At 34.1% G+C, this 144,179-nt stretch overlaps 10 protein-coding genes across 10 annotated transcripts; 6 read left to right on the forward strand and 4 right to left on the reverse strand.

The window, feature by feature from the left end:
- Positions 1–36,509: 36,509 nt before the first annotated feature.
- On the forward strand, positions 36,510–37,530 carry LOC141723360 (peptidyl-prolyl cis-trans isomerase 2-like). The gene has a single exon (XM_074525150.1). It carries the CDS (start codon positions 36,905–36,907, stop codon positions 37,448–37,450), a length of 546 nt encoding a protein of 181 aa, XP_074381251.1. The 5' UTR covers positions 36,510–36,904; the 3' UTR covers positions 37,451–37,530.
- Positions 37,531–39,286: 1,756 nt separating this feature from the next.
- LOC141674195 (uncharacterized) lies at positions 39,287–41,001 on the forward strand. Its single transcript, XM_074480921.1, has one exon. It carries the CDS (start codon positions 39,479–39,481, stop codon positions 40,589–40,591), a length of 1,113 nt encoding a protein of 370 aa, XP_074337022.1. The 5' UTR covers positions 39,287–39,478; the 3' UTR covers positions 40,592–41,001.
- Positions 41,002–48,530: 7,529 nt separating this feature from the next.
- On the reverse strand, positions 48,531–50,041 carry LOC141714020 (uncharacterized). Its single transcript, XM_074517569.1, has 4 exons — positions 49,518–50,041; positions 49,234–49,370; positions 48,681–48,790; positions 48,531–48,596 (listed from the first exon to the last, which is right to left on the reverse strand). The coding sequence occupies exons 1-4, from the start codon at positions 50,039–50,041 to the stop codon at positions 48,531–48,533; spliced, it is 837 nt and encodes a 278-aa protein (XP_074373670.1).
- Positions 50,042–50,249: 208 nt separating this feature from the next.
- LOC141714026 (uncharacterized) lies at positions 50,250–52,482 on the reverse strand. Its single transcript, XM_074517574.1, has 2 exons — positions 52,158–52,482; positions 50,250–51,568 (listed from the first exon to the last, which is right to left on the reverse strand). Exons 1-2 carry the CDS (start codon positions 52,480–52,482, stop codon positions 50,250–50,252), a joined length of 1,644 nt encoding a protein of 547 aa, XP_074373675.1.
- Positions 52,483–68,274: 15,792 nt separating this feature from the next.
- On the forward strand, positions 68,275–69,504 carry LOC141674203 (peptidyl-prolyl cis-trans isomerase-like). The gene has a single exon (XM_074480927.1). It carries the CDS (start codon positions 68,585–68,587, stop codon positions 69,368–69,370), a length of 786 nt encoding a protein of 261 aa, XP_074337028.1. The 5' UTR covers positions 68,275–68,584; the 3' UTR covers positions 69,371–69,504.
- Positions 69,505–71,808: 2,304 nt separating this feature from the next.
- On the forward strand, positions 71,809–82,954 carry LOC141714035 (uncharacterized). Its single transcript, XM_074517584.1, has 6 exons — positions 71,809–71,866; positions 72,022–72,933; positions 73,029–73,487; positions 73,579–73,831; positions 73,911–74,391; positions 82,427–82,954. The coding sequence occupies exons 1-6, from the start codon at positions 71,809–71,811 to the stop codon at positions 82,952–82,954; spliced, it is 2,691 nt and encodes an 896-aa protein (XP_074373685.1).
- Positions 82,955–83,079: 125 nt separating this feature from the next.
- LOC141714039 (uncharacterized) lies at positions 83,080–84,336 on the forward strand. The gene has a single exon (XM_074517587.1). The coding sequence runs from the start codon at positions 83,080–83,082 to the stop codon at positions 84,334–84,336; it is 1,257 nt and encodes a 418-aa protein (XP_074373688.1).
- Positions 84,337–111,866: 27,530 nt separating this feature from the next.
- On the forward strand, positions 111,867–112,833 carry LOC141714043 (uncharacterized). The gene is made up of 4 exons (XM_074517590.1): positions 111,867–112,010; positions 112,116–112,389; positions 112,481–112,580; positions 112,698–112,833. Exons 1-4 carry the CDS (start codon positions 111,867–111,869, stop codon positions 112,831–112,833), a joined length of 654 nt encoding a protein of 217 aa, XP_074373691.1.
- Positions 112,834–125,689: 12,856 nt separating this feature from the next.
- On the reverse strand, positions 125,690–127,200 carry LOC141714049 (uncharacterized). Its single transcript, XM_074517597.1, has 4 exons — positions 126,677–127,200; positions 126,393–126,529; positions 125,840–125,949; positions 125,690–125,755 (listed from the first exon to the last, which is right to left on the reverse strand). The coding sequence occupies exons 1-4, from the start codon at positions 127,198–127,200 to the stop codon at positions 125,690–125,692; spliced, it is 837 nt and encodes a 278-aa protein (XP_074373698.1).
- Positions 127,201–127,408: 208 nt separating this feature from the next.
- LOC141714060 (uncharacterized) lies at positions 127,409–129,641 on the reverse strand. Its single transcript, XM_074517604.1, has 2 exons — positions 129,317–129,641; positions 127,409–128,727 (listed from the first exon to the last, which is right to left on the reverse strand). The coding sequence occupies exons 1-2, from the start codon at positions 129,639–129,641 to the stop codon at positions 127,409–127,411; spliced, it is 1,644 nt and encodes a 547-aa protein (XP_074373705.1).
- Positions 129,642–144,179: the final 14,538 nt, after the last annotated feature.

Consider the following 144,179-nt stretch of genomic DNA (forward strand, 5'->3'; position numbering starts at 1 on the left):
ATGAATATGATGAGGAAGAATATGTAGAAGAAGAGGCTGAGGATACCCATCAGGGAGGGAACCCCATGAATGAGTTTATGGAACTTTTAAGAGCAAATCTGAACCAACAGCCCATTCAACCACAGCCGCATGCTGCCCAACAGACTGCATCCACTGCCTTCAGGGAATTCAAATCTCTCAAACCCCCAGAATTTCTAGGATCTGTCAACCCCGTTGAAGCACGGGCCTGGCTCAAAGCGATAGAAAAGTCCTTCGAGATACTAGGTGTAGAGGAATGACACAAGACCATTTTCGCTTCTTACATGCAGAAAGGAGAAGCTAAATACTGGTGGGAGTCCAAACGAAACCTAGAGACTGATGCTGTGATTCCATGAGATAGATTTACCCGAATGTTCTTAGAAAAGTATTTCCCTAGGTTTATGGAAACCCAGATAGAGATTAAGTTTCTAGAGTTGAAACAGGATAAGATGACTGTGACAGAGTATGAGGCCAAATTTACCGAGCTATCCCGATTTGTGCCTGAGTTCGTGAATACCAAAGAGAAGAAAGAGCGAAGGTTTCGGATTGGTCTGAAATAGTGGATTCAGAACTGAGTGGCAGTATTAGAGCTGACAGATTATGCCACCTTAGTGTAGAAAGCCTCGATTGTTGAAGCTGGTAGTGAGCAGAGTGTGAAGGAAAAGAAAAATAGGAAGAGGAAGATAGGAAGCCAAGGCGGAGGAGGAGTAGGAACTGGGAACAGGAGCCTTTCGAGCCGGTTCGTCAGGGGAGTGGTGTCCCAACCTGCGCAAGGCCCCGGATTCAGAAAGGCCCCAAGTGAGAGTGTTGGCCAGGGCGGCGGACAATATAGGGAAACGTTTCATAGCCAACCCCGTGCCCCAATACCAGAGTGTCAAACCTGTAGGAGGAGACACCTTGGAGTGTGTACCTAGGCGAGAGCCCCTCTGAAATGCTACAGATGTGACCAAATCGGACACCTTGCCAACAACTGCACCCGACCCAATGTGACATGTTTCCAATGTGGGAAGGTAGGACACATGAGAAAGGATTTCCCGACATTGAAGCCCCCAGTCTCAGGGATGATTAGAGCTGCATCCAACCGACCCCCAGTTGCTAGGACCTTCAACATGTTCGTTCATGATGCTGTCTGAAACACTGACGTGATAGCAGGTACCCTTTTGTTAAATTCCGAACATGCAAATGTCCTATTTGATTCTGGAGCAACCAAGTCATTTATATCTCAAGATTTTGCTAAAAAGTTAAAACTTAACGCTATACCCTTACGTGAGGTATTACAAGTGGAAATAGCAAACAAAGAAATAATTCCTGTAAATCAAGTACACCCTAAATGCAAGTTGAAATTAGAAGGAAGCGTCTTCGAAGTTGACCTAATCCCATTTGCGTTAGGAGAATTTGATGTAATTTTATGATTGGATTGGTTATCCAGTAATGGAGCGCAAATAGATTGTTAATGGAAGAGGGTAAAGATAAGAGCGTAAAATGGAAAAGAAGTAGTGTTTAGAGGGCAACGACAGACCCAGAAATTTCTGACCATGCTACAGGCTAAAAGATTGTTAAAGAAAGGTAACGAGGCCTATTTAGCTTATGTGGTAGATACCAAGAAGAAAGTTCCTAATATACAGGACATACCCATAGTGAACGAATTCGAGGATGTGTTTCCATAGAACTTACCAGGGTTGCCACCCGACAGAGAAATAGAATTCACTATAGAATTAGCACCAGGAACGGCACCAGTATCCAAGGCCCATATAGGCTAGCCCCAGTTGAGATGAAGGAATTAGCTTCTCAACTGCAAGAATTATTAGATAATGGAATGATAAGACCCAGTGTGTCACCATGGGGAGCGCCAGTACTGTTCGTAAAGAAAAAGGATGGCAGTATGAGATTATGCATAGACTATCGAGAATTGAATAAGTTGACTATTAAGAATAGGTACCCTCTCCCTAGGATTGATGACCTATTCGATCAACTCAAGGGAGCTGTGCATTTTTCCAAAATAGATTTGAGGACAGGGTATCACCACTTGAAAATCATACCTGAGGATATACCGAAGACTGCTTTTCGCACTAGGTATGGACACTATGAGCTCTTAGTCATGTCATTTGGGCTAACCAATGCCCCTGCAGCCTTTATGGATTTAATGAACAGAGTGTTCAAAAGGTACCTAGATATATGTGTGATAGTTTTTATAGATGATATTCTAATCTACTCAAGGACAGAGCAAGAACATGCAGAACATTCGAGGATAGTCTTAGAAATCCTGAGGAATGAGAAATTATATGCCAAGTTCTCAAAGTGCGAGTTTTGGTTAAGAGAAGTTCAATTCTTAGGAAATGTGGTGAGTAGCAAAGGAGTTTTAGTTGACCCCGCCAAGATAGAGGCGGTGTTCAACTAGGAAAGACCAACTACCCCAACAGAGGTTAGGAGCTTGTTGGGTTTAGCAAGATATTACCGAAGATTCGTGCAAGACTTTGCTAAGATAGCCGGTCCACTGACTAGACTTACCCGGAAGACAGAAAGTTTGTATGGACAGAGAAATATGAGGAAAGCTTTTAGGAACTGAAAAGGAGGCTGGTGTCAGCACCAGTGCTCGCTCTTCCCGATGGAAAGGGATAGTTTGTGATATACAGCGACGCATCGCTTAAAGGATTAGGATGTGTGCTGATGTAGCACGACAAAGTTATAGCGTATGCCTCTCGGCAATTGAAGGAGTATGAGAGCAGATACCCGACGCATGATCTAGAATTAGCAGCCATAGTGTTTGCCTTGAAGATTTGGAGACACTACCTGTACGGTGAGAAACGCGAGATTTACACAGACCATAAGAGCCTCAAATATATTTTTACTCAGAAGGAACTGAACATGAGGCAGAGTAGATGGTTAGAGTTGATTAAGGACTATGACTGTGAAATTTTGTATCACCCGGGTAAAGCCAATGTGGTGGCTGACGTCCTTAGTAGGAAGGAAAAACTCAAAATGATAATGATATCTGAGGAATTTATTAAAGAATTTGAGAAGATGGAAATTGACGTGAGGATGACCGGTAAAGGAACAGAAGGATTATTTGAGATTAAGCTAGTGCCGGAACTGACTGAAAAGATACGAGTATGTCAGGAAAAGAAGATGAGTGAAGAAAGAGGAATATTGACCGGTGAGGAGGGGATCATGAGGTATGCGTCCCGAATTTGGATTCCCAATGTGCAAGAGTTAAAGGACGAGCTGTTGCACGAAGGTCACAGCTCCAGATATTCAATCCACCCAGGAAGTACGAAGATGTACCGTGACCTTAAGGAATATTATTGGGGGCCTAACATGAAGAGAGAAGTAGCAGAGTGGGTCAACAAGTGCTTTACATGCCAGAGAGTGAAGGCTGAACATCAGCGACCTAGTGGACTATTACGGCCCCTGGAAATTCTAGAATGGAAATGGGATCATATAGCCATGGATTTTGTGACAGGCCTACCAAGGACAAAGACCAATCACGACGCCATATGAGTTATCATAGATAGATTGACCAAGTCCGCACACTTCCTACCAATCAAAGAAAGGTACACCGTAGACAAGCTGGTGAATATTTACTTGAAAGAAATTGTAGTGAGACACGGCGTTCCTGTAGCCATAGTGTCAGATAGAGACCCAAGGTTTAATTCCCGATTTTGGAGAAGGTTCCAGGAATGTGTAGGCACCAGACTAAACATGAATACCGCTTACCACCCCCAGACTGATGGAAAAAGCGAAAGGACTATTCAGACCCTAGAAGATATGCTACGGGTATGTGCCATTGATTTTAAAGGAATTTGGAATGACCACTTACCCCTGATCGAATTTGCTTACAACAACAGTTATCACGCTAGCATAGGAATGCCTCCGTATGAAGCTCTTTATGGAAGGAGATGTCGCTCTCCCCTATGTTATGATGAAGTTGGAGAACACAAGATAATATGACCAGAGTTAGTCCAACAGACCAGGGAAATGGTAGGACTCATCAGGAAGAGACTGGTAGCAGCTCAAGATAGACAAAAGAAGTACGCCGATCAGACCAGGAAGGATAGGGAATATGAAGTAGGAGATTTTGTGCTATTGAAGGTATCTCCGTGGAAAGGAGTGATGAGATTTGGAAAGTCAGGGAAGCTGAGTCCCAGATTCATAGGACCCTTTGAAATTTTGAAGAGAATAGGACCTCTAGCTTACGAGCTCGCCTTGCCTCCTAATCTGCAACAAGTGCACAACGTGTTCCATGTGTCCATGTTAAGGAAGTACCATGCAGATGCACGACACGTAATAGAATATGAGCGGTAGACTTACAACCAGACCTAACCTACATCGAGCAGCCAGTAAGGATAATGGACCAAAAAGAACAAGTGCTGAGGAACAAGACCGTGAAGCTGGTTAGAATCTTGTGGAGAAATCAAAATATCGAAGAGTCGACTTGGGAACTTGAAGACGCAATGAGGAATAAATACTCCCGCTTATTTTCTAATTGATTCCGAGACGGAATCCTTGTTAGAGGGGAAGACTGTAATAACTCATTTTTTGAGATCTTGTAAAACTGTTAGGAATATATGTGCATTAGTTTGATGATATGTTTAACAAAACACTTAAGTAGAAATCTAGTGTTTGTAGCCTCAACGGATAAGACCACTTTGGCTATCCGTTGATGGTGTAGCTTTACTTAGAAATAAGTCTAGTGTTGTAGCACATTTCAGTCTCTGAATTTGAGATATAATTCTTAAATGTTGAGGGAAATTATAAGTCATGTTGACTACTAAAGGATATGCAGATAGGAAGGCCAATTGTAAATATTTCATGCCTTGTAATTTTGTATAAATGAAATGGTGTCAACGGATAACTTAAAGACCTTCAACGGATGAGAAACAAAGCTTCAACGGATGTCTCTAAAGCTTCAACGGATAACATCCTTCTACGGATGAGTGCATCAACGGATAGAGCTTCAACTGCTAACACATCAACGGATAAAGCCATCAACGGATGAAGGCTTCAACGGATGTTCTGTTAAATAGCAGTTGACAAGTGGTAGTTGTACCTACAAACAGAGGCACATGGGTTGACAGAGACAACTGAGATGTGGTAGCCTATTTCAGGAACATCAGAAAAAGCAGCCGTTCTACTCTAGTATAAAGAGGCAATAGTCAACAATGCACTGGAGTAAAATGGAGAAGAAACAAGTGGAGAACTTATTTTATTATTGTACTTTTTATCTTTGTCTTCACTTGTAAACTTGGTGTTATATAAACCAAGTAGCAGCTAGTAATTAGATAAGAATTTTTCCAGAGCTGTTTAGAAAAATCTTGAGAAAAATTATCTAGTTTGTACTAGGATGCAGCTGTGATCAACTTCTTGAATCACAGATTTTCTGAAATACCATCTCTGATGGAACAACAAATCCACCAGAAAAGTTTTTAAGGTCTGTTGTGTTCTGTACTTTTGTGCTTGAATATATATCTGTCTGTATTAGCTTAAAGCAATTCACACACTTATTTATCTTAAACACACAGCCTTTGAAACTGCTCAAAACTTGAAAAAGTTTTGAGATTTACATTCAACCCCCCTTCTATAAATCTCATTGTTAGTTCACTAGGAATAACAATTGGTATCAGAGCAGGCTCTTGACACACAAAGAGTTTAAAGTTCTTGGAAACTAACAAAGATGAGTAAGAAGGATATTGGAGTAAAAATCCCAGTTCTTGACAAAGACAGTTATCACCATTGGAAGGTGAAAATGCACCTTCATCTACTCTCCCAAGATGAAGGTTATGTAAACTGCATTGAGAATGGTCCTCACATTCCCCACAAAGTAGCCACAGTTGCTACAGCCACAATTGTTGTTGGTCAATCCATTCCAAAACCTAGAGCAGAATGGACAATGGAAGACACAGAAGAAGTCCACAAGGATAAGAAGGCTATGCATATTTTGTTTAATGGTCTTGACAAGGATATGTTTGATAATGTGATAAATTGCACAATTGCCAAAGAGGTATGGGACACAGTTCAGCTACTGTGTGAAGGTACAGAACAAGTAAAAGAAAACAAAATGCAGCTTCTCATTCAACAGTATGAGTATTTTCATTTTGAAGAAAATGAATCTTTAAATGACACATTCAATAGATTCCAAAAGCTGTTGAATGGACTGAAGCTGTATGGTAGAGTGTACCAGGTGAAGGATTCAAATCTTAAATTTTTAAGATCCTTGCCAAAGGAATGGAAACCCATGACTGTCTCCTTGAGATACTCTCAAGATTATAAGGACTTCACTCTTGAAAGATTATATGGAATCTTGAAGACTTATGAACTAGAGCTGGAACAGGATGAGGTATTGGAGAAGGGAAGAAAGAAAGGAGGTTCAGTTGCCTTGGTAGCTGAAAATGAGAAAGAATGCAGACAAGAAACTGTGAGATCAACATTAAACTCCAGAGATGGCACAAGCAAATCAGAATCAAGCAAGGGTAAGGAGCAAGTTGCTGAGAATGAAGACAACTCCAGCCAAGATGACTCTGATGGTATTGATGAGCATCTTGCATTTCTGTCCAGAAGATTTGCAAAGATGAAATTTAAGAAAAACACTAGAGCCACTAAACCTCATAAGAACATGGTGGACAAATCCAAGTTCAAGTGTTTCAATTGTGGTATAAGTGGACACTTTGCAAGTGAGTGCAGAAAGCCAACTTCTGAAAAGAAGAAATTTGACCAAGTAGATTACAAAAAGAAATATTTTGATCTGCTCAAGCAAAAGGAGAAGGCTTTCATTACTCAAGAAAAAGACTGGGCAGCTGATGGAGAAGAAGAGGATGAAGATGTGGAATATGTCAACTTGGCTCTCATGGCTGATTCTGAAGAAAATGAAGTTAGTTCATCAAGCAACCAGGTAATCACTACTGATTTAACACAGCTTACTAAAGAAGAGTGCAATGATGCTTTTAATGACATGTCTACTGAATTGTATCACTTGCGTGTGTCTCTTAAATCTCTTGCTAAAGAAAATAGTAGGATTAAAGAGAACAATCTGTTCTTAAGTAATAGAAATGCTGTGTTAGAAGATAAGTTGATTGACCTAGAGAAAACTAAGCTACATTGTATATCTGTTGAAAATGAACTAGCTGAATCTGTTAAGAAAGTAGAAATACTTTCTAATCAATTAGAGAGAGTGCAAGAGGTGATTAAAGCCTGGAAGACATCTAAGGATGTTAGTGCTCAAATTGTCAAGGTCCAAGGAATTGAATCATTTTGTGAGACTGCCTGGGATAAAAACAAAAAGAAAATGGAATTAATTGATGGGCTGTCAACGGATGTGGAATCAACGGATGATGAAAATTATCCGTTGAAGGAAGAAAAGGAGCATCCGTTGAAGGTTCCTCAATTAAAATAGGCAGATGTTTCTAAAAGTAAAAATCTAAAGAAACTCAACAAAAAGTTTGGTTCAACTTCCAAGAACTTTGTCAAAGAAGAAGCAAGCACATCCAAAGATTTCAGTAAGGTGAATATAGGACACATGACCTTAGAACAGTTAAAGAATAGGCTCAAAGTGGTTGAGGATAAAAAGGAAACTAAAAGGAAATCTAATAGAAATGGGAAGGTAGGGGTTAACAAACATAACAATTATACACCTGATAAGTATGCTCCTAGAAAAAGCTGTGTGCATTGTAATAGTGTTAATCATCTATCTACTAATTGCAAATCCATTAAAAAAACTCCCATACCTGTACCCTCTTCCATGCCTAATATGTCTGCATCACCTCTGCATGCTATGCCTGTTATGTCTCAACAGAATCCTTATGCACATTTTGCAAACATGCCATATTTTAACAATCCTTATCTTGCTGCATTTAGTATGCCTCAAATGCCATACAATATGCCTATGTGGAATAACATGTTTGCACAATCCATGCCTTATCAAATTCCAAATGTGCTAAATGATTCTGTGACTAACCCTACACCTCAACCAACTACATCTAAGATCAAGGTTGACTCAAAGTTACCTAAGTCTAAAGATGCAGGAGGAATGAAGTCTAGGAGAAAGGCTAACATGAATGGACCCAAGGAAACTTGGGTACCAAAATCAACTTGATTGATTTTATGGTGTGCAGGGAAACAGAAGAAATCTATGGTACTTGGACAGTGGCTGTTCAAGACACATGACAGGAGATTTCTCCTTGCTCACAGAGTTTAAGGAGAGAGCTGGCCCTAGCATAACCTTTGGAGATGACAACAAAGGGTTTACTATGGGATATGGCTTGATTTCAACAAGGAATGTCATCATTGATGAAGTTGCATTAGTTGATGGTCTCAAGCACAACTTACTGAGCATCAGTCAACTATGTGATAGAGGGAATACAATTTCCTTCAATTCTGAAGCCTGTGTTGTCACCAGTAAGAAAGACAACAAAGTGGTTCTAACTGGAGTTAGAAAAGGAAATGTGTACTTAGCTGACTTCAACTCTACTGATGCAGAATCTATTACTTGTCTCTTCAGCAAAGCAAGTCCAGTTGAAAGTTGGCTATGGTACAAGAAGCTATCTCATTTGAATTTCAAGACAATGAATGATCTAGTCAAAAAGGACTTAGTTAGAGGAATTCCTCTTGTTGAATTCTCAAGGGATGGTTTGTGTGATGCTTGTCAGAAAGGCAAACAAAGGAAAGCATCATTCAAAAAGAAGCTTGAAACAACAATTGATGAACCATTACAGCTGCTACATATGGATTTGTTTGGACCAGTAAATGTATTGTCAATTGCAAGAAAAAGATATTGCTTAGTGATTGTAGATGATTTCTCAAAGTTTTCATGGGTCTATTTTCTTGGATTAAAGGATGAAGCAAGTGAAATCATTATCAATCACATCAGGCAAGTCAATAATCATCCTGACTTGAAGGCTAGGAATATCAGGAGTGACAATGAAACTGAGTTCAAGAATTTGACAATGAGGCTGTTCTGTGAAGAAAATGGAATCATGCATGAGTTCTCAGCTCCAAGAACACCTCAGCAAAATGGGGTAGTTGAAAGAAAGAACAGATCTTTAATTGAGGCTGCTAGAATAATGCTTGAAGAATCAAAGTTACCAACATATTTCTGGGCTGAAGCTGTTAACTGTGCCTGCTACACTCAGAATATTTCTTTGATCAATCAAGCTAAAGGCATGACTCCTTATCAGTTGTTCAAAAGAAGAAAACCAACTCTAAACTTTCTTCATGTCTTTGGATGTAAATGCTTTATACTGAGAAATCAATCTGACCATAAAGGGAAGTTTGATGCAAAGGCTGATGAAGGGATATTTGTTGGTTACTCAGCTGGAAAATCTTATAGGGTCTACAATCTAAGAACCAACATTGTTATGGAATCTGTGCATGTTGTGTTTGATGATAAAAAGATTGATGGACTAACAGATGAGGGACACCATGAGAGACTCAAATTTGACAACATTGAGATATATTGTGATGATAGTGAAGAGGAGACTGATGGAGATGACACTTCAAAAGGGATTCAAAACATGCCCTTGGATAATGCACAAAATTCTGCATCCGTTGATAGAGGCAATGCAGTATCCGTTGAAAGACATAATGCATCATCCGTTGAAGTACAAAATGAAGCATCCGTTGATCATAGTTCATCAACGGATAATCGATTTACATCATCAGTTGATAGAACTCCAAGTTCCCTGCAAAGGACCAACAACTCAGGGGGAGTTTCAACTAATCAACACTCTGTCTCACATCATGACAATACTGAGGCCACCTCATCTAGAGTATATCTTCCACCTCAAAGGAAATGGACCAAAAATCATCCCTTTGAACTGATCATTGGTGATGCATCATCTAAAGTGCAAACAAGAAAAGCTACTCAAGATGAATGTCTGTATAGTAGTTTTCTATCTCAGGAGGAACCTAAGAAAGTGGAAGAAGCTTTATTGGATCCAGATTGGATATTAGCTATGCAGGAAGAGCTGAACCAATTTGAGAGAAACAAATTTTGGAAGCTGGTACCCAAACCAAAGAACAAGAGTCCTATTGACACAAAATGGGTATTCAGAAACAAGATGGATGAAAATGGCATTGTCATAAGGAATAAAGCCAGATTGGTTGCTAAAGGCTATTCTCAACAAGAGGGAATAGATTTTGATGAGACATATGCTCCTGTTGCAAGACTTGAAGCCATCAGAATTTTTCTAGCCTATGCAGCCCATGCCAATTTCAAAGTCTATCAAATGGATGTCAAGAGTGCATTTCTAAATGGGAAATTGGAGGAAGAAGTTTATGTAAGTCAACCTCCAGGGTTTGAAAATCCAAATTTTCCAGACTATGTGTATTATCTGTTGAAAGCACTCTATGGACTGAAGCAAGCACCTAGAGCCTGGTATGAAACCTTATCAAAATTCCTTTTGGAGAATCACTTCACTAGAGGTACTGTTGATAAAACTCTCTTCTTTAGGAATGTTAATGGCTCTAGTATACTTGTTCAAATTTATGTAGATGACATAATATTTGGATCTACAGATGATAAGCTTTGTAAAAAGTTTGCTAAGCTAATGCAAAGTAATTATGAAATGAGCATGATGGGAGAACTAACCTATTTTCTTGGTTTACAAGTTAAACAAGTTAGTGATGGAATTTTCATTAGTCAAACTAAATATATTTATGATCTTTTAAAGAAGTTTGACTTAATAGAATGTTCATCTGCAAAAACTCCCATGGCCACTGCCACCAAACTTGAATTAAATAAGACTGAAAGGTCTGTGGACATTACAAGTTATAGAGGCATGGTTGGTTCACTTTTATATTTAACTGCCAGTAGACCAGATATAATGTTTTCTACATGTCTCTGTGCTAGATTTCAAGCTGACCCTAAAGAATCTCACTTAGTAGCTATTAAAAGAATTTTCAGATATCTCAAGGGGACTCCAAATCTAGGAATTTGGTACCCTAGAGAGTCTGGTTTTGATCTAATTGGCTACTCAGATGCAGACTATGCAGGTTGCAAAATAGACAGGAAAAGTACAACAGGCTCCTGCCAATTCCTGGGAAACAAGCTTGTATCATGGTTTAGCAAAAAGCAAAATTCAGTCTCTACTTCTACAGCTGAGGCTGAATACATTGCTGCTGGAAGTTGCTGCTCTCAAGTGTTATGGATGAGGAATCAACTCCTTGATTATGGTCTACATGTTGATAGAATTCCTATTTTTTGTGACAACACAAGTGCCATAGCCATAACAGAGAATCCTGTCCAGTACTCAAGGACCAAGCACATTGATATCAAGTACCACTTCATTAGGGAACATGTGATGAAAGGTACAGTGGAACTTCATTTTGTTCCAAGTGAACAACAAATTGCAGACATATTTACCAAGCCACTTGATGAATCAACATTCACAAGATTGGTAAGTGAGCTAGGTATGCTTAATTACTCTTAAAATTCATGTCCTTATTGCAATTTGAATTGAAGCCTGAAATGTATTAGCTGCAAGAACAAGTTTGATTTTTAACATAGATTATTCCATCAACGGATATTCTCTATCCGTTGAAAGTCAAAATTGTTCCATCAACGGATGTTCATTATCCGTTGAAAGTCATATACATTTCTGGAATTTTTATCCGTCAACGGATAAAACTGAAGTGCTCTTCAACGGATAACAGTTTACCTTATCCGTTGAAATATCACATCAGTCGATTCAAGTGTTTCACAGCCGTTGATTCTATTGCCTTAACCGTTGATACTCATACATACAGCTGTATGTATTTGTTTTAAAGGTAGTTTTTAGAATACTTACAGTTTATTCTTAAACGGCTGAAATTCACTTACACATATTTATTGTTTAATCTCTTATTTATGTTTTTTTTAATTTGAGAAAGTATATAAGCCCTTCTGATTTTTCATTTTTACTTTATGCTTTCTTGAAATTTCAAAGCTTTTACCATTTTCTCTCTGCAAAACCTTCAAGTTATTCTCTGCAATTTCTACTCACAACAATGGCACCAGTAGTGAAGATTATGTCTCAATCTGGGTTCATCTATGAGAAGAACAATTTCATAGCTTTGGTAGAAAAGAATGAAGCCCACTCAGATTATCACAAAATGATGGACTTCATCAAAAACTGTAAACTTAGCTATGCAATGCTGGAAGCCCCAACGATTTACTGTGAAGTAGTTGAGGAGATTTGGACAACTGCTGAGTTCAACTCCATAGATATGACTATCTCCTTCACTCTCAAAGGTAAAAATCACTGTGTTAACTGTGATGACTTACTAGCATATTTTAAATTACCTGAGAATAATGCCATGACACCACACACTGATAATGATGTATCCAGCATGATAGATTCCATAGGTTATTCTCTTAACTCTGCTAGTTTAGGGAGTATTAGAAGAAAAGGCCTTAGGAAAGAATGGAGTTTTCTTGGGGATGCCTTTATCAAGGTTTTCTCTGGGAAAATTAGCAATTTTGATGCCATAACTTCATCTCTTGTTAATATGCTCTATATGCTTGTTTTTGACAGGTATTTTAATTTTAGCAACTATATTATGCTAGAATTGGGTACTAGATTAGGTAACAAAGCTAATAGACCTAATAACATCTATTATGCTAGATTCTTTATGTTATTGGCTAAACATGTTGCTGAAGGTTTGGTCATTACGAATGAGAATAATAAACTCAAGTGCTGGGCACAAGAGAAAAGAGTTCTTGCAGATTTATTGAGAATGGATCTCAACAACAGTGTGCCATTGGTATATTTACCAATCATGAATGCACCACAGGTAGGTGAGGTAATTGCTTCTACAACTCCTACTTCTTCCAACCCCTCTATTTCTTTATCTTCTAGTGTGGCCATGGAATCTGTGACAATGCCCCAACAGATTCCTACCAAGGTCACCAAAACTAAACTTTAAAAATCAAAGACAAAGAAAACCACCTCTGTTGTTTCTCAAAAGACAACAGTTGTAACACCTACCATTAACCCTGAGGGGAGTGAACAGGGTGTGAGTGGTGAGGGGAGGGGTGAACATCAAAGAAACCCTCAGGATAAGGAAGGAGAGAAAAGTGCTTCCCAAGCTAGCCAAGCCACAGTTTCTCAAAAAGCTGTGGTGGTTGAAAAGGTTACTAGCATATCCCTAGCTGCATCCTCCCAAAAGGATGTAACTATTGAAAATAGTTCCCAACCAGGAACACACAAACGAGGGAGGGACACTAAAGCCAAACACTCACCAACAAAAGCCTTTATTAGAAAAAAGAGAGCTAGAACCCAATCTTCTACACAGGGTGCACACACTGCACAGATACATCCATCTGTATCTATGCCTTCTCAAACTCAGTTTGATGTGGCTCCAACAAATGTGGAGTCACAGCCCCATTCTCTCACAATTAACACACATCAATCACCACACACTTCTTCACCATCTCTAGATATGGATATGTTATTCCCATCAATTCCTGATTCTCCCTCTTTACAACTCAGGGAGGAGCCCCACTCAAATACAGGTGATCATCATCTTTTAGATGATTTGTTGGATCACCCGCAAATTCTTTCAGATGTAATTGAAGGATCTGTGTCACCAAAACTCATATCAATCTACACAGATTCAACAGTTATATCACTTTCAATTTCTACTTCTTTTCCTTCTTCAACGGATATCACTCATCCGTTGACAAGTGGTTGTTCTTCAACGGATAAGCTTAACAGCAGTTATCCGTTGATACCATCAGTTTCACCTTCAACGGCTATTCCTCATCCGTTGATAGTCTCTACACACACAACTGAAACAATTCCAAGTGTAGAAGACTTGATTACTGTACAATCACTTCTAGGACTGAGGGAAGGGAGTGACAATTTGAGTGAGAGGCTGGGTTGCTCCCAGGCAAAAGGAGAGATTGAGAGCTCAAATATGCATGCTATTTCTTCCAGCATGGCAAAAGTAAGTGAGAGGAGTACCACCTTAGTAGGTGAAGGTGAGGGAGTGAGTTGTGTGAGCCAGGGGGAGCCCCTGATGCAAGAACATAGAGAAAATGAGAGAAAGGCAGGTACATCAGATATAAGGATGGATCCAGCCATTGCTAGTGAGTCAATGATTGTGAATGATGCTGAAAAGGAAAGACAATTTCAGCAACATTACAAAGCTGTAATTGATAACATTTCCTTGGATGCTGACACTTTTACTCATCTTGTTTCAGCCTATCAAGTATTGGCTGCACAGGGCAATGTGGAGGCAGAAAAGACACTACATCTAGTACATACAACAGCATCTCTTCAAAGGGACAAAACTGCTGTTAACAAGATGCCTTCAACAGCTGGTGAGTCATTTGAAGAATTTGGAGTAAATTCTGATGATGATGACTTTGTTTCTTCTGATGGAAGCATGAACTTAGGGGGAGATGAAGGCCCTAGTTCTATTCTAAATCTACCTGAATGGGCCTTCACAAAGGAGTCTACAACAGGGCAATTGAATGTCTCCTTAGTCAAACAAATCAGTTCTATCAAACAGGCCATTCAGAAAACTTCTCATGCTGGTACAAAGGCTATCCTTACAGCTCACTTGGACTCACTGCATCTCATGAAGTTGCAGCAAGTAAGACAGAATCTGAGTGTGGATGAACTCAGAAAGGATATTGCTGACTTGAAATCCTACAATTCTGAAAAATTGGATTCAGTCATGCCCTTTGGTACAATTCAGGACATTTTGTTGAGATTGAAAAAGGAATCACATACTGAAAAGAGGCTGGCCAAATTGGAAGACAGAGTTCAAGTTATTGAAGATTCTGTGGCCACCATTCTTCACAACCAACAATCTCAAACAAATCTACTTATGCAGCTGGCAAAAGCACAGGGCTTGACCCCTCTCCTTGATGATAACAAAAAGGGGGAGAGTAAAAGGGAAGGGGAAGGAGAGCCATCTACAAAAATCCAAATATCTAAAGTGCTAGTTCCTGCCATCACTACTTCTCCAATCATTCAAATCAAAGAAAAGCCTGATGGAATTGATTTAATCCAGCTAGCAGCAGCTGAAATTCAAGTGAAAGAGCAAAGGAGGAGAATTGATGAAAGGATGCAACAACTGTTTGGCTCAACACAAGATAAATCAATATCTGTGAAACATAGCACAAAGGTTGAACCAATCAATATGGAGCACAAGCCAGAAAGGAGAAATAAGGTTGGAGAGACTTCTTTCAAGAATCTAAAACCTATGGTTCTCAAGCCCAACACCAGATCCAGCAAGGACTCCACAAAGAACCCTCTAGACTTTGCTCAGATGAAAGAAGTGGACTTTCCTCTTCCAAAGCCTGATGAAGACAAAGTTTTGAGTACTAGCATCATAAAACACAAGGAGACCATGGATGAGGAAGTAAGGAGAAACATGGCTATTATCTTTAGAGAGGGAAAGAGCATATGTGTGATGCAAGGACATCCCAAATTCTCAATAGCCAAGAGGGAAGAAACCAAAAGGTTAAAGAAAGAAGCTGAAAAACTCAAGGCTGACAAAAGAGCACAAGCAAAGCTTGAACAAAAGCTAAAGTCAAGTCTAGTTGAAAATGAGAAAGGAATTGAAGTCAGGGGTGAAGACAAGATTGCAAACTTAGATGAGGTTTTTGGGAGTATATTTGGTGAAAGCATGGAGGAAAAAGGGAAATGGCAGAAGGGAAACAGAAGAAAGGCCAAGGCACATAGAAGGAGTGAAGGCAACACTGAAGAAACTAAATCTCTACCTTCCATACCTGAACCCTTTGTTGCTGATCCCACTATAAACATCCATGGTGAACCAATCATCCCAAAAGAGGAACCTATTGATTGGGACACCATCAATTTGCCTACCTTTTTAACCACTCTTCCACTACCAAAGAAACAGAAAAGAAAATCCAAATCTACACCTCCCCTAAACTCTAAGAAATTCACTCAAAAACATAAACCTACCCCTAAGCCACCCATTTCTAAAGATGATTATGTTCACATCTGTGACATAAAAGAAATTTCAGACATTGAACTCTATCTGGATGAGCTGGAGGATGTAAGGGGAATTGCTGCTTATAGACAGCTACCAGAGAGATTGGTGTTCAGATACAAAGGAGTTGGGGAAAGAACATGGCCTCTCTACAGGATTCTGAATGAAGGCTACTCTACCTTGATCAGAGTCTTTTCAGCCATACAAAAGGATTCTGGCTTTACCAGGACTGCCAAGACTGAAATTCTCAACAAGATTTCCAACATAAGGAAAACTTGGAGGGAGTCCAATACTTTGCCCAGAACCTTACTCATTCAAGAAAGGGGAACTACAATTCACAAATCACCTCATTGGTTGATGGAATTCAGAGATGATAAAGGAGTCAGAAGATTTTTCAGACTTGAAGACCAACTCAAGATTGCCAGCAATGAAACTCTCAAAGAAATGCAATCTAAGTTGGATATCAGTGATGAAGATGAAGCTGAATTCTTCAGACAACTCCAACTCCAAATCGAGGAAAATGATAAAGGGCTAGGAAAGAAAACCAGGGATCAAAGAAGAAAAAGATGATTTGCTCAGGCTAGAGGAGCACCCTTGGAAACACTGTAAATCTTCAATTACCTTCTAGTACATACACTTTTGCAGCACTTTTAAATTTCTACTTAGTTTCAGTTCATATATTTGTTAAGTGTTTTGTTATCATAAAGTTAACCTTGAATTTATGTCTACAATTCTTATAGACATAAATAGGGGGAGATTGTTAGGAATATATGTGCATTAGTTTGATGATATGTTTAACAAAACACTTAAGTAGAAATCTAGTGTTTGTAGCCTCAACGGATAAGACCACTTTGGCTATCCGTTGATGGTGTAGCTTTACTTAGAAATAAGTCTAGTGTTGTAGCACATTTCAGTCTCTGAATTTGAGATATAATTCTTAAATGTTGAGGGAATTTATAAGTCATGTTGACTACTAAAGGATATGCAGATAGGAAGGCCAATTGTAAATATTTCATGCCTTGTAATTTTGTATAAATGAAATGGTGCCAACGGATAACTTAAAGACCTTCAACGGATGAGAAACAAAGCTTTAACGGATGTCTCTAAAGCTTCAACGGATAACATCCTTCAACGGATGAGTGCGTCAACGGATATAGCTTCAACTGCTAACACATCAACGGATAAAGCCATCAACGGATGAAGGCTTCAACGGATGTTCTGTTAAATAGCAGTTGACAAGTGGTAGCTGTACCTACAAACAGAGGCACATGGGTTGACAGAGACAACTGAGATGTGGTAGCCTATTTCAGGAACATCAGAAAAAGCAGCCGTTCTACTCTAGTATAAAGAGGCAATAGTCAACAATGCACTGGAGTAAAATGGAGAAGAAACAAGTGGAGAACTTATTTTATTATTGTACTTTTTATCTTTGTCTTCACTTGTAAACTTGGTGTTATATAAACCAAGTAGCAGCTAGTAATTAGATAAGAATTTTTCCAGAGCTGTTTAGAAAAATCTTGAGAAAAATTATCTAGTTTGTACTAGGATGCAGCTGTGATCAACTTCTTGAATCACAGATTTTCTGAAATACCATCTCTGGTGGAACAACAAATCCACCAGAAAAGTTTTTAAGGTCTGTTGTGTTCTGTACTTTTGTGCTTGAATATATATCTGTCTGTATTAGCTTAAAGCAATTCACACACTTGTTTATCTTAAACACACAGCCTTTGAAACTGCTCAAAACTTGAAAAACTTTTGAGATTTACATTCAACCCCCCTTCTGTAAATCTCATTGTTAGTTCACTAGGAATAACAAAAATGTTTAATGAATAGTAACCCTGACGGACGGGGAAAACTTTTTAGCCCACACTATGTAGTGCGTGAGAAAATGAGTTTCGGAGTTGATATTATGATTATACGTACCAAATGAGTGTATGTAAATGCTATTAGTTTTCGAAGAAAACGAACTTTGAAAAATGACCAGATTTACGAATCATCGAGGATTACGGGAATCATAATATAATTACGAATTTAAAACCCTACGGATTTATATCCAAGTATGTTAATTCAAAACATAAGAAATAAATACGAAAGGAATTACGTCGCGAACCATTTACGAGGAAGTATTACGAAAACGTTTAACCGACCGAGGGAACGCGTAAACGATTAAATAAACGTAACGCACTAACTAACCATGGTAAAAAAGTAAACATGGTTACTTTATCAAATAGTGAGCTAAGGTATAGGATGATCAACCAAGGATAAGCATGTAGTGAGCTAAAGGGCTGAACAAGTGGCTTAGCTTGTAAACTAGGAAGCCTAGTTTGATTTGTCCCCAAGATTTGCAACAAGTATAAAATTCTAGGATCTAAACTAGAGAATAACAAATCAATATAAGATATCACAAGATATCACTTGCATTATTCCAAGAAGCAACAAAAAATTTTCTCTCTTTCTCTCCAAAGAACACCCATTCGGCCCGTTTCTTTAAACAAAGAAATCAAAATCAAACCTTCAAGCTCTAGCCATGGATAAATCCTCCCATTAATTCTCAAGTTTCCTAACAACCAAACTAAGGTAATATAAATCTTTGAGCTCTTTTTATCAAGGTTTGATAGGGGAAATAAAATCAAGAAAGTTGATAATGAATAGTGTGAATAGTAACTCTTTTTTGGTTTCTTGATTTCAATAGTTGTTTTAGGTTCCAAAAAACCATACTAAGCACTCCCAATAGTTCACCATTATCAAGAACACATCTCAAACTCTCAAGAAAGGTAAAAATCTTTGACCCAACTTTATTTAAGATTTAAGTTCAAGATCCTTTTAGTATGTAGTTGTAAACCTAGTTTTAGTGGTGGTATTGTTGAAATCTTGATGTTTAGCTAAGTAGATTTAAGGTTGATTGTTGTTGCCTCAAGAACATGTTGTTCTTGATATTATTTAGTGTGTTGATGATTATATGTTGATTGTTGGTGGTAGTATAAAGATTTAAGGCATAAACAAAACTCCTATCGTAACCGTAATCTCGTTAAAACGAACAAAACGTAACTTTAAGTTTCTGCAGAAAGTCCCGAAGATGTAAACTATAGTTTATTTAAAAATAACCATTTATTATGATAGATGATGTTATAAGGATCGTTTAGGCGCTTGAATCTCTTAATTCCGATTTACGGATCAAAAGTTATGGCCATTTTACTAAAAATAATTTACGCGACAAAAACTGCTACGAGTTACGAACTTTGAAAATATAAAGGATCGACTTAAGAATATTCATAAATCATGAAAATTTTACAGAGAGTAGTATATTGAGTTTTATAACTTTCATGAAAATTTCAATTGAAAATAATGATTTTTTAATTTTAAAAAAATATCGGAGCCGAGATCGCGCGATTAGAAACCGTAGAATCCATAAGCGGAGCCGACGACGAAAATGAAAATGGACTTAAGATACTTTAAAAAAGGAAGCGACCATAATGTGAATAAGGACTTAAAGAAATAATAAGGGTAATATAAGTTGAGAGGGTGCATAATGATTAGCGCATGAGTGCGGGTAGCCGTAAATTAGAACGGGACCTAACGAAACGACTTGTGTTTATGACTATAGATTTTCGAGCGGAACCTAGAGCATCCTCCACCTCGAGATACCCAGACAAGTTTACGAACCCAACTCCATTTACTGTTGTGTTGTGAAAGGATTATTTTATTATCATTGCATAAATACCATGCTTGCCATGATATGTAGTTATTGAATTTTCACATAATATAGCGATGTTGTACGATAAGTATATATCGTGAAATATTTTATTCCGCTATAAGCATGACGTATTATAATAAGACCGAGAGTTGGTCGGGATTTCAAAATAAAAAACCGGAAATCATTCCGGTGATATTATAGGACGATTACAAATCCATAGTAGTACGTTTTAAAGGGACTCAACGTCCACTTACAAAATATTAAACACCTCCAACTTTTGTTAAAACGATTTCCAGAGATCGTATTCCCTCAACTATACTTTATCGTTTGGACAAGAAATATTTACTTACTATTCATTTATTAGGGAGAAGTATTCTCTAGTAAATATTTACTTCAGACTCGATTAAATATTAAAGTTCATTAAATTATTAAACATAAATTAGTTGAGCAATATTATTTTTTATTCTTTTAAAAGTAAACTTCTTCGAGGTTTAATTATTTATCGATTATCATTTAATTATTTATTATTTATTAAAGGGTTTATTTATGATTTAAAAATCATAGAACCTGATTTAAAATACTTTCTGATTTTCAAAAATTATTAAAATAATTTCAGATCGTCGGAGAATATTATCCCGACTTATTTTAATATTTTGAATATAGTTTCAAGGAGAAATTCCCCCCTTATTTAATTATCTGTTGACAACGGTCAACTCACATCCTTAGTACTTCCTTCGAAAATTTCAGAAGTACGTATATACATATATATATACCCTAATAAGATAAGTTGTTTCTATCAACAAGCAAAACGCTTGGGGGAACTTCGATGTGGTTCGAGTTCTCGAGATATGATAGAATTCTTTTAAAGGACAAGGGAGGGGTAGACTCTGGTACTATGTGTGCTAGATGGACTACCAAAGGTACTGCAGGCGAAGGTACTCTGTGTACTCAGGAACTTGTGAAGTACGTGTATACCCAAAATGGGACACGTAGCCCAAATGCCGCCAGGGAGATAACCGGGATACGAAGGTGTCGTCCTTCTACTAGTAGAAAAGGTTACTATTATCGTATTACGAATGATCATCGTATGCGATGGCTCCAACGAGTGTCCTATTCTTCCAATTGGAATTGTGATGCAATACCGTAACCCAAGCCTAGGTGATGGGTTTACTATTAAGGTATTCGCAGGTTAATAAAATCCACTAAAGGATTGTTTTCATAAAAGGTGTGTATCACCAAGGAAAACTATTTTCGAATAAAACGTAATTATCATATATGATGTTTTACATAAGTTTATCATACAATAATTTTCATACTGTACATTATTGTGCTAGGCATTATAGCTCCCACTTGTTTTCTTAAATTGACATAACACAACAGTGAATCAAGATGCCTATCATGAGAACCACAGCCAGGAAACGGGTAGGAAATGGTCAGCTGTTCCGTGGGTTGTTTGGTGTTGTACCGCAGGTAGTCCGAATAAGCTGGATTGTTTTTCAGTTGTTTTTAGTTCGGCTTATTTATAAGTATGACTTATGTAAGGTAATAAATAAGAAACGTATATTTGGCCGACGGACTAGCCTTACTTAAAGGTTACTCCCCGGTAAGACTTAATTACTTTTGGGTTGTAATAATTATCACTTTGTGGTTTGATTTACTCTAGTTATGAATGGTTCGTTTCCAAGACAATTACCTGTAAGTGTGTGTGTATGTGTGTGATAAGTGTGGGGTCATAAAGTGTGAGTATTTATATATTATGGTGTGAGGTATTTGGTTTGTAGTGGTTTAGATGGCGTGGCCTCCAAGATTCCTGACCCCGGATTTTGGGGCGCCACACTTTAATACTTTATGCCAATTTTTATCAGCTCTTAATTCATCTGAGCAAACAGATGAGGAAAGAGGTAGCTTAATTTGTGTTCAAGGTAAGCTTTGTTTTTTAAAGGCATTTTTTTCTTGTCCACATGGACAACCAAATTTGTAGAGTACCTCAGGATATGGTCGACGCAACCATTCAGAAATGGATTTCCTTCCATATTATAATGACAGACTTCGTCCCAGGGTTTTTCTGCTCTAACCACCCTACCCCAATCCTCCATACATTAGGGCTGAGCAAAAAACCGAAAAAACTGAAATCAAATCCTAAACCGTTTAAAACCGATAAAAACCGAACCGCTTAAATCCGAACCGAAACCGAAAAATTAAAAATTTAAACCAAAACCGGTTTGCGGTTTCGGTTATACGTCGCAACCAAACCGAAAAAACCCGAAACCGATCCGAACTATTAAAATTAATAAAAAATATTATATTTATATAATATAAATTTCTAAAATTAATATTCAAGTAACATGTGTATATATATAATTTCCAAGGGATCATGACTTCTCGTGGCTGACTGCATTTTTGTAACCTTCAACTTCAGAATCTCATTACTAGTTACTTGTATGTATAGAGAGTCAATGTTATCAAGTGCTGATTATATTTCCAAGCTGTAAATGACCATTTTTTGTCTACATTTTTTTATCGGTTACTTTGTATGCTGCTTGGATTGAGATTTCCCATTCTGTAAATGGGCGTATGAACAAATTATTGTTAGGGGGACCTGCCAGGCAGTCATGACTGCCAAAACAAAAACATTAAGCAATAAGCATACAACTACTGAATAGTGTTGTGAATACTTTATAATTTCTTATTTGGCAATAAATGTACTTTGTAATTTATTTACTTCAAAATTTTAGTAATTATATTTGTGTTTTTAATTTTGAGTGATGCGGTTTTAAAACCAAAACCGATCCGATTAAAACTGAACCGAGGTTTTTTAAACCGAAACCGAACCGATGGTTTCGGTTGCGGTTTCGGTTTTCAATTTTAAAAACCGAGGACATGCGGTTTCGATTTTGGCTAAAAACCGCCCCGAACTGGACCGCGCTCCACCCTACCATACATATGTCGATCTTCATCAAACAAGTGTTAACCTAATAGGCCATGTCATACGTGGAATCGACGAGTAGATGACAAGCATAGACCAGTTAATAAAGCTTTTTTTGTCAATCCCATAATACTATTGAACTGGAAATTATTTCCAAGAATTTAGGGCTCTTCTTATTGGCGAAAAACTTTTAAAAGTACAACCAATCTGGTGGAAGTGGGTGGTATTTTAATTCCAAATTTTTATCAAACACGATTATGTACATTGCGTCAATTCCGTCCATAGATTCGCATGAATATTTCTTCACAAAGCTGACCAGAACAGTAAACTGACGACCTTCACGTGCGTCACACAGTTGCTTCTTTGCTAACTTATCTAAATGAATCTTGCAGTAAGAGTGAGAGTATGGATGAAAAACTTCATCGTGGATCAGTATGTTTCCTGGGTGTAGAACAAAATTACTTGTCTTATTTGTCTTGATAAGGTGCGCAACAGCTGTGAGAAGACCCTGGATTAGCCCTTTTGTATATGTCGGGTATAATTCTGTGCTTCTGTATTGACTTTATCGTCGTTGCAGTAGGGTTGTTGAATTTAAGTAATCTTCTAGGGTACACTTGTACCCCTTATATCAAAGAAACCTATTTGAAAAACATTCAGAGATCCGATACCTGTAGATAATTCCTTCACTGTTTTGACTGTTACCACGAAATTGCAATTCTCTATTGTTTTGCTAATAGAAAGTGATCCAGACTCCGTGTGTAATCCAAACTTGAGGTTCCTTGCTGTTCCAACCACAATTTTCCATAACAAAGCTATCAGAATTTTCAATCATTCCTACCAATTTTCTTACATAGGCATCTAAATAGATAATAATGAATGTAATCAGAAATTAAAAAATAAATAACAATTTGTTTATGTCAAATAATAAAAACAACAAAAGTTTACTCACATGAACTCGGATGACTGTCATCAATGATATATGTTGAAGAGCAGATAATTTTTATACATGAGCAAAACCTGATGCAATCATATGTTGGGGTGTAGAATCACTGTGACTATGTCCAAACAACAACCCGGAAATCCTTAGGATGATATTATACTACCTGTTGGAGATCTTGGCATTGACACGCCACCAGTTCCTGTGATCAGGGTGGTTCATGGCTCTATTAAATTCCTTACCGAGATAGAGAATTACCATCAACGACCTAAGGTCTTCAATTATAAGGTTTGAGTTTTCTTGAGAACATTTTTTTCCAGCTACTTCTTTCGAACTCTCTTTATATCTTTCGCCATAAGTTTCTTTAAGTTCTCGTAAAACTTTCAAAGCCCCCTTCATCCTATTAATTTCATCATTTTGTTATTTGAAATTTTCCAAATAGCGATAATAAAAAAATCAGAATATTCCCACTACAAAATTATCTTCTTCTATTATCTTAAAAATACACATTTTCCATCATCATCAAAAGTCAGGAGCCAGCTCCATCACTTTAATCCAATATGAAGAGCAAAAATTCAGGAGCCAGCTCCATCACCTTTAATCCAATATGAAGAGCGGAAAATCAGGAGCCAACACATCACTTTAATCCAATATAAAGCCAAAAATCATCCTCATATTTTAGGTTTTCTCTGAACGATAGTTTTTCTTGATTTTCGCAAAAATTTTACATCTTTAATACAACTTTTAGATGTTCTTTCTTGAATTTTTCAAACAACTAATAAAAAATAATAAATACTATGTAAACATGTTAAAGAAGATACCAAAATCTTGAGAATAATTTATTTTGCCTTTTTTACAAAGACTTTAATTTCAAAAATGTTATTGATCATAGTTCGAAAGTCGTCACAACTATATGTGCCATCTACTAAGTTCTCTTCCTCCATCATTTATCAAATACACATTTTTCATTATCATAAAAAATCATCATTTATTTTCATCATTTTGAACATATGAATAAGAAATATCATCATGTTTTAAATTTTCACTCAACCATTTTGTGGTTGCAACGGTAATGTTTGCTTAATTTTATTTTCAATATTGAATTACAAATTTATAAATAAGTATTCCAAAATAAAATCTTCCCTCTAACAGAATTAATTACATCACACTTAGACCCGCAAAAAAGTTGCACGTAAAGAAGAATTCCAAAATTGTTAAAGTTTCAAGGGAGAATAAAGTAATTATATTACATATATGATATTGTTTATATGTCTTTATTATGGAGATAAACAATTTAAGTGTATTCTTAATTTATGGATTTTCAGTTGAAGTTGATGATTGACATCGTTTTTATTAATATATTTTGTCTATCTAATTTTCCTTTTCACCACTAATTCGATATTACTATATGTTGTTAATCATTCCTTTATCTACATACTAGCAAAACAAGGGGTAACAAATAAAAAAGGCCTCAAATGTCACTATTTGGTGTTAAATGGCCTCAATGTCACTTTTTAAATTGTTGGCCCCAAATGTCACTTGAAAACGGGGCTTCGGTTAAAGTTTTTCATAATAAATGAAAACGCAGTTTCGTATTGAGTTTTTCAATCACAAAACGCATATTGAAGTCATGTTTTTTTAAAGCGATCAGTAAACTCTGTTTTTTTTAATGAAATAAAAACGCAATTTCGTTTTATGTTTTTGTTTAAAAACGTGGTTTCAAACTGTGTTTTTGATGAAAACGCAATTTTATAAATTGTTTTGGTAAAAAACGCAGTCTTATCTTTAGTTTATGGATATAAAAACGGGGTTTATAACATAGTTTTTCCAGCAAGTTTGTCACTCTTAAAACGACGTCGTTTTAAGCAAAAAAATTCATACCGCACTACCGCGGTAGGTTTTGTGCATCTCATTTCCTACCGACGTTAGTAGGAAATGGGGGCTTGTAGGACTCATTTCTACCACTTCGATGCGGTAGGAAATGAGCTTGTCTACTCAGCACTAATAGACTAATGTGTTGACTTGTGATTGACTTATATGCCACATGATTTTTCCTCCCAAGAAGCGGTAGGAAATGACTAGTTATGTTTCCTACCAACTAGTTACATTCCTACCAACTATTAATCATTTTTTTAAAAATATGATCAAATTTAGTAAAAGTCAAACTACTAGTTCACTGTTAAAATAGCAAGGCAAATACATTTTTTTATTCTAATTTTTTTATCATATCACTAAAATATATATATATCTTGACATCTGTAAGGTTGGGTCATTCATAAACATTTTTTAAAAAATTGAAATATCGGTATGGGACTAAACACTACTAAGAAGTAATGGTCAAACTACTAGTTGACTATTAAAATAACAAATCAAATATATTTATTTTTTTCTAAAATTCTTATCAAATCACATAAATATATAAATATTGACATCTTTAAATTTGGATCATTCATAAATATTTTTAAAATATCGAAACATTGATATTGGATTAACACTAGTAAAAAGTACTGGTCAAACTACTAGTTGACTGTTAAAATAGCAAATCAAATATATTTATTTTTTTCTAAATTTTTTATCATATCACTGAAATATATAGATATTGACATCTGTAAGGTTGGATCATTCATAAATATTTTTTAAAAAATAGAAACATCGGTATGAGACTAAACACTAGTAAGAATTATGTCAAACTACTAGTTGACTGTTAAAATAGCAAAACCAAATACATTTATTTTTTTCTAAATTTTTATCATACCACTAAAATATATAGATATTGACATCTATAAGGTTGGATCATTCATAAACATTTTTTAAAAAATCGAAACATCAGTATGAAACTAAACACCAGTAAGAAGTTGTAGTCAAACTACTAGTTCACAGTTAAAATAACAAATCAAATATATTTTTTTATTATAAATTTTTTATCATATCACTAAAATATATAGATCGTGACATATGTAAGGTTGGATCATTCATATATATTTTTTAAAAATCGAAATATCGGTATGGGAATAAACACTAGTAAGAAATATCGTTCAAACTACTAGTTGATTGTTAAAATAGCAAATCAAATACATTTATTCTTTTCTAAAATTTTTATCATATCACTGAAATATATAGATATTGACATCTATAAGGTTGGATCATTCATAAACATTTTTTAAAAAATCAAAACATCAGTATGAGACTAAACACTAGTAAGAAGTTGTAGTCAAACTACTAGTTCACTGTTATAATAACAAACCATATATATTTTTTTATTCTAAATTTTTTATCATATCACTAAAATATATAGATCTTGAAATCTCTAAGGTTGAATCATTCATAAACATTTTTAAAAAATTGAAACATCGGTATGGGATTAAACACTACTAAGAATTACTGGTCAAACTACTAGTTGACTGTCAAAATAGTAAACCAAATAAAAAAAATTCTAATTTTTTTATCATATCACTAAAATATAGGGTTAATTATCAACTAGATCACTTACTCCGTTCAAATATATCAAGTGAGTCACTGATTACAAAACGGACTCAAATGAGTCAGTCGTTTGAAAATTTGTATCAAAAATATCACTCTATCGTTAGTCGAAATTCTTAAAAGTACTGTATATTAAGTTTTACACATTTTTTATGAATGATATTACATCAAAATGAAAGATTCCGAGTTCTAATATTTTAAATAACAATTTTAGATTTTTAAAAATTTATCTACTATTTATTTTTAGTTAAATCAAATAAAATAATCAAAAAAGTAAAAATAATTAGTTGATAAAATTTTAAAAACCTAACAATATTATCTAAAATAGTAGAGTTCAGAACCTTTCATTTGGATGTAATATCATTCATAAAAATGGTGTGAAACTCAATATATAATACTTTTAAGAATTTCGACTAACGATAGAGTGATATTTTTTATACAAATTTTCAAATGAGTGACTCATTTGAGGCCGTTTTGTAATCAGTGACTCACTTGATACATTTGGACGCAGTAAGTAACCTACTTGATAATTAACCCCTAAAATATATAGATATTGACATCTGTAACGTTGGATCATTGAAAAACATTTTTTAAATAATTGAAACATCGGTATGTGACTAAATACAAGTAAGAAGTACTAGTCAAACTACTAGTTGTCGGTTAAAATAACAAACCAAATATATTTATTTTTTAAAAAAAAATTCTCATATCTCTAAAATATATAGATATTGACATCTGGATCATTCATAAATATTTTTAAAAAAATTGTAACATCGATATTGGACTGACACTAGTAAGAAGTACTGGTCAAACTACTAGTTGAATATTAAAATAGCTAACGAGATACATTTATTTTTTTCTAAAATTTTGATCATATCACTAAAATATATGAATATTGACATCTGTAAGGTTGAATTATTCATTAATTACTGTTAAAATAATTAATCCTGTGATATAATTAATGATTTTTAAATATTAAAGGGGTTAGGGGTTAGATTACAGTTTTTACAAAAAAAAATCGACAATCTAAACTCATGCATGCCGATATTACTTCAAAGTAACCATGTATGCAAAAAATTAGAATTTTTTAACTTCATTTGCAATTATATTTTAACAAATATAAGTTTTTAACGAAATGATAACAATTCAACTCAACCAAAAAAAATATTAAAAGAAATTCAACAAAAAATAACTTTTCAGAAATTTGAATAAGAGATGTTGTGCATTTAAGGATTGAAATTTAGGGGTTAAATTAGGGTTACATAATTATTTTTAAAAATAATAATTTCAATAATCCAACCGTGCGAATGTTAAAATATTTATCATGATGTACGTAAAAAATTAAAAAATTTCAATTTCAATAATTTTATAATGAATATTAAAAAATAAACCGCCAAAACCAAAATGGCCCCAGACTAAAAAAATAATTTTTTTCGTTTAAACTCATAACCTAGCGCAAGTAGGAAATGCCCAAAAGTTTCAAAAATTATGAAAATTCGAAAGTTGGCGCTCAAATCAAAATTTAAATTCAATTGGCCCCAAACTTAAAAATTCAAAATTTTCGTACAAAGTTATAACCTATGTTATTCCCTAACAACACAACAAGAATTACAAGAGGGGGGTTGAATGTAATTCTGACTACTTTCTCAAGATTTTAAAAACTGTTCCAACTGAATATATATAGGTGCTTGATTTGCAGAGAGCGGAATGAAAGAATTATATAAATCAAAACACAAAGTAATAAAAACACAAGTTTTTAAAACTTTCTGGTGGATTTGAATGTATCCACCAGATATATATATATATATATATATATATATCAGTTTGAGAACTCTGTGTAGCTTAAAATGGCTCACAGCTGCTTTACAAGTAGAACAAACAAACTACAGAGAAATTCTTGACAAGTACAGCTTTTTCTATCTATCTATAAAATGTGTTTGCTTAATTGAATGTTCTACTAGCTACACTTGGTTTATATATCACCAAATTTACATGACAATAAGACAAGATAATAAAACAAACATATCTAGTCTAACTCTATGCTACTTTACTACTCTATTCCAGCATCTTTGAATATCTTCACAATTGCATGGAAATGGTAATGCTTCTTTGTTCTCAAATTCTTGCTTAACAGGCTACCACATTCCTTTTGCAAACACCCAACGCATGTGACTGTATTGTCACTATCAACAGGTATTTGAATTTGATCATCTGTCGGGTACATGTTTGTCATCCGCCGGGTAGCTTTGTTGATCATCCGTCGGGTCGGGTAGCTATTTATCACTTGACTCCATTTCACTTATACAGAATTACAAGACATCTCATATTTACAATTAATAAACATATTCTGCATATCCACTAGTAGTCAACATGACTCATATACACCTACAAAATCTACACAAAGTTGTTTGCAAAAATGTGCTACAATACTTATTTGTTACATAAGCTACTCACCCGGTGGATGTCAAATTGTCATCCGTCTAACTATATTAAATCATCCGTTGGGACTATATTTGATTATCCATCGAGTGCTACAAAATTCACTAAGTTAAATCTACTAAGGCGTTTTATTTAATTTATCATCAAGTTCACAACATATTCCTAACAACCTACCGCAATTGGATAGAAAATGCCCAAAATTTTCAAAAATTTGAAAGCTGGCGCCTAAATCAAAATTTAATTTTTTTTCCAAATCCGAAAATTCACAATTATACTAATCCTCTACTTCTTCCCTCTTCTCTCTCTTTTTAACCTCATTTCATCTCCATCTCCCCTCTTTTATCTACTATTTTCTCTAATCTCACTTCAATAAAATTTCAATTTACATACATCTCTTAATCAAATTTAATCACCTCACCTCCTTCATCTCAATTGTTTCTATATTATCATGTGTGTATTTTAGTTTTTTTAATACTTTGTTATGTATTAAATTTTTATTCGTTGATACTAATTTTAATTTGTTTACTTCTCATGTAAATTTATAGGACTTAATACAAGCAAACCGGAATTTATGGATTGAAGATAAAGAAATGAAAAAAGCGATGTCGAGCATTGATGAAGAATTAAACGATGATGACCCACTTTGGGGGTGATTAATTTTAAAGTTTAACATAATTTTTGGTTTCATGTAATCTCTTCTATATATAATAAAAGAATATGGTGATAATGTTCATGAGATTTAAAAGTCTCATTGAAATGACTAATTTACCCCTATACTTTAAATTCATCTAAAAGAGGTTATTGAGAAGAATTGAAACCGAGTCTTTACATTCACAAGCACATCACATTACCACTAGACCACACTCTTAGTTAATTTTTTTATCACAAACATAATATGTGAGTGTCGTAAATAGCGGCAATTTATTTAACTTTAAACATGATTACTAAAATATTTGTAGAGTTAGTTTTGAACAATTGAATTTGAGAGCATAATACATAAACGGATCATTCCCTTATATTTATTAAACAATTTTTAATTTGAAAAGTATGTCTCATACATTTTTAATAAAAAAATAAATTGTACATATAATTAATTTTTTTATATGCTGAAAAGAGACACACTTATATAAATAATATATATGTGTACTACATATTTAAATAAGTTATTATTAGCGTATTTCGATTTATTTCGAATTCAAAATAAGAACTTACCCATTTTTCAAAAAATACTCGAAATTTGACTAAATGACATGCCGGTAAATACCACGTCACTACCTAGGTTTAACTTAAATTACGAGTTCGACTAGAAAATCTTACCAACAAAGAAAAGTTTTGTGATATCTTATGTTGGTAAAAATTAAAATTGATAATATGTATAAAAATTACTAGCTTCAAAATCAGAATTTTACCCATTTTGAAAAAATACTCGAAATTTGACTACATGACCCAACCGAAAATACATCGTCACTATCTAGGTTTAATAAATTTAAATTAAGAGTTCAACGAGAATATCTTACCAATAAGGATAAATTTTATAATATCTTATATTAATAAAAAAAAATTGAGCTCTTTATACGATCAAGTCAATTGATATTATGTATCAAAATTACTAACTGACTGGTTTTACATTATTACATTTGGAACTTGACCCAATATTTAAATATATACAAAATTTGACATGAGATGTCACAAACTCCGTTAAAACTACAAAAATATACTAAATCGATTTATTTATTAATGTTTCACTTTAAAAAAATTAGGTTAAAAATATTATTCAATGATGGTGAATTAATAAATAGGTGCTCCTGAAATTCTATTTTTTCATTCTCTTAAAAAAAATTAAACTAAAAATAAAGTAAAATTAATAATTTTCATTAACATGTTATTTGAAAAATGGTAAGACATTTGATGGTTCTTCATAAAGAAATAGTTTATTTATTGCATTATTTAATTAAAGATATATTTATATTCAAATATTTTTCAGGTAAATCCTAAATGTTATATTATTTAATTTGATACGGTTATTATAAGTAATCATATACATAAAGTCCCTATTTTTTTGTGGAGTTCCGGAGTCCAAAATCCTAACTTTATATTACAATCCAATCTAATGGTTCAGGTTTTATATTCCTAATAATTTAAAAACTAAAATATTAAACTACATGATATAAACGTGGGTTATGCTGTTATATAATTAATGTTCAGCAAGTTGAATATTTACGTGTTCTACAACGTGAATACATATATTTTTCAAACTGATCATGTTCTATATAATCATATATTCTGCAATGTTGAACTTGTCAAATGTATGTGATTTGCAAGATATTTATTAAAATAGTGATATTTGTAGAACATGATTCACATTATAATACGTTTTATAAATTTTTTATACTATTTTACTTGCAGAACATATATAAACTCCCGTACTCAACTAAAAATAAGGACTCAATAGAACTTAACTTATATATATATATATAAGAAACTTGAAAAATTATAGAATTCAATGTTTTGAAAAAAAATATTTAAAATTAACAATAATAAATTTACAAAAAAATATTTAGTGTTGGAAAATATTGTACAATTATTTTGAATTATTTGAAAAAAGGTTAAAATTATAATGTATTGTACTATTTGATTTAATTCATGTTATGCTATCTAAATAAATAAAAATTAATATTAGTCGATAAACTTCAAAATGAATTGAATGATGATATTAGTGCAAATTTATCTTCAGATTCTTGAAAAAAAAACTTTTGAATATGAATAGTTAGTCTTTACGATATATGAATTATTATTATGTCACATCCATGACTCATACTGTGTTGAGTAAAAATAGATATTGTTTGATTGTCAGTGCTACTACGACTACGATATATAAATAATTGTAATTTATTAGATAATTATAATTTTTTAATAATTATAAATACATGTTATTTGAGTAATTTACTGAATAATAATTAGATATATACATGACCAAAATATCTAGCATATAAATAAACGAGACCAACATAATTTACTCGAAAATATAATAAATAATAATTTACATACACACGTGTGACTTTAAATTTACCAATATTAAAAGATTCAATTTTAATGATGTATTTCAGAGTTATTGATATATACAGTAGAAGAAAATAACAAAAACCTTTTATGTTATGAAAATAAGAATTATCAATTAAATTTAAGTTTTTTTTTCAATGTGTTAAAAACTAAATAGATAATGTCAATTTTAATTTATGAACTGACAATTATTTGACATCTTATAAAATTAACCTTGTATAATAGAGAGGATTAAAAGCTAAGTACACGCCGAGATCAACTTTAGTTAATGAATTAAGACATTAGCAATTATATTAAATCAACATAAACGTTAAATTAAAAAAAATAACATTTTTCTTAAAAAAAACTTATATTAATTGTAGTGTAATTTCTACCTTGTTGAATATTACGATTGCGGGTCTTGACTACTTTAATTATGCATTACTAATCCTTTCAAATTAAGCAAGGTAATTGTAAATTAGTAATGACTTTAATACTAAAATAGCTCATTACATATATGTTAATTTTTAGTTTCTTTTTATAAACATATTAATAATATTTGATAGATTAACTTCAATCTCTTTCTTTTACACGTACAGTGACTAGCCTGCTTGTATTCATTTAGTAAATACAAATTAAACGACACAAACAAAAAAATATGTATTATGATTAATGAGATATATTAAAAACGTTATGAACGTTATTAATGTTTTACATAAAATCATACACATTAATAGATACGCAACTTGTATTTGATATGTTTTAGACGCTATACAATATTTATCAATAAGAAAATGATCAAGAATTTTACTAATATAATTGTACGGTGTACAAAAAAATCTAGAAAATGACATGTGCCTCGCACGGGTTATTATGCTAGTATTTGTAATTTTAGTATATTTGTTTGGTATATAATTCTAAATAAAAATGATAGTGGTAAGATGAATTATATATTATGATGTATGATTTTCGATTTTGATTGTATATTTAAGATTTAGATATTGATGTTGTTAGGAAATATATTATTTTTTAAATTAATGAATTATTTTTTTTAAACTTAACCAGAAATTCCTACCGCATTCAAACTATTTCCTACCATCTTCAAACTACTTCCCACCATCTTCAAGTTATTTCCTAATATCTTCAAGCTATTTTCTACCATCTTCAAGTTATTTCCTACCGTCTTCAATAAGGTATTTCCTACCGAGGATTGTAGGAAGTGACTGGTAAATGATGTTTACATGACATTTTGGTATAATTCCTACCAAGTGGCCTAATTTCCAACCACTGCTCTTATTTCCTACCACTAATGGTAGGAAATAAGTATTTTCACATAACATCTTACTTGACATGTGGGTCCTTGACATGTGACTGTCCACATCAACATGTGGGGCCCATGTTGACTGTGATCAAACTCATTTCCCGCAAATGACATTTCCCGCTTAGGAATTTCCTACCATTCCTTATCGTTAGGAAATGGATCATTTCGTATCGATTTTGGGGCATTTCCTACCGATTCGTCGGTAGGAAATTCCCGTTTTTCTTGTAGTGAACCACAACTTATCCTATTATTAGAATAATAAATAAAGAGTGTTATATATCCGCTAAACTACTAAATTGTTAAACTACTAGATATAGTATACTTATCCTACTAATCCTATTATTTTTATTATAAATATATATTTATTATATATTTATATAAATATTTTAAAATTATAATATAACTGGATATATAAAAAAATTAAATATTAACGGGAACCCGTGCATCGGACAGGAATAACCGGAATGAGGTATAATTTGTAGTTTGGTTAATCCCTCATTTTGGTCATTCCTTTTAATCACAACCGTCAGATTTTTTTCATCAAATAATCAAAGCCGTAGATCCAAATGCTAAAAAATACGCTTCATAAGTTCTCAGCCTGTAAACAACAAATATTTATATTTTTTGTAAAGATACAAATAAGTTCTCAGGTTTGAATCCCGTTAACAGAAAATATTTATATTATTATTTATAAAGTTACATATATATTTTCAGATTCGAATCTCGTCAACAATAAATATTTACGAGTACGATCTCTTTAATCATGTACTATTTATATTATTTGAACTTAATTTGAAATTATATATAAAGAAATTATAATTATACAATCATTATTTAGTATTTGATTATTTATATAAAATTTTAATAAAATTATATAAAATAAAAATAAAAATATATAAATATTAATCAAGACCTGTGCATTGCGAGATCATTAGCTAGTAAATATATAAAAAAAGTGTCCCGGAGGATCATGCAAAGTGAAAAATTGATTGCTTGAGAGTTGAGATCCTTCCGAGGCTAGCTAGTTAGCCTCTCGAATATACATACCATTGATACAAATTAGAGCATGTCATTGCAATTTTTTGGATAACTATTCAGAGTTTCAACTGAATAAATATTCTAAAATTTAGTAAAGAAAAACAAAAAGAAGAAGCATTAAATCGAGTACAACAGAAGGATGGTATCTCAAAGTCAAAACCATGCGAACTGAAACCAGTCTGTGTAAACATAAATGTGTTTATAAAAATCAATTCATAGTCTATTTTAAGATCTGATCCATCTTTATGTAGTACCCCAAGTCTGTTGCCCGGGTCATTGAGTACTGTTTGTTATTAAGATTATTCAATAAGTTCATGCATCACTGTTCACTATTATTATTTCTACTGACATTTGACATTCTAATATTTAATGTGGCATTAAATGTTAATCCAGCAGATGATGGGTGCATCCATGCATCACATGATTCACCCTGTATGTTGATTCTGAAGCAAGTCATGGGCCGCGCTAGTTGCCTGACATTTAGAATTAAAATAACTTGTGTGCCCGTGATCATAAAATTAGAAGATGTGTGTTAAAATTTGATTGTTTTTTTAATCATAAATGTTAATGGACCCTGATATTTACATCAATTTTACCAATAAAAATACTCCAAATTCTATAAAATTTATTGTTTAATGTGTGCGACAAACCCTTAAAATAAATGTAAATTGTACAGTAACTTTTAATTAGATCAGTAGGTGTTTCCATTATTCTAAAAAGCGAAAATCGACATTATTCGGTAGAGTAACCTTTCGGTGATTAATCGAATAATTGATGATTAATCGAATTAATTAATCGGAGCATTAATCATATGTGTTTAATAAAATATAAAAATAATTAATTTTTTATACTAAATATATTAATCTAAGAAAATATTACGGTGATTAATCAGATTATAAAATCAAATCGACAGAGAATATTAAAATGATTAATCGGGCAAAATGGGTGATTTTTAGAAAAGAGAGTGTTTCACCAATTTGATGGCTATATATATACTCCCTCTGTCCCTTTTTAAATTTATTATTTTAACTTTTAACACTATTCATGATAAGCGATTGACTATTAATATAATCTATAAGATCAAATATAGTCATGAGTGATCTTGTTGAATTTGTATTTATAAGTATTTTAATATAATGAAATTTTTATATTTAATATTAATACAAAATTAAAAATATTAACAATCGCATTGGTTGTCCAATACAAAGTATTTGTGAAGTGCTTGAATGTATGCAAATACTTACCCCTTACTCCCGAGTTTTAATTAGAAAGGAAAGCAAGTGGTGGGTGAGCAAAGTAGTTTCACTTGCATTACATTCATATTTGTGTTCCCGAGTTTTTAAAAGGAGCGAAAACAAGTGATAATAAATGTAAATTTAACAAACTTTCATTCCAAAACTTTCACTCTAAAAATGGGATGAAAGTACTTTAACTCATTACCACTTACTTCATTCCCTTTAAAAAACTCGGGAGCGAGGCCTTATCTAATCTACTGCACTTCTTCTTCACATTTCAATTATTCCTAAACACATAAAAATGGCAAGTCCCATAGTTTTTTTGGATATGACAACCGATGGACAACCGGTGGGTCGCATGGAAATGGAGCTATATGCAGATGAATGTCCGGTCAATGCTGAGAACTTTCGTGCACTTTGCACCGGCTAGAAGGGCATTGGGCGCTTTGGTAAGCCCTTGCATTACAAGGGTTCCTATATTTATCTTGTGGATTCAAGATTGGGCTATGTCCTGGGAGGTAATATTAATAACAAGGGAGGGGAGTCTATCTATGGTGACAACTTCAATACTGAGAAATCGGTCAGAAAGCATGACAAGCCAGGAACTTTGGCAGTGAACTATATAGGATCAGGAACATCGAACGGATCGCAGTTTATCATTTCCACCAACGACAGTTCTTATCTAAAACAAAATTATCCAAATGTTTTTGGACAAGTTGTCAGCGGCTTTGATGTGCTTAATGCTATTGGTACTACTCCTTCATCCTCCAACAGGCCTATCAAACCGGTGATCATAGCAGACTGTGGGCAGCTAATCAACGGAAAGACTTATGGCCTTAACATGACACCCGAGGTGTTCTTCGATATTGCAATAGGTGGCACATCATCTGGTCGTATCATAATGAAACTTTTTTATGATACCACTCCAATCACTGCTCGGAATTTTCGTTCACTTTGCACAGGAATGAAGGGAACTAGCAAGATATCAGGCAAACCCTTACACTACAAGGGATCCACTTTTCACCGAATTATTCCGGGAGTCATGTGTCATGGTGGGGATTTCACCCTTGACGATGGAAGTGGAGGAGAGTCCGTTTTTGGTTCTGACAAGTTTCTTTCTGAAAATTTCATTAAAAAACACACTGGTCGTGGAATTCTATCTATGGTGAATACTAAAAAAGGAGCTGACGGATCCCAGTTCTTCATTTGTACGACAAAGACAGATTGGTTGGATGGGAAACATGTTGCGTTTGGAGAAGTTGTACAAGGTATGGACGTTGTCAAGGCAATGGAGAATGTCGGATTGCCAGATGGATCGACTACCAAGCCAGTAACAATTATTGATAGTGGTGAGATCAATTTTGAAGACGAGGAGGAGCCCTATTAAATTGTTCCACCATATATATGGTTTATGCACGAGAGATTGTATCTAAAGACTAGGAATATGGTCTTAATTTTATTTCTTAATAGTTCCTGTTCCTTATGGAAATATTATGGTGATTTGCTTCCTAATCTTATGCTACTGATGAGATTAATGAATAAATGCAACATATCATGCTATCTGCAATTTTATTAAGAGAAAGGGAAGGTGAAAGCCGGTAAAATAGCTCAAGTATATTTTTTACTGTTAATCTGCATCTGCAAGATGGAATTGCATGATATATTTGTGGACTCTGATTCATATACTAATGCTGGTGATTTTACTATTTTTTTCTGCTAGCCATGGAGTGTATGAAAGCCTCGAACTCGGCATATTGCCTTCCTTTATTGTCATTCTATAGAAAGAAAGGAAGGTGGGAACTATTAAATGTCAATGTGAACTTCACAAAACTTTTAATGTGCTAGTTTTTTCAGTACTATAGATGATCTGGTACAACTCCGAAAATGAAAACCTTGTTTCTTCAGTAATTGTGAGGACACTGGAAATGTAATTTTGAGTCTTTAATTTTCTTACCGGATTAACGTATTTTTCTTAAATATTAGGTCAAAGGAACAATGAGTAAATTCTCGCTAGCACATTGGGACAAAGATGAGTGGCACCCTCTGCTTGGTCCATGGCAATTTATTCAAATTTTAAGTCTCTGCATTGAGTTTTTAACTGTGGAGCTCAACAAGTTCTTTCTTATGTTCTATCTTTCGATACCTCCTCCGATTAACCCCCTTATTCTGTAAAGACTGGTCTTATGGTGGCTTATAGCAATACCTGTACAACTTCTATCTACATGATATGTACAGTCTTATTCTCTCACCAGGATAGAAACACTATACTTGATCTAGTGACTTGAACTAAACCCGAACAGTTACTTCATCTAGTTAAAATTTTGTTGCTTCACAAAGGCTGAAAATAAATAACGATACAGAGTGTGTTTAATCAATCAAATTGGTTCTTCGAAATATGTTCTTCAGTGATCTGACAGGTTTTATAGAATACTCACATGAGTATTATGCTAAAATCATTCCGAACAGTGTCTGCGTTGGATAAATTCTATAAAACTGATAACTGGCTCTGGCATTTTTACATTTATTTGCAGTGCAGTAAATAACGGTAATCTGATTTTAGCTGAAATGCCGATGATAATAATTATAAAGGATCCGTCAATAATCACGCACCCACTTATTTTTGACAAAATTTGAAGGCTCGATCATCCGTGAAGACCGTGAGAGAGATATCGCCAGAGCAAGAGGCTACCGGTGACTAAATCCATACTTGTCAACAAAAAACAGAGACTACCCTTTTGAAATTATAAAAATACACTTCTGGTTTGATATATGGATACTCCCGAGTTGAAACAGTAAATTACAGCTATAGAGATATTAATTTTTTTTTAATACTTTCTATTGACATTGAATCTCTATCAAACATTTAGAGTTAGAAGATTTACATTGCGTTCACTTCGTGTGAATGGAATGAGTCTGGAATAGAATGAACGAAAGGATGAAATGAGGAATGAATGGAATGACGTAATAACAATGAGAGGAAATAGCAGGTTCTATCAATTAGCAAAAGAAGAAGAAGCAGGTTCTACAAAGCAATATGATTTTCCTTTATGATGTAGATTTGTAAGAGTTGAACAAATTGTATACATGATGCATTATATGACATGCATCACATTATCCAATTATTGAAAGCATTTGACATTTGACATTCTAGTTTTAAATTGATACTAATATCCATCCAGATCCAGCACATTCAATTTTTTTTTAACTTTCTATTGATATCGAATCTATACCTAACATTTAGAACTGAAATAAATGTAAACTTCTACCTAACAATCAATAATATTGATTATATGGCTGTCTGAACAATTTGATGGCTATATATTTCCAAACTTCTTATTGTATGCAAGTTCTTATCTGCTGCACTTCTTCATATTTCAATTCATATTTCAATTATTCCCAAACACATATATAATAAATGGCAAACCCCATTGTTTTCTTTGATATGACAATCGGTGGAGAACCGGTGGGTCGCATGGAAATCGAGCTATACGCAGATGAATGTCCCATTACTGCTGAGAATTTTCGTGCACTTTGCACCGGCGAGAAGGGTATTGGTCGCCAAGGTAAGCCCTTGCATTACAAGGGTTCCAGTTTTTATCATGTGAATCCCTCGGATTCAATCGCCTATGTCCTGGGAGGTGATATTATCAATAAAAGTGATTACAGTAAAGGGGAGTCTATATATGGTGACAACTTTGATATTGAGAAGTCAGTCAAAAGGCCTGACAAACCAGGAACTTTGACAATGAACACCGGAAGAACAGGAGCAGGGAACGGATCGCACTTCATCATTTCCACCAAGGACAGTCCTTTCTTAAAACAATATTATCCCAATATTTTTGGACAAGTTGTCAGCGGCTTGGATGTGCTGAATGCTATCACTACTACTCCCACAAACTCTAATGTACCTACCAAACTGGTGATCATAGCAGACTGTGGGCAGCTCATCAATGGAACGGCTTATGGGCAGAACATGACTCCTGAGGTTTTCTTCGATATTGCAATAGGTGGCACATCATCTGGTCGAATCATAATAAAACTTTTTTATGATATCACTCCAATCACCGCTCAAAACTTTCGTGCACTATGCACAGGAACGAAGGGAATCAGCAAGACATCTGGAAAACCTTTACACTACAAGGGATCCAGTTTTCACCGAATTATTCCAGGAGTCATGTGCCATGGTGGGGATTTCACTCTTTACGATGGAAGTGGAGGAGAATCCGTTCATGGTTCTGACAAGTTTCTTTCTGAGAATTTCGTGAAAAAACACACTGGTCCTGGAATTTTGTCTATGGTGAATACTGATAAGGGGGCAGATGGATCCCAGTTCTTCATTTGCACAACAAAGACCGATTGGTTGGATGGAAAACAAGTTGCGTTTGGAGAAGTAGTACAAGGTATGGACATTGTCAAGGCGATGGAGGATGTTGGATTGCCAGATGGATCAACTACTACGCCGGTAACAATTGTTGATTGTGGTGAGATCAAATTTAATTATCCTGTTGAAGACGAGGAGCCCTATTGAATTGTATCACCTGGTATTTGAAGATTCAGAACATGATCTTCATTTAATTGTATTTTTGATGTTTGTGTAATAGTTCATGTGTTCCTAACAAAACCAATAATTGTAATTTGCTTCCTCTTTGCAACTGAGATTAATCAATGAATGCAATATCGAGGTCCTTACTCAGGAGGTGTAAGAACATAGAAATGGTAACCACGAGTACTCTGGGCTTCAACTTAAACCGCCTCCACAATTATTCAGAACAACGACCAACGTTGTCTTAATAACTCAAACACGAATTGCACACCATCTTCTCAACTCAGTTTCAGCTCAAAAAATCACAGATTGAGTATCTCGAATCAAAGAATTAGCTATAGAAATTAGTAAGTCGAGTAGTCTTGTTTTGCTTTGCTGTTGAAGATGCTATAGAGACCAAACCTGTACAACCACCAGAAGGTGTACACATTATTTTTGATAATTTTCTTGATTCTTTGATGTGGGTGTTTACATAATTATGATGCATTATTTATTTGAACGGAATTAATTAGATAGAGACTGAGGTATATCTGAATTGCCACATTCTTTTCTATACTCTAGAGTGATGCTGGTCAACTGATTCTGCTCCATAACATCATCTTCAATTGCCTGGAGTACAATAAGAGTTTAAGTCTAAGGTTTTGTTTTGCATTAAAAATTGCACCTGCTTTAAAGTATTCATAATATCACCTCAAGCATCCACTGTACATAATTGACACTGTTTTTTGTATTATTTGGACCATAGACAGCAAGTTGATCATTTGTAAGTTCTGTACCTAGATGAGGTGAATACAGATTACCTTCAAGTTTGAGTTCACGTTATTGACATTGTCATCCAAATTTTTAATTTTTTCTGGGGAATCTTCTAATGTTCGTTTCACAATGAACCGGGACTTATTCCAGCTCTCACTTTATGTGGTTTTTACTCATGTACTGTAATATCTCTAAATCATTAGTATTGTGGCGTAATGAAGAAGATAACCTGCTGGATGCTGCATAGTAGCTTCATATGAAATTAGATTCCATGGCATACTTTCTTGCATGTGCATACATGAAACCGGTGGTGGGTGATTGGATTTGCCGATAATCTATCTGCAGAAGCATTCTTGAGACACCCCCGTATGATAGTATGAGGTCATTACTCGTCATTCCAGATGCAGCACCAAATCCAACTCCAAGAACTCCTAACATCTATACATGATCAACTGTTGTTTCCTTCATATTTAATTACACTTTTTCATTCCAGAACGGTTACATACTTAAAGCAGGCATCAAATTTCACCTAGAAAAGGTTAAGTATCCTTTTTATTGCAGGTTTGTCAGGGTCGACTTTATATGATCAACTGACAACCCTTTGTCTGTAACTGACATCCTTTTTATCTAGAGCGTAAGGAAGGATCATAGAGTTGCTTTGTTGCGATTTTAGAACTTTAACGCAAGTGCATGTATCGTCACAAGTTATAGCTAATTTTGTTCCACAGAGACCACATCAAAGTTATTAAGTACTGGATACTACTTTTCTACTAGTATCATTGTTTTTGACATGATTCAGATTCCTCTTTCTTGTATTTTCTACATTTGAGGGGCTAGAACACCAGATACCACTGTACGTAACAAAATAAATTTGAAAAGCTTCTATGTTTTTCCGTATTGTTGAAGATAGCAAACTTTGGTAAATGAGCTTAGATCTCCACTGTTTACATAAAAGTATTCATTATTCATATAGAGTTAGAGCACTACACAAAATGTTTGTTTAAATGAAAGATTCATCATTCATGTGTCTCGGCAAAAGAACTATGTTATCAACTGTGACTATTGATATCAGATCTGCAACAACTCCTCTATGACTTATGGGCTTAATTGTTTCCATTTTTTAGATTTCTTTTTCAGAATATTTTTTTCTAGAGAATGTTTAGAATTAATCTCTATAACAACATTACTTAACATCTTTGTTGTCAAAGTATATGTCACTGCCATTATACTACATGTCTCGTTGAATCCTCTTTAAAAATCTTTTTAGATAAACCACATGATTTCTTTTAATCATAATCTTTTTTCATAATTTTAATTTTTGAGTAAATAAAATGTTGCTTTATATTATTTATTTAACCCCGTTTTTTTAGTTTACGTAGTTTAACTTATAATTATATCTACTTCTATATATTAAAATGGGAATATGAATAAATTGAGCCATTTTAATGGCGGTAAAATTTTGCCCTTTTATGTTGAAAAATTATAAAAATGTCATTCTCAAACAATTTTTGTTAAAAATAGGTATATTGTTGTATCTACTAAACCTCAAACCCCCTACTCAAAAACCTCATATCATTACCATTGTGCTACATATATTTTTGAGTTTACATTAAAATTCTTATTAGATAAACTACATCTTTTTTTAGCAAATTCATTTTTTTATTACTTTAATTTTTGAGTAAATAAAATATTAGTTTATATTATGTATGTGCCTCCTTTTTATTGAGTTTTTGTAGTTTTATTATAAAATTTTAGAAATACCACCCCTCGTATTTTTGTCACTCACTTCACATTTATAAATTTTCTTAGTTAACACCGATAATCTTTTATATATTTTATTAAATAATTTTTTATAAAAAATATTATTTAAAAAATTATAAAAAATTTAAAATAATCTATAATTTTATTGATCAATGTTTTACATTATGATATAATATATATTTTTAATTTATCATTCATTTACATTATAAATCAATTTTAATATGATTTGATATTAAAAATATGAGATATTATCAATATTTTTATATATAACGAATCAGTAGACTATTTTTTATTTAAAAATATACTAAAAATACAAAATTATTATTTTTAATTATTCCCTGCATTCTCGTGAGAAACCCCGTTCCGGCCGGGATTGATGATTAAAAGAATTCCCATTTAGGATTCAAAGTCTGTTCGAGGATCAGATGTGGGGATAGTACTCTCCGACTCCGAAGTGACCCGATACATATTCCTATAAATAAAATTTAAATATTTTTGTTATATGATATAGTTTTAATTTTTTTTATTAAATAGGATCATTAGCTTATATTAAATATTTAATCTCAAAATTTTCGGGGTAAGTTAAAATTGATCATTATGATAAAATATACGCTCTCACCACTTAAGTTGTCTAATACCGCTCTAATAGTATCTATACAAAAATAAGACAATTTAATAAAAAGTTAAAACAATCATTTATCGTATTCAAAAATTATTTTTATATAAATATATATTCGTTCAAGATAATATTTCAATAAATATACAGGATCATGCCTCACATGCATTTTACGCTAATTGATATTTAAAACTGAACTTGTGCTATCTTTTTATATTTTCGTGGGACTTTCAAGTTATTGGACTCAAAATATCAACACAATTACACAAATACTAAATTTTGTGTTATTTGGTATTGTATTATTCATCATTCATGTCAAATTGCTTGGTCCACCTACAATGTATAACTGATGTAGATTCACTGGTGCAACTCAGTTATCAATTTCAGAGGCCTCCCCCCAGCAGAGCAGAACGTCAGAAGCTTTTATTGAAACAATATTTGCTAATTATAATTTTTGTTAAATGATAGTGGATTAAATTAGTTTCTCACCATATACTGGATGATAATCTACCTGCAGATGCATCATTGAGACAATCCAAATGAGCTCATTTTTCGTCATTTCATATGCAGCACCAAATCTTTCTCCAAGAAGTCATGACATCCATACATGATTAAGTGCTGTTTCCTGCATGTTTAATTACACTTTCTCATTCAATAAACGCATCTATGGAACTGTTACACACTTAATATAAACAAATTTCACCAGGAGAAGGTTATTAAGTAGGCTTTCAACTTTGCAGTTTTGTCAGGGTCGACTTCACATGATCGACCGACAACCCTTAGTCTGTAACCAACATCCTCTGGGTAAGGATCACAGAGTTGATTTGTTAGGATAATGTTAGTAATTTTACAAATTTAATGCAAGTTCGTCACAAGTAGTAACTAAATTCTTTCAACGTACACTAAATCTAAATTGTTAATTGTTCCACGTAGACTAAATATAAGTTGTTAAGTACTACACGATACTTCTCTTCTAATTCAAGTCAAAATAAAAGTTGGTTTTTATTACCTTCGTTTCACGGAGTACTTGTAATTAGATTTTTTCACAACTGAAGAAGTGGCTGTTTGGGTTACCGATCTGTTAACTTATATGTCATTTAAGAGCATTTTATTTATCACTGACTGTTTGAGTGATTGTCAAATTGATCATTTTCAACAGCTTATATGATGAAATATTGAAGTAAGGGAGCTTAACTTTCAGACTCACATTCTCACGTTTCTTGTACACGTCACAGGTGAAACTCTATTTATCATATATTTTTATTCTTATTAAACTCAATACCTAATATTTACTTATATGTAGTTAAAATATTATTATTTAATATTAACTATATTATTCATATTTTAATTATAACTATAGGGATCAAAGCCGCGCTGCGCGGCGGCCTTCAAAACCGTAAGATCTAAGTTTAATTATAAACATATTTTTTTATCATACATTTAAGCTGTTTCTTTTATTTTCTTGTTGATCATTTCTATGAGACACAAAAGAATTTAAAGTTATAAAAGAGACTGAACAACATAAACTGAACAATATAAATATTGTTAATTTTTGCGGTTGTCAAGCCAAACATGCAGATTTCCGGTCAACAATCACAAACCAAGCTTCCATGTGAATACAAGTTTTACAACCATTAAACAATCCAGCTTTACTTTTACCCTCTTCCAGCTCATTAATCCAACCCAATTTTTATTTTTTGCCATTATTTCATTAGTTAGTTACAATATCACAGAGTCCATGCATTTGGCTACCAGGATGGTCAGGCAAAACTGCCCTAAAGCCGTGCTTTAAAGCTGTACTTCTCTCTTGATCAAAGACTGTTGTGGCAAAATTTTGGTCGATTCAATCCAACTCAAACTTATGACACCACTCTTTCACATAGTTAGCTCTTAGTTGCAGCAAAGATGTGCCAACATGTCCAAATTGAAATTAGTAAATGGAGAAAATTAAAGTGTCCATCATCATTCTATCAAAATATAGTATTGATTTTTAGTTCAGAGAATAAAAATGATCATTTATCAATTAATTCACTAACAAATATATTATTTCCATGTAATTTTAAAAATAATAAAATATATTAAAACATTTATTTAGCACCTCAACAAAATTCTCCGTTATCATCAAAGAAAGTTATGAATACCACCTATGATTATTTTTCACACTGCAAGTAATCTATCTCCATACATAATACATTGTATAATTGGTGTGTAGTTGCCTTCAAATCATTAAGGCATTAGATACATTAGGTATAAATGATATTTTTTAACCTGCATAGTTTTAGCTACCTGTGTATAACTAATTTTCAAAGATTACATGAATGTGTTTATCAATTTAATTATTTTGAGGAAGCTGGTAGACTTTTTGCTAATGAAAGGGCTACACGTAAAAGATTTACACAAATAGTGAAGGTGTAGAGACGCATTAGATTGAATCTAAACAAAAGACCACCAACTATTATACTTCTTTCAAGTATTAAAATCAGAACATCTTGTAACCACCCAACAGCATAGTTGATACGTGGAAGAATACATGAAGATAAAGTCATACTGAATTTGCTGACTGGAATGTGCAAATATGGCTAGCAATTATGATTTCATCTGGAATTAATATACCCCAACTCATGGCATCAGCTACTCTGTGAATCTAAAACAAAACAATGGATAAAAATTATCTCAAATAATAGTACATAACCCTTAATTTGAACTACATAAAAGTGCTGCAAAAACATGTGTAAATCTGCAGAATTTTGATGCAAAAAACTAATGCTGAATTTTGTTATAAAATCTGCAGAAAACTGTTGAAATATGTAGAAATATGCGGAATATTGATGAAAATTTTTGCTGTAGAAATATGTTTAATAAATCTGCAGTTAGCTGCATTTATAATTTTCAGAAAACTGCTACACATATATGCCAAAGTCTACAAAAAAAATCATATGTTGTAGTTTCCAGATTCCGTCATTCTTGTTTATGTGTTACACGAGTCACAGTAAAGTCTATAATTTCTCAATATTTAGCAAGGGTAAAAATGATTCAAAAGTGCAATTTATAAAAAGAAAATTGAAGGTTTTATATTTTAGTAAAAAAATCACACCTCTTGCTTGTCAATAAATAATCACAGTAAAGTAATGTCAATGGGACTATAGGTGAAGCAGGAGTTCTGTTCTGCCAAGTATTGAACCATATTCTAATTCTATGATAATTATTTATGTTCTGGAAAGATTCGTAAGATACAAAATATATTAGGTAAGTTCACTCTTGTTATGAAGTCTAGTTATCAACAATTTATAGGGCAATGTTCCTTTGTAGATCTTCCTGCTGCCGCATGAGGAGACGAATCCAAATCTCCCCGTGATCGTAAAAGTAAATGAGGCAAGTTATTGTCAGGTATTGCAAAGTTACAAATAGAACGTAAATTCATTGTTTGGATAAGAGTATAAGACCAAGTGACTATAATATATGGTATATATATTCTTAAATTAGGCTACAAAAGTATTTTTTATTAGAAGACAAATGGTATTCAGATTCAATGACATTTACACGAATAAACTACATCTTCCGCAATCCAGAATGCAACTTTATTTAGAAACATACTTTAAGAGATGTCGCATCAAGGTTATGATGGTTAATATTGTAAAAATCAGAAAGTCATACATTAAGAGAAGTCTCATCAGTGATCATCTTGTGTCCTGAACCAAAATATAGGTGTACTGTCTCCTATATCATCCAATCAACACTGCAAAAAAGTAGAGGAACTTCACTCAAACATAATACCCCAAAATCAAGCATTCACCATTAACGGTAGGAAAAAATGTTGTTTGCAGATGTACTCTCTGTATCAGGATAACTACACCCTTTTTTGAAGACTTTAAACACGAAATTCTTACATTCTAATCATGTAATTAAACAATTAACTCATGATTTATAATATACCAAATCAAATCCATCCAATATTCATACTCTAAACTAAGTGAAAAAATGTTATATAATACTATTAAAAATTGATAGGCATATAAAAGAAAATCTCATGCTATAAAAAATAGAATGATGTCAGGAGTATACATATATCTTGCTAACTCGAGCATTGATGAGATGTTGTTCTTCCCTTTGGAGACTGCAACCAGTCACATTATTAAAAAAAACAATACTACGTATAATATTATACATATATATTGTTGCAAAGGAAAAGTGGATTTTTCCCATTAATAGAAGAAATATGTAGCAAGAAAAACTTACCAACCAAGATGAAATTTTGAATAACCCTTAAGAAGGCTGATAGCATATATTAAAATCATTACTTTAACCTACTTTTACGTGCATAATTGCAAAAGGAATGAATATTGGGCAAAGAGGAGGTGGTATACCATCTATTATGGAGGCTATGACTGAATAAGAATTTGTTGAGTGGTTACAAAATGCAGTGCATGCTGGAATGCTTTATAATTTTGCGGAGGGTAATTCAGATAGTCCTCATGCACGTGCTTGGAGCAGCTCCAAAGGTTGTGTAAGCAATCTCGAGGCTGGTGGTGCTAGTAGTACCCGTGGTTATAGTAAAATAGAATCTAAACTAATCAATTTAATTGTTAAAGAATAAATGAAATAATTAAAGTTTTTTGGAAGCTAACCTTTTTTTGGAACATGGATTTATTCGCAGCTTCTGTTCTCCTCCTCAATAACTATAACAAACTTTTGGGTCATGTTTTAATGCTACCTGACTATTTGGCAAATATGTAGTATACTACCTGGTTAATCAATTTTTTGCATTTTTACCATTTAGTACTGAGGTTGAACTTATCATGGCCCTGATGTCGTTTGCATGTAATCATCTGATTCTGCAGGGATCCCCAAAAAAGAATCACTCTGCGAATGAGACACCTTAAATCAACATGAGTTAATATACGAGTATCAGATAGATTAGGTTCAGAGGTAGACATAATGACGTACCTGTGTGGTACTGTTGGTAGGTATAATATTTTCAAATACTTCTCTGTAAATAATGTTTTTTACGAACGTTTTATCTTCCATCTCGTCATCGGCATTTATTATTACCAGTCCTTCTCCGAGGTCACACGAGATATGACGACATAATACTGGCCATGACTGAAAACTTGGCTCGGCAGATACAAGCCAACATGCTTGAGTGTTTGCCCCTGACTTTTATTTATCGTCATGGCGAAACATGGTGCTACAAGAAGTTGTCTCCGGTTAAGTTTGAATGGCCACCTTGATTTTTTTGGAGACATAATAATTCATGGAATTGTAACGTTTCGGCCAATATTTGTGCCTGATATGATATCGGCCCGAATTGACCATTTACCCAGACGGGTAATAAACAATCTAGTGCCGTTGCACAATCCTTCTGACTGGTTTAAATTTCTGAGTAGCATTATTGGCGTACCTTCTTTGAGTTGTATGTCATGATTCGGGATCCCGTTGAATTTTAAGCTATTTAGGAACTCCGCTGGATACAATAAATCGTTTTGATCTATTTTCATACTTGCTTTGCATATGCTGTCCGAGCTCAAGTATGTTCTGCTTTCACCGGGAATCATATCCATAATCATTGCATTCAACTCATGAACCATTTCATTCTTTGGTGTCAATATTGCCCGTTCTGTCAAGTATACAGGATCACTGTAGTTTTGTAAAAGGGAGGGGTAGATAGACTAGACTATTGATTTCATTGGATCTCTACAGGGCTCACAAAATAAATCTGTTGGTATTTTGACCAATTCATTATCAAAATCGTCATATATTGTCCCGTTTCCTACTTGTAACAACCATTTGTCAAAGGTAGCTATATTGTCTGCATCGGCCTTACTTAGACTATCATTATGGAGTCTCATATTTTGGTTGAGCTCGTATACCTTAAAAAATGGCCACAAATGGGATGAAGTTAGGGATGCATCAATAATATCAGCTCTTGTGCCTTTTGGAATGCCGGGCAATATTTGGCGAAAATCGCCCCCACATACTACTGTTAGCCCACCAAATGGTTTGTCAACACTATTGTCAAACCTGGTTCTTAGAATATCCCTCAAGGTCATGTCCAAAGCTTCGAAACAGAATTTATTCGCCATGGGTGCTTCATCCCAAATGATCAAAGATGTCTTTAATAGAAGTTTGGCTAATTGGCTCCCATGTCGGATTTCACAAGTTGACTCTGTGGTGACATCAATTGGAATATGAAATCGTGAATGCGTTGTCCTTCCATTGGGCATCAACAATGCTGCAATGCTTGCGGTTGCAACTGGCAATACTATTTTCGATCTTGATCTTAGGTTTGAAATAATTGTATTCCACATGAAGGTTTTACCAGTACCACCATGTCCGCTGATGAAAAATAAATGGCCTTCTTCATCCTCAACAGATTGTATTATTGCGTCATAAGCTCTTTTCTAGCAAGCATTTAGAGAAATAACTGATTTTTCATGTTGTACCTTTAGCTCTTCTACGTCATAGTCCAGCTCCTCATTGACCAGCCTATTGGTTGAATCTCTCAGTAATGATGTGTTAAGTTGGGGGCATCCCATCTATGTCTCTCAAGCTTTTTCCCAACTTCTGCATGAGTGTTTCAATTTCGACCAATGTGTATGCTTCTACTTGTTCTTTGGTTAGCTGAAGGCATTTATTTCTGAATCTCTTCCTTTGCAGGGATGTAATATCTTCTGATAGTGCAGTGTATGTATTTTTCCAAAGTTGTGATGCATCAGAAACTTGACAGTATATCAGTATGGTGATAAACAAATTTCGTAATTCATAGTCAGTGACCCATATGGCAGCTTCATTCAAGCAGTCAATCCATTCTTTATCATCATCTAACAACCCCAAAGCATAATATGCGGCTTTGAAAGTTTTATATGTGACCCCGTTTACTGTTCTTATGCATTCGAAGGAAGTGCTACCTTTGACAACATTGAGAAGCATTCGCATGTAAAATCGCTCTCCGGATGAAGGATGGGCAAAGTAAATTATACCAATCGATATCCCTTTTTTTCTCCTTGTCCATATTTTGTCTCGAGTGTTCCAAACCCTCCGAGTTGGAAAATCTGAGTAAGTTAGTTCACGTGCATCTTCATGATTCTTGTTTGTCTCTAGCCATTTTGTGAACTTTGTTTTTTCAACTCCGGGCATGGAAAGCACATTCTCGACACACTTGTCTTCTTCAAATATTACTGTATGTTCTCCATGAAGGTAAAATGGTAATCTCTCAACCGATGGATGTCTATGATTTATATCAAATTGAAAAATTCTCCAGCACGCTTCTGTGGCAGATATATATCTACAATCAAGGTAAGCTTTGATCTCATCTATCCGATTTACCGAGTCAATTGATTCAAGTGTTGCGTTTGCTCTATCAGACCCTTTATTGACATACTTGAACAGATATTTTATCGATCTTGAGTAATTGCAAACCTCAATATTGATGTGTGCATCGAATTTGACAATCAAATTGCGATTGTAAGGTACTACGAAACGATTATCTATTATGAGATCCTTCTTCTTGACATGAATGTCGTTGTTCCTCCTCTTATATATTGGGAATCTTTCGGAATATATTGTTGTCTGATCACTGAATTTTTTCGGGAAATGTCTCGCACACTTGTCTTTTATCATGTATGGAGAGTTTTTATTGAGTTGGCCACATGGTCCATGAATCATATGTTTTTTCACAGCATCATACCCATCAAGATCAACATTGGGGTCAGGAATTTCAACACTTACAATTTCATCAATCCGTGACGTTGTAGGATTTTCCATTGTCTGGTCCAAAAAAAGTAGGATGTGTGCATGTGGCAATCCTCTTTTTTGAAATTCAATTGTGTATAAACCTGCAAGGGGAGGATAGTTACATTCATTATTAAAACTTAAGATAATTGCATATAAATGTGTTAAAACCTGATTTAAAGTAATATATAAAAGGATGTTAATATGGGGTTTTTCATTTATTTATTATTAAATGCTCTTGTAGTGTTTCTATTTATTTTATATAGCTTTTAACGATTAATATTGGTAAAACTTTAAATATAAAATTTAAAAATGACCACTTCAATACTTATAGGAAGAAGAATTATAAATTAATAAATTTTATAATAATAATTATTAATTTTTGCATAAAATACTGGATTTATTATTCAAGCATGCCTGACTTTTTGGCATTGTAGTAAAAGATTCTATGTAATTATTTGTTTAAAACAAAACTTGATAAATAAATGATAAGAATATTTATAACTAAGTGCTAAACTATTGTAGTCAGGGAACTGTATCTACAATTCATATATTAATTTAGTATTTTTATGAATTAAATTTTCATTTATCGATAATAGGAGTGTCTTTCACATAAACCAGATTGTTGAATCCGTGATGATGTGTGCGTGATAAGAATGACATGGCATAAATATGTAAAGTTAGTAAACTTACTTGCAATTATCCTTCCAAAAGGTTCTTCTCTTTTCAAATCTTGCATTAGCCGAAATAGCTTGATCTCGAAAACTCTACATATAACATCCACCCGATTGCTATCGTCTTTTTGTCCAATCAATTGGAGCATATCATTTATTTCTGGCCATTTCGGGTTGCAAGTAAAAGTTATAAACAAATTTGGATATCCTTCCCACTTACAAATAACCATTGCATCCTGGTAATTTTGTACCCTGTACCTGGGTCCATCGGTGTGTGAAGAAGGTAGGATAACTGACTTCCCCACTTTTCCACAATCTGAATCGCCTCTATGAACCGCATCCATTAGTCCGGAATAGAGGTCCGATCTTAGTTTTTTCTGATTCAGTCGTATCCATCAAAATCTCTCCTCCTCAATTGTCATGTAACAATCAACTATATATTTTTGTAGCAGTCTTTCACTTCGAAGAAGTGTTTGTCCCTCGTTCAACCTTTGTTGTAACCTGAAGCAATAATACTGACACATTGTCAATTTTTTGCCATCTCTCAATGTTATTCCGGGTCTATATCCATATTCACCATGTGGATGTATTAACGGGTATGTCATGGCCATGTAGCTTGGATGTGAATCACTTATCTGTTGTGGACCGTGCCTCCTATGGTGTACAACAACATCACGCTCGCATATTTTCTTGTCGACATCACCCACGATTAAGCCGGCTATTTTAGAAGCTGTTGGCATGTCATGTTGGCGCCCATTTTGGGATCTTCTACATGGGATTCGCAAGTGAAATAAAGCATCTGATTCTGTGTTGTACCTGTCCCTTGCCTGCCTGAAGGATTTTACCAAATGATTGTTTGTTCCGTCCAGCATATTGGATAACTGAGCGATAATTTCTTCGTCAATGGCTAGATTAGGGCCATTCCTTTGCATTGTGCCAATTCTATTTCTAACTTCGTTCTCAGTATCGTATATGTAAAGCTGCGCATACTTTGGTCGTTCTCCTTTTTCTGGTACTAATGAACCTATAAAATGAATATTGACACCGCTAACCCGGAAGACATATGGGCCTCTTGTTTTATTTATTGTCGAGTCGACTCGGACTCCTAATGATGTAATTGCGAACATGCAGTTATATGCCCTTATGTTTTCCATGAATTTAGTGCCCTTTTTTCCAGATTCAGGTGATTGTAAGTACTTGAGTATTGCAGGCGGTTCTCTCAACAATAGTATATGTACCCATCCTTCCATGCAATAAAAAGTAAACTTTGGTTGTGAAACATTGTGTGTTTTTTGAATTCTTTCCTCATACCATAAGATGGCACCACATTATTTGCATGTGTATGTAGGTGGTCCAAAATTTCACACATAAGGTTTACTAATTGTCAATAAACATACCAAAATTAGTCTAATAATTATTTCAGAATAAATTTTGTAGATATGGAAATGATTTGTGCATATTGAATAATATGAAGGTAGCATGTTGGTAAATAATACTGCATATATTAACAGGGAGTTTCAATATAAATTTACAGGTTAAAGTCTGACCTTTAACTTTATTTGCACGTCGGGAGGGAGTCACTTCCATTGGTGCAATATCATTTTTAACAGTACCTGCATCATAATTATAAATTTTGATATTTTGTGCATGTTTTATTCTTGTATGGATATATTTGTATTCAAAGAAAATATAGCATGTAGTCATTATAACATTACCATTCCTTTGAAGTGATTCAAAAGATATTTGAAGCTTGTCCTCAAGATTGACTTGCAGCATCGAGTCTGTGTAGTATTTCACAATTGTTTGCATTGTATTAATCCATTCGTGTAGGTCTTCACTAAATTTTTCGTGGTTGATTTCAATTTTCCTCTTAAATCTTGCATGCTTGCATATTTTCTTTTGCAAGTGTCTTATGTTATATTGGGGACTTGGTGGATGGTTTCTAAGTCGTGTCTTTAAAATTCTTTCCTGGCGAGATAAAGCTGATATCTGTCTTTGCAAATGCGGTATTTCTATTGAGATATTCCTTGAATTAATATATTCTTCCACGCTTGAATAAAGAGATTCCATGTAGCCTATGGGGAATCACACAGAAATTGCAAGTATGAAACCGATTACTGAGATTAGTTAACTTAAATTGATCCACTAAAAGGTGAAGTGCACATACGGAGAAAATGTCAAGAGAAAGAGCAGGGTGGATAAAGGATAAAGGTGCATCTCATAAAAGGTTTGGTTTTGCATTCCAGATGTGTTTTGTGATCAGTTTTCACCGTTTATAAATTTACATTAACTTTCTTTTTGGTTAATTATTTTCCAGATGTGTTCTGACAGTCTTCCTTGGGCATGATTATTGGTTTGTGTATAAAAGTTACACAGACAATATCATATTAACAAAATCTAGGTCTTAACCCATAGATATTGAAAGTATATTTTTCGTGATTATCCTCAGAAGTTTAAACTTTGTGTATGTGTATCAAGTTAAAAATATTTGTCTAAAAACAGTGAAAACAAATTGTAAAATATCCATCAATTTAAGTGTATATTTGAAAAAACATGTTAAGAAACATCAATTGTGAAAGGTACACAAATAGAGAACAAAAGTAATTAACACACCTGATTGATATGTTAAAGTTCTTTGGTAAAATCTTTGAGTATATAGCCGCACTTGTAAGAAATCAGTAACAGAGCAATGAATGTCTTGGTGTTCAAACAAATATAACAATTTTCTGGGGTTGTTGCCAGACACCGATTCATCTTCGTTGACAGATACCCAGTAACAGCTGGGGTACGGGTTTTGAACAATTGCTTTCATTGTAATTCTAATTGAAGTTTGACTTCCAATTTTTTAATTAATTTGCTTTTACTTTTAATGAGGTTTTACTAATTATTTTTTTAGATTTTAAAATAACTCACCCAATTTGATTTTTGAACTGAGATATGTAAAAAAGAAAGTCATTTGAATTTTTTAAATTTTAGGGTCAATCAAATATAGTTTTTTTTAAATACACTTTTTAAAAAATATTTTCAAAAATATGATAATGTATAAAATATTTATTTTATAATTTTTTAAGTTTCATTTAAAAAAAATAAGTTTTGCAACTTATACAACTAACACGCAATAAAAAAACTTAACTTATTATATATTTTATAATTTTTTATTTTAGAAAAAATTAATGAATTTAGCAAGTATAGATTAAATTATATAAATTTGCAATATTTAAATTATTTAAATTATAAATCTTTAAAAAATGGTAAAAATGATCTTTATATATATATTTTTGAAAAGTTAAATAATTTTGAAAAATTATAAGATGCACCACCTAATCTCAAATCATTACAAAAATAATAACATAATTTAGTATATATTAGATAAGAGAAATAATTTCCTTTTGGTTTTTAATAAAATTGAAATATATTTCTTTCTTTTTCTTTCCTTTTTATGTATGCTTCCTTTTTTCTAAGTAAACAAATATAGAACAATGAGGAAAACATTATTTTCATATAATAGAATAATTTATTTTTTTTGAGAAAAAATAGAATAATTTCTTAAAAAATGTGAAGACACTTCTGACTTCTCTACCACCTTTTAACTTCCGGGCTCCAAAATCTTCATAAAAGTATCCACAACCCCACACCACTATGAATATAAGCAAAGATTACAGGTGTAAAAATATTTAACAGAGCATCATTGGCCTGTCCCTATGATCAACAACATTAAACATAAAGGAGGGTTACAGAAGATGGTGGGAAAGTTCCTTAAAGTGTGTCTCATTTTTCTTTATTCTCCTATAAATGATGTAGATCTCTACACAAACCAACCAGTTCTCCATCCAGAAATATACTAATCATATCATGAAGAGAAGATGAAGTATCATCCACCAATTCTTCTATACCACAATTGAGTAATTTTTCAACAATCGGTTCATATAAAGTAGTACAGACAAGTCCAGTGCTAGCAAGATTTTTTATGAGGCCACAATTTTCTCCATCAGCAGCAGATAAAAAACACAGCTTCCCAGTGAGAAGGGTGTCTGTACCAGCAGCATTATACATAATTATAAAAAGGGCCTATTTCTTTACTCCAAAAATATTGTGTTGGAATTTTTTGGTAATCTAATCTTGCTGTCTGAATAAGTTGATCGAGTACAGTTGTGGTATCTAGTTATTTAATAGTTTGATTTGGTCAGCTTGTTGTTAGCATGATTTTAGGATCTTGCTGCTGATTTTTAGCATCCATCTACGTATGGGTTTCTTCTATATAATCTTGTAATCGTTTTAGTTTATTATTAAGGCTGGTGAACATTTTCACAGAGTAAAAAAACTTTTGGTTTCTCAGTTTACACATACAGTTCATATCTATATTTATAGCAGGTGTTTAACCAATATCTGGTATCAGAGCTTGATATCAACGCTGTATGCCCAAGTATATGCCAAGAATGGCCGAAGAGAAAACAAAGGTGAAGGAGGGTTCACTCAGTTTAAGTTATCCTATGTTAACCAGGGGTAATTATACCGCTTGGGCCATGAAAATGAAGGCCTTTATGAAAGCACATGGTGTGTGGAAAGCTGTAGAAATCAGCGAAGGAGAAAAATCAACAGTTGACGAGAAGCAGGATCAGATCGCACTCGCTGCAATCTACCAAAGTATACCCGAGGATATACTTTTGTCTGTGGTAGAAAAGGAGACTGCAAGAGAAACGTGGGAAGCAATAAAAATTATGTGTCAAGGTGCAGATCGCGTAAAGAAAGCCAAGATTCAAACGCTTAAAAGCGAGTTTGAAACACTGAGAATGAAGGACTCGGATCAATTAGAAGATTTTTGTATGAAACTAAATGGTCTAGTGACTAACATCCGTGCTCTGGGTGAGGGGATGTCTGAGAGTTATGTGGTGAAGAGATTGCTTCGTGCAATGCCAAGCAAGTATCTGCAAATTGTGTCTACCATTGAACAATTTGGGGATTTTAACAAGATGACGGTCGAGGAGGCATTTGGTTCGCTTAAGGCACATGAGGAGCGAATTAAAGGACAAAATGACAATGGAGGAGGACAACTGATGCTTACTGAGAAGGAATGGACAAGGAGAGAGAACTCGAGTGAAAAACTATTGTTGACTAAAGAAGAGTGGATGAGCAAGACAAATAAGAACAGAGGTGAGAATTCAGGAACACAGAGAAATCGATGGGCAAGGAATGGCGGGCGTGGGAACCGCGACAAAAGCACTGTAAGGTGTTATAATTGTGGAGCATACGGTCATTATGCGTATGAATGTAAAAAGCCTCGGAAAGACAGGGAACAAAAGCAAGAGGTAAACATGACTCAGGCTGAAGAGGATGAGCCTGCTTTATTATTGATGAAGTGCGAAGATAAACATACAGACATGGTGTTATTGAATGAAGAAAAGGTGGATCTTATGCTCAGTAAACGCAGTGAAGAGGCCAAGATGTCACAGGTCTGGTATCTTGACAACGGTGCTAGCCAACACATGACAGGAGATCGAGGAAAATTCAAGAAACTAGATTAAACAGTCACGGGACAGGTGAGGTTTGGGGATGGATCCACAGTGGCCATTCGTGGTAAAGGAGTGATTTCGTTTCTATGTAAGAATGGCAAGGAATGGAAACTGAAAGATGTGTACTATATACCGACCCTGTGCAATAATATTTTGAGCTTGGGACAATTGGCAGAGGAAGGAAGCAAGGTAGTGTTGGAAGAGGATCAGTTGAGGATCTACAATAAGGAAGGAGCATTACTAATGAGAGTGAGGAGGTCTGCAAACAGACTTTATAAGATAAGCCTTGAGGAGATTCAACCTGAATGTGGATTGTCTAAGGTGGAGGAAGAAACGTGGTTGTGGCACAATAGACTTGGACATGTCAACTTCAGAGCAATGAAGCTAATGTCAAAGGAGGAAATGGCCTTGGGAATTCCTAAATTTGTACAACCAACAAGGAAGTGTGAGGGGTGTTTAATGTCAAAACATGCACGTAAACCATTCCCATCTCAGGCAATGTTCATTGCTAAGAAACCATTGGAGTTGATCTATGCTGATATATGCGGACCAATTTCTCCCTCAACTTTGGCAGGTAATCGATACTTTCTTCTGTTTGTAGATGATCGCACCCGAAAGATGTGGGTTTATATGCTTAAACTGAAAATTAATGCGTTTGAAGTTTTTAAGAAATTCAAAGCATTAGTTGAAAAAGAAACTAGAAGTGAAATTAAAATTCTGCGTACTGACAGAGGAGGAGAGTTTTGTAGTCAAGAGTTTCGAGTTTATTGTGAAGAAGTAGGTATTCAGAGATAATTTACAGCTCCATACACTCCACAACAAAATGGAGTTGTGGAGCGAAGAAACCGTACAGTAGTTGCGATGACAAGAAGTCTGCTAAGAGGCTCTAATATGTCATCTTATATGTGGGGTGAGGCAGTGCGACATTCAGTCCATGTGTTAAACCGTTTACCAACTAAAATATTGAAGGGAAGAACTCCATATGAAGCTTGGAGTGGACACAAGCCTGACATGAACCATATTAAGGTGTTTGGATGCATTGTGTATATGAAGATTCCATCAGTGTATACGAGCAAGTTAGATGATCGTAGTAAGGCTGTGGTGTATTTGGGTAAAGAACCGAGAACTAAGGCTAGTCGGTTGTTTGATCCTAACAGCGGCACTTTGCACATTAGTAGAGATACAATGTTCAACGAAAGGGAGTTTTGGAATTGGAAGGTGCCAGAAGATACGGAATTAAATTTTCCTGAAACTGTTGGGAGTGGTGGCACTATCACGATTCATAATGTTCACCAAGAAAGTGCTTACCAGGAAAGCTCGCAAACTGGTACTGAAGAACAGGAGCCACTTACACCAGTTCAAGCAAGTCACAATCAGAATTCAGAGTTAAATGCAAGTGAAGACAGTGCTGGTTCGATCACAGGTTCAACCACCAATAGTGCACCTCGAAACTTTCGGTTATTGAGTGAGATTTATGACGACACAGAACAAATTGAAATTGCAGATGACTTGTTACTGCTGAGTATTGAGGAGCCCAGCAACTTTGATGAAGCAAACCAAGAAGTTGAGTGGAAGAAGGCTATGATTAATGAACTGGAGTCGATCGAGAAAAATAAAACCTGGGTGTTGACTGAGCTACCACCAGGTCATAAAGCCATCAGACTGAAATGGGTATATAAGATTAAAAGGGACGCAAATGGAGTAATTACAAAGTATAAAGCGAGACTTGTCGCGAAGGGATATGTTCAAAAACAAGGAATTGATTTTGAAGAGGCATTTGCTCTGGTCACGAGACTCGAAACAGTACGACTCTTACTAGCTTTGGCTGCACAAAATGGATGGGAGGTACATCACTTGGATGTTAAATCAGCCTTCTTGAATGGTGATATATATGAGGAGGTTTATGTAAAACAACCACAAGGCTATGAAAAGGAAAACGAAGAACACAAGGTTTATAAATTGTTGAAAGCTTTGTATGGGTTGAAACAGGCTCCACGAGCCTGGTATGCACGTTTGAAAAAGTTTCTTGAGAAAGTAGGGTTTTTAAAGTGTCCGTATGAACATGCCGTGTACACTAAAAGGGAAGGAAATGAGTCATTAATCGTAGGGGTGTATGTTGATGATTTATTGGTAACGGGAACAAATGTTTTTAATATATTCGAGTTCAAGAAACAAATGCATGATGAGTTTGAAATGAGTGATATGGGCAAACTGACTTACTACCTCGGTATAGAGGTAGAGCGGCGAAGGGATTGCATAGAACTGAAGCAGACTGCGTATGCTAAGAAACTGTTGGAGAAAGCAGGTATACTAGACTGTAATGAAACGAATTATCCTATGAATCCCAAGGTTGTGTTGCATAAAGATGAAACAGGAAAACCAGTTGACTCGACCACGTTCAGAAGTTTAGTGGGTGGACTACGATATCTGGTGCACACCCGGCCTGACATTGCTTTCGCCGTGGGGTTAATAAGTCGGTTTATGGAGAAACCAACTGTTCTACATTGGAATGCTGCGAAACGAGTTCTACGCTATATAAAAGGCACGTTGGAATACGGACTGAGATACGCAAAGGGGTCGGGAAACCATTTGTTGACAGGGTTTTCTGATAGTGATTATGCGAGCAGTTGTACTGATAGGAGAAGTACCAGTGGAATGGCATTTTACCTAAATGAAAATTTGATAATATGGATTTCGCAAAAGCAGAGATGTGTAGTACTGTCGACGTGTGAGGCGGAGTTCATGGCTGCAACTGCAGCAGCGTGTCAAGGCATCTGGTTGCAGAAATTATTAAGTCATATTGTTGATATAAATCCGGGACCAGTGATGCTGTACATTGACAACAAATCAGCTATAGATTTGGCAAAGAATCCTGTTTTTCATGGGCGTAGTAAACACATAGATGTGCGATATCATTTCATCCGTGAATGTGTGGATCGTGGGGAAATTGTGATCAAGCATATCAATTCGAGTAAGCAATGTGCAGATGTTCTTACTAAGGCAATGACAGCAGCGAAATTTGCAGAAATGAGGAAACTCCTGGGAATCAAGAACCTGGATAAGCAAGCTTAGATTAGGGGGGGAATGTGTTGGAAATTTTTGGTAATCTAATCTTGCTGTCTGAATAAGTTGATCGAGTACAGTTGTGGTATCTAGTTATTTAATAGTTTGATTTGGTCAGCTGGTTATTAGCATGATTTTAGGATCTTGCTGCTGATTTTTAGCATCCATCTACGTATGGGTTTCTTCTATATAATCTTGTAATCGTTTTAGTTTATTATTAAGGCTGGTGAACATTTTCACAGAGTAAAAAAACTTTTGGTTTCTCAGTTTACACATACAGTTCATATCTATATTTATAGCAGGTGTTTAACCAATATATTGTAAATGTTGATAAAATTACTTCTAAAAGATTTAAAACTACAGCATAAGCCTATTCTCAGTCACAAGGTAAAAAAAGGCAGACTATAAAATCCCATCAAATTGCAGTATTTCACACAGCAAAATAAATAGAGTAGAAAATATATTGTCTGACTTTTCGATTACATAATTTTTTAGTGCACAAACTCTTCATGATAAATACATACTATTAAAAAAATAAAAAAAAATGATCATAAAGATGGGAATCCATAGTCACATATTTCCCAAAATATGGAATAGAAAAGTGGCTCCTAATATCTGGTAACATGTCTAATAATTTACTACTAAACATTTTATTTATATCATCCGGTAGCCAGCTTGTCACCTTTCTAGCAGAATCAAATATTACTGTACTCAGATAATATGCAAAATCCATAGACAGAGAAACTATTACAGTTGATGTAAACTTTAACACAGGAAATTCTTGGCAGTATAATGAAACTTGTCCTTGAGAGTTAAAGGCTTCTCCAATGCCTACAATAGCAAATGTTGGAAAAAAACCAATGGCTTGTACTCATCATTGGTAACACTGCCGTACGGCTTCCTGCGCTCTTTTGCTCTCAAGAACTTCCCCTGTATGTGCTGCTTAGTTTATTTTTTCTGCAAAAAGTAGTTCCTACCTTATTCTGCCATGGTAATTGGATGATGTAATATGGAATAGAAAAGTGGCTCCTAATATCTGGTAACATGTCTAATAATTTACTACTAAACATTTTATTTATATCATCCGGTAGCCAGCTTGTCATCTTTCTAGCAGAATCAACTATTACTGTAATCAGATAATATGCAAAATCCATAGACAGAGAAACTATTGCAGTTGATGTAAACTTTAACACAAGAAATTCTTGGCAGTATAATGAAAGTTGTCCTTGAAAGTTAAAGGCTTCTCCAATGCCTACAATAGCAAATGTTGGAAAAAAACCAATGGCTTGTACTCATCATTGGTAACACTGCCATGCTTAGTACAAACTGATATTCTTTGGAGAGGAGTTGGCGGATGACCAGCTAAATATTTTCACGTGTAATATAGGAATCTATCCATTAATGTTAAGGAAATAGTTGTGAAAATAAATATGAAGACAATCTGAGAGCCAGCTAGAATTTGGTAGTCAGGTGCAATGTGAATATTACTTGTTAATAAAAGTATTTATACAATACCAGCCCTAAAGTCCTGAATCTCTTAGTTAAAATATTGAAGTGCAATATTAAGTAGATACATGAATGGAATAGAGGAGAAAATTTTAGTTGGGAGAATTACTTCAAATGTTTTTCCTAAAGCATTGTGCTCTACACCATGTCTACATTACTATGTGAGTTGATGATCTCTACAAATTTTCGTTTTTTTGTTAAACTATGTTTACTTAAGTACATAAAACAAAATATAAGTTAAACACAATTGTCTAATCTAATGATTGAACAGATAACAAAAAATCTTTTTTTATGTCCAACTTATTAGCTTGCCTTAGAATATCTTTAACATCATCACTATTAATAAAGAATGACAGCTGAAATGTAGGATCACATAAATTGTGGATGTATGCCATAAATTGATCCGTAAGCTAATAAAAATTTGACCAAACTGTTTTACAGAGATATGAAAGGATTATATATATGAAAAGCAGAGATAGAGAAAATATATGTAATCAAGTAATAATTTTGAAGAATGATTGTCAATACTAAAAGTAAAAAATGGTAGCCTAATTTAGATATTAGCACTACATGTACAGTATATTACTACTTGCAAGTAACAAAAATAATTTACATAATTTCTTGGGAGTTGTTTCCCGAGGCAGATAGGCTCTTGAATAGTCCAATATTGTGCGGTGCCAGAGACTAATGTTTTCCTTTTCGTGTACAATTTTTAAATACTTGATACACTCACTCTCCTCTTGAATTTGTTCTGATGCAGATAGACCTGACTCTAGGTGTTTCAGTTCTGTTTCTTTGTGCTCTGAAATGACATCAGGCCGTGTCAATGGGATTCCAGGTAATTTATGTGAGTGGTTTGGTCTGAAACTCTGGAGTATATCTATCTGTGGGGGGAATGATATTGTAGAAATTTTTTACCCTTAGTGGTCAAATTCTCTATGTAGGCACACAATCACTTGTAACTTGGCAATAGGATAAAAAGTGCATCAAAATCTTTAATTTTCTGCTGAAAGAATTGTATCTGCGCCTACCTATATCAGCGGATGTTGTCACTCCAAATTTCCAGGTTTGGATCTATTAATAAGCATCATCCTTGTCCCTTGAGGCTAGTAAAACTCCAACATGAAATTTTTTTTAACAGATTAAAACTAAATAAATTAAAATAACATAAAATATCTCTAGTCCAGAATAAACTATTATGTATAGACTCTAGTTCAGATGAAGCTCAAGTGGATTGTATGCAAGTCCTAAATATGACTAGCTACAACTGAAGTCATGGTCATGTAATATAATATTAATAACATTTATAGTTTCCATGTACTGTAAGAAAATATTTCTCCCTTCCTACAGAAATAATGCCAGAGTCTAAAACAAATCCGGCAATTTGCAATAAACCTTCTAGTAAACACATTACCAGTATTCCAAGAACTATAAATATAACTACAATTAAATACTCCTTCTGGTACTCCAATATTAAGGTCTAGGAAATTGAATTAATAGTTATCGCTAAAACCAATTAGTACAATTAAAACCAATTTTAAGGCACGCGATAGTAATTCATGTAAAAACAATATAAAATTAAAAGAAAAATCAAGATAAAATGATAATAGATGGCGATTTCTACAATGGGATGCATATCATTCTCAGCACGAAAACTCCATTTTCAACCACAATCCGATGCAATTACCATAGAAATAATCAGAAGATCAAGAATTTTACTCCAAATTAATTTCTAAAAATTAAGCTATTATATTAAAACTAATTGTATATGCACTGAAGTAATAGTAAAGTTCTCATTCTAAATATAGTCCTGCTAGAAATAAATAATAAAGTATTAAAATATATCTTGCATAATAATTAAGCGTAGAAAGATAATCTCATGATACTAATTCTTCTTGCCACCCACTTCCTTATCGTCTTCGTCATCCATAATTATTAACTTCCTTTTCTTCTTATCTTGAAGAGAAGCGTTCCCTCCAATCTCATCTTTTAAATTAGTTTCATCACATTTTTCCCCTTCTCCATTATCAATCATCATCAAATTTCCTCTCTTTTGATTGTGAACATGAGGCTTTGCTAGATCATGTGTAAGGTCATCTTCGAGTTCATTATATTTCTGTATGGATGAAACATATACTAACAGTTACGAAAATCACGACAAAAAGATATAGTTAATGAACTTACGACATCAAACTAGTTTTATCAATCAATTTAAAAAATTTACCTGAGGTTTTTTCTTCGACTCATACTCGTGCTCTAGAATTTCTTTGGGCTCGTACACTTCAGAGACAGAGTAGTTTGCATACCCATCCTTGAAGTTATAATGATTCAGTCTTAACTTGTAGATTAAATCTTTTCCCAACAGTGTTGTAAACTCTTTCGGGACATCTTTGTCACCAGAATATCTGTTAAATAACTTTTTGGCTGATGTATCAAGTAAGCGCTCGACTACATTGTTGAACAATACCAAAGTAGTAGTTCCAGTCTGGTCTTTAACATAGATGTGTACTTTGAACCTATGAGTATCAAAATTATAAAATTAATTTTAGATACTGTATGAATGGATATAAACATGTTGTGGTTGGTTAACTTACATCACCAAAGGGTACTCGATAATTTTTTCACATTGTTTGCACGTATACACTCCATCTTTAGCTACGGCCATTTTCTCACATGCTTCGCAAGTTATGTAGTTCCAGTTGAATTCATTATTGATCCCCTTTATCTCCGCTCTCATTGTAGCAATATATTCTAGTATAAGTATATACTAGCCTATAACCCGTGCGATGCACAGATTATTTTTAACATTCAATAGTTTTTAATAATATATTTTATAATATAATTTTCAATAGTTGAAAAATAAATCGAAGAATATAATAAATTATAACAATATATGTTTTATAATAATTTGAGACTTGACTGAAAATAAATAATATAATATAATATATTGTTTAAATAAAGAATATAAAAGTTTAAATATACTAAACTGTTGACGGGGTTCGAACCCTGAATCCATGAGAGCAGTTTAAATATTAATATAATAATATTTTATTATTGTATCCAACGGTTCTCATTTTTCTGACTTTAGATCTGACGGTTGTTATTTGTCGTACTAAACAACTGTACCGAGCAACTACCAAATAACTGTACCGAGAAACTACCAAATAGAGGGTGTTCTACTTATAATAGTATAATATATATTTGGTGAATATTAATTCACACAAACAGTGTAGCAAAAAAATAGGTATTAAAAACAACAAATACCTTTATATCTTCATCCCGCTTATTGTTCACCAACTCTTTAACGGTCATCCTGTGAAAGAACATCTTCTCCTCTAATGTGAGCTTGTTCACCTCAGAGCTTTCAGTGAATTTCAAGTTTTTATGGTGGTGGAAAAATCTATCCTTCAGTGCCACCACGTACGGAATATCCAGATGCAGGTATATTTTACTATTATTTGTGGATGAGAAGGAAAGTGCACCTGCGCAGATCATTATATAAATTATTTGTGATGTGAGTGCAATTAGATATTGAACATCAATGCAAGTATATGAGGTTTGTAAGTAATATATATATATATATAATTCTTTACTACCTTTAAACTTTTTGAATGTTGTAGATGTCACAATTATAATGTAAGGCTCATCTTCGTCTTTATAAAATTTTGGATCTAATTGTTCGCTCAGCTTTCCCCATAGAGTGATTGTTGCAGTGACCGAGTTATTATCATAATAAGAGTGTGTGTAATAAATAGATAAATAGAATGTAGTTTAAAATTTAAAACTAATATAGGTGTGTGCACGTTTCATGTAAATATATAACTTACCGATTTGTTATAATCTTCAGATCTCGCTTTTTTACAATTATTTCCAACAATTTCAATGGCGCCAAATCCAGTCAAATATCCCACAACATCTGCATAATTGTTAAAACGAAAAACAAATCAATATATATATATGAAAAGTAGGATTTTAAATATATAAATATGGATTAGTAAATAAATTTCATAGATACCCGAGAGTATAGTCTTATCATTCAAACGCGTATCAATGATATCAGGTACTACAGACTCGAATCTGTGCAACGATATGTTAACATCTTCTTCTTCCAATTTTTGGAGGGCAGTATTAGGTAAAAAAAGAGCCTTGAATTCACAGTACACATATTTTATAAGATTTTCCTATAAAATAATGTAATGTAGATTATCATATAAAACTCAAGAATAGGTTTAGTATATAAAAATATATGCAGTAGGTTACCTGTTCATCAATAAGGATCATGTCAATACTAATTAGTTCATCATTTTTTTGAGAATTGGTGGACTCCCACATTCTGCAAATTCGAATCCTAATTCGCCAGTTATCATGAGTTTCAAATCTTTCAAGGTAGAGAACTCCATTGTAATGGTGTAAGTATTGGTAGTGTAAGTATTGTTCAAAGCTTTCAATATAAGTACTGCTAACACAAATTTCATGTTATTGTGCCTCCGTGTGTACATCTTATATAGGAATTTTTAGAATAGGTTGTGGTAGATAATAGATTTCTACATAATATCGGGTTCTACAGACTACAGGCTTTAGGTGTACCAGTTCTACATGCAATATGTGTACTGGACTTAAAATAGAACACGGTTGTGTTGTATAATTAGGATTAAAATTAGAACACTGCTTTGCAAATTGTGTAAATTATTATTAAAAAAGAATTCTTCTCCTACTTACCTCTATTTATTGTATGTATTATAAAATGCCAAAATTTTAAAAAATTAGGAAAAATAGATTAACACTATATTAGAGTGCCACATAACCTCCCGCGTATCCTCCTTTATATATTGATATATTAATTGATACTTCGTTTGTTCTACTTTATGTGTTTTATTTGACTTTTATTGTCCAATTGACTCAAATTTAACTGTAAATTATAAATTATTCTTTTTAAAAGTTAAAAAATTACATATTAAAGTAGTTTAGATTTACTTTCTAATGATCTAAATTAATTATAAATTAATTATGTGCGAATCTTAGTAAAAAATAATACTATAAACTAAAAATGTAATGAGATTGTTACTCATATGTAAATGTTATAATTTTTTTTTTTTTTTTTGCTTTTAAGAGTTTGTATTTTAATATTAATATTTTTAATTTTATATTCAAGTATTAAAATTATTATAATTTTTTTAATTTTTTAAAATTTTATACATTATCAACTTATAACTAACTTATACATAAAATTATGCAAACAGCTAAATAACTAATAAATTACACTTTTCATATCATTTATATGTGTCACGTTTCAATTTTTAAGAAATCGCAAACGGGCTCGTAAAAACATACACTATTCATATAAAGCTACACATGCAAATCAACACTAATCATCTAATGTATAACATACTCCGTTTGCTATGAAGAAACAAAACAGCTCTACTGTCACAGTTCTTAAAATTGTTTAGGTTCATTGCTATTAACGAAACCAATCTGTATAATAATGGTTATAATTGAATTCCTGTTCATGTTAATCATTGTAATCCTAGCTAAAAAACATAAATGTCTTTTAAAATTCAATTCATAGTCTTTTTTGAGATGTAATTCATCTTTATATGGTACCAACGTCAGTTTCCCAGGTCACTGAGTACTATTATTCAGATTATTGTAATAACTCCACGCATCACACCGATTTATGTAATTACAACGTGATATTTATAATTATTTATATTCTTTTTATATTTTAGTCCAGCAATCATACATTACATAATGCAATCCCATCCCCTGTCTGCGGAAGCTAGTTGACACTTGACACCAATCTTGTACTATCCATTGACAACAAATTTCTACCGAACATAAATAATTAAAATATATGTAAAATGATGTAATGCCCACCTAGCGAACGTGTTTGAACAATACAGTAAGTAACCTTTTAATTACATCAGTAGTATTGATTCTATGGCTGTCTGACCAATTTGATGGCTATATATATGCAAAGTTCTTTAGTATGCAAATACTTATCTAGTGCACTTCTTCTTCTTCTTCTTTATATTTCAATTATTCCGAAACACATATATAAATGGCAAACCCCATTGTTTTTTTGGATATAACAATCGGTGGAGAACCGGTGGGTCGCATGGAAATAGAGCTATATGCAGACGAATGTCCCATTACTGCCGAGAACTTTCGTGCACTTTGCACCGGTTAGAGGGGTATTGGTCGCCAAGGTAAGCCTTTGCATTACAAGGGTTTCAGTTTTTATTTTGGGAATTCAAACGCCTTTGTCCTGGTAGGACATAGTGATTACAGTAAAGGGGAGTCTATCTATGGTGACAACTTTGATGTTGAGAAGTCGGTAAGGAAGCATGACAAACCAGGAACTTTGACAATGAACACTGGAAGAAAAGGAGCAGAAAACGGATCGCACTTCATCATTTCCACCAAGGACAGTCCTTTCCTAAAAGAAAATCTTCCAAATGTATTTGGACAAGTTGTCAGCGGCTTGGATGTGCTGAATGCTATCACTACTACTCCCACAGCCTCTTCTAAACCTATCAAACCGGTGATCATAGCAGACTGTGGGCAGCTCATCAATGGAAAGGCTTATGGGCAGAACATGACTCCTGAGGTTTTCTTTGATATTGCAATAGGTGGCACATCATCTGGTCGTATTATAATGAAACTTTTTTATGATACTACTCCAATCACTGCTCAAAACTTCCGCGCACTTTGCACTGGAAATAAGGGAATTAGCAAGATATCAGGCAAACCCTACAAAGGATCCACTTTTCACCGAATTATTCCGGGAGTCATGTGCCATGGAGGGAATTTCACTCTTCACGATGGAAGTGGAGGAGAGTCTGTTTATGGTTCTGACAAGTTTCTTTCTGAGAATTTCGTAAAAAAACATACTGGTCCTGGAATTTTATCAATGGTAAATACGGAAAAGGGAGCTGATGGATCCCAGTTCTTCATTTGTACAACAAAGACGGATTGGTTGGATGGGAAACAAGTTGCTTTTGGACAAGTTGTACAAGGTATGCATGTCATTGAAGCCATGGAAGGTGTTGGATTGCCGGATGGATTGACCACTATGCCGGTTACAATTGTTGATTGTGGTGAGACCAATTTTGATTATCCTGTTGAAGACGAGGAGGAGCTATGTTATATTTGAAGACCGAGAACATGGTCTTCATTTTATTTCCCCATGTTTGTGTTATGTATTTTGAATTTTTGATGTTCTTGTAATATAATTCCTGTTCTTGTGATCCTTGTAACTGAGATTAATCAATAAATGCGATATCTTGCTATCCATGATATATCATATGCAACTTTTTGTGTTTGCAATATCTTGTGTTATGTATTTTATTATTTTAAACTTATCAAAAAAAATTATTTTATTTTACTAGACACGCAAGATCATCAAGAAGATATCAGAGTGGATGATTGACTTGCTGATGAATTTGTCTTTCCTTTTAAAATCAGCTCCACAAATTATCAGACCAACATCAACGTTGTATTAATAACTCACCATCTTCTCAGCTCAGTTTCAGCTCAAGAAATCACAAATTGGTTATCTCGAATCAAAGAAATAACGATAGAAAGTCGAGTAGTCTTGTTTTGCTTTGCTGTTGAAGATGCTATAGAGACCAAACCTGTACCACCACCAGAAGGTATACACATTTTTTTTTGATATTTTTCTTGATTTGTTTACAGTTTCATGAATTTTTATTTTGTGCATATTGTTTTTAGCCTAATTGAGATGTGGGTGGATTTGATTTGTCTTTTATGTGGTCGTGGTGCTGTAATTAATAATTAAGGTTTTTTTGTTGTTGTTCTTATGTTTTTTTCCAGGTATTGAAATTGCACTAGTGTTTGTGACAATAGCTTGATTTGGCTTATCTATGTCTATTATAAAAGCTGAATCCTTGTTCAATGCAAATTGACCTTGAATGCCCTTTCAATATTCGAAAGTTTGTTGGCGAAGCACTAAAACATCAGCCACTTTTATACACTTTTATGTCCAGAATGAACAATACTTCTCTGCGGTATATTTTATGTTTTATATAAACTTAAACTTTGTTTTCAGTTGATTTCCTGTGGGCTGCAGTAGGACCTTTTCACCTTTCGGCCAAACTGTTCTACCCACCGCACGTGTACCATTGATTGGATGTTTACTAACTTCTCTATCATATTGAAACACCTATGAATAAAGTTTACTTTCTTTCAACAAAACTAATAAGTGAAAATAAGAGAAATACCTAATTTTGAAGTTTTTTTCCATATCTAGACTTTGGACATCAATCATCTTGCTCAATGTAGAGTAAATTGATTTATTGATTTAATTTGATATCTTGCAATCCTATGATGGATCGTCGGTCTCGTGTTAAACCTGGTTCGTTTTTTTCCCAACATGTAATCTATTATTGCTGTCTGTATTTAGTGTTTGTGTCTGTTTTGCTGCCTTTAATCTATGCCTATATTAAAATAATTTATGTTGGGCAGTTTCGGTCATTCTGGATAAAGAGAACATTCGGTCACCCGATGTATGTATTCATGTTTTGTTCTACGTTTTTTATACATATGGACAATATGTAGGTTCTTTTTAGATTTATGGGTTGTGGAAGGAAGTTTGCTGAATACGTTTAAACTTTTACATTTTGACAGGACAATCAAACTTTCAGATTGTTTACATCGGAAGATTTGAATGGTTTGATTATTTTCTCAGTTTTTCTTATTGTAACTGTATGTTGTGGATATTTAGTGTCGGGAATCAATATTAACATTTAGCTATTTTACAGAAAGATCATCAAAGAAAAAAAGGTGTTTGAAACCACAACAAAGAGATTGGAGTAATTTTTGTATAGATGCTGTTGAATCTCTTTTCCGAGATAATGCAAAAGGAGGTTATTTTTTTCCGTCAGATATGGGATTTTATTCGACCATATATTGTACTTAATACGATTAGCTGAAGAAGTTTGAATAATTGTACTACTTGTAGGATCTTTGTGCAATGTTGATTGCTTGGATGATACATCAAATTTCAGTAGGACTCCTCTTAATAATGTGACCAACATTACTCAAAGTGCTTCGTTCAAGCACTTCACTTCGGAGGACCTTAATGGTAATTACTTATTTTGGATGATTCTGAATTTGTTTAATCTTCTATATCAAGCAAATTTATACCCTATGATAATATACAATAAATCATGATATGTTTGCAGTAAAGTGTTTAACCCCCAGCAACGTCAAACAATTCGAAAGGGAAAGATGAAGGACATTTCTAACTGTAATATTAAAGAGATACGCAAGAATTTATTCCATAATGTACTTAAACAGCCGACAGAATGTGATGGTTTTGATTATGAGCAAATTGGTAATTCTCTTTCTTACTTTCTACATGCTTTTGCTTATAATCTTCTTAAGTCTCATGTCAATTCCTTAAAATCTCATTTCCGAAGTTAAAACTGCAGAAAATTCAAGAATAGTTGCCCATAATACCTTTGACGCTTTATTTGATGATGATGAAACTGGTATGCCATCTACCAATCCGAAAAGAATTTTTTATACTGATATATCTTCTAACAATGTTAATCAACTGTTGCAGCGGAAATGTCCGATGAGTCAGAAGGTGATAATGATGAAATTATTCGAAACCAGCAGCATTTAGGTATATTTATTCAATGCCAAAGATGTTTAAGTTTGATTATTGTTAAATTATTGATGCAGAAGTTGTATAGTATATATTTAATGTAACAGATAAGATGGAAATATAAGTAATATTTTCAAAATGAAATATAATCTATCCACTTCTTCCTTTTGCAGTTCCTGTACAGTATGCTACATTAGGTGGCCCTTATGTAAAATGTAATCATTGTGATGCATTTATGTGGAAAGAAGAAAGAGCTAACAAATCTGTGACAAGGGGAACTCCTGTATTTTCTATATGCTGTAAGAAAGGGCAGATCAGATTACCTGAAAATCCTAACACTCCATCGTTTTTGTGGCAGCTTTACAATGATCCAAAGAAAGGCAAACATTTCAAAAAATGTAGCAAAATATATAATGCTATGTTTGCATTTACATCAACAGGTGGTAAAGTTGATCATTCTGTTAATAATGGACGAGGACCTTATGTTTATAGACTTAATGGACAAAATCATCATGTGTTTGGTTCGTTGATTTCCAATGAAGGAAAAACTCCAAAGTTCTGTCAGCTATATATCTATGATACCGATAATGAAATTTCTAACAGGATGCAGTGGATTGATTTAAATGATGGAGACAAAATTGATCAGGAAATTGTTCGTGGTTTGTTAAAAATGTTCGATGAGAATAATGAGTTGGTGAAGAGGTTTCGTATTGCACGTGATCGGTTTAAAGAATCTGGTATTGTAGATTTGGAGATAATTTTGAAAGTTTGTCGTTCACAAAGTGGGAGAGAGAATAATATTGGACCATCTGATGAAGTAGCTGGTATAATGGTTGGCGAACAAGAAGAGACTGAAGAATGTCGTGACATTATTATTCAGGCAAAAGCAGGAGGTTTTCAGCGTGTTACAAATGTTCATCCCAAGTTAATGGCGTTGCAATATCCAATACTCTTTCCTACTGGAGAAGATGGGTACCATAAAGATATTTATTATGCTGAAACAGAGGAAAATAAAGGGAAAACACGACACATGTGTTCAATGAAAGATTTTTACTCTTATAGGCTACATATCAGACACAATCAAGGTTACTCCTACTGTATAAATTATTTAAAACCGATTTGTTGTTAGTACAAGTTTCCTGATTAAATTCTGATTTTGTTTCACATTATATTTGATTAGGAATGTCGGCCAGGTTAGGGGGGAGGTTATTTCAGCAATATGTTGTTGATGCATTTTCAACAATTGAACAAGCACGTTTGTGGTGGTTTCGAACTCATCAAACAACTATACGGAATGAATTATATATTAATATATGTGATGTATTGCGTGAAGGTGATTGCGACAGTGAAAATATTGGAAAGAGTGTTATTCTTCCTGCCAGATTTGTAGGTTCTAAGCGTTACATGCAGCAGAACTTTCAAGATGCTCTTGCTGTGTGTCGGTATGTTGGGCATCCTGACATATTTCTGACCATGACATGTAATCCGACATGCGATGAAATTCTGGAGATGATGAAGCTTATTCCCAATTGCAGTCCACACGACAGTCCTGATATAATTGCACGTGTTTTCCATTTGAAGCTTCAACAATTGGTTGATGATGTGAAGAAAAAATCTTATTTTGGAACATGTCTTGGTGGTAAATATATGCATTAGATGTTAATGTTTATTTTCTTCTAATTTTAATATTTTTTGATATTATATTAATGTTCTGTACCTTTTTTTTGCAGTAATGTATGTGATCGAGTTCCAAAAGCGAGGACTGCCACACGTACACATGCTTATTTGGCTTGATTCTGCGTCAAAGCAAAGACTTAAACAAAATGTTGATAGTTATGTTTCTGCTGAAATTCCTGATCCATTGCTTGATCCAGTCGGGTATGCTGCTGTAAACGCATTTATGATGCATGGTCCATGCGGTCCAGATAACATGAAGTCTCCTTGCATGAAGGATTTTAAATGTAGTCATCATTTTCCTAAAAAGTGAGTTTGTGAAGGAGAAAGTATGTTACTTTGTTACTATATTTATGCCATTTGACTGATAAATAATATGTAATTGTAGGTTCTGCTCCCGTACGATGTTTGATGAGTGCGGATTTCCTATTTATAAGCGTAGGAAAACTGATATTACAGTTAAGGTGAGAAATTCAGAACTTGACAATCGATATGTTGTCCCTTACAATAGGGATCTTTTGGTTAAGTATCAATGCCACATGAATGTAGAGATTTGTTGCCATGCCAGAAGCTTGAAATATTTATTCAAGTATTGCCTGAAAGGACATGATCGAGCAACGGTTGAAGTGAGAAGCAAAGGTAGGAAATGTAACGCAGAAAGTTCTCAAACGGTTGATGAAATACAATGTTTTTTTATGGCCGTTACATATGCGCAGCAGAAGCTGCTTATCGGATTTTTGGTTTTGAAGTCCATCATAGATCAATTTCTGTTGAAAGGCTTTCTTATCATCTTCCTGGTGCCAAAAATTGTACGTTCCGTTCTGATGAGCCTCTTCATAGAGTCGTACAACGTGAAAAGACAAGAAAGAGTAAGTTAGAAGCGTATTTTTTCCTAAATAGTGTTGGATTTTTAACGCAGCGGGGGCATGGCAAAACACTTTTTCACATACAAAATCCAAATAAAAGCATATAAATCATGAATAAAAATTCGAGGGATCGAATCTAACCTTTTAAAATAATTCGGAGACAACGATCAGAGATCCTTAGCAGTTGCTCCTCAAGTGTGAAGCACTCCAACGGTATCCACCAAGAAAACGATGTTAAGGAGGAGGAAGGAAGTGGAGAGAATTGGGTTTTTCATACTTTTTGGGTTTTCTGGTTCTGGGGTTAGAATAAAATTAGGGTCTATAATAGTGTATTTATAGGCAAAATTTTCAGCTGAATTTTTGCCATAAATATTATTATTATTATCCCATTTATTATTCTCATTAATAATTAAAACACCTTTTAATCATTAATCCTTTTTCTAAACACTTTAGAAATAATTCTCTCTCTTGATTTAATTTCCAAAAATTAAATCATTTAATTAATAATATTAAGAACTTTTCTTAATTAATTTATAATCAATTAAATCTAATTTAATCAATTATTAAATTTGCCAATTAATTATTTATTTCATAAATAAATAATTATTAGCCATTATTAATTAATTTCTCCACCATTAAATCATTCTTTTTTATGGTGTGACCCTGTAGGTTCAATATTAAGCCGGTAGTAGAAATAAATAATAATAAAACTATTTTATCATTATTTATATAAATTCTCTAATTTATTAAATATGATTAATTAATTAATCACATTTATTCTATATCGTGAGGGATACTTCTCAGCATATCGCGACTATCCGGATAATATGAATTCACTGCTTAGAATACCAAGAACCTATTCGGTGAATAGTTACCGTACAATAAACTCCTTCTACCCTACAATGTCCCGATTAAATACAAGGCATGGATCTCGTGTCAAGCCTATCTAATTCAATCACTTTGCTTACCATTTACTATGCGTAGTTCTATGCAAATTAGAAACTCCTTTCTAATTTCATTTACTCTGGCCAGAGATTCCTGAACTAGCATAAGTGGATCAGCCTTGAACATTCGCTTCCTTCACTGGAAGGGGTAAATCCTTTATTGATCATACACTATCTTCGTGTACAAATTCCTATACCCAGAAGAGCCCTAATAATTGTCCCTAGAGACTAAGAACTAAACCAAAGCATAGTTCAGTGTACACAAGATGACTATGATGACCTCAAGTCTAAGGATACTTGTACAACTATCACTATGTGAATAACTGCTGACACGTGAGTGAACTCCATCAGTTGTTCAGCTGTGCGAGTCATGTTCAGTGAACTTATTCCATAATAAGCACCTACATACTAGCTATAGTGTCACCACACAAATGTCTATGAGAACAGACATCCTTCATAATGAAGCAAACATAGTATGTACCGATCTTTGCGGATTATTAATTACCAGTTAGTAATCCTATGACCAGGAACTATTTAAGTTTAGAGTTATCATCTTTTTAGGTCTCACTATTATGATCTCATCATAATCCATAAAAAGCTTTACTCTAAACTATGGTATATCTTATTTAAACACTTAAATAGATAAAGCCCGTAATAAAAACAAAACAAGTCTTTTATTAATATCAATGAAATCAAAACAGATTACATAAAAGTTATTCCTAAATCCTTATACATGATTGGACTTAGGACATATTCCTTTCAATCTCCCACTTGTACTAAAGCCAATCACTCTGGTATCTAATACCCATCTTGTCTTTATGACGATCAAAGTGACTTTCATAAAGTAGCTTTGTGAGTGGGTCTGCTATGTTGTTATGTGTGTCAACTCTAATTCAATACAATACAAGAAATGTTACCGCGCTCCCACTAACCCTTTTGTAGACGCATGGTTCATCTACGTTTTTTGATAAAATCAAACTCTTTGATTGTCTCATCAAAACGAATGTTCCATCTTTCGAGAAGCTTGCTTTAAACCATATATGGTTCGCAGCAGCTTACACACTAGGTTTTCATTTCCCTTGGAAAGAAAATCATCTGGCTATTTTTCAGATCACATAGTCGTAGTAAGCAGCATTCGCAAGCAAAATCCGAACTGATTTTAACAAGGCTACAGGTAAAAGGTTTCATCAAAGTCAATCCATTGCCTTTATTTGAATCCTTTTCCCAAAAGCCTGGCCTTAAAGGTCTCCACCTGGCCATCTGCTATAATCTATCTTTTGTATACCGTATACATAGATTCCATTCTGGATTTCATGGCACTATGCCATTTCTCTGAGTCAACACTACTCATAGCCTCATTATAGGTCACAGGGTCGTCATCATCAATGATAGACAACTCATTGCCATTCTCAATGACAAGGCCATATTACCTCTCAGGTTGGCGAGACACTCTCCCTGATCTATGAATGGGCTGTTCCACAAAAGGTTGTTCAGTCAGAACAGGTGTTTCCACTCGATCTGTAGTAGTTTGTGCTTCTTGAACTTCATCAATTTCAATTTTGCTCCCACTGTTTCCTTCAAGGATAAACTCCTTTTCCAAGAAGGTAGCATGTCTGGAGACAAACACCCGATGATCGGTGTAAAAGTAATACCCTAAAGTCTCTTTAGGATATCCCACAAAACTACATTTTATGGATCGATATTCCAGCTTATATGGGTCAACTTACTTGACATAAGCTGGACATCCCCAAATCTTAACGTGTTTAAGACTCGGTTTCCTTTCTTTCCATATTTCATACGAAGTTTGAGGAACAGATTTTGGAAAGCACTTTATTCAGTTAATATGCTGAGGTTTCCAATGCATAACCCCATAGGAATACTGGAAGATTTGTATAGCTCATCATGGACCGAACTATGTCTAACAAAGTTCGATTTCTCCTTTCAGATACTAATCTGGAGGAGTCCACTGGGAGACTATACCATTTACTTTGAGATAATCCAGAAACTCTCCGTTCAAGTATTCACCACCTCGATCTAATCGAAGAGTTATAATACTATGTTTGGTTGTTTCTCCACTTCATACTTATATTCTTTGAACTTTTCAAAGGCCTCCGACTTGTGTTTTATCAAACACATATCTGAATCCAGATATATCATCTATGAAAGTAATGAAGTATGAAAATCCACCCATGGCTTGCGTAGACATTGGTCCACATACATCTGTGTGTACCATTCCTAGCAAATTTGCAGCCCTCTCTTCATGTCTACTAAATGGAGACTGCAATGCCACTATAAAGTGAGATTTTCATCATCCCTTTTCTTTTATTAGTTTGTTCAATCTGAAGTAAATTATGTCACATATATACAGACCATTATTTAAAGCACCACGTCCATAAAGAATATTATCTCTAAGAATAGAACATTCATTATTCTCAATAATAAATGAAAATCCATCCAAGTCTAACATGGGAATAATATTCCTCACAATCGAGGGAACAAAATAACAATTATTTCAAACAATAGTCTTGCCCGTAGGCCTATGTAAATGAAATGATTCTAGATCTACAGCAGCAACTCTTGCTCCATTTTCCATCAGTAGAACCACCTCCTCTTCCTCAAGAGTCCTACTTCTCCTTGGTCCCTGCAACAATTGCAGATATGAGAACCACAGGCGGTATCGAATACCCAAGTAGAAATTTGATTTAATGACATATTCACTTCTATCATGAACATACCTGAATCAGAAGCGGTAGTCTCACTACCCTTCTTCTTCTTCAATTCTGCAAGGTAAACCTTGCAGTTCCTCTTCCAGTGCCCCACCTTGTTACAGTGAAAGCAAACAACTTTGCTCTTGGGGTCTTCAGCTTTTGGTGGAACCGGCGTTTTCTCACCTACTTTCTTCTTCTAGGAAGAGTTCCTCTTCCTTTTCTTAGGATTGGAACTTTCACCAATTAGAAGAACAAACTCTTCTTAAGGGAAAATTCGATTCCGCAGTCTTCAACATGTTGTGGAGTTCAGGCAGGCTGACATCCAACTTATTCATGTGAAAGTTCACAACAAACTGTGAGAACGAACTCGGAAGTGATTGCAAGACCAAGTCTTGGCTCAGCTCCTCATCCATGGCAAAACCAAGTTGTCCAAGACGTTCAATCAAATTGATCATCTTAAGTACATGGTCATTCACAGATTATCCCTCAGACATCCTACAACCGAACAACTCATTCGATATCTCATATCTAGCTGTCCTCTCCGCCACATCATACAACTCTTGTAGATGCATTAGGATAGTGTGAGCATCCATATGCTCATGTTGCTTCTGTAGCTCAATGTTCATGGAAGCTAGCATGATGCATTGAGCAACATTTGCATCATCTATCCACTTACGATACACAACATGTTCATCATTATGTGCATCACTAGCAGGTTCAGTAGGCTTAGGTGAGTCAATCACGTATTCCAACTTCTCAATCCTGAGAACAATTCTCAAGTTTCGAAGCCAGTCAGCATAATTAGGACCAGTCAATTTGTGAGCATCTAGTATGCTCCTGAGTGATAGTGCAGAAGACATAACGTACAAAGTAAATCTGTAAATGATAAACACATAACAACACTTAGCAAATATTCGATTTCATTTCATAATACTATATGAATCGGGTCTTTATTCATAAGTGGATCCCACTAGTTTTCCTAATTTATTCAACCCCCTACGTGAAAAATTAAGCGTTCATAATGCTAGTGGAAATAGGGATCCTACATTCCATTACACAACCCCGGCTGTGGCACGAAACGCCATGTAATATTCAATAGGCAGACAACTCTTGTCAATTACATCTAATGTTATTCCCTAATCAAACTTTAGCCTCTTGAATAATTGAGTCACGGCTGTGGCACGACAAACTCAATATTCTAAGTCAAGTCTAACCCAATATTCCGTACTATTGAATCAGTCCCCAAAGGCCCACGGCTGTGGCACGTAACGACCTTTAGATTCTTATTCAATGTACACATCTCTATGTAATAGACAAGTATTTCTTATTTCGAAATCAAAGCCCTCGGCTGTGGCACGAAACGACAATGATTCAAAAATAAGAACTACTTTCTATCATGTTGGAAGGCTATGACCGACACAAGCCCGTTGTGTCATTGGCCAATTACTACTTGATATTATTTAATTTTAGAGGGATTCTATTACGTTACAATCATAATCATATTATAAAGAGATTCTTCCTTTTAAATTAAATATTTCAAATCAATAATCAATAATCAGATGATTCCCAGATCGGGTGGAGCATTGTCAAGAGGCGTCACTCAATAACCCTTTCTTACAGATAGAAATCTGTTGTTGACAGAATCAACATTTCTCTCATATCGAAAATTCATATTCAATTACATGTTTCATAAACACAAGAATCTCATGATTGTATTCATATTATTATTATTAAGGTTATGAAACAATTTCACTATACTAGGTTGTCTAACAAACGCCTTATGTTTATTTAAGTTCACCTAAATCTATCATCGCATGATAAACTAAGCATATATCACATATATCAACATGAATAAACATCAAGGTAGGCATGTTACATCATCTAGCACATTAGAACAAGCAATATACATCTCTATGTATCACAAGAAGCATTTAAAATCAATTCAAATGATCAAAAACAGCTTTAAAACACTTCATGGAATATAAACAGTTCAAAACTTTTATATAAACTAAAATTTATCACTCCATTAGATCCGTCTCGGAAAAACGAATCCAACGGTATATTGCACGCCCAAAACAGAGTTACGAAACTCTCAGAAAATCAATTTTAAAATCAACAGACGGGCTGTAACGCATTACAGGAACGCGTTACAAGCCCTGTAACGCATTCCGGTGATGTGTTACACCCCTTTTAAGCCATTAAAGGGTGTAACGCATTTCTTGAATGCGCCACAGGTGTGTAACGCATTCCCGAAATGCGTTACACTCCTATTTTTTTTTGTTTTTCAGCAGCCGCTGCCGCCTTTTCTTCCTCGATCGCCGCGCGCGCCTGACATCTCTGTGCTTCTGTCTTTTACTCGTGCAGCACAGACAATAGCAGACCACAGATGGACAAGCAACAATCAACAGGTACACAAACATATATATATATATATATATACAATATATACATATATTTACTTATTTAATTACGAATTTTAATTGTAAGAACTTCAAAAATTCATAATAAAAAATCTATACATCCTAAAATTATGAAAAAAATACCCAGACGATCTACAACACTTGTAGAACCCAGATCAACATTCAAAACTATTCTGAGAAACGATTTCTCATCAGACAAAATTAATCCATAATATAACTTGTAAAAATCATAATTAATTCATACAAGCACATAAAATTCTGAAATTTTTACCACAGATCTATATGCATACAACCCATGCTCTGATACCATTGTTGGATTTTTAACGCAGCGGGGGCATGGCAAAACACTTTTACACATATAAAATCCAAATAAAAGCATATAAATCGTGAATAAAAATTCGAGGGATCGAATCTAACCTTTTAAAATAATTCGGAGACAACGATCAGAGATCATTAGCAGTTGCTCCTCAAGTGTGAAGCACTCCACCGGTATCCACCAAGAAAACGATGTTAAGGAGGAGGAAGGAAGTGGAGAGAATTGGGTTTTCCAAACTTTTTGGGTTTTCTGGTTCTGGGGTTAGAATAAAATTAGGGTCTACAATAGTGTATTTATAGGCAAAATTTCCAGCTGAAATTTTCCCATAAATATTATTATTATTATCCCATTTATTATTCTCATTAATAATTAAAACACCTTTTAATCATTAATCCTTTTCTAAACACTTTAGAAAAATTCTCTCTCTTGATTTAATTTCCAAATATTAAATCCTTTAATTAATAATATTAAGAACTTTTCTTAATTAATTTATAATCAATTAAATCTAATTTAATCAATTATTAAATTTGCCAATTAATTATTTATTTCATAAATAAATAATTATTAACCATTATTAATTAATTCCTCCACCATTAAATTATTCTCTTTTTATGGTGTGACCCTGTAGGTTCAATATTAAGCCGGTAGTAGAAATAAATAATAATAAAACTATTTTATCATTATTTATATAAATTCTCTAATTTATTAAATATGATTAATTAATTAATCACATTTATTCTACATCGTGAGGGATACTTCTCAGCATATCGCGACTATCCGGATAATATGAATTCACTGCTTAGAATACCAAGAACCTATTCAGTGAATAGTTACCGTACAATAAACTCCTTCTACCCTACAATGTCCCGATTAAATACAAGGCATGGATCTCGTGTCAAGCCTATCTAATTCAATCACTTTGCTTACCATTTACTATGCGTAGTTCTATGCAAATTAGAAACTCCTTTCTAATTTCATTTACTCTGGCCAGAGATTCCTGAACTAGCATAAGTGGATCAGCCTTGAACATTCGCTTCCTTCACTGGAAGGGGTAGATCCTTTATTGATCATACACTATCTTCGTGTACAAATTCCTATACCCAGAAGAGCCCTAATAATTGTCCCTAGAGACTAAGAACTAAACCAAAGCATAGTTCAGTGTACACAAGATGACTATGATGACCTCAAGTCTAAGGATACTTGTACAACTATCACTATGTGAATAACTGCTGACACGTGAGTGAACTCCATCAGTTGTTCAGCTGTGCGAGTCATGTTCAGTGAACTTATTCCATAATAAGCACCTACATACTAGCTATAGTGTCACCACACAAATGTCTATGAGAACAGACATCCTTCATAATGAAGCAAACATAGTATGTACCGATCTTTGCGGATTATTAATTACCAGTTAGTAATCCTATGACCAGGAACTATTTAAGTTTAGAGTTATCATCTTTTTAGGTCTCACTATTATGATCTCATCATAATCCATAAAAAGCTTTACTCTAAACTATGGTATATCTTATTTAAACACTTAAATAGATAAAGCCCGTAATAAAAACAAAACAAGTCTTTTATTAATATCAATGAAATCAAAACAGATTACATAAAAGTTATTCCTAAATCCTTATACATGATTGGACTTAGGACATATTCTTTTCAAATAGCAGTGATCCAAATGCAAGGAAATATACTTATGATCAAATTCCAAAATATTATGTATGGAATGGACAACAAGGTTTTTGGTCGGTCAGGAAAAGAGGCCTTCATATTGGTCGTTTGACATATACTCATCATAGTACGGGAGAGTTATGGTATTTAAGAATGCTTCTTACGAAGGTTCCTGGCCCTATGTCATACAAGGAGCTTCTTACTGTTAACAACATTGTCCATTCATCATTTCAAGAGGCATGTAGTGCACTTGATTTATTAGATGATGATAAAGAATGGAATGAGGTTATAGAAGATTGTTCTAAATGCGGCTTTCCACCGCAGATTCGTCAGTTGTTTGTTCATATTATCATGAATTGTCAAGTAGGTGATCTCAAGAGTTTATGGATCACACATGCGAAAGCAATGTCTGATGACATTTTATATGCTCAGCGTAAACTTAAAAAAAATCCAACTCTAATCCTTGATGAAGAACAAGTTCAATATCTTGCACTTGGAGTTTAGTCGAATTGTAATTGTGTTGTAATAAATTTGGTCACTAATTTTAGATTATTGACGGTATATTGAGAAACTCCAGTATATGTTTTGCAGAGATCAATAATCTGTTACGCTCTATTGGAAAGTGTTTGATGGATTTTCCTCAGCTACCTCAACCTCCTGAAGAGTATTTGTGCCATGGCTTAAATAATTTGGTCTTCGATGAAACAAATTATGATCGACAAGAAATGCATTCAGAATATAGTAGGCTTCAAGGAAAATTTAATGAACAACAGGAAAAAAATTTCCATGATGTTATGGATTCTGTTGAAAGTAAACAGGGAGGAGTTTATTTTGTTTATGGTAGTGGAGGTTGTGGAAAAACTTATCTTTGGAGAACCATTATTTGCAAACTTAGGTCAGAAGGAAAGATAGTGCTTCCAGTTGCTTCATCAGGAATTGCGGCCACTTTGCTACCAGGAGGTCGCACAGCACATTCACGATTTAAAATTCCCATCAACCTTGATGAAAATTCTTTTTGTAATATTGGTCATAATTCTGATATTGCACACCTTATCCGTAATACAAGTCTGATCATATGGGATGAAGCACCAATGCAGCATAGGTACGTATTTGAATGTCTTGACCGTTCGTTTCGCGATTTGATGAAATCTGTTGATAGTAAATATTATCATTTGCCTTTTGGTGGGATTACTGTTCTTTTTTGTGGTGATTTTAAACAGATTTTGCCTGTTATTACATACGGTTCCCGAAGTGATATTGTTTCAGCATGTATTACAAGATCGAAGTTGTGGAACATTTGTCAAATTTATCTCCTCCATCAAAATATGCGTCTAAGTGGTACCTGCTCTGATAGTGAGAAAGAGTTGTTGAAGGAATTTGCGTGTTGGGTGCTTGATGTTGGTAATGGAAATACTCAACAATTTGAAGGTGGAATGAGTTCATCAAGTGAATTTGAAATCTCTATTCCCCCTGGTTTTTGCAATATGGAACATTGTAATTCTGTGGAGAATATGATAGTGAATATTTTTCCAGGTTTTTTACAGAATTATAAAAATTCAAACTATATAAGTGAAAGGGCCATTTTAACTCCAACAAACCAAACTGTGTCGTACATTAATTCTAAGATTGTTGAGATGATCCCTGGTGAAGAATTTTGCTATTTAAGCGTTGATAGAGCTGATGATTTTGGTGGAACTGATGCTGAACTTGATGTAGCTTTTCCCACAGAATATTTAAACTCTCTTTGTATTCCTGGTTTGCCAAATCATGAATTGAAACTAAATGAAGGGGTTGTGGTAATGCTTATGAGGAATTTAAATCAGACACTTGGTTTGTGCAATGGTACCAGATTGATCGTAACTAAGTGCTTCAAATATTGCGTATAATGTGAAGTTGTTTGTGGTAGTTATGTTGGTACTCGACACTTTATTCCACGAATGGAATGTTGTCCAAGTGATTCTAAGCTTCCTTTCAAACTTATTCGAAAGCAGATGCCACTTCAAATTTGTTACGCTATGACTATCAATAAATCACAAGGACAATCTCTTGATATGGTCGGTTTGTATTTGCCCAAAGCTGTTTTTACTCATGGTCAACTCTATGTTGCCATAAGCAGAGTTGTTATTCCCAGTGGACTAACAATGAGATTTACAGAAGGGGGGGTTGAATGTAAATCTCAAAACTTTTTCAAGTTTTGAGCAGTTTCTAAGGCTAAGTGTTTGAGTGATCAAATGTGTGTGAATTGCTTGAAGCTGATGCAGACAGATATATATTCAAACACAAATGTAATGAGCACAAAGAACTTAAAAATTTTTCTGGTGGATTTGTTGTTCCACCAGAGATGTGTTATTTCAGAAAATCTGTGATTCAAAGAATTAAATCACAGTTGCTTCCTAGTACAAACTAGATGATTTTCTCTTTTGATATTTCTAAACAGCTCAGGAAAATTCATATCTAATTACTAGCTGCTACTTGGTTTATATATCACCAAGTTTACAAGTGAAGACAAACTGTAAAATACAGTTGAAAAGATTCTTCACATGTTTCTTCTTCATTTCTCTATCCAATACAATCTAGGATAATCTGTAAATCTTTGAATACTTCCTTGTTTGTATCAGAATGGAAATGCTGCATTTTCTTGATTCCTCCTAGAGGCTTCCACATTCCAGTATGTCTCTGTTAACCCATGTGCCTCTGTCAGCTTGTGAATTGTCACTATCAACTGCTAATGAACTAAGCATCCGTTGAAGCTTTCATCCGTTGATGCCTTATCCGTTGAGGCTTTATCCGTTGAAGCTTTATCCGTTGATGCATTATCAGTTGAAGTCTTTATCCGTTGAAGCACTTATCCGTTGATGGATATTATCCGTTGAAGCATTAGAGACATCCATTGAAGCTTTGTTTCTTATCCGTTGAAGGTCTTCAATATCCGTTGACACTTCTTCACTTATACAAAATTACAAGGCATGAAATATTTACAATTAGCCCTCCTATTTGTACATCCATTAGTAGTCAACATGACTGATTATTTCCTAACAACATTTAAGAATTACAGCTTGAAACCAGAGAGTGAAATGTGCTATAATACTAAACTTATTGCTAAGTACAGCTACTCCTTCAACGGATAGCCAAGATGGTCTTATCCGTTGAGGCTACAAACACTAGATTTCTACTTAAGTGTTTTGCTTAACTTATCATCAAACTAATACACATATTCCTAACAATCTCCCCCTATTTATGTCTACTAGAACTGTAGGCATAAATTTGGGTTTAGCTTGATGATAACAAAACACTTAACAAATATATAAATTGTAATATAGCAGAAATTCAAAAGTGCTACAAAAATGTATATGCTGAGATGGAATTGAAGAATTACATTATTTCCAAGGGTGCTCCTTTAGCCTGAGCAAATTACTTTCTTTTCCTTTGATCCCTGGTTTTCTTTCCTAGCCTCCTGTCATTCTCCTCTATTTGAAGTTGAAGTTGTCTGTAGAATTCAGCTTCATCTTCTTCATTGATATCTAACTTAGATTGCATATCCTTGAGAGTTTCATTACTGGCAATCTTTAGCTGATCTTCAATTCTGAAAAATCTTCTGACTCCTTTGTTGTCTCTGAACTCCATCAACCAATGAGGTGATTTGTGAATTGTAATTCCTCTTTCTTGAATGAGTAAAGTTCTAGGCAAAGCATTGGGCTTCCTCCAAGTTTTCCTTATGTTGGCAATCTTGTTGAGAATCTCAGTCTTGGCAGTCCTGGTAAAGCCAGAATCCCTTTGTATGGCTGAGTAGACTCTAATCAAGGTAGAGTAGCCTTCATTCAGAATTCTGTGAAGAGGCCATGTTCTTTCCCCAGCTCCTTTGTATTTGAACACTAGTCTTTCTGGTAGCTGTCTGTAGGCAGCTATTCCCCTTACTTCCTCCAGCTCATCCAGATAGAGTTCAATGTCTGAAAATTCTTTTATGTCACAGATGTGAACATAATCATCTTTAGAGGTTTGAAGTTTAGGCTTAGGCTTCTGTGTGAATTTGATTGAGGCTTTAGAGGGTGTTGATTTGATTCTTCTTTTCTGCTTCTTTGATGGTGAAGAAGAGGTTAGGAAGGTGGGCAATTTGATGGTGTCCCAATCAATTGGTTCCTCCTTGGGAATGATTGTTTCACCATGAATGTTCATGAAGGGGTCAGGTACAATGGGTTCAGGAATAGAGGGTAGTGGTTTGGATATTGATTGGGTTTCTTCAGTCTTATCTACCTTCTTTCTCTATGCATTGACCTTCATTCTTTTCCCTTTCTGCCATTCTTCCTTACTTCTTTCCTCCATCTCAGTACCAACCATGTCCCCCATAGCTTCATCTTCACCTTTGTCTTCAATTTCTTTCTGTTCTTCAGCCTGACTTGACTTTAGCTGTTTTTCAAGCTTTGCTTGTGCTCTTTTGTCAGCCTTTAGCTGTTTGGCTTATTCCTTCAACCTTTTGGTTTCTTCCCTCTTGGCTATTGAGAATTTGGGATGTCCTTGCATCACACATATGCTCTTTCCCTCTCTGAAGATAATAGCCATGTTTCTCCTTACAGCCTCATCCATGGTCTCTTTGAGATATGCAATACTTCTACCTAAAAGCTTGTCCTCATCAGCTTTTGGAAGAGGAAAATCCACCTCTTTTAGAGGATTCTTTGTAGAGTCCTTATTGGATCTGTTGTTGGGCTTGAGAACCATAGGTTGCAGATCTTTGGAAGAAGTTTCTCCATCCTTATGCCTCCCTACTGGCTTGAGTTCCATAATAATTAATTCCACTTTTGTGCTATGCTTCACAGATTGTGATTGAAAAGTTGTAGAACCAAATATTAGTTGCATCTTTTCATCAATCTTCTTCCTTTGCTCTTTGACTTGCAATTCAGCTGCTGCTATCTGGATTAGATCAATTCCATCTAGCTTTCCTTTGACTTGAATAGTTGGAGAAGTTGTGATGACAGGAACTAGCACTTGAGAAATCTGAACTGTTGTAGATGGCTCTCCTTCCCCTTCCCCTCTATTCTCCCCCTTTTTGTTATCATCAAGGGTAGGGGTCAAGCCTTGTGCTTTTTCCAGCTGTATGAGTAGATTTGTTTGAGTTTGTTGATTCTGAAGAATGGTGACCATAGAGTCTTCAATGATTTGAACCCTATCTTCCAATCTGGCCAGCCTCTTGTCAGCATCAGATGCTTTCCTCAGTCTCCCCAACAAATTTTGCATAGTACCATAGGGTATAACTGAATCCAATTTCTCAGCATTGTAGGATTTTAGATCAGCAATGTCCTACTTGAGCTCATCCACACTTAGATTTTGCTGGTAATGCTGCAACTGCAAGAGATGCAGAGATTCCAGATGAGCTTGAAGAATTGCCTTGATACCAGCATCTTGAGTCTCCTGAAGGGCCTTCTGAATTGTCATGACTTGTCTGACCAAAGTGACACCAAACTCTCCTGGTGTTGATGGTTTTGCCCATGCCCATTCAGGAAGATCAGGAACAGAACTTGGGCCTGCTACTCCCCCTAAGTTCATGCTCTCATTCAAAGAATTAGAGTCATCATCATTAGAATTTACTCCAAATTCTTCAGATGGCTCACCAGCTTGAGAAGGCAGCCTATTGACAGCAGCTTTGTCTCTGAGAAGAGATTCTGAAGTGTGTACAATGTGTAGTGTCTGTTCTGCCTCCACATTACCCTGTGCAGCCAATAATTGATAGGCTGAAATAGGGTGAGTAAAAGTGTCAGCATCCAAGGAAATGTTATCAATGACAGCTTTGTAATGTTGCTGAAATTGTCTTTCCTTTTCTGCATCATCCACTTTCATTAACTCACTAGCAATGGCTGGATCCACCCTTATAGCTTCTGTACCTGCCTTTCTCTCAATTTCTCTCTGTTCTTGCATCAGGGGCTCCCCCTAGCTCACACACACCCTCACACCCTCACCCTCACCTTCTAAGGTGGCACTTCTTTTACTCACTTTTGCCATGCTGGAAGAAATAGCATGCATATGGTGACTTTCAATCTCTCCTTTTGCCTGGGAGCAACCCAGCCTCTCACTCAAAAGATCACTCCCTTCCCTCAAACCTAAAAGTGATTGTACAGTTGCCATGTCCTCTACAGTTGGAATTGTTTCTGTTAAGTGTGTAGAGACCATCAACGGATAGGGAATATCCGTTGAAGTGGAAACTGATGGTATCAACGGATAACTGCTGTTAAGCTTATCCGTTGAAGAACAACCACTTGTCAACGGATGAGAGATATCTGTTGAAGAAGGAAAAGATGTAGATATAGAAAGTGACATAATTGTTGAATCTGTGTGGATTGATTTTAAGTGTGGTGACACAGATTCTGCAACTACATCTGAAGGAATTGGCTGATGATCCAATAAATCATCTAAAAGATGATGATCACCAGGTTTTGAGTGGGGCTCCTCCCTGAGTTTTAATGAGGGAGAATCAGGAATTGATGTGAATATCATATCCACATCCAGAGAGGGTGTTGGAGAGTTTGATGAATGATGTGTTTCTATATTGAGAGAATGGGGCTGTGATTCCACATTTGCTGGAATCACATCAAGCTGAATTTGAGAAGGCACAGATACAGGTGGATGTATCTGTGCTGTGTGTGTCCCTTGTATGGAAACTAGGGTCTTGGCCTTCTTCTTCCTTGAAAAGGCTTTAAATGGTGAATGTGTGGCTTCAGTGTCCCTCCCTCTTTTGTTCTGTGTCCCTGGTTGGGGACTATTTTCAATAGTTACAACCTTTTGGGAGGATGTAACTAGGGATGTGTTGGACTCCTTTTGAACCACCACAGTCTTTTGAGAGACTGTGGCTTGGCTGGTTTGGGTACCACTCACCTCTCCCACCTTATCCTGGGGGGCTTTTTGATGTTCACCCCTCCCCTCACCACTCACACCCTGTTCACTCCCTTCAGGGTTTATGGTAGTTGTTACAACTGTTGTCTTTTGAGAAACAACAGAGGTAGGTTTCTTTGACTTGACTTTGGAAACTTTAGATTTGGTGGCTTTGGTAGGAGCCTGTTTGGACAAAGACACAGGTTCTATAGCCACACTAGAAGGCAAAGAAACATTGGGGTTGGAAATAGTAGGAGTTATAGAAGTATTTACCTCACTTACCTGTGGTGCATTCATGATTGGCAAGTATACCAATGGCACCTGGCTATTGAGGTTCATTCTCAAAAGGTCTGCAAGGACCCTTTTCTCTTGTGCCCAGCATTTGAGTTTATTATTCTCATTGGATATAACCAAACCTTCAGTAACATGGTTAGCCAATAACATAAAGAATCTAGCATAGTAGATGTTATGTGGTCTATTAGCTTTGTTACCTAATCTGGAACCTAATTCTAGCATAACACAGTTGCTAAAATTAAAGTACCTATCAGAAACTAGCATATAGAGCATATTAACAAGAGATGAAGTGATAGCATCAAAATTGCTAATATTCCCAGAGAAAACCTTAATAAAGGCATCTCCAAGAAAACTCCATTCTTTCCTAAGGCCTTTCCTTCTAATACTACCTAAACTAGCAGAATCAAAAGCATAGCCTATGGAATCTATCATAGCAGAGACATCTTTATCAGTGTGTGGTGTCATGACATTATTCTCAGGCAACTTAAAGCAAGATTGTATATCATCACAATTAATGCAATAGTCCTTACCTTTGAGAGAGAAGGCAATAGTCATATCTGTGGAGTTGAACTCTGCAGTTGTCCAAATCTCCTCAATCACCTCACAGTAGATGGTTGGGGCTTCCAGTATTGCATAGCTTAGTTTGCAGTTTTTGATGAAGTCCATCATCTTGTGATAATCAGAATGGGCTTCATTCTTTTCAACCAAGGCTATGAAATTATTCTTTTCATAAACAAATCCTGTTTGAGACATAATTTTGACTACTGGTGCCATTGTTGTGAGTAGAGGTTGCAGAGAAAAACTTGAGAATTTAGAGAGAAAGAGAATAAGAATTGCAAGAAAGCGTAAAGTGAGAATAAGAGTTCAATTGGGCTTTTATACTTTCTTGAATTAAAACGTAAATAAAATGATTAAATGATACTTTTAAGTAAGTTACAGCCGTTCAAGAATAAATAAAACTGTAGAAATTCTGAAAACTACCTTAAATACAAATACATACAACACTGTATATCTGTATCAACGGTTGAGTAAAAGAATCAACGGCTGTGACTCACTTATAGTAGCTGACGTGACACTTCAACTGATAAGGGAAATAGTTATCCGTTGATGAACAACACCATTTTATCCGTTGAAGGATAAAATTACCAGAAATGTATTTGTCTTTCAACGGATAATGAACATCCGTTGATAGAACAATTTTGGCTTTCAACGGATAGAGAATATCCGTTGATAGGATAAGTCTTAATTAAAGCCAGCTTTGTTCTTGCAGCAAATTCATTTCAGGCTTCAAGATAGATTATATAGATGACATAGATTATGAATAATTAAGCATACCTAACTCACTTACTAATCTTGTGAATGTTGATTCATCAAGTGGCTTGGTAAATATGTCTGCAATCTGCTTTTCACTTGGAACAAAATGAAGTTCCACTGTACCTTTCATCACTTGTTCCCTAATGAAGTGGTACTTGATATCAATATGCTTGGTTCTTGAGTGCTGCACTGGATTTTCAGTAATGGCAATGGCACTTGTGTTGTCACAGAATATTGGAATTTTGTTAACAGTCAGACCATAGTCAAATAGTTGATTCCTCATCCATAATATCTGTGCACAGCAACTACCAGCAGCAATGTACTCAGCTTCAGCTGTTGATGTGGAAACAGAATTCTGCTTCTTGCTGAACCATGATACAAGCTTGTTCCCTAGAAATTGACAGGTGCCTGTTGTGCTTTTCCTGTCTATTTTGCAACCTGCAAAATCTGCATCTGAGTAGCCAATTAGATCAAAACCAGACTCTCTAGGGTACCAAATTCCTAGATTTGGAGTCCCCTTGAGATATCTGAAAATTCTTTTAATAGCCACTAAGTGAGATTCTTTAGGGTCAGCTTGAAATCTAGCACAGAGACATGTAGAGAACATTATATCAGGTCTACTAGCATTTAAATATAAAAGTGAGCCAACCATGCCTCTATAACTTGTAATATCCACAGACTTTTCAGCCTTGTTTAATTCAAGCTTAGTGGCAGTGGCCATGGGAGTTTTTGCAGGTGAACAATCCATTAAGTCAAACTTCTTTAAAAGATCATAAATATATTTAGTTTGACTAATGAAAATTCCACCACTAACTTGTTTAACTTGTAAACCAAGAAAGTAAGTTAGCTCTCCCATCATGCTCATTTCATATTTACTTTGCATTAATTTAACAAACTTTTTACAAAGCTTATCATCTGTAGATCCAAATATAATATCATCTACATAAATTTGTACAAGTATCTTAGAGCCATTAACATTTCTAAAGAAGAGAGTTTTGTCAATAGTACCTCTTGTGAAGTGATTATCTAGAAGGAACTTTGACAAAGTCTCATACCAGGCTCTAGGTGCTTGCTTTAGTCCATAGAGTGCTTTCAACAGATAATACACATAGTCTGGAAAATTTGGATCTTCAAAACCTGGAGGTTGGCTTACATAAACTTCTTCCTCCAATTCCCCATATAGAAATGCACTCTTGACATCCATTTGATAAACTTTGAAATTGGCATTATCTGCATAAGCTAGAAAGATTCTGATGGCTTCAAGTCTGGCAACTGGAGCAAATGTTTCATCAAAATCTATTCCCTCTTGTTGAGAATAGCCTTTAGCAACCAATCTGGCTTTATTCCTTATGACAATGCCATTTTCATTCATCTTGTTTCTGAATACCCATTTTGTGTCAATAGAACTCTTGTTCTTTGGCTTGGGTACCAGCTTCCATACTTTGTTCCTCTGAAATTGGTTTAGCTCCTCTTGCATTGCTAAAATCCAATCTGGATCCAATAGAGCTTCTTCCACTCGCTTAGGTTCCTCCTGTGATAGAAAGCTACTATACAGACATTCATCTTGAGTAGCCCTTCTAGTTTGTACTTTTGATGTAGCATCACCAATTATCAGTTCAAAAGGGTGATTCTTGGTCCATTTCCTTTGAGGTGGTAGATTAGCCCTAGATGAGGTTGCCTCAGTATTGTCATGATGTGAGATAGAATGTTGATTTGTTGAAACTCCCCCTGAGTTGCTGATCCTTTGAAAGGAATTGGGAGCTCTATCAACTGATGAAGTGAATTGATTATCCGTTGACAGACTGTGATCAACGGATGCTTCATTATGAACTTCAACGGATGATGCACTTTGTCTTTCAACGGATGCTGCATTGCTTCTTTCAACGGAAGCTGAATTATGACTTTCAACGGATGCAGCATTCTGTGCATTATCCAAAGGCAGATTCTGAATTCTTCTTGAGATGCCTTCTTTATCATTCTCATCTTCACTATCATCACAGTATATCTCAATGTTGTCAAATTTGAGTCCTTCACGATGTCCCTCATCTGTTAGTCCATCAATCTTTTTATCATCAAACACAACATGTACAGATTCCATGACAATATCGGTTCTTAGATTGTAGACCCTATATGATTTTCCAGCAGAATAACCAACAAATATTCCTTCATCAGCCTTTGCATTAAACTTCCCTTTGTGATCAGATTGATTCCTTAAGATGTAGCATTTGCAACCAAAGACATGTAGAAAGTTTAAAGTTAGTTTTCTTCTCTTGAATAATTGATAGGGAGTCATGCATTTTGCCTGATTGATTAGAGAAATATTATGAGTGTAACATGCACAGTTAACAGCCTCAGCCCAAAAATAAGTTGGGAGTTTTGACTCTTCAAGCATTATCCTTGCAGCTTCAATTAGTGATCTGTTCTTCCTTTCCACCACACCATTTTGTTGTGGAGTTCTTGGAGCTGAGAACTCATGCATGATCCCACTTTCTTCACAGAACAACTTCATGGTTGAATTTTTGAACTCAGTTCCATTGTCACTCCTAATATTCCTTACTTTGAAATCAGGATGATTGTTGACTTGTTTGATATGATTGATGATGATTTCACTAGCTTCATCCTTTGATCCAAGAAAATAAACCCATGAAAACTTTGAGAAATCATCTACAATCACTAGGCAGTATCTTTTCCTTGAAATTGACAATACATTGACTGGTCCAAAAAGATCCATGTGTAGAAGTTGTAGTGGTTCATCAATTGCAGATTCAAGCTTCTTACTGAATGATACTTTCTTTTGCTTTCCTTTATGACAAGCATCACACAGTCCATTCCTTGTGAATTCCACTAGAGGCATTCCTCTAACTAAGTCCTTTTTGACTAGATCATTCATTGTCTTGAAATTCAAATGGGACAGCTTCTTGTGCCATAGCCAACTTTCAACTGGACTTGCTTTGCTGAGAAGACAAGTAATGGATTCTGCATCTGTAGAGTTGAAATCAGCTAAGTACACATTCCCTTTTCTAACTCCAGTTAGAACCACTTTATTGTCCTTTTTACTTGTGACAATACAGACTTCAGAATTGAAGGAAACAGTATTCCCTCTGTCACATAGTTGACTGATGCTCAATAAATTGTGTTTGAGACCATCAACCAATGCAACTTCATCAATGATGACATTTTCTTTTGAAATCAAGCCATATTCCATAGTGAATCCTTTGCTGTCATCTCCAAAGGTTATGCTAGGGCCAGCTCTCTCCTTAAACTCTGTGAGCAGGGTGAAATCTCCTGTCATGTGTCTTGAACAACCACTGTCCAAGTACCATAGATTCCTTCTTTGTCCCTGCACACAACAAAATCAATCAAGTTGATTTTGCTACCCAAATTTTCTTGGATCCAGCCTTGTTAGTCTTTTTCCTAGACTTCATTCCTCCTGCATCTTTTGACTTAGGTAACTTTGGGTCAACCTTGGTCTCAGATGTGGTTGGTTGAAGTGTAGGGTTAGTCACATAATCATTTAACACATTTGATTGAATTTGATAAGGCATAGGTTGTGCAAACATGTTATTCCACATAGGCATATTGTATGGCATTTGAGGCATACTAAATACAGTAAAATAAGGATTGTTAATATATGGCATGTTTGCAAAATGTGTATGGGGATTCTGGTGAGACATAACAGGCATAGCATGCAGAGGTGACATAGACATGTTAGGCATGGAGGGATTTGAAGGCATGGGAGCATTTTTAACAGATTTGCAATTATCAGATAGGTGATTAACACTTTTACAATACACACAGCTTTTTCTAGGAGCATACCTATCAGGTGTGTAATTGTTATGTTTATTAATCCCTACCTTCCCATTTCTTTTAGATTTTCTTTTAGTTTCCTTCTTATCCTCAACCAACTTAAGCCTATCTTTTAGCTGATCTAAAGTCATGTGTCCTATATTCACCTTACCGACATCTCTGGATGTGCTAGCTCCTTCTTTGACAAAGTTCTTGAGAGTTGAATCATTCTTTTTATTGAGATTTTTATTTTTAAAAGAATTTGCATGTTTTAATTGACGAGCCTTCAACGGATGCTCCTTTTCTTCCTTCAACGGATAACTTTCATCATCCGTTGATTCCACATCCGTTGACAATCCATCAATTAATTCTAACTCCTTTTTGTTTTTCTTCCAGGCATCCTCACAGAATGATTCAATTCCCTGAACCTTTGCAATCTGAACACTAACATCCCTAGATGTTTTTCAGGCCTTGATTACCTCTTGCTCACTTTCTAACTGTGTAGAAAGAATTTCTACTTTCTTAACAGCTTCTGCTAGTTCACTCTCAACAGTCAAGCATTTAAGTTTTATCTTTTCAAGCTCAATTACCTGATCCTCTAACACAACATTCATATCACTTAAAAACACATTATTCTCCTTGATCCTAGTGTTTTCTTTTGCTAGTGATTTAAGGAAAACACGCAAATGATATAATTCATTGGTCATATCATTTATGGCTTCATTGCATTCATGTTTAGAAAGCTGAGAGAGATCAATAGTAATTACCTGGTTGCTTGATGAACTAGTTTCATTTTCATCAGAATTAGCCATCAGGGCTAGGTTGACATATTCCACATCATCATCTTCATTTACCCCATCTGCTGCCCAATCATCTTGAGTGAGAAAAGCTCTTTCCTTTTGTTTGAGCAAATCAAAATACTTCTTTTTGTAATCAACTTTCTCAAAAAAAAATTCTCAGAATTTGGCTTCCTACACTCACTTGCAAAGTGTCCACTAATGCCACAGTTGTAACATTTGAACTTTGATTTGTCCACCATGTTTTTGTTTGGCTTAGTGAACTTTGTGTTTTTTCTGAACTTCATTTTTGCAAACCTCCTGGACAGAAAGGCCAAATGTTCTTCAATATCATCAGATTCATCCTGACTGGAATTGTCTTCATCCTCAGCAACTTGCTCTTTACCCTTGCTTGATTCTGATTTGCTTGTGCCAATTTTGAGACTTGGCATTGTCTTCTCCTCATTCCTGGCTTCCATCTTCTCACTGTCAGCTACAAGAGCAACTGTTCCTCCTTTTCTCTTTCCCTTTTCCAACAGCTCATCCTGCTCCATTTCAAGTTCATAAGTCTTCAGAATTCCATATAATCTTTCAAGTGTGAAGTTCTTATAATCTTGAGAATTTCTCAAAGAGACAGTCATGGGCTTCCATTCCTTTGGCAGAGACCTAAGAAATTTTAAGTTGGAATCCTTGACTTGGTACACTCTACCATACAGCTTCAATCTATTCAACAGTTTCTGAACCTGTTGAAGGTATCATTTAATGATTCACCTTCTTCAAAGTGAAATTATTCATAATGTTGAATAAGAAGCTGCATCTTGTTCTCTCTGACCTGCTCAGTACCTTCACAGATGATTTGTACAGTATCCCAAACTTCCTTTGCAGTTTGGCTATTGATGACATTGTCAAACATATCTTGATCTAAGCCATTAAACAAAATGTTCATGGCTCTCTTATCCTTGCGGATTTCTTCCATGTCTTCAATAGTCCATTCTGCTTTTGGCTTGGGAATGGACTGTCTAACAGCAACTGTTGCAGTAGCAGCTGTGGCTATGTTGTGAGGGATGTGAGGATCATTTTCAATACAGTTGATGTAGCTTTCATCTTGAGAAAGAAGATGTAAATGCATCTTCACTTTCCAGTAATGATAATTATCTTTTTCCAGGACTGGGATCTTTACACCAATATCCTTCCTACTCATGATGGTAGCAGGAGGATTCTTCTGTGCACTCATGATGTTAGCAGAATAGATCTTTAAACTCTTTGTATGTTAAGAGCTTGCTCTGATACCAATTGTTATTCCCAGTGGACTAACAATGAGATTTACAGAAGAGGGGGTTGAATGTAAATCTCAAAACTTTTTCAAGTTTTGAGCAGTTTCTAAGGCTAAGTGTTTGAGTGATCAAATGTGTGTGAATTGCTTGAAGCTGATGCAGACAGATATATAGTCAAACACAAATGTAATGACCACAAAGAACTTAAAAACTTTTCTGGTGGATTTGTTGTTCCACCAGAGATGTGTTATTTCAGGAAATCTGTGATTCAAAGAATTAAATCACAGCTGCTTCCTAGTACAAACTAGATGATTTTCTCTTTTGATATTTCTAAACAGCTCAGGAAAATTCATATCTAATTACTAGCTGCTACTTGGTTTATATATCACCAAGTTTACAAGTGAAGACAAACTGTAAAATACAATTGAACATATTCTTCACATTTTTCTTCTTCATTTCTCTATCCAATGCAATCTAGGATAATCTGTAAATCTTTGAATACTTCCTTGTTTGCATCAGAATGGAAATGCTGCATTTTCTTGATTCCTCCTAGAGGCTTCCACATTCCAGTATGTCTCTGTCAACTCATGTGCCTCTGTCAGCTTGTGAATTGTCACTATCAACTGCTAATGAACTAAGCATCCGTTGAAGCTTTCATCCGTTGATGCCTTATCCGTTGAGGCTTTATCCGTTGATGCATTATCAGTTGAAGTCTTTATCCGTTGAAGCACTTATCCGTTGATGGATATTATCCGTTGAAACATTAGAGACATCCGTTGAAGCTTTGTTTCTTATCCGTTGAAGGTCTTCAATATCCGTTGACACTTCTTCACTTATACAAAATTACAAGGCATGAAATATTTACAATTAGCCCTCCTATTTGTACATCCATTAGTAGTCAACATGACTGATTGTTTCCTAACAACATCTAAGAATTACAGCTTGAAACCAGAGAGTGAAATGTGCTACAATACTAAACTTATTGCTAAGTACAGCTACTCCTTCAACGGATAGCCAAGATGGTCTTATCCGTTGAGGCTACAAACACTAGATTTCTACTTAAGTGTTTTGCTTAACTTATCATCAAACTAATACACATATTCCTAACAAGAGTGACCTCTCCAAAGGGTCCGAAGATTTTCATAGATGATGAAAAGGGAGAATGCACAACAATGACTGAAAATGTTGTTTTCAGAGAAGTGTTTTACAATCTTCCTGGTACTTAGTTGAATGCAAAATATCTACACAAACTTTATGCATTCAGAGAATGTAAAATGAACGATTATGTTGTTGAACATATATTTTGCACTAATATCTGGCATGAACCTTTGGAGCAAGTGAAAAACTTGGTCATCTTAATTGTAGTAGTTGTTACAGAAATCAAATATTAGCAAATTTATTTTGCACCTAATACAAGTTATGTCCTCTAAGTCTTTATATGAGCTTATCCAGAGGAGTTTTGAAGGTGTATCTTTGAATCATTTTCACCTTTACTGCAGATAAGCGGAGTTTTTTTTCGTTCGTAATTGATTGCATGCCATCCATTCTTAAAATAATGCAACTGTTCAAAACATTCTTTAATTTTAGGCTACATAGTAGGATTTTCCAACAAATTTGACAAGGTGGAGATGTCATATTATCAGATATCTCACCGTAAAGCATCCTGAAGAAGCTATATGCAAATGTTGACTTAACATGTCCTTGATTGCTTAGATATTTTAGGACGAAAAATGCATCAGCGTTAAAACCTGTTTTCTGTGCCAAATGCCACGTCGGAATGTAGAATAGAGCATCTTCCACCTCTAGGTTGCAAGCATAATTCATGAAAGGTTCAAATTGATCATTCCATTGTCCGGGATAGAAGTATTTGCATAAATCCAATTCTGAGAGTACATATGCCTGAGTGGAATGATTTTTTTTTATGCATCCAAACTTTGAATGCATTTGCGAAGTCTTCGAAATCCAAACTTTGCAAAAGTATTGGAATAATGTAAGATGGTAATTCTTGGAAAGTTGTCATTTGTGTGTCTGAATTATGTGTAATTGTCTATATTCATGTTTTGGATTTTTAGTTTTATACATGTTATTATGTAAGTGTACTGTTATATAGGTAGAAGTAGAGGTGGCCACACGGCCGGTTTGAGTCGGACCGCTCGTGAACCGGCTCGTCTGATAATCGCTTGACTCGGCTCGTTGCGTGCCGGTTCATTATTCGGCAATAACCGGCTTTAGATGCGAACCGAACACGAATCAGGAGAATAGAAACCGCGAACGGACCGGCCCGGCCCGCGAACCGGCCCGTGTGAACCGTAAACGAATAGGAACTATATTTGTTATAGTTCAGCACGGCACGGCACGTTATTTCGATGACGAACAACTATATTTATTGGCACCTCTAAAAATAAATAAGCTAGGAATAAATAAGCGGTTACAAAGGAATTATGATGACTCAGCGATTGAAACCAACCCACTAACTCAGTGTGCGAAACATTCAAATAACTCGAGTAAGCCTCAAGTCTGTCAGCCTATAAATATTTCTCGCGTCCGAGTCAAAAACTCACTCTCTCGTCTTCTTCTCCCCCATTCAGACAAAATCCTAACTATTCTCATCATGGCTGCCAACAACACCACCACCAAATCAACATCTTCTGATAAGAAACCAACTCCCAAAAAAGCTAATCTCTTAGATCACCACTCCATCAAACACATCCTCGATGAATCTGCCTCTGAGGTAACAACCCCCCTTCTCTCTCTCCCTCCCTCTTTCCCCTCCCAATCTCTCTCTCTCTCTCTCTCTCTCTCTCTCTCTCTCTCATTTTGTGTGTTTTTAATTGAGATCTAATTAGGTTTTTTTGTGATGATTTGTTGTTGTGTTATTATAGATCGTGACTGGGCGTGGTTACACGGAAGATGTGAGAATGAGTAACATTAGGTTGTTTATTGGCTTGATTATCATCGTCATTGCGCTATTCGCCAGGATTCAATTCGTCTTGATTCGTGAACCGTGAATTCCTGAACCGCCTATTCGCCTAACTCGGGAAATTCGTGTAATTCACGAGCCGAACACGGCTCATTGTTTCATCAAACCGGCCCGACTCGGCACGGCTCGTTCACTACCACGGGCCGGTCACGAGTTATCCCAGCATTGAACCGGACCGCCTAAAAATCGGCACGGCACGCCCGGCCCGATCGTATAGCCACCTCTAGGTAGAAGTGGCTGTCTTAAATTTTCGTTGTTGTAGTTTTGAAACTCCAAATAGTTACCCCTATGTCCCTAAAAACATTTACTATTTGTGTTGGACACGTTTGCCAATGCACACTTTTGATTGTTAATATCTTTAATTTCGTAGTAGTCCTAAATATAAAAATTTCACTATATTAAAATATTCATAAATACGAATCCAACAAGATCACTCATGACTATATTTGCTTTTATATATTAGATATTAATTAGTAGTCAATCGCTTACCGTGAACAGCGTAAAAAATCAAAATGGGAAACGTATTAAGGGACAGAGGGAGTATAATTTTGTAGACAACATATTTAATAACAATATAAACCTCCATTGCCCGGATGTATGATTGTTCTTGGTTGAATTATGTCATGTCTAATCCGAGTTGCAACTTTGAAAAGTACAAATTGGAAAATGTTATTGTAGATTGAACAAGACAAAACAAATTTTAAAAAAATTACTACATGGGAAGATGTGACATGAATCAATCTCACCTTTAATTTGTATATCTTTACTACTTTAGTTACAGAGGCGGCTGCACGGGCACATCGTGGAAGAAGCACAGTTGTTCAGTTTTAATTAACATTGACAAGTAACTTACACGTTTGTTCATGATGAAGGCTACAGTTTTGACGCTTCCTTTCTACTATTACAGTAGCAGTTACAAAAACTACATCATTACCTGTCAACATTAATTGATATGCCATGTACAAGTTACGCCCTTAATTAAAGATAGAAGTGTTGGACCTTTTCCATGGAGGCATGGTGTGAAATTTTTGTACAATTGAAAGAAAGGAATTGTCGATAATAATATCAGGAATACTTTATGTAATAGTTTAAATGCAGCTCGATAACATGACGTGATATATAAAATTTCTTAGAAATTAAATTATTTAAAATTATAGAAAATAAATAGATGTTTTGTACAAAATTAGATGAAGCAAATATAATATGGACGTAAATTTATAAGATTCTGTAGTATGAGTTTGCATGTTTAAAATTTAGATGTTTTCATAAAAAAAACATTTCTTAGTATAAATGGAAATTTTAAACATAACTATTGTAACGATAATGATATTTACAAAGTCATTGAAATCTTGATATGTGACAATATTTTGCAAGGTAAAAAATTGAAAAGTTTTAATATACATGACTTGATAGAAAGGAATACTTTTTTTTTGTTTTTTCACTTGATTATTCAATATGTTGCTGATTTTTTTTTGGTTTTTAGGATCCAACATATCACTTGATTGGATATGAATAAATAACAGTAATTTCATTCTTTGAATATTAGATCAATTTAATTATTTACTGTGTTGATGTACGACTTTGCTTTTTTGAAAATATTATAGAACTTATAATTACCCCTACTTTAAAAAATCAAACGAAAAGTACGACACTAATATTATTAGTGCTACATTATATTATCCGTTCAGAGTTATAATTTGCAACCATTAAGAAAAATTTAACGATTATTATTTTTCTATACAAATTTGCCCAATGACCCATAAGACGTGTACTGTGTATGCGAAAAATAAATTTCTTAATTTAAAAATAATTAAATAGAATAAATGTATCATCAAATTATATAAAATTATAGGAAATAAATAGATGTTTTGTACAAAATTAGATGAAGCGTGTATAATATTGATTAATATTTTAAGGAATAAATATTTTCTTTGTTAGAATGCAACATACGAGTTGGGTATAAGTATATGAATACGTGTGATTTTTTTTAGATATTTTTTTATACTTGAAAGTTTAGCGGGTTGCCGTATAGTATTTGCTTTTGTACATTCTAACATATGACTTTGTTGTATAGAAATGAATATTGTAGAAATTTTTATTTTAATTTCGTGTTGGAGTAAATTTGTAATTTTTGTAGTATGAGTTTGCATGTTTATAAATTAGATATTTTCATTAAAAAGCATTTCTTAGTATAAATGGAAAATTTCAACATAACAATAGTAACGAGAATGAATTATACCTGAAAGTAATTGGAATCTTGATTTATGACAATATTTTGCAAGTTAAAAAAGTGAAAAGTTTTAATATACATGACTTGATAGAAAGGAATAATTTTTTTTGTTTTTTTTGACTTGATTATTCAATATGTTGCTGTAATTTTTTTTATGTTTTTTAGAATTCAACATATCACTTGATTGGATATGAATAAATAACAATAATTTCATTATTTGAATATTTGATCAATTTAATTATTTAGCATGTTGCTGTACGACTTTGGTTTTTTAAAAATATTATGGAACTTTTAATGATACCTAATTTAAAGAATGAAACGAACAGTGCGACAAAAAGATTATTAGTGCTACATTATTTTTAGTGCGACAGATAGATTATTAGAATAACATATAATCTTGATCAATATTGTGATAAAATTAATTTAAGGAATTAAACATTGTATAAAATAATTTTTTTCTTTATTTTAGTGCAACGTGTGACTTCAGTATAACTGAATTAATATTCGGGATTCGAAATTTATAATAAGTTTTTTATTTTTATATTATGTATGTTATTGTTGGATTTGACAGTATTAAGATTTGTTTTCCTTTAATGAAAACGCATTTTATAAAATTAACGGAGTATTACGATAAATTTTTCCTTTCTTATAGTGTAACATTTGACATGATTGGAAGTGATAAAAAATTTGAGATATAAACTTTGTAATTTTTTTTAATTTGAATAATAGGTACATTGTTTTAGGAGTTGACGATTATTATGTTTTTATACAAATTTCCCAAATGATCCATAAGACGTGTGTTGTTTATGCATGAAAAGATATTTCTTAATTTGCTAATTTTGAAATAGAATAATTGTATTATTAGTAGCAATATATATTTTAATACTTTGATAATTAAATACTATATTTTTTTATTTCAAAAAATTATAACAATTGGTCTAATTATTGAAACTCGGAGTATATATAGTACTCTATTATGCAGACAGAAGATTAGAATTGCAGCATCTTAATTACTCAGTCTAAACAAACATGTCTTTTAAAGATTACACTCCCATTCTGAACATCAATTCAACAACCATAAAATGGTCTATTCGTGTTCGTATTCAAGCACTCTGGCAGGGTATTAATAGAGAAACGAAAGAATTTCGGGGGATTAATTTACTACTCTTTGATGATTCTGTAAGAAACACTACTAATCTTGAATGCTAAAAAACTGATGTGGGTGTCCAATTTTTACAATGGTTTGGTATATTTTCTAACTACTTCTATTTATTACATTTGCAGAGCACGAGGATTCATGCTTTTGTCATTGCAAAAATTGCAAAACTTTTTGAAAATGATTTGAAAGAGGGTGATATCTACAAAATATCAAATTTTATTGTCAAAGATTATGTTGGTGATGAAATGAATAGATTTGTTAGGAATGAGAAGCATATTTACTTCGCTGATTTCACTACCCTTGTGAAGGATTCGAACGGAACCTTACCAACTCCAACTTTTAGTGTCGATATTAAAACTTTGGTTGAAACTGAAAAAATGGATTCAGATAAACGTTTTTTATGCGGTAATTTTATATCTGCACGTATATATGTATCATGAGTCATATGTTATGTGTATGTTTTAACCATTTTTTAAAAATTTGTAGATGTTGTTGGTTTCGTGGTTGGAAAACATACTAAATATGAGTATTTAAATAAAAGCAATGAAGAAAAAACCCAGGTCAAGTTCTGTTTAAGAGATGGCAGGTATGTATTCATGTTTTATACATAACATCATTTGTGAAGTAATTGATACTGACTTCACATTGAATGTTTATAGTTGTGTGAGAAAAGTAACCTTTTTTGATAAGTTTGCTCAAATGATTGATGAAGAACTGAATCAGCAATCTGATGAATCTTTTATAGTTGTGATTGCATGTGCTAAGGTCAATAAATACGAAGGTAACCTACCATTTTGAAATAAATGATTCTTACATTTCCATACCTCAAAAAATCATATTTATATAAAGCTAAGATTGGTTGATATTCATTGTTTATGTAGGAGAGTTATATCTAACCAATTATCCAGCTACCAGATTCTACATCAATGCTAATCACTATTTAGTGAAAGAGTTTTATATGAAGTAATGTTTTCTTGAATGTACAACTATTTCTTTAAAATCTAAGTTGAAACAAGTAAAGTTTATTTAGATTTTTCAAATGATTTAAGTAATTCCAATGTTTACATGTGAAATAGATCACAGAGTCCTTCATTTGAAAAGAATGTAGTGCATGGTGAAGAGTCCGAGGACATACATTGCATGAACATAGCCCAAATCATTGACCTTGATGAAAATTTCGAAGGGGTGGATGTTAATAAATACTTCAAATTATGCACTTATCACTTTTTACCAGAATTGTATACATAATACACATTTACAATTTCATTTCATCCTGCAGAAAGATGTGAAATGTGAATTAAATCTGAAGAAAATCCAGCAAGAATCAAATTGGTTTGTCTATGTATGTTGGAAATGTGATATCGATTTGGTATTGAATGAAGGAAGGTATGTTTGTCCATATTCTAAATGCCAAAGGCATTATCCATACCCGAAAAGGAGGTATGTAATATTAAATTAATAATTTAAAAAATATATTGGATGATAAAATATGTTTTATGGAGTTCATTTTCTATATTTAATGTCTTTAGGTTTCGGGTATTCGCTCTATGTTCTGATTCCAGTGGTGTAATTGCTATCGTCTTGAAAGATCGTGAGTTGAAAAAGTTAACCGGGAAAACGGTTTTCGAAGTAATATTGGATGAAGTAGATGTATGACAGCTATTTTTTTTATTCATTTGCATGTAAAATGAAATATCAGCCACCTTTATACATAATTCGTACATTAACATAAATTTTATGCAGGCTGATGTGCATGGAAATCTGCCTCCATGCATTAAATGTCTCGAGGGAAAAGAATACACTGTTACTTTAGTGATTAAGGAAGATAATGTGAAAGGTGGTTCTAGAGTTTATGAGGTTTGCTCCATATTTGAAGGATTTGAATTTTCTGGTGACAAGAACACTAATGTTGATCCTCAAGCTCACACAGAAGAGAATATCAACTCAACAGTAAACACCATTATATATATATTTGAAATATGCAAATATTTATATTGAACCATTACTCATTGTGTAATATGACATTATGAATATAAATATAGTTTTATATCAATGTGCAGGAAATGGAATGTTACACTCCAGAAAAATTGGTTCAGCAAGAAGTAAATAAACCTCCTCAAACATCTACAAAACCTAGAACCAAGAAAAGTCCTCGAAATGTGTCTTTGATTGATGATGAAAATGTCCCACTGGCAAAGTATAAGACTATGAGAATTCAAAAGGTTGTTAAAAAAGACATAAATTAATTGACGTGAAAGTTTTCTTCATATTATTAAAATAATATTTTTTCCTTATGCAGTGATGGATGGCAAGAGCTTGCTTACATTGGAATTTGGTGTCTTATTTATAACTTTGAAATTAAGCTTTTAACTTTTGTTGAACAATGTTCCTCAATGCTTTGTCCAATCTTTTGTATGTTGGAAATATTTTGTTAAGACCTCAATGACATTGTCTTGTGGGTCTTATATAAAATATTATGCTGTTGATGTAATTTAAGGGTTTTACACTATGCAACTATTGTATTTTTGGTATCATCATTTTTTTGTTCTTGATTTGTTAGAAATATTGAATAGTTTATTTTATGAAGATATTTTCCACTATAATATTAGAGGACAAGTCAAATTTTACAGGCTTTATATCAAGTCATCGATAAATGCTCATGCTATTCCTTTGTTTAAACACCCTGTCTCTATATGAACCTTCATGCTGTCATAACTTTCAAGTATCAAAGAAGATGCAGTGATATGTAAACTTCAAATTTTTGGTATTATCATTATACTTCTAACAGCAGCAAAGTCAAAAAAAATTCATGATCTCAACATTGTATCTCCTGGCAGCTATAAATGGAGGATTAAAGTTCGAGTCATTAGATTTTGGTGTGGAGTATCAAAAAAAGGAGAAGTTTTTAAGCCATTCAATTTATTGTTATTGGATGATAAGGTATTTATTTTATGAAGTCAATTAACTACTTTCTCTTACGCTTAGTTATAATTTTAACGTTTTTAAAACCAAATAATTTTGCACAGAACTGCAGAATGCACGCTTTTGTTCAGGGAGATTTGTCAGATGGAATAGAGAAAGAAATTAATGTTGGAAAAATTTACATCATAACCAATTTCACTGTTAAGGAATATAAACTTTACGACAGGTTTCGGTGCATTCGTTCTGAGAAGCAAATAATGTTCACAACTTACATGAAGATTGAAGAAGTACAAGAAAATGATACTCTGATACAAGAAAATTCATTTGACTTCTATGATTTAGGTGACTTAGAAGAAGTGGGAAAACAGAATGTGTATCTAACTGGTAATGATAATATACATAAATTATTTACTAAAGTGCATGTACCTTTCTTAAAAAAATGTATTTTACCGAATGTTGACAGATATAGTAGGAGTACTGAAAAAGGATTTACCGCTCAAACATCTGATAAATTGAAACGGAGAAGCTCAAGTTCAGCAAAAATTTAGGCTTACTGATGAAAGGTTTGAGTAATCTTTGTTCATAAATTATTATTATTCTTATATATAAAATTGCACAACATATATATTTATTTACCTTATCACTTCCATTATCAGAAGTAATTATCAAACTTTGCAGATATAATTTTAAAACATCTTAATTTTTTATGCTAGAACTATTGTTAATGTGACTTTCTGGGATAAATTTGCCAAAGAATTTGAACAAGCCTTGGAGGAAAATCTAGAGGAGCCTATTATTATGATAATTGCCAGTGCAAAAGTGACTTTATATGAAGGTATAATATATTTGTAACTGAAATTAAATTTCCTGTGCAACCTTTAAAAAATGTTAATATTTCAGGTAGAGTTGAAGTTGGGCATGTCTATTCTACAAGATTTTTTCTCAACTACAAGCATCATAGTATTGCCCAGCTGCGTCAAATGTACGTATTCGATTCCTGTTAATATTGCACAAACCAGGTGAACTAACCTATTATTTAATGATGTGTAAATAATGATGCATAGGTTGAAGACTGGGTTGTTTTCTGAACATGAATTCTCAAGCCAGAAACGTGATATTGTGAAGCAATTTAACCTAAATACTATATGTAATCTTGGCTCTGAGTATACAAAGGCATGTATCTTTGTATTGTTTAAATATTTGAATTATTATATCACCATGTCAATACTAATTTGTGTCTCCGTGTGCGGTACTTGATATGATAGAAAGAAGTTGTGTGTGAGTTTAAGATCTGGAATGTGCATACTGCAAGTGGATGGTTTTATTCTTCATGTACCTCATGTTATCGAGAAATTGAAAACGTTGAAGGTGATATCAAGTGCATCATGTGCAATTCTGATGTTCCCTATAGTATTAAAAAGTAAAGTTCTATACTTCAAATCATTTCCAATTTATATATGAATATATTTTCGATTTGCACATGATGTGTAAAAATGATAAATTGTGTGTAACAGATTTCGAATTTATGCTGAAGCATATGATTCCAGTGGGGAAATTGATATTTTGATAGAGGATCGCGAGGTTCAGTCATTAATTGGAAAATTTGTATACGATTTCATTGATCAGGTAAATACTATAAGAAATTGCAACTATACATAACCAAGGTGTAAGTGATATTTATGAATAATCTGTTCAAACATCATGTTGCAGGAACCAGATCCTTCAATTTTTCCAGAGATGCTTAAAAATATTGAGGACAAGGAGTATGTTGTGAAGCTAATAATCAAACAGGGTAATATTGAGAAGAAGCAGAAAACTTATCTTGTGACTGACATTTATGAGAAGAGTTTGATTGTTGTGTCTCAAGCTGTGGCTCCTACTCCTGAACTTCATGATGTTGAAAATTCTCCTAATTAAGTAAGAATTTTTCTGTAATTATATATCTTGATATTAATATCATGTAAATAAAATTAACAATTAATTATTATTGTATTATATATAGCCTTCTACATCGTCGTATCATCTTGATGGCATGTCACAACTAAGTTTCTTAAGCCCTGAAGTATGCAACAAGAAGAAGAGGAATGTTCTTCAATCAAGGAAAGCAAAGAGATGAACCAATTTTGACATATGGGTAAGAAATAATTTACTGCAACAAAAATTGGTGTCGTATTTCACAACTTTGATGATAGACTATTTGATGTTGACTGCTAAGTTTGTATTTTGGTGCAACCTATATTTTTATTATGAACAACTAATGTAATATTTATGTAGTAATATGAATGATTGTTAATGTTATTTCGAAAATAACCATATACTGGAAAAGTATTATAGATAATTGCATGAATTGAAAAAATACAAAAAAAATTCAGAAAAGAAATATAATATTATCAAATTAAAAAGACAACTTTATATGTTCTTCGAACACGATATAAAGAAACAATACCTATTAAGAATACCTATTAAGAAGCAATCTGATAATGTATCATATTACGATAACAATATTTTACGGTAACAAGGGATTCAAATATTATTTAGGACATTACGAACAATATTTTCCTTCCATTGGTCTACATAGGTACCACCAAATTTGAAATTTATCTTTCAAGTCAAAATGAAGTGGTATGATTGCGCACAATACATTGAAATGTTCGACATTGAACTTTTATAATTTTAGGAAATGCTGAAGAAAGAAATTAGTACTAAACCTGAACTTCTACTTTAAACTTCAGGTTACCTAGATATTGGAAGGAAACCCTTTTCCCAGCTTCTAGCTTATTGTCAAATGTGAACTCATTCCATCCTATCCCAAATCTGAAAATGTTTTTCCTACATAGCACTTCAGCAGTCCACTCCCGATCGTTCAAAAACAACGAGACCATTGTCCTCTTTTTCCATGTTTTGCATATTGGCCACATAATGTGGGATATACTGGATGCATAATCAAGTTAATGCGATTGATATTTATAAAACTATCATAAATTCCAAAGTGAAATGGAAAAAGCATACCACTCCATGACACTGTTGGTCAACATGTGATTTTTTCAGAAGCACATTAAAATGTATATCATCATTCCCCTCAGTAGCTTCACTATCTGAATATTGTAGTGTTGGTAAAAAGTTAGCACCTTTGTTTGAAGTTGTTGTAAAATGAGATATTGGAACTTGGTATACCTGATTTGTAATCCGATGTTCCATCTGATAAGTGGATGATATACATACCATGGTTTCCTAAGGAAAAGAATTGGTAAAGAGAAACGAATTTGTGATTTAATGGATAAAATAATATTTCGAATATGAAATAAAATTACCAGTGCTATTATCTTCACTGTCGGATGAGACATGAAGAACATCTATATCACTAAAAGGCTTCATGAAATCTTGAAATTTTAAGTAACCGACAAAATCACGAAAATGATTCATATGTTGAGAATCATACACTGAAAGTTTGAAAGTTGAGTTCCCCAAATAATTGAAAAATATCACATAATCTTCCTTAATTGAGTACTTTTCAATAAAATGCTTAAGACCATGTATTTTTTTTCGTCAGCAGAATATTTGAGCTTTGTACTGTAAGAATCACCAAGTTTGATGTGTATAATTTCACCAATAGAGAATCCATATTTCTTTTGAAACAGTCTCGGTAGCTCCTGTAAATGTAAAAAAGCTTAATATTATTTGACAACACTAGAAGTAATTAAAGTAAATTCTTATTCAAATCATACCAGCTCTCCCACTTCTAAAGATTCCCAAGTCATGATTTTGTAAAAGTTTGCATATGAAGAAGATACGAAGATATCTGATCAGCAATAAATTATTTATATTAGTGTCGAGAAATTGTTCCCTATCATAAAAATAATGAAAATTTAACAATCATACTTCCGTTTGAACGATCATCAACAACAATATTTTTAGCGAAAGATGTAATTTTGAACTTCAAAGCAGATATTGTTTTGTAAATGACAATAACATCACCAGGAATAATGTTAGCATCTTTAACAAAGGTAAACCACTTATCACTGAAAAAATTCTCACCATCTACCCATTTCAATCTTATCTTCCACTCATGTTCATCAAAAGCAAGCCTAATAAATTTAACTTTATCAGTTAATCGTAATTTATAGCAAGCATAGTTAGAGAGAACCTGCATTAAAAAAGATACCGGTAATTAATTTTATAATTTTGTAATTAAATAATTATGAACCAACAATACTATTCATATATTTTTACCTTAACGTATGAACTGACATGAACATGCTTTGGTTCAATATCCAGGTTGTATATTCCCATAAAGTTACAAAAAACATTGTAATGGAAAGTAGATTTGAGTTTGTCGTTCTCGACTTCATTACAAGTGAGGTTGGAATCGGAAGAAGAGATTTCAGTAAGATAATTCATTTCAGTACCGTAAGGAGTATAAAATTTTAAATTAAATTCTCCACCACCTTGATAGTGCAACAAAGCTAGATGATAAGATTTTAAATTGTAATAGACCATCATTTGTTGAAGACCTTCAATATATTTACACTGCCCACTGAAATTACCCTCCCAAACAGCATCACGCTTGACATGCAACTTCACCTTCTCGGGTAAATTATGTTTATTTTCAGTATAAAAGGGTAAAGCAAGGCTCTGTAATTTATAATATTATATCAACATCAACAAGAATATAACTTAGAATAAAAGAAGAAATAGTGACGGAAAACATGGCAATACATACCAATCGACCTTTCTTATAATCAGAAGAGGATATGAAAGAAATCATGTCCTAAATCCATTAGTATATAACCTAGAATAAATGAATTCAAATTAATTGAAACTACTACATATAAGAAGAATTAAAGTACAATAACACAATTGAATTGGATGCACAACATGAAATTGATTGAATAATTGTGAGGTTAAGCAATAAGGAAGAGGTACCCGGAGAAGATAACCGTATTCGAATGAGAGAGGAATAACAGTTCCACTGATGCAAAAATTCACTTGAAATTAGAACTAATAGTGGGACTTTAATTGAAAGAAATTAATTATAATTTATCTTTAACAGCAGAGTAGGACAGGTTAGAAGAAAATTTTAATACATAATTAATGTCCATCTTTTAACTACCCTTGTGTTGACTTTATTTTCCTGTAACAGTACTAACATTAATTTGATCATAAATTCTGTTATTTCATATATAGACATACTTGCAAAATATGTAATTATACTATACCGGCATGCAAATATAAATGCATCGGCTATTATGAAAAAGCTATTGCATTTTTCTCTGTCAACCTACTAAATATAATCCCAATGGAATTATAAGAATTTTTGAATACAATTTTGAATATCAAATGTTCGTGTTGTTATGTTTCACGGTCAAGATAGTTATATTCCATTCTTAGTACACGGGGCATATCATATATAAATTTGAATAACTTATTCCAAATTCTTGAAATTGGAATCCAATGTGTTATTCAAATTATACAATCAGATAAATATATGAAAATCATTTTAAACCAATATCAAAATTATCAAACACAAAATTTAACCATTTTATTTGAAAAAATTAATCAGCTCTAATCTTATTGATATCATCTGCAAATATATCATAGTCTCAAACCGATCTAAAATTTCTCCAACCCGGCATAATTTGAATTTTTGCTTTTCTGTATCGAACTATGATTAATACCGGAATATATGATGAGAAGATATCTACCGTTGATGTCATATCAGAACCTTATATGTGAGTGTTCATAATGAGGTTCATACGTACAAATGCTTTATAAGTTGTTAAGTTCTACTACTTCTACCCCAACAAATTTGCACACTTTAACATTATGGAGTACTATGGCCTAGATGAATTGTCTGAAGAACGGAACCAAATGTCAATAATCAAAGTTAAAGTTTCAAGGAAGTGGGAAGAAAAGCATCCAGCTACTAGGGATTTGATTGGCCTAAATCTCATTCTCATTGATCAATATGTGAGTGCTTTTTTATCAGCTTAAAAATTTAACAATTATTGCATAATTGAAATATTGAACATAATGTTGTGAAATTGAAATTTCGTTTATTTCTTATTGCATCAGTACAAACGTATTCATTGTTGGGTAGACAGGACCTTAATGAAACAATATGCTGACCTTTTGTGTGAAGGTAAAATATATAGTATTGACAAATTCAGTGTTAAAGCTTATACTGGTACCAATAGGTGTTTTGAGATGGATCATCACATCATTCTTTTGAAGTCTTCTTTAATCTCAAAATTTGATGATCACTATACCATTGTTCCCCCGGATATATGCATGTTTGTTAATCTTAAAAACATTCATGAATTGGGCAATGCAGATTCAGCTTTGATAGGTATTTATTAATACAGTGTCAAATTTTTTAGTAAATACAATGAATAAGCTATGTATACTCCTGCATTCATCAATTTATTTCTTTGTGATAGATGTTGTTGGTATGGTATGCTCTGTTAAACAAGAGAAGAACATTACTACGCATAGTCTAGAAGGGAGAACATATGTTGATTTCAAGATTACTCATTTCATGTAAGTATCTTATTCTTGAACACTATAACTTATTGGAAACCATCCGAATATGTTAGAAAAATGAGGAAGAAATTTTACGTTAAAAATTTATTAAGAGACACTATATTTTGGTCATAGAAACAAGGTGAAGGTCCGTTTCTGGGACGATGTCGGCCAGGAATTTTATAACTCTTTCAGCCAAGCAACTGTCTTGCCTGCTGCTATTATCATTGCAAGTGCTAAACTTAGAAGAAACAATTATACAATGCCATAAATATTTATTCTTAATGATGCAATGCCATAAATATTTTTTAAATCCATCTACTTTGTTGAGTAGGAAACTATATTTGTTACTATATCACATACTTCTATTTATTATTTAATTTTAAATTATTTTGTAAAATTAAATATTATCAAATCACTGGTACAAATATACTCTCAAAAATTATTATCACAAATCACAATATTTATTAGAAAACTATATATGTAAGGAATTAAAATAAACAAACAAGATTAACCATCGAGTATATGATTAATGAATACAAAATTTACCGAATCAAAAAATATTTATTTCCGTTTTTATAAAGAATGTCATTAACAATAAAAAATTGTCTGCCGAATATTATTTTAGGAACAAATAAAATTAGTAAAAAAAACATTATTAAGTAAGTAAAAATTTAATATGAAAAAATTGCCTAAGCAACGCGGGCAATAATTCTAGTGATTAATATTTTATTCAATAAATGGTATGAACTATTAACACTTAAAAAAAGCATGATGTATATTTTAAGTCCTCATAGTGTCATATTGTGTTATAAGGTTGTGTTCACTTAGAGAAAATGGAACGGGGAGGATATGAAATGAAAAATTAGAAAAAGATTTTATGGAGAAAGAAATAATACAGGGGAGAATAGTGAATAGACACGAGGGAGTATGATTTCTTATAATGAAGTCATAGGGAAAATGAGGAAGAAGGAGAATGGAGCATTACTTTAAAAATTGGCGGGTTAGAGTTGTAGCCACAGAGTCATGAGGTCCATTACACTTGTATTTGTTGGTCTGAGATCTAGTGTTCCCAAGGCTGCATAACAATCGGTATAACCCATCAGAAAATTTTTCAGTATATGCATCCTAGACCTCAAATATATGTCTGCAGACTACAGTGTTATAGACCTGATAAAGAACTCTAGCATACCCTGTAATTAGACCAAACTAACCGTCTACTTCTGGAGCTTTATAATAAATTAGCAATTCAACTTGTGAACCTTTTTTTTAAGCGTATCCCCAATTTTAAAGAATTCAGTGTCACCGTAACCATTATTGGGCACATCAATGAGAGCGACTCAAAATTCACATTCACCAAGATTTTTACTATGAACCAGAACTTTCTCATGATTTCTTTTTATCAGACCATTTCAACCTTAAATCTTATCACGAACTTCATCGCCTCAGGCACCACAGCCTGAGAACTGTGATGACTAGTGTAAACCCATCCACTTTCTATGGCTAACCGATCACTACTAGTCATGTCAAACCAACAAATGATGCAAGTTTTCCATCTTCTCCATGTCTGCACAGTGCAAAAAACACAACAGAAGCTGGATGAGAAACTGTAATTGATAATTAAGGGTTTTTGTTTCTGTTGTGCCTAGTTATTTTTCTGGTATTGAAATTGCAGTTGTGTTTCTGATGGTGGCTTGATTAGATTACTATCATAATCAATGAATGAGTTTTGTGTTTAATTAAGGTTAAGTACATTCACCGGGAGAAGGTTAAGTATTCTTTCAGTTATTGCAGTTTTGTCAGGGTCGACTTCACATGATGGACTGACAATCCTTTGTCTGTAACTAACATCTTTTTTAACCTCTGGGTAAGGATCTCAGAGTTGCTTTGTTGGGATTCTACAGCTTTAACGCAAGTGCATGTATCGTCATAAGTAGTAACTAAATTCGTTCCCTGGAGTAGTAGTAACTAATTTGCTCACAGCTGAAAAAGTTGTAACTCCAAATTTAGGAATTTAGTACTGTCATTGATATGCTAGTAGTGGCATTGTTTTTTATATGATCCAGATTCATCTTTCTTAAATTCTATACTTTTGAGGGGCTAGAACACCAAATTCTGTTGTAGCTAACAACATAGTCTCTCGATTACACATACTATTGATACAAATTCGAGCATTTTAGAACATTTTTTATTAAATCGAGTACAACTGAAGAATGCGCGATAGAGTTTGGTTAACGAACTACAACCAATCTGTCTTCCAAGTTCAAGACTGATATCAATATCATATCTGCCACATGACGAGCGCACTCGTACATCACTTCCCCTGTTTGCTGAAGCAAGTTTGCCGCGTTAGTTAACATCAATTCCTTGGTATTATTTGTAGACATCCAATTTCTACCTAACATTGAATCGAGAAATCGGCATATGCTTAGACTACTATAGAATCATGAATACAACATTTATTTAATCCAGCCAACGTACAAGATGTTAAAATCACAAAGTGAAAACGTCCACAACTACCAAAAATTAATCATTTATACCTAACATTTAGAATTAAAATAATGTTAAACGACGCAATGCCAAGGAGAGAAGACAAGAGTAACGAACGTGTTTGATCAAAAAAAACTTTCTTAAAATACAGCTGCTTTTAATAAGACCAGTAGTTGATCAACTTGATGGCTATATAATTGCAAAGTTCTTATTGTATGCAAGTACTCATCTACTCTGCACTTCTTCTTCTTCATATTTCAATTATTCATAAACACAGCAAAATGGCAAATCCCATAGTTTTTTCCGATATGACAATTGGTGGAGAACCGGTGGGTCGCATGGAAATGGAGCTATATGCAGATGAATGTCCCATTGCTGCTGAGAACTTTCGTGCACTTTGCACAGGGGAGAAGGGTATTGGTCGCCTTAGTAAGCCCTTGCATTACAAGGGTTCCAGTTACCAAGTCAGTGGAGGCAATATTATCAATAAAGGGGAAAATAGGGCAGGAGAGTCTATCTATGGTGACAACTTCGATGTTGAGAAGTCGGTAAGGAAGCATGACAACCCAGAAACTATGACAATGTATACTGGAGCATCTCATCGCATTTTTTGATTTCCACCAACGACGACAGTGCTACCCTAAAACAACATTACCCAAATGTTTTTGGACAAGTTGTCAGCGGCTTGGATGTGTTGAATGCTTTCTCTACTACTCATTCATACTCTCACAGGCCTAACCAACCTGTGATCATAGCAGACTGTGGACAGCTCATCAATGGAAAGGCTTATGGGCAAAACATGACTCCTGAGGCTTATGGACAATAGGTTTTCTTTGATTTCACCTTTCACCTTTGACAATTGGTTGGACAGGAAACATGTTGTGTTTGGAGAAGTTGTACAAGGTATGGACATTGTCAAGGCGATGGAGGATGTTGGATTGCCAGATGGATCAACTACTACGCCGGTAACAATTGTTGATTGTGGTGAGATCAAATTTAAGAGGAGGAGCCTTATTAAATTAATTGTATCACCTGAATATGGTTTATGCGGGAGAAATTGTATTTGAAGACTCGGAACATGGTTTTTATTTTATTTCTTCGTGTTTGTGTTATGTATTTTGAATTTTGATGTTCTTGTAATAGTTCCAATAAATGTTCCTTTTGGAAAGAGTATTACTAATTTGCTAATATATGATTTGCAATTTTAATTAAAGAAAGGGGATGTGTGCTGCCAACTGAACAAGTTGCAACTTATCATGTGGAACTGATTAATTTGCATACGAGAAGGAAAAAAATGAGTTAAGAGTTAAGATCATTAGAGTTTTTCATAGTCGTAGTAAGCAGCTATTACTAGCAAAATCCTGATGGACTTGACCATAGCAATTGGTGAAAAAGTCTCATCATAGTCTATACCATGTAGTTGTTTGAAACATTTTGTCACTAGTCGCGCCTTATAGGTCTGTACTTTACCATTCATGTCAGTTTTCTTCTTGAAAACCCACTTGCACCCTGTAGGTTTTACCCCTTCAGTTGGATCAACTAAAGTCCATACTTTATTTTGATACATGGATTCCATCTCGGATTTCATGGTCTCTAACCATCTCTCGGAGTCTGGACTGTTCATAGCTTCTTGGTAGGTAAGAGGCTCATCATTGTCTATGAGCATCACATCATCATCTTGAGTCAAGAGAAATTCATAATATCTCCCTGCCTCATGACGAGCCCTACTAGATCTACGAACAACCTGTATTTTCGGAGCAGGAACATATTGATTTACATCCTGCTCACTTTCCAACTCTGGTTTAATATTATTTTGTACATCTCGATCTTCATCAAGATCTATAGTTCTCCCACTATGTTTCTTGGAAAGTAACTCTCTTTCAAGAAATATAGCGGTCCTAGCAATAAACACTTTGTTCTCAGTAGGATTATAGAATCTATACCCTTTTATTTCCTCAGGATGTCCCACAAAAAACATTTATCTGATTTTGGTCCTAACTTGTTAGAGACCAAGCGTTTCACAAACGCTTCGCATCCCCATACTTTCATAAATGACATGCTTTGACGTTTCTCAGTCCATATCTCATATGGAGTCTTTTGAACCGATTTAGTTGGAATTCGGTTTAGTGTATATGCAGCCGTTTCTAGAGCATAACCCCAAAAATCTATTGGAAGATCTGCTAGACTCATCATCGATCGTACCATCTCCAACAAGGTACGATTCCTCCTCTCAGAAACTCCGTTCCATTGAGGCATTCCGGGAGGAGTAAGCTGTGATACGATACTACACTCCTTCAAGAAACCTGTAAACTCGAGGCTTAAGTATTCTTGTAACATCCCACATCGATAAGAATAAGAGTGTTTGGGACCTTTATGGATACAAGTCAACAACCAATGTGTACCAAATCGCTAGCTTTTTTGGACTGACCTGTGGTGGGTTGTTGGGTCCGGTACGCATTCGGTTGTGGGTTTGGGTGTTATAAATGGTATCAGAGCTCTGCCCGGCCGGAAGTGCAGAGGCACTTCCCGGGTTCCGTATGTGTGTTTGTGACTCGACGAGGACGTCGAGCCTATAAGAGGGGGTATTTGTAACATCCCACATCGATAAGAATAAGAGTGCTTGGGACCTTTATGGATACAAGTCAACAACCAATATGTACCAAATCGCTAGCTTTTTCGGACTGACCTGTGGTGGGTTGTTGGGTCCGGTACGCATTCGGTTGTGGGCTTGGGTGTTATAATTCTCCTCCACGATCTGATCATGGAACTTTAATACTTTCCCCGGTTTGCTTTTCCACTTCAGCCTTGTATTCTTTGAACTTTTCAAAAGAATCGGATTTGTTTTTCAAAATGTACACATATCCATATCTACTGAAATCATCTGGTCGTATCATAATAAAACTTTTTTATGATACCACTCCAATCACTGCTCAAAACTTCCGCGCACTTTGCACGGGAATGAAGGGAATCAGCAAGACATCCGGAAAACCTTTACACTACAAGGGATCCAGTTTTCACCGAATTATTCCAGGAGTCGTGTGCCATGGTGGGGATTTCACTCTTTACGATGGAAGTGGAGGAGAATCCGTTCATGGTTCTGACAAGTTTCTTTCTGAGAATTTCGTGAAAAAACACACTGGTCCTGAAATTTTGTCTATGGTGAATACTGATAAGGGGGCAGATGGATCCCAGTTCTTCATTTGCACAACAAAGACCGATTGGTTGGATGGAAAACAAGTTGCGTTTGGAGAAGTAGTACAAGGTATGGACATTGTCAAGGCGATGGAGGATGTTGGATTGCCAGATGGATCAACTACTACGCCGGTAACAATTGTTGATTGTGGTGAGATCAAATTTAATTATCCTGTTGAAGACGAGGAGCCCTATTGAATTGTATCACCTGGTATTTGAAGATTCAGAACATGATCTTCATTTAATTGTAGTATTTGGACCATGGACAGCAAGTTGATCATTTGTAAGTTCTGTACCTAGATGAGGTGAATACAGATTACCTTCAAGTTTGAGTTCACGTTACTGACATTGTCATCCAAATTTTTAATTTTTTCTGGGGAATCTTCTAATGTTCGTTTCACAATGAACCGGGACTTATTCCAGCTCTCACTTTATGTGGTTTTTACTCATGTACTGTAATATCCCTAAATCATTACTATTGTGGCGTAATGAAGAAGATAACCTGCTGGATGCTGCATAGTAGCTTCATATGAAATCAGATTCCATGGCATACTTTCTTGCATGTGCATACATGAAACCGGTGGTGGGTGATTGGATTTGCCGATAATCTATCTGCAGAAGCATTCTTGAGACACCCCCGTATGATAGTATGAGGTCATTACTCGTCATTCCAGATGCAGCACCAAATCCAACTCCAAGAACTCCTAACATCTATACATGATCAACTGTTGTTTCCTTCATATTTAATTACACTTTTTCATTCCGGAACGGTTACATACTTAAAGCAGGCATCAAATTTCACCTAGAAAAGGTTAAGTATCCTTTTTATTGCAGGTTTGTCAGGGTCGACTTTATATGATCAACTGACAACCCTTTGTCTGTAACTGACATCCTTTTTATCTAGAGCGTAAGGAAGGATCATAGAGTTGCTTTGTTGCGATTTTAGAACTTTAACGCAAGTGCATGTATCGTCACAAGTTATAGCTAATTTTGTTCCACAGAGACCACATCAAAGTTATTAAGTACTGGATACTACTTTTCTACTAGTATCATTGTTTTTGACATGATTCAGATTCCTCTTTCTTGTATTTTCTACATTTGAGGGGCTAGAACACCAGATACCACTGTACGTAACAAAATAAATTTGAAAAGCTTCTATGTTTTTCCGTATTGTTGAAGATAGCAAACTTTGGTAAATGAGCTTAGATCTCCACTGTTTACATAAAAGTATTCATTATTCATATAGAGTTAGAGCACTACACAAAATGTTTGTTTAAATGAAAGATTCATCATTCATGTGTCTCGGCAAAAGAACTATGTTATCAACTGTGACTATTGATATCAGATCTGCAACAACTCCTCTGTGACTTATGGGCTTAATTGTTTCCATTTTTTAGATTTCTTTTTCAGAATATTTTTTTCTAGAGAATGTTTAGAATTAATCTCTATAACAACATTACTTAACATCTTTGTTGTCAAAGTATATGTCACTGCCATTATACTACATGTCTCGTTGAATCCTCTTTAAAATTTTTTTTAATAAACCACATGATTTCTTTTAATCATAATCTTTTTTCATAATTTTAATTTTTGAGTAAATAAAATGTTGCTTTATATTATTTATTTAACTCCGTTTTTTTAGTTTACGTAGTTTAACTTATAATTATATCTACTTCTATATATTAAAATGGGAATATGAATAAATTGAGCCATTTTAATGGCGGTAAAATTTTGCCCTTTTATGTTGAAAAATTATAAAAATGTCATTCTCAAACAATTTTTGTTAAAAATAGGTATATTGTTGTATCTACTAAACCTCAAACCCCCTACTCAAAAACCTCATATCATTACCATTGTGCTACATATATTTTTGAGTTTACATCAAAATTCTTATTAGATAAACTACATCTTTTTTTAGCAAATTCATTTTTTTATTAATTTAATTTTTGAGTAAATAAAATATTAGTTTATATTATGTATGTGCCTCCTTTTTATTGAGTTTTTGTAGTTTTATTATAAAATTTTAGAAATACCACCCCTCGTATTTTTGTCACTCACTTCACATTTATAAATTTTCTTAGTTAACACCGATAATCTTTTATATATTTTATTAAATAATTTTTTATAAAAAATATTATTTAAAAAATTATAAAAAATTTAAAATAATCTATAATTTTATTGATCAATGTTTTACATTATGATATAATATATATTTTTAATTTATCATTCATTTACATTACAAATCAATTTTAATATGATTTGATATTAAAAATATGAGATATTATCAATATTTTTATATATAACGAATCAGTAGACTATTTTTTATTTAAAAATATACTAAAAATACAAAATTATTATTTTTAATTATTCCCTGCATTCTCGTGAGAAACCCCGTTCCGGCCGGGATCGATGATTAAAAGAATTCCCATTTAGGATTCAAAGTGTGTTCGAGGATCAGATGTGGGGATAGTACTCTCCGACTCCGAAGTGACCCGATACATATTCCTATAAATAAAATTTAAATATTTTTGTTATATGATATAGTTTTAATTTTTTTATTAAATAGGATCATTAGCTTATATTAAATATTTAATCTCAAAATTTTCGGGGTAAGTTAAAATTGATCATTATGATAAAATATACGCTCTCACCACTTAAGTTGTCTAATACCGCTCTAATAGTATCTATACAAAAATAAGACAATTTAATAAAAAGTTAAAACAATCATTTATCGTATTCAAAAATTATTTTTATATAAATATATATTCGTTCAAGATAATATTTCAATAAATATACAGGACCATGCCTCGCATGCATTTTACGCTAATTGATATTTAAAACTGAACTTGTGCTATCTTTTTATATTTTCGTGGGACTTTCAAGTTATTGGACTCAAAATATCAACACAATTACACAAATACTAAATTTTGTGTTATTTGGTGTTGTATTATTCATCATTCATGTCAAATTGCTTGGTCCACCTACAATGTATAACTGATGTAGATTCACTGGTGCAACTCAGTTATCAATTTCAGAGGCCTCCCCCCTGCAGAGCAGAACGTCAGAAGCTTTTATTGAAACAATATTTGCTAATTATAATTTTTGTTAAATGATAGTGGATTAAATTAGTTTCTCACCATATACTGGATGATAATCTACCTGCAGATGCATCATTGAGACAATCCAAATGAGCTCATTTTTCGTCATTTCATATGCAGCACCAAATCTTTCTCCAAGAAGTCATGACATCCATACATGATTAAGTGCTGTTTCCTGCATGTTTAATTACACTTTCTCATTCAATAAACGCATCTATGGAACTGTTACACACTTAATATAAACAAATTTCACCAGGAGAAGGTTATTAAGTAGGCTTTCAACTTTGCAGTTTTGTCAGGGTCGACTTCACATGATCGACCGACAACCCTTAGTCTGTAACCAACATCCTCGGGGTAAGGATCACAGAGTTGATTTGTTAGGATAATGTTAGTAATTTTACAAATTTAATGCAAGTTCGTCACAAGTAGTAACTAAATTCTTTCAACGTACACTAAATCTAAATTGTTAATTGTTCCACGTAGATTAAATATAAGTTGTTAAGTACTACACGATACTTCTCTTCTAATTCAAGTCAAAATAAAAGTTGGTTTTTATTACCTTCGTTTCACGGAGTACTTGTAATTAGATTTTTTCACAACTGAAGAAGTGGCTGTTTGGGTTACCGATCTGTTAACTTATATGTCATTTAAGAGCATTTTATTTATCACTGACTGTTTGAGTGATTGTCAAATTGATCATTTTCAACAGCTTATATGATGAAATATTGAAGTAAGGGAGCTTAACTTTCAGACTCACATTCTCACGTTTCTTGTACACGTCACAGGTGAAACTCTATTTATCATATATTTTTATTCTTATTAAACTCAATACCTAATATTTACTTATATGTAGTTAAAATATTATTATTTAATATTAACTATATTATTCATATTTTAATTATAACTATAGGGATCAAAGCCGCGCTACGCGGCGGCCTTCAAAACCGTAAGATCTAAGTTTAATTATAAACATATTTTTTTATCATACATTTAAGCTGTTTCTTTTATTTTCTTGTTGATCATTTCTATGAGACACAAAAGAATTTAAAGTTATAAAAGAGACTGAACAACATAAATTGAACAATATAAATATTGTTAATTTTTGCGGTTGTCAAGCCAAACATGCAGATTTCCGGTCAACAATCACAAACCAAGCTTCCATGTGAATACAAGTTTTACAACCATTAAACAATCCAGCTTTACTTTTACCCTCTTCCAGCTCATTAATCCAACCCAATTTTTATTTTTTGCCATTATTTCATTAGTTAGTTACAATATCACAGAGTCCATGCATTTGGCTACCAGGATGGTCAGGCAAAACTGCCCTAAAGCCGTGCTTTAAAGCTGTACTTCTCTCTTGATCAAAGACTGTTGTGGCAAAATTTTGGTCGATTCAATCCAACTCAAACTTATGACACCACTCTTTCACATAGTTAGCTCTTAGTTGCAGCAAAGATGTGCCAACATGTCCAAATTGAAATTAGTAAATGGAGAAAATTAAAGTGTCCATCATCATTCTATCAAAATATAGTATTGATTTTTAGTTCAGAGAATAAAAATGATCATTTATCAATTAATTCACTAACAAATATATTATTTCCATGTAATTTTAAAAATAATAAAATATATTAAAACATTTATTTAGCACCTCAACAAAATTCTCCGTTATCATCAAAGAAAGTTATGAATACCACCTATGATTATTTTTCACACTGCAAGTAATCTATCTCCATACATAATACATTGTATAATTGGTGTGTAGTTGCCTTCAAATCATTAAGGCATTAGATACATTAGGTATAAATGATATTTTTTAACCTGCATAGTTTTAGCTACCTGTGTATAACTAATTTTCAAAGATTACATGAATGTGTTTATCAATTTAATTATTTTGAGGAAGCTGGTAGACTTTTTGCTAATGAAAGGGCTACACGTAAAAGATTTACACAAATAGTGAAGGTGTAGAGACGCATTAGATTGAATCTAAACAAAAGACCACCAACTATTATACTTCTTTCAAGTATTAAAATCAGAACATCTTGTAACCACCCAACAGCATAGTTGATACGTGGAAGAATACATGAAGATAAAGTCATACTGAATTTGCTGACTGGAATGTGCAAATATGGCTAGCAATTATGATTTCATCTGGAATTAATATACCCCAACTCATGGCATCAGCTACTCTGTGAATCTAAAACAAAACAATGGATAAAAATTATCTCAAATAATAGTACATAACCCTTAATTTGAACTACATAAAAGTGCTGCAAAAACATGTGTAAATCTGCAGAATTTTGATGCAAAAAACTAATGCTGAATTTTGTTATAAAATCTGCAGAAAACTGTTGAAATATGTAGAAATATGCGGAATATTGATGAAAATTTTTGCTGTAGAAATATGTTTAATAAATCTGCAGTTAGCTGCATTTATAATTTTCAGAAAACTGCTACACATATATGCCAAAGTCTACAAAAAAAATCATATGTTGTAGTTTCCAGATTCCGTCATTCTTGTTTATGTGTTACACGAGTCACAGTAAAGTCTATAATTTCTCAATATTTAGCAAGGGTAAAAATGATTCAAAAGTGCAATTTATAAAAAGAAAATTGAAGGTTTTATATTTTAGTAAAAAAATCACACCTCTTGCTTGTCAATAAATAATCACAGTAAAGTAATGTCAATGGGACTATAGGTGAAGCAGGAGTTCTGTTCTGCCAAGTATTGAACCATATTCTAATTCTATGATAATTATTTATGTTCTGGAAAGATTCGTAAGATACAAAATATATTAGGTAAGTTCACTCTTGTTATGAAGTCTAGTTATCAACAATTTATAGGGCAATGTTCCTTTGTAGATCTTCCTGCTGCCGCATGAGGAGACGAATCCAAATCTCCCCGTGATCGTAAAAGTAAATGAGGCAAGTTATTGTCAGGTATTGCAAAGTTACAAATAGAACGTAAATTCATTGTTTGGATAAGAGTATAAGACCAAGTGACTATAATATATGGTATATATATTCTTAAATTAGGCTACAAAAGTATTTTTTATTAGAAGACAAATGGTATTCAGATTCAATGACATTTACACGAATAAACTACATCTTCCGCAATCCAGAATGCAACTTTATTTAGAAACATACCTTTAAGAGATGTCGCATCAAGGTTATGATGGTTAATATTGTAAAAATCAGAAAGTCATACATTAAGAGAAGTCTCATCAATGATCATCTTGTGTCCTGAACCAAAATATAGGTGTACTGTCTCCTATATCATCCAATCAACACTGCAAAAAAGTAGAGGAACTTCACTCAAACATAATACCCCAAAATCAAGCATTCACCATTAACGGTAGGAAAAAATGTTGTTTGCAGATGTACTCTCTGTATCAGGATAACTACACCCTTTTTTGAAGACTTTAAACACGAAATTCTTACATTCTAATCATGTAATTAAACAATTAACTCATGATTTATAATATACCAAATCAAATCCATCCAATATTCATACTCTAAACTAAGTGAAAAAATGTTATATAATACTATTAAAAATTGATAGGCATATAAAAGAAAATCTCATGCTATAAAAAATAGAATGATGTCAGGAGTATACATATATCTTGCTAACTCGAGCATTGATGAGATGTTGTTCTTCCCTTTGGAGACTGCAACCAGTCACATTATTAAAAAAAACAATACTACGTATAACATTATACATATATATATTGTTGCAAAGAAAAAGTGGATTTTCCCCATTAATAGAAGAAATATGTAGCAAGAAAAACTTACCAACCAAGATGAAATTTTGAATAACCCTTAAGAAGGCTAATAGCATATATTAAAATCATTACTTTAACCTACTTTTACGTGCATAATTGCAAAAGGAATGAATATTGTGCAAAGAGGAGATGGTATACCATCTATTATGGAGGCTATGACTGAATAAGAATTTGTTGAGTGGTTACAAAATGCAGTGCATGCTGGAATGCTTTACAATTTTGCGGAGGGTAATTCAGATAGTCCTCATGCACGTGCTTGGAGCAGCTCCAAAGGTTGTGTAAGCAATCTCGAGGCTGGTGGTGCTAGTAGTACTCGTGGTTATAGTAAAATAGAATCTAAACTAATCAATTTAATTGTTAAAGAATAAATGAAATAATTAAAGTTTTTTGGAAGCTAACCTTTTTTTGGAACATGGATTTATTCGCAGCTTCTGTTCTCCTCCTCAATAACTATAACAAACTTTTGGGTCATGTTTTGATGCTACCTGACTATTTGGCAAATATGTAGTATACTACCTGGTTAATCAATTTTTTGCATTTTTACCATTTAGTACTGAGGTTGAACTTATCATGGCCCTGATGTCGTTTGCATGTAATCATCTGATTCTGCAGGGATCCCCAAAAAAGAATCACTCTGCGAATGAGACACCTTAAATCAACATGAGTTAATATACGAGTATCAGATAGATTAGGTTCAGAGGTAGACATAATGACGTACCTGTGTGGTACTGTTGGTAGGTATAATATTTTCAAATACTTCTCTGTAAATAATGTTTTTTACGAGCGTTTTATCTTCCATCTCGTCATCGGCATTTATTATTACCAGTCCTTCTCCGAGGTCACACGAGATATGACGACATAATACTGGCCATGACTGAAAACTTGGCTCGGCAGATACAAGCCAACATGCTTGAGTGTTTGCCCCTGACTTTTATTTATCGTCATGGCGAAACATGGTGCTACAAGAAGTTGTCTCCGATTAAGTTTGAATGGCCACCTTGATTTTTTTGGAGACATAATAATTCATGGAATTGTAACGTTTCGGCCAATATTTGTGCCTGATATGATATCGGCCCGAATTGACCATTTACCCAGACGGGTAATAAATAATCTAGTGCCGTTGCACAATCCTTCTGACTGGTTTAAATTTCTGAGTAGCATTATTGGCGTACCTTCTTTGAGTTGTATGTCATGATTCGGGATCCCGTTGAATTTTAAGCTATTTAGGAACTCCGCTGGATACAATAAATCATTTTGATCTATTTTCATACTTGCTTTGCATATGCTGTCCGAGCTCAAGTATGTTCTGCTTTCACCGGGAATCATATCCATAATCATTGCATTCAACTCATGAACCATTTCATTCTTTGGTGTCAATATTGCCCGTTCTGTCAAGTATACAGGATCACTGTAGTTTTGTAAAAGGGAGGGGTAGATAGACTAGACTATTGATTTCATTGGATCTCTACAGGGCTCACAAAATAAATCTGTTGGTATTTTGACCAATTCATTATCAAAATCGTCATATATTGTCCCGTTTCCTACTTGTAACAACCATTTGTCAAAGGTAGCTATATTGTCTGCATCGGCCTTACTTAGACTGTCATTATGGAGTCTCATATTTTGGTTGAGCTCGTATACCTTAAAAAATGGCCACAAATGGGATGAAGTTAGGGATGCATCAATAATATCAGCTCTTGTGCCTTTTGGAATGCCGGGCAATATTTGGCGAAAATCGCCCCCACATACTACTGTTAGCCCACCAAATGGTTTGTCAACACTATTGTCAAACCTGGTTCTTAGAATATCCCTCAAGGTCATGTCCAAAGCTTCGAAACAGAATTTATTCGCCATGGGTGCTTCATCCCAAATGATCAAAGATGTCTTTAATAGAAGTTTGGCTAATTGGCTCCCATGTCGGATTTCACAAGTTGACTCTGTGGTGACATCAATTGGAATATGAAATCGTGAATGCGTTGTCCTTCCATTGGGCATCAACAATGCTGCAATGCTTGCGGTTGCAACTGGCAATACTATTTTCGATCTTGATCTTAGGTTTGAAATAATTGTATTCCACATGAAGGTTTTACCAGTACCACCATGTCCGCTGATGAAAAATAAATGGCCTTCTTCATCCTCAACAGATTGTATTATTGCGTCATAAGCTCTTTTCTAGCAAGCATTTAGAGAAATAACTGATTTTTCATGTTGTACCTTTAGCTCTTCTACGTCATAGTCCAGCTCCTCATTGACCAGCCTATTGGTTGAATCTCTCAGTAATGATGTGTTAAGTTGGGGGCATCCCATCTATGTCTCTCAAGCTTTTTCCCAACTTCTGCATGAGTGTTTCAATTTCGACCAATGTGTATGCTTCTACTTGTTCTTTGGTTAGCTGAAGGCATTTATTTCTGAATCTCTTCCTTTGCAGGGATGTAATATCTTCTGATAGTGCAGTGTATGTATTTTTCCAAAGTTGTGATGCATCAGAAACTTGACAGTATATCAGTATGGTGATAAACAAATTTCGTAATTCATAGTCAGTGACCCATATGGCAGCTTCATTCAAGCAGTCAATCCATTCTTTATCATCATCTAACAACCCCAAAGCATAATATGCGGCTTTGAAAGTTTTATATGTGACCTTGTTTACTGTTCTTATGCATTCGAAGGAAGTGCTACCTTTGACAACATTGAGAAGCATTCGCATGTAAAATCGCTCTCCGGATGAAGGATGGGCAAAGTAAATTATACCAATCGATATCCCTTTTTTTCTCCTTGTCCATATTTTGTCTCGAGTGTTCCAAACCCTCCGAGTTGGAAAATCTGAGTAAGTTAGTTCACGTGCATCTTCATGATTCTTGTTTGTCTCTAGCCATTTTGTGAACTTTGTTTTTTCAACTCCGGGCATGGAAAGCACATTCTCGACACACTTGTCTTCTTCAAATATTACTGTATGTTCTCTATGAAGGTAAAATGGTAATCTCTCAACCGATGGATGTCTATGATTTATATCAAATTGAAAAATTCTCCAGCACGCTTCTGTGGCAGATATATATCTACAATCAAGGTAAGCTTTGATCTCATCTATCCAATTTACCGAGTCAATTGATTCAAGTGTTGCGTTTGCTCTATCAGACCCTTTATTGACATACTTGAACAGATATTTTATCGATCTTGAGTAATTGCAAACCTCAATATTGATGTGTGCATCGAATTTGACAATCAAATTGCGATTGTAAGGTACTACGAAACGATTATCTATTATGAGATCCTTCTTCTTGACATGAATGTCGTTGTTCCTCCTCTTATATATTGGGAATCGTTCGGAATATATTGTTGTCTGATCACTGAATTTTTTCGAGAAATGTCTCGCACACTTGTCTTTTATCATGTATGGAGAGTTTTTATTGAGTTGGCCACATGGTCCATGAATCATATGTTTTTTCACAGCATCATACCCATCAAGATCAACATTGGGGTCAGGAATTTCAACACTTACAATTTCATCAATCCGTGACGTTGTAGGATTTTCCATTATCTGGTCCAAAAAAAGTAGGATGTGTGCATGTGGCAATCCTCTTTTTTGAAATTCAATTGTGTATAAACCTGCAAGGGGAGGATAGTTACATTCATTATTAAAACTTAAGATAATTGCATATAAATGTGTTAAAACCTGATTTAAAGTAATATATAAAAGGATGTTAATATGGGGTTTTTCATTTATTTATTATTAAATGCTCTTGTAGTGTTTCTATTTATTTTATATAGCTTTTAACGATTAATATTGGTAAAACTTTAAATATAAAATTTAAAAATGACCACTTCAATACTTATCGGAAGAAGAATTATAAATTAATAAATTTTATAATAATAATTATTAATTTTTGCATAAAATACCGGATTTATTATTCAAGCATGCCTGACTTTTTGGCATTGTAGTAAAAGATTCTATGTAATTATTTGTTTAAAACAAAACTTGATAAATAAATGATAAGAATATTTATAACTAAGTGCTAAACTATTGTAGTCAGGGAACTGTATCTACAATTCATATATTAATTTAGTATTTTTATGAATTAAATTTTCATTTATCGATAATAGGAGTGTCTTTCACATAAACCAGATTGTTGAATCCGTGATGATGTGTGCGTGATAAGAATGACATGGCATAAATATGTAAAGTTAGTAAACTTACTTGCAATTATCCTTCCAAAAGGTTCTTCTCTTTTCAAATCTTGCATTAGCTGAAATAGCTTGATCTCGAAAACTCTACATATAACATCCACCCGATTGCTATCGTCTTTTTGTCCAATCAATTGGAGCATATCATTTATTTCTGGCCATTTCGGGTTGCAAGTAAAAGTTATAAACAAATTTGGATATCCTTCCCACTTACAAATAGCCATTGCATCCTGGTAATTTTGTACCCTGTACCTGGGTCCATCGGTGTGTGAAGAAGGTAGGATAACTGACTTCCCCACTTTTCCACAATCTGAATCGCCTCTATGAACCGCATCCATTAGTCCGGAATAGAGGTCCAATCTTAGTTTTTTCTGATTCAGTCGTATCCATCAAAATCTCTCCTCCTCAATTGTCATGTAACAATCAACTATATATTTTTGTAGCAGTCTTTCACTTCGAAGAAGTGTTTGTCCCTCGTTCAACCTTTGTTGTAACCTGAAGCAATAATACTGACACATTGTCAATTTTTTGCCATCTCTCAATGTTATTCCGGGTCTATATCCATATTCACCATGTGGATGTATTAACGGGTATGTCATGGCCATGTAGCTTGGATGTGAATCACTTATCTGTTGTGGGCCGTGCCTCCTATGGTGTACAATAACATCACGCTCGCATATTTTCTTGTCGACATCACCCACGATTAAGCCGGCTATTTTAGAAGCTGTTGGCATGTCATGTTGGCGCCCATTTTGGGATCTTCTACATGGGATTCGCAAGTGAAATAAAGCATCTGATTCTGTGTTGTACCTGTCCCTTGCCTGCCTGAAGGATTTTACCAAATGATTGTTTGTTCCGTCCAGCATATTGGATAACTGAGCGATAATTTCTTCGTCAATGGCTAGATTAGGGCCATTCCTTTGCATTGTGCCAATTCTATTTCTAACTTCGTTCTCAGTATCGTATATGTAAAGCTGCGCATACTTTGGTCGTTCTCCTTTTTCTGGTACTAATGAACCTATAAAATGAATATTGACACCGCTAACCCGGAAGACATATGGGCCTCTTGTTTTATTTATTGTCGAGTCGACTCGCACTCCTAATGATGTAATTGCGAACATGCAGTTATATGCCCTTATGTTTTCCATGAATTTAGTGCCCTTTTTTCCAGATTCAGGTGATTGTAAGTACTTGAGTATTGCAGGCGGTTCTCTCAACAATAGTATATGTACCCGTCCTTCCATGCAATAAAAAGTAAACTTTGGTTGTGAAACATTGTGTGTTTTTTGAATTCTTTCCTCATACCATAAGATGGCACCACATTATTTGCATGTGTATGTAGGTGGTCCAAAATTTCACACATAAGGTTTACTAATTGTCAATAAACATACCAAAATTAGTCTAATAATTATTTCAGAATAAATTTTGTAGATATGGAAATGATTTGTGCATATTGAATAATATGAAGGTAGCATGTTGGTAAATAATACTGCATATATTAACAGGGAGTTTCAATATAAATTTACAGGTTAAAGTCTGACCTTTAACTTTATTTGCACGTCGGGAGGGAGTCACTTCCATTGGTGCAATATCATTTTTAACAGTACCTGCATCATAATTATAAATTTTGATATTTTGTGCATGTTTTATTCTTGTATGGATATATTTGTGTTCAAAGAAAATATAGCATGTAGTCATTATAACATTACCATTCCTTTGAAGTGATTCAAAAGATATTTGAAGCTTGTCCTCAAGATTGACTTGCAGCATCGAGTCTGTGTAGTATTTCACAATTGTTTGCATTGTATTAATCCATTCGTGTAGGTCTTCACTAAATTTTTCGTGGTTGATTTCAATTTTCCTCTTAAATCTTGCATGCTTGCATATTTTCTTTTGCAAGTGTCTTATGTTATATTGGGGACTTGGTGGATGGTTTCTAAGTCGTGTCTTTAAAATTCTTTCCTGGCGAGATAAAGCTGATATCTGTCTTTGCAAATGCGGTATTTCTATTGAGATATTCCTTGAATTAATATATTCTTCCACGCTTGAATAAAGAGATTCCATGTAGCCTATGGGGAATCACACAGAAATTGCAAGTATGAAACCGATTACTGAGATTAGTTAACTTAAATTGATCCACTAAAAGGTGAAGTGCACATACGGAGAAAATGTCAAGAGAAAGAGCAGGGTGGATAAAGGATAAAGGTGCATCTCATAAAAGGTTTGGTTTTGCATTCCAGATGTGTTTTGTGATCAGTTTTCACCGTTTATAAATTTACATTAACTTTCTTTTTGGTTAATTATTTTCCAGATGTGTTCTGACAGTCTTCCTTGGGCATGATTATTGGTTTGTGTATAAAAGTTACACAGACAATATCATATTAACAAAATCTAGGTCTTAACCCATAGATATTGAAAGTATATTTTTCGTGATTATCCTCAGAAGTTTAAACTTTGTGTATGTGTATCAAGTTAAAAATATTTGTCTAAAAATAGTGAAAACAAATTGTAAAATATCCATCAATTTAAGTGTATATTTGAAAAAACATGTTAAGAAACATCAATTGTGAAAGGTACACAAATAGAGAACAAAAGTAATTAACACACGTGATTGATATGTTAAAGTTCTTTGGTAAAATCTTTGAGTATACAGCTGCACTTGTAAGAAATCAGTAACAGAGCAATGAATGTCTTGGTGTTCAAACAAATATAACAATTTTCTGGGGTTGTTGCCAGACACCGATTCATCTTCGTTGACAGATACCCAGTAACAGCTGGGTACGGGTTTTGAACAATTGCTTTCATTGTAATTCTAATTGAAGTTTGACTTCCAATTTTTTAATTAATTTGCTTTTACTTTTAATGAGGTTTTATTAATTATTTTTTTAAATTTTAAAATAACTCACCCAATTTGATTTTTGAACTGAGATATGTAAAAAAGAAAGTCATTTGAATTTTTTAAATTTTAGGGACAATCAAATATAGTTTTTTTTAAATACACTTTTTAAAAAATATTTTCAAAAATATGATAATGTATAAAATATTTTTTTTATAATTTTTTAAGTTTCATTTAAAAAAAATAAGTTTTGCAACTTATACAACTAACACGCAATAAAAAAACTTAACTTATTATATATTTTATAATTTTTTATTTTAGAAAAAATTAATGAATTTAGCAAGTATAGATTAAATTATATAAATTTGCAATATTTAAATTATTTAAATTATAAATCTTTAAAAAATGGTAAAAATGATCTTTATATATATTTTTTTGAAAAGTTAAATAATTTTGAAAAATTATAAGATGCACCACCTAATCTCAAATCATTACAAAAATAATAACATAATTTAGTATATATTAGATAAGAGAAATAATTTCCTTTTGGTTTTTAATAAAATTGAAATATATTTCTTTCTTTTTCTTTCCTTTTTATGTATGCTTCCTTTTTTCTAAGTAAACAAATATAGAACAATGAGGAAAACATTATTTTCATATAATAGAATAATTTATTTTTTTTGAGAAAAAATAGAATAATTTCTTAAAAAATGTGAAGACACTTCTGACTTCTCTACCACCTTTTAACTTCTGGGCTCCAAAATCTTCATAAAAGTATCCACAACCCCACACCACTATGAATATAAGCAAAGATTACAGGTGTAAAAATATTTAACAGAGCATCATTGGCCTGTCCCTATGATCAACAACATTAAACATAAAGGAGGGTTACAGAAGATGGTGGGAAAGTTCCTTAAAGTGTGTCTCATTTTTCTTTATTCTCCTATAAATGATGTAGATCTCTACACAAACCAACCAGTTCTCCATCCAGAAATATACTATTCATATCATGAAGAGAAGATGAAGTATCATCCACCAATTCTTCCATACCACAATTGAGTAATTTTTCAACAATCGGTTCATATAAAGTAGTACAGACAAGTCCAGTGCTAGCAAGATTTTTTATGAGGCCACAATTTTCTCCATCAGCAGCAGATAAAAAACACAGCTTCCCAGTGAGAAGGGTGTCTGTACCAGCAGCATTATACATAATTATAAAAAGGGCCTATTTCTTTACTCCAAAAATATTGTGTTGGAATTTTTTGGTAATCTAATCTTGCTGTCTGAATAAGTTGATCGAGTACAGTTGTGGTATCTAGTTATTTAATAGTTTGATTTGGTCAGCTTGTTGTTAGCATGATTTTAGGATCTTGCTGCTGATTTTTAGCATCCATCTACGTATGGGTTTCTTCTATATAATCTTGTAATCGTTTTAGTTTATTATTAAGGCTGGTGAACATTTTCACAGAGTAAAAAAACTTTTGGTTTCTCAGTTTACACATACAGTTCATATCTATATTTATAGCAGGTGTTTAACCAATATCTGGTATCAGAGCTTGATATCAACGCTGTATGCCCAAGTATATGCCAAGAATGGCCGAAGAGAAAACAAATGTGAAGGAGGGTTCACTCGGTTTAAGTTATCCTATGTTAACCAGGGGTAATTATACCGCTTGGGCCATGAAAATGAAGGCCTTTATGAAAGCACATGGTGTGTGGAAAGCTGTAGAAATCAGCGAAGGAGAAAAATCAACAGTTGACGAGAAGCAGGATCAGATCGCACTCGCTGCAATCTACCAAAGTATACCTGAGGATATACTTTTGTCTGTGGTAGAAAAGGAGACTGCAAGAGAAACGTGGGAAGCAATAAAAATTATGTGTCAAGGTGCAGATCGCGTAAAGAAAGCCAAGATTCAAACGCTTAAAAGCGAGTTTGAAACACTGAGAATGAAGGACTCGGATCAATTAGAAGATTTTTGTATGAAACTAAATGGTCTAGTGACTAACATCCGTGCTCTGGGTGAGGGGATGTCTGAGAGTTATGTGGTGAAGAGATTGCTTCGTGCAATGCCAAGCAAGTATCTGCAAATTGTGTCTACCATTGAACAATTTGGGGATTTTGACAAGATGACGGTCGAGGAGGCATTTGGTTCACTTAAGGCACATGAGGAGCGAATTAAAGGACAAAATGACAATGGAGGAGGACAACTGATGCTTACTGAGAAGGAATGGACAAGGAGAGAGAACTCAAGTGAAAAACTATTGTTGACTAAAGAAGAGTGGATGAGCAAGACAAATAAGAACAGAGGTGAGAATTCAGGAACACAGAGAAATCGATGGGCAAGGAATGGCGGGCGTGGGAACCGCGACAAAAGCACTGTAAGGTGTTATAATTGTGGAGCATACGGTCATTATGCGTATGAATGTAAAAAGCCTCGGAAAGACAGGGAACAAAAGCAAGAGGTAAACATGACTCAGGCTGAAGAGGATGAGCCTGCTTTATTATTGATGAAGTGCGAAGATAAACATACAGACATAGTGTTATTGAATGAAGAAAAGGTGGATCTTATGCTCAGTAAACGCAGTGAAGAGGCCAAGATGTCACAGGTCTGGTATCTTGACAACGGTGCTAGCCAACACATGACAGGAGATCGAGGAAAATTCAAGGAACTAGATCAAACAGTCACGGGACAGGTGAGGTTTGGGGATGGATCCACAGTGGCCATTCGTGGTAAAGGAGTGATTTCGTTTCTATGTAAGAATGGCAAGGAATGAAAACTGAAAGATGTGTACTATATACCGACCCTGTGCAATAATATTTTGAGCTTGGGACAATTGGCAGAGGAAGGAAGCAAGGTAGTGTTGGAAGAGGATCAGTTGAGGATCTACAATAAGGAAGGAGCATTACTAATGAGAGTGAGGAGGTCTGCAAACAGACTTTATAAGATAAGCCTTGAGGAGATTCAACCTGAATGTGGATTGTCTAAGGTGGAGGAAGAAACGTGGTTGTGGCACAATAGACTTGGACATGTCAACTTCAGAGCAATGAAGCTAATGTCAAAGGAGGAAATGGCCTTGGGAATTCCTAAATTTGTACAACCAACAAGGAAGTGTGAGGGGTGTTTAATGTCAAAACATGCACGTAAACCATTCCCATCTCAGGCAATGTTCATTGCTAAGAAACCATTGGAGTTGATCTATGCTGATATATGCGGACCAATTTCTCCCTCAACTTTGGCAGGTAATCGATACTTTCTTCTGTTTGTAGATGATCGCACCCGAAAGATGTGGGTTTATATGCTTAAACTGAAAATTAATGCGTTTGAAGTTTTTAAGAAATTCAAAGCATTAGTTGAAAAAGAAACTAGAAGTGAAATTAAAATTCTGCGTACTGACAGAGGAGGAGAGTTTTGTAGTCAAGAGTTTTGAGTTTATTGTGAAGAAGTAGGTATTCAGAGATAATTTACAGCTCCATACACTCCACAACAAAATGGAGTTGTGGAGCGAAGAAACCGTACAGTAGTTACGATGACAAGAAGTCTGCTAAGAGGCTCTAATATGTCATCTTATATGTGGGGTGAGGCAGTGCGACATTCAGTCCATGTGTTAAACCGTTTACCAACTAAAATATTGAAGGGAAGAACTCCATATGAAGCTTGGAGTGGACACAAGCCTGACATGAGCCATATTAAGGTGTTTGGATGCATTGTGTATATGAAGATTCCATCAGTGTATACGAGCAAGTTAGATGATCGTAGTAAGGATGTGGTGTATTTGGGTAAAGAACCGAGAACTAAGGCTAGTCGGTTGTTTGATCCTAACAGCGGCACTTTGCACATTAGTAGAGATACAATGTTCAACGAAAGGGAGTTTTGGAATTGGAAGGTGCCAGAAGATACGGAATTAAATTTTCCTGAAACTGTTGGGAGTGGTGGCACTATCACGATTCATAATGTTCACCAAGAAAGTGCTTACCAGGAAAGCTCGCAAACTGGTACTGAAGAACAGGAGCCACTTACACCAGTTCAAGCAAGTCACAATCAGAATTCAGAGTTAAATGCAAGTGAAGACAGTGCTGGTTCGATCACAGGTTCAACCACCAATAGTGCACCTCGAAACTTTCGGTTATTGAGTGAGAATTATGACGACACAGAACAAATTGAAATTGCAGATGACTTGTTACTGCTGAGTATTGAGGAGCCCAGCAACTTTGATGAAGCAAACCAAGAAGTTGAGTGGAAGAAGGCTATGATTAATGAACTGGAGTCGATCGAGAAAAATAAAACCTGGGTGTTGACTGAGCTACCACCAGGTCATAAAGCCATCGGACTGAAATGGGTATATAAGATTAAAAGGGACGCAAATGGAGTAATTACAAAGTATAAAGCGAGACTTGTCGCGAAGGGATATGTTCAAAAACAAGGAATTGATTTTGAAGAGGCATTTGCTCTGGTCACGAGACTCGAAACAGTACGACTCTTACTAGCTTTGGCTGCACAAAATGGATGGGAGGTACATCACTTGGATGTTAAATCAGCCTTCTTGAATGGTGATATATATGAGGAGGTGTATGTAAAACAACCACAAGGCTATGAAAAGGAAAACGAAGAACACAAGGTTTATAAATTGTTGAAAGCTTTGTATGGGTTGAAACAGGCTCCACGAGCCTGGTATGCACGTTTGAAAAAGTTTCTTGAGAAAGTAGGGTTTTCAAAGTGTCCGTATGAACATGCCGTGTACACTAAAAGGGAAGGAAATGAGTCATTAATCGTAGGGGTGTATGTTGATGATTTATTGGTAACGGGAACAAATGTTTCTAATATATTCGAGTTCAAGAAACAAATGCATGATGAGTTTGAAATGAGTGATATGGGCAAACTGACTTACTACCTCGGTATAGAGGTAGAGCAGCGAAGGGATTGCATAGAACTGAAGCAGACTGCGTATGCTAAGAAACTGTTGGAGAAAGCAGGTATGCTAGACTGTAATGAAACGAATTATCCTATGAATCCCAAGGTTGTGTTGCATAAAGATGAAACAGGAAAACCAGTTGACTCGACCACGTTCAGAAGTTTAGTGGGTGGACTACGATATCTGGTGCACACCCGGCCTGACATTGCTTTCGCCGTGGGGTTAATAAGTCGGTTTATGGAGAAACCAACTGTTCTACATTGGAATGCTGCGAAACGAGTTCTACGCTATATAAAAGGCACGTTGGAATACGGACTGAGATACGCAAAGGGGTCGGGAAACCATTTGTTGACAGGGTTTTCTGATAGTGATTATGCGAGCAGTTGTACTGATAGGAGAAGTACCAGTGGAATGGCATTTTACCTAAATGAAAATTTGATAATATGGATTTCGCAAAAGCAGAGATGTGTAGCACTGTCGACGTGTGAGGCGGAGTTCATGGCTGCAACTGCAGCAGCGTGTCAAGGCATCTGGTTGCAGAAATTATTAAGTCATATTGTTGATATAAATCCGGGACCAGTGATGCTGTACATTGACAACAAATCAGCTATAGATTTGGCAAAGAATCCTGTTTTTCATGGGCGTAGTAAACACATAGATGTGCGATATCATTTCATCCGTGAATGTGTGGATCGTGGGGAAATTGTGATCAAGCATATCAATTCGAGTAAGCAATGTGCAGATGTTCTTACTAAGGCAATGATAGCAGCGAAATTTGCAGAAATGAGGAAACTCCTGGGAATCAAGAACCTGGATAAGCAAGCTTAGATTAGGGGGGAATGTGTTGGAAATTTTTGGTAATCTAATCTTGCTGTCTGAATAAGTTGATCGAGTACAGTTGTGGTATCTAGTTATTTAATAGTTTGATTTGGTCAGCTGGTTGTTAGCATGATTTTAGGATCTTGCTGCTGATTTTTAGCATCCATCTACGTATGGGTTTCTTCTATATAATCTTGTAATCGTTTTAGTTTATTATTAAGGCTGGTGAACATTTTCACAGAGTAAAAAAACTTTTGGTTTCTCAGTTTACACATACAGTTCATATCTATATTTATAGCAGGTGTTTAACCAATATATTGTAAATGTTGATAAAATTACTTCTAAAAGATTTAAAACTACAGCATAAGCCTATTCTCAGTCACAAGGTAAAAAAAGGCAGACTATAAAATCCCATCAAATTGCAGTATTTCACACAGCAAAATAAATAGAGTAGAAAATATATTGTCTGACTTTTCGATTACATAATTTTTTAGTGCACAAACTCTTCATGATAAATACATACTATTAAAAAAATAAAAAAAATGATCATAAAGATGGGAATCCATAGTCACATATTTCCCAAAATATGCAATAGAAAAGTGGCTCCTAATATCTGGTAACATGTCTAATAATTTACTACTAAACATTTTATTTATATCATCCGGTAGCCAGCTTGTCACCTTTCTAGCAGAATCAAATATTACTGTACTCAGATAATATGCAAAATCCATAGACAAAGAAACTATTACAGTTGATGTAAACTTTAACACAGGAAATTCTTGGCAGTATAATGAAACTTGTCCTTGAGAGTTAAAGGCTTCTCCAATGCCTACAATAGCAAATGTTGGAAAAAAACCAATGGCTTGTACTCATCATTGGTAACACTGCCGTACGGCTTCCTGCGCTCTTTTGCTCTCAAGAACTTCCCCTGTATGTGCTGCTTAGTTTATTTTTTCTGCAAAAAGTAGTTCCTACCTTATTCTGCCATGGTAATTGGATGATGTAATATGGAATAGAAAAGTGGCTCCTAATATCTGGTAACATGTCTAATAATTTACTACTAAACATTTTATTTATATCATCCGGTAGCCAGCTTGTCATCTTTCTAGCAGAATCAACTATTACTGTAATCAGATAATATGCAAAATCCATAGACAGAGAAACTATTGCAGTTGATGTAAACTTTAACACAAGAAATTCTTGGCAGTATAATGAAAGTTGTCCTTGAAAGTTAAAGGCTTCTCCAATGCCTACAATAGCAAATGTTGGAAAAAAACCAATGGCTTGTACTCATCATTGGTAACACTGCCATGCTTAGTACAAACTGATATTCTTTGGAGAGGAGTTGGCGGATGACCAGCTAAATATTTTCACGTGTAATATAGGAATCTATCGATTAATGTTAAGGAAATAGTTGTGAAAATAAATATGAAGACAATCTGAGAGCCAGCTAGAATTTGGTAGTCAGGTGCAATGTGAATATTACTTGTTAATAAAAGTATTTATACAATACCAGCCCTAAAGTCCTGAATCTCTTAGTTAAAATATTGAAGTGCAATATTAAGTAGATACATGAATGGAATATAGGAGAAAATTTTAGTTGGGAGAATTACTTCAAATGTTTTTCCTAAAGCATTGTGCTCTACACCATGTCTACATTACTATGTGAGTTGATGATCTCTACAAATTTTCGTTTTTTTGTTAAACTATGTTTACTTAAGTACATAAAATAAAATATAAGTTAAACACAATTGTCTAATCTAATGATTGAACAGATAACAAAAAATCTTTTTTTATGTCCAACTTATTAGCTTGCCTTAGAATATCTTTAACATCATCACTATTAATAAAGAATGACAGCTGAAATGTAGGATCACATAAATTGTGGATGTATGCCATAAATTGATCCGTAAGCTAATAAAAATTTGACCAAACTGTTTTACAGAGATATGAAAGGATTATATATATGAAAAGCAGAGATAGAGAAAATATATGTAATCAAGTAATAATTTTGAAGAATGATTGTCAATACTAAAAGTAAAAAATGGCAGCCTAATTTAGATATTAGCACTACATGTACAGTATATTACTACTTGCAAGTAACAAAAATAATTTACATAATTTCTTGGGAGTTGTTTCCCGAGGCAGATAGGCTCTTGAATAGTCCAATATTGTGCGGTGCCAGAGACTAATGTTTTCCTTTTCGTGTACAATTTTTAAATACTTGATACACTCACTCTCCTCTTGAATTTGTTCTGATGCAGATAGACCTGACTCTAGGTGTTTCAGTTCTGTTTCTTTGTGCTCTGAAATGACATCAGGCCGTGTCAATGGGATTCCAGGTAATTTATGTGAGTGGTTTGGTCTGAAACTCTGGAGTATATCTATCTGTGGGGGGAATGATATTGTAGAAATTTTTTACCCTTAGTGGTCAAATTCTCTATGTAGGCACACAATCACTTGTAACTTGGCAATAGGATAAAAAGTGCATCAAAATCTTTAATTTTCTGCTGAAAGAATTGTATCTGCGCCTACCTATATCAGCGGATGTTGTCACTCCAAATTTCCAGGTTTGGATCTATTAATAAGCATCATCCTTGTCCCTTGAGGCTAGTAAAACTCCAACATGAAATTTTTTTTAACAGATTAAAACTAAATAAATTAAAATAACATAAAATATCTCTAGTCCAGAATAAACTATTATGTATAGACTCTAGTTCAGATGAAGCTCAAGTGGATTGTATGCAAGTCCTAAATATGACTAGCTACAACTGAAGTCATGGTCATGTAATATAATATTAATAACATTTATAGTTTCCATGTACTGTAAGAAAATATTTCTCCCTTCCTACAGAAATAATGCCAGAGTCTAAAACAAATCCGGCAATTTGCAATAAACCTTCTAGTAAACACATTACCAGTATTCCAAGAACTATAAATATAACTACAATTAAATACTCCTTCTGGTACTCCAATATTAAGGTCTAGGAAATTGAATTAATAGTTATCGCTAAAACCAATTAGTACAATTAAAACCAATTTTAAGGCACGCGATAGTAATTCATGTAAAAACAATATAAAATTAAAAGAAAAATCAAGATAAAATGATAATAGATGGCGATTTCTACAATGGGATGCATATCATTCTCAGCACGAAAACTCCATTTTCAACCACAATCCGATGCAATTACCATAGAAATAATCAGAAGATCAAGAATTTTACTCCAAATTAATTTCTAAAAATTAAGCTATTATATTAAAACTAATTGTATATGCACTGAAGTAATAGTAAAGTTCTCATTCTAAATATAGTCCTGCTAGAAATAAATAATAAAGTATTAAAATATATCTTGCATAATAATTAAGCGTAGAAAGATAATCTCATGATACTAATTCTTCTTGCCACCCACTTCCTTATCGTCTTCGTCATCCATAATTATTAACTTCCTTTTCTTCTTATCTCGAAGAGAAGCGTTCCCTCCAATCACATCTTTTAAATTAGTTTCATCACATTTTTCCCCTTCTCCATTATCAATCATCATCAAATTTCCTCTCTTTTGATTGTGAACATGAGGCTTTGCTAGATCATGTGTAAGGTCATCTTCGAGTTCATTATATTTCTGTATGGATGAAACATATACTAACAGTTACGAAAATCACGACAAAAAGATATAGTTAATGAACTTACGACATCAAACTAGTTTTATCAATCAAGTTAAAAAATTTACCTGAGGTTTTTTCTTCGACTCATTCTCGTGCTCTAGAATTTCTTTGGGCTCGTACACTTCAGAGACAGAGTAGTTTGCATACCCATCCTTGAAGTTATAATGATTCAGTCTTAACTTGTAGATTAAATCTTTTCCCAACAGTGTTGTAAACTCTTTCGGGACATCTTTGTCACCAGAATATCTGTTAAATAACTTTTTGGCTGATGTATCAAGTAAGCGCTCGACTACATTGTTGAACAATACCAAAGTAGTAGTTCCAGTCTGGTCTTTAACATAGATGTGTACTTTGAACCTATGAGTGTCAAAATTATAAAATTAATTTTAGATACTGTATGAATGGATATAAACATGTTGTGGTTGGTTAACTTACATCACCAAAGGGTACTCGATAATTTTTTCACATTGTTTGCACATATACACTCCATCTTTAGCTACGGCCATTTTCTCACATGCTTCGCAAGTTATGTAGTTCCAGTTGAATTCATTATTGATCCCCTTTATCTCCGCTCTCATTGTAGCAATATATTCTAGTATAAGTATATACTAGCCTATAACCCGTGCGATGCACAGATTATTTTTAACATTCAATAGTTTTTAATAATATATTTTATAATATAATTTTCAATAGTTGAAAAATAAATCGAAGAATATAATAAATTATAACAATATATGTTTTATAATAATTTGAGACTTGACTGAAAATAAATAATATAATATAATATATTGTTTAAATAAAGAATATAAAAGTTTAAATATACTAAACTGTTGACGGGGTTCGAACCCTGAATCCATGAGAGCAGTTTAAATATTAATATAATAATATTTTATTATTGTATCCAACGGTTCTCATTTTTCTGACTTTAGATCTGACGGTTGTTATTTGTCGTACTAAACAACTGTACCGAGCAACTACCAAACAACTGTACCGAGAAACTACCAAATAGAGGGTGTTCTACTTATAATAGTATAATATATATTTGATGAATATTAATTCACACAAACAGTGTAGCAAAAAAATAGGTATTAAAAACAACAAATACCTTTATATCTTCATCCCGCTTATTGTTCACCAACTCTTTAACGGTCATCCTGTGAAAGAACATCTTCTCCTCAAATGTGAGCTTGTTCACCTCGGAGCTTTCAGTGAATTTCAAGTTTTTATGGTGGTGGAAAAATCTATCCTTCAGTGCCACCACGTACGGAATATCCAGATGCAGGTATATTTTACTATTATTTGTGGATGAGAAGGAAAGTGCACCTGCGCAGATCATTATATAAATTATTTGTGATGCGAGTGCAATTAGATATTGAACATCAATGCAAGTATATGAGGTTTGTAAATAATATATATATATATATATATATAATTCTTTACTACCTTTAAACTTTTTGAATGTTGTAGATGTCACAATTATAATGTAAGGCTCATCTTCGTCTTTATAAAATTTTGTATCTAATTGTTCGCTCAGCTTTCCCCATAGAGTGATTGTTGCAGTGACCGAGTTATTATCATAATAAGAGTGTGTGTAATAAATAGATAAATAGAATGTAGTTTAAATTTAAAACTAATATAGGTGTGTGCACGTTTCATGTAAATATATAACTTACCGATTTGTTATAATCTTCAGATCTCACTTTTTTATAATTATTTCCAATAATTTCAATGGCGCCAAATCCAGTCAAATATCCCACAACATCTGCATAATTGTTAAAACGAAAAACAAATCAATATATATATATGAAAAGTAGGATTTTAAATATATAAATATGGATTAGTAAATAAATTTCATAGATACCCGAGAGTATAGTCTTATCATTCAAACGCGTATCAATGATATCAGGTACTACAGACTCGAATCTGTGCAACGATATGTTAACATCTTCTTCTTCCAATTTTTGGAGGGCAGTATTAGGTAAAAAAAGAGCCTTGAATTCACAGGAGAGAGGCCTGTAACTGCCTGTAGTCTGTATAATCTTCAGATTTCGGATGCTATATAAAGAACCTTCTTGCAGATGCAGATGTTCGAAGCGGGAACCAGGTGTTTACGTATTGTTGCATGCATAAGATTTTCCTATAAAATAATGTAATGTAGATTATCATATAAAACTCAAGAATAGGTTTAGTATATAAAAATATATGCAGTAGGTTACCTGTTCATCAATAAGGATCATGTCAATACTAATTAGTTCATCATTTTTTTGAGAATTGGTGGACTCCCACATTCTGCAAATTCGAATCCTAATTCGCCAGTTATCATGAGTTTCAAATCTTTCAAGGTAGAGAACTCCATTGTAATGGTGTAAGTATTGGTAATGTAAGTATTGTTCAAAGCTTTCAATATAAGTACTGCTAACACAAATTTCATGTTATTGTGCCTCCGTGTGTACATCTTATATAGGAATTTTTAGAATAGGTTGTGGTAGATAATAGATTTCTACATAATATCGGGTTCTACAGACTACAGGCTTTAGGTGTACCAGTTCTACATGCAATATGTGTACTGGACTTAAAATAGAACACGGTTGTGTTGTATAATTAGGATTAGAATTAGAACACTGCTTTGCAAATTGTGTAAATTATT

Source organism: Apium graveolens, chromosome 1, assembly GCF_009905375.1.
Source record: "Apium graveolens cultivar Ventura chromosome 1, ASM990537v1, whole genome shotgun sequence".
Classification (NCBI taxonomy): Eukaryota; Viridiplantae; Streptophyta; class Magnoliopsida; order Apiales; family Apiaceae; genus Apium; species Apium graveolens.

Coding starts and splice junctions, on each gene's coding strand:
- LOC141674203 (XM_074480927.1), top strand. CDS start 68,585: ATGAACACTGGAAGAAAAGGAGCAGAAAACGGATCGCACTTCATCATT.
- LOC141714049 (XM_074517597.1), bottom strand. CDS start 127,200: ATGTGGAATACAATTATTTCAAACCTAAGATCAAGATCGAAAATAGTA. Junction 126,530..126,676: donor ATAGCTACCTTTGACAAATG/GTTGTTACAAGT, acceptor ACAAAACTACAG/TGATCCTGTATACTTGACAG. Junction 125,950..126,392: donor GGACAGCATATGCAAAGCAA/GTATGAAAATAG, acceptor ACCTCGGAGAAG/GACTGGTAATAATAAATGCC.
- LOC141723360 (XM_074525150.1), top strand. CDS start 36,905: ATGACACCCGAGGTGTTCTTCGATATTGCAATAGGTGGCACATCATCT.
- LOC141714026 (XM_074517574.1), bottom strand. CDS start 52,482: ATGGATGCGGTTCATAGAGGCGATTCAGATTGTGGAAAAGTGGGGAAG. Junction 51,569..52,157: donor TTTTGGAAGGATAATTGCAA/GTAAGTTTACTA, acceptor CTCCCCTTGCAG/GTTTATACACAATTGAATTT.
- LOC141714043 (XM_074517590.1), top strand. CDS start 111,867: ATGGAGTACTATGGCCTAGATGAATTGTCTGAAGAACGGAACCAAATG. Junction 112,390..112,480: donor TGCAGATTCAGCTTTGATAG/GTATTTATTAAT, acceptor TCTTTGTGATAG/ATGTTGTTGGTATGGTATGC. Junction 112,581..112,697: donor TTCAAGATTACTCATTTCAT/GTAAGTATCTTA, acceptor TTTTGGTCATAG/AAACAAGGTGAAGGTCCGTT.
- LOC141714020 (XM_074517569.1), bottom strand. CDS start 50,041: ATGTGGAATACAATTATTTCAAACCTAAGATCAAGATCGAAAATAGTA. Junction 49,371..49,517: donor ATAGCTACCTTTGACAAATG/GTTGTTACAAGT, acceptor ACAAAACTACAG/TGATCCTGTATACTTGACAG. Junction 48,597..48,680: donor CTACCAACAGTACCACACAG/GTACGTCATTAT, acceptor TCTCATTCGCAG/AGTGATTCTTTTTTGGGGAT.
- LOC141714035 (XM_074517584.1), top strand. CDS start 71,809: ATGTCCGATGAGTCAGAAGGTGATAATGATGAAATTATTCGAAACCAG. Junction 71,867..72,021: donor TCGAAACCAGCAGCATTTAG/GTATATTTATTC, acceptor TTCCTTTTGCAG/TTCCTGTACAGTATGCTACA. Junction 74,392..82,426: donor ACGTGAAAAGACAAGAAAGA/GTAAGTTAGAAG, acceptor GATTGGACTTAG/GACATATTCTTTTCAAATAG.
- LOC141674195 (XM_074480921.1), top strand. CDS start 39,479: ATGGCAAACCCCATTGTTTTCTTTGATATGACAATCGGTGGAGAACCG.
- LOC141714060 (XM_074517604.1), bottom strand. CDS start 129,641: ATGGATGCGGTTCATAGAGGCGATTCAGATTGTGGAAAAGTGGGGAAG. Junction 128,728..129,316: donor TTTTGGAAGGATAATTGCAA/GTAAGTTTACTA, acceptor CTCCCCTTGCAG/GTTTATACACAATTGAATTT.
- LOC141714039 (XM_074517587.1), top strand. CDS start 83,080: ATGGATTTTCCTCAGCTACCTCAACCTCCTGAAGAGTATTTGTGCCAT.